Source organism: Microtus pennsylvanicus, chromosome 4 (assembly GCF_037038515.1).
Source record: "Microtus pennsylvanicus isolate mMicPen1 chromosome 4, mMicPen1.hap1, whole genome shotgun sequence".
Lineage (NCBI taxonomy): Eukaryota > Metazoa > Chordata > Mammalia > Rodentia > Cricetidae > Microtus > Microtus pennsylvanicus.
Genome location: NC_134582.1, coordinates 132,234,961 through 132,347,791, shown reverse-complemented (window position 1 = coordinate 132,347,791; position 112,831 = coordinate 132,234,961). Strand labels below are relative to the sequence as shown.

At 41.4% G+C, this 112,831-nt stretch overlaps 1 protein-coding gene across 1 annotated transcript; it reads right to left on the bottom strand.

The window, feature by feature from the left end:
* Positions 1 to 11,959: 11,959 nt before the first annotated feature.
* On the bottom strand, positions 11,960 to 101,701 carry Mrc1 (mannose receptor C-type 1). Its single transcript, XM_075970534.1, has 30 exons — positions 101,452 to 101,701; positions 90,601 to 91,002; positions 85,852 to 86,025; positions 82,033 to 82,197; positions 72,773 to 72,886; positions 68,859 to 69,005; positions 63,476 to 63,661; positions 59,135 to 59,292; positions 57,346 to 57,456; positions 53,010 to 53,125; positions 49,731 to 49,879; positions 46,719 to 46,918; positions 43,224 to 43,351; positions 42,321 to 42,408; positions 40,983 to 41,127; positions 39,468 to 39,509; positions 37,871 to 38,034; positions 36,482 to 36,549; positions 35,138 to 35,238; positions 34,345 to 34,487; positions 33,530 to 33,644; positions 29,259 to 29,425; positions 27,677 to 27,779; positions 23,459 to 23,691; positions 20,192 to 20,357; positions 19,210 to 19,359; positions 16,184 to 16,297; positions 15,487 to 15,651; positions 14,294 to 14,335; positions 11,960 to 12,944 (listed from the first exon to the last, which is right to left on the bottom strand). Exons 1-30 carry the CDS (start codon positions 101,510 to 101,512, stop codon positions 12,688 to 12,690), a joined length of 4,374 nt encoding a protein of 1,457 aa, XP_075826649.1. The 5' UTR covers positions 101,513 to 101,701; the 3' UTR covers positions 11,960 to 12,687.
* Between the last annotated feature and the right edge of the window lie 11,130 nt (positions 101,702 to 112,831).

Genomic DNA, 112,831 nt, shown 5'->3' with positions numbered 1-112,831 from the left:
TGACTCATTGTCCATCCATTGCTCAAATTCTGTCTCTCTTTCTTGGGCTGTAGGATAAGCTACACGATGATCCTGAATTTTCTGTGAGAGTGACTGTCTTAGCTACTGTTCTGTTGCTGTGAAGAGACTCCATGACCCAGACAACTTATAAAAGCATTTCACTGGAAGCTTGCCTACAGTTTCAGAGGGTGAATTCCATAACCACATGGTAACTGAGAGCTTCTGTCTTATCCCCAAGTTGGACGCAAACAAAGAGGGATTCTGGGCCTGGTGTGGGTTTTTGATATCTCAAAGCCCATCCCTAGTTACCCACCTCCAACAAAGCCACACCTCCTAATCCTTCCTAAACAGTCCACCAACCGGGAACCAACCATTCAAATATGTGAGTCTGGGGTGGGGGGGAACATTTTCATTTACACCACCAGAGTGATGATAGAAACTGATCTTCAGAGCACAACTGATGACAGCTGTGGCTGCGGGCACATGATCAAGCCACCTCAAATTTAAGCATGGATAAGGCAAAGCTAGCGAATTCGCACCCTTAGCAAAGAAGCTATTGTTAATTGGATAGCCACTGAAGCCGGCAAGGAGATTGATTTTCTTCATTGATGCCATCCCTGAAAGCGGCCCCAGTGGCTGTTCCTACATTCATTAACATAAAAAGAGCACTAAGCAGATTTTGTGGGTTTAAAAAGAACAAAACAACAAAAATCAAGAGGTTGAAATTGGGGAGAAAAAATGGTATGGGTGAAAGGAAAAACTTGGAGAGAAAGGAATGTAGATTTTATTAAAACATGCTATGTGCACGTATGAAATTCTCAAACAATGAAAAAATTAAGGAGAAGGCTATTCACTGCTCTTTGGGAATCCTTAACCCATTATTGAGTACAAAAAAACTTAGAGCAAAAAAAAAAGTTAAATTGACTTTGGACTTTATAATAACATGGAACCATCTATGTGAGTTCAAGTGAACCACACAGGTTAGGGATGCCCTCGAACAAAATGGCTGTCACTGGGCACCAATTGGCATTCAGTCACAGCTGTCAAGAAGTCCTCAGGAGTCGTATTGGACCCACAAAGTAGATCATAGGATATTCTGGTTCATTAATAGACAGATCTCCAAGTATAAATGTATCTTCTTATTTGTATGCATGTAGATACGTGTATAGAGAGATGTGTTTATATCTGTCTATATCAGATATGTATCCTAGTACGATTATAAAATTTGTGAAGGCTGAGAATTCCAAGACTTTTCTGCAAACTGAAGACCCAGAGGAGCAGGTGGCAGAATTCAGTCTAAATTCTAAGACCCACAGCCAGTGACGTGACTTATAGTCCAAACACAGTCAAGTCTGAAGCTCCCAGATCAAACAGGGTGACCAGAAGCAAAAGGGTGGACTCATTTTCCTCCTCCCTTGGTTCTTTCTAGTTCCGCAGTGGACAGGGAGACACCCAGTCACACTGAAAGGCAAGCAAACTCCACTATTGATTCTTCCCATCTCAGCGGGGTGTGGTGACATGTGCCAGTAATCTTAGCACTTGGGAGGCTTAGCAGGACCTACTGTGCCTTGCTCTACCGAGAACTCGCTCTCATGTGCTGGGGCTTTTAGCTTTTATCTTAGCCTATGTGAGATTTCTTGGCAGGGATCTTCTCTTGGCTAAAGCGTTCTGCTTCTCGTGAAGGAGCAAGTGTTTTGTAAGCAGTTCTTTGGTATCCTGAGGCTTGGCACTGCACGACATACTTGGTTGAAGACAGTCCAAAAGAACACAGTGGCTTGGACAGTCCAAGGATCAACTTCAGGAAAGGTGACCTGATACAGCCTCTACTTGGTCAGCTTATTCTCCCCACTCTTGTAGATGTGCAGCACCCACAGTTTTGTTGCCCTTCAAGGATGAAATCTGACTTTTAAATAAAAGAAGAAAAGAACAAAACAAACAGGGAAGCTGTCCACATGGTGAGGGGGTGCAGAGGGGAGCTTGGGCTCCAGCGGCTCAAGCTGGCTGAGGTGCTTAGAGCGTGTGCCAGATTCCTTGCTACTTGGCAGTAGATCCAAGTCAGCTGCTCAGGCTAAGGTCCCAACTGAGTCTGCTTTCTTCATGTACTGTAGGTTTTGCCCGGAGGAGGTGTACCCCTGCAAAAGTCAAAGGCGGAGTCCTACCTGTGATACAGAGGTCACAGGTGCCTGAGACTCATTGCTGACACCTTCAGCTAGGTTGCTATGTGTCCCCGGACAGAGGGCTGTCCGCAGAGGTTACAGAGTGCATTCACCATGGATGCCCCTGTTCTAAAAGAAGCATTTATTCAAAGACCCATTCCTAGTTAGAGTCAGGCTGAGGAAATGGCTCAGGGAATAAAGTCTTTCCCAGGCAAGTACCAGGACCTAAGTTCCATCCCCAGAACCTACATTTTAAAAAGGTAGCACACACTTGTAATTCCAGGTTTGGGGAGGCAGAGACAAGGAGCTTGTTGATTAAACAGCCCAGCCTACTTGGTGAATTCCAGTGAGAAACCCTGTCTCAAAACAAACAAACAAACAAAAACCTAGACAAACTTAAGAAGCAATACCTATGATAGACCTCATCATTCGGCCTCCACACATGCATGTGCTCACCCCTCCCACATACAAACTTATATATAAAAGTAATAAAAGGAAATCTAACTCAGTAACACAAGAAGCACAGAGTAAGGTGCATTGCCCAAAGAGTAAAACCTTACCAGTCAAATAAATGATTTTATTCAAAGAAGTGGATTCCTACAAAACATCAACTTTTCTCCACTGGACACTTAAGTCCTCCCTTGCCCCACCAGTACCAGAGCTAGGACCTCTGACTTTGGAATCAATCCCGATGGTAGTATATGACAAAGAAGCAATGTATAGAATCCCACAAGGCCACATGCTACTATTCCACACTAGATGACCACCAAATCATTACCATAGTATAACAAAGGGGACCTTAATCTCCACACATTTGAGGGGATAATATCCCTTCAAACTGTGTGTAGCCAATTCTAAGAAGCTGCTGCGGTTTCTACTTCTGCCTTTTTTTTTTTCAAATAGAGAATAAAGCTGTATTAGCAAGATTTGCTCATTCTGTGCTCTCAGCACAGAAGTTCCTGCTTCCTTCCTTTTAGGAGATGAGCAGCACTCTGACCCAAGAATTCTGAAATTCTCCTGAGGTCAGCATCACTATGAAGACACACTTCACTCTCCTCATCAATAAGGCAACAACGTGATTCTATTTACAGAAATGTAAGTTCTGCCCCAGAACTACAGAAACCCTGGCCATTCCTCTCTTGGAGTTCATACTCCAGGATTAGACAAATGGGACGTATTTGCTTGCACGTACTCATTAGTGGTTCTGATGATAGGGACCTGGAAACAGTATAACACCAGGAAAGGGAAGAAGCTCAGGGGAAACGTGTCATGTTACCAGCTTTCCATCACTATAACACAATACTGGAGTCTTCATTTATAAAGAGCTCTTTTTCATGTGTGTCTGTAACCCCAATACTCAGGTGCCAAGACATGAGGACCAAGAAAATTTAAGGACAGAATAAGTCACATACTAATTCTGGGCTAGTTTGGCTTGTACAACAAGACCATGGCTCAAAATGAGAGACGAGGAGGAGAAAGAGACAGAGAAAAATGGAGGGAAACAAAGATGGAAAAAGAAGGAAAGATACTTTTGATCACGGTGTTAAAGCTCCCAGCCTATGGCTAAGTAGACCAGGGCACTGTTCTATCGCTGTGAAGAGACACCATGACCAAAGCATTTAATCACGAGCTTGCTCATAGTTCCAGAAAATAGTCCATTGTCTCCATGGCAATACACAGGTGGACATAGTTCTATATCCTGATCCATACAAAGAGAGAGAGAATTGGAATCTAGCATTGACTTTTGTAACTACAAAGCCCCCCCACCTCTGCCCAGTGACACACTTCTTTCAAAAGGGCCACACCTCTTAATCCTTTTAATCCTTTCAAACAGCTCCACTCCCTGGTGACTAAGCATTCAAATAGATGAGCCTAAAGGGAGCATTATTATTTAAATCATCAGTAGCCTGTGTTAAGGTAAGGTATGTGGAAGCAGCAGATGACAGAGAAAAGCCAGTCCATTAAGAGCCAGAGAACAAAGATGAAGGGGTAGCGACTGGTGGGCAGAGCTGGGGGGGGGGGGAGGGGGGGACACCACAGTTGCTTTCAAGAATACATCTTTAAGTTCCAAGGAGTTTTCACAAGGTCTTATCTTCCAAAAGTTCCCTCATTTCCCAATAATGCCCCTCTGGTACCAGGACTAAGGACCATTTATCTACACCAAGCTCTGGAGCTGAATTTGGCACCTATAATTCCTGACAGAGGAAAAGTGGAGATGCTCTTGGGATGTGCCCTTGGGTTATGAGAGACTTCTAACAATTTAGGGAAATACTATTTTGACCTGATATGGCTGTAAACACAGTATTTGTCAAATTGGCAGACTAAGGCAGGCCTTCCTTAGGCTCTCCGTAGAAGCTGACTAGAATACAGGTTTCAGGGCTCTGATCAAGGTACTTCATCAAAATTCCAAGCATGGGCTCACAGGAAGGGGACCTTTAAACAGGCTCCAAGGACACCAGTGTACAGCTGGGTGGAGGTCCCCACCACTACCACCAAAACCATGCACCGTGGGCAGAGGAGTCTGGGAGTTCTTGCCCTTACAGAAGGTAAATAAATGCACATTATTTTAAATAAATAAAATCCGAAAACCAGCAAGAAAAAGCCTGGTAGTTACAAAGGGTTCTTTAACATCCCCAGGGTACTAGACCCCAAACAAGACAGCTGTCCGACTGAGGGTTTCCACTTAGCACTCAGGACTAGCTCAAGATCAACAGTTGTTACCAAACCAAAGCAGAAGTACTCAGTGTCTCCAGCCAAGCAAAGGAGCGTTCTAATGTCGCTGTCTCCTTCTCTTAAAGGAACTGACTGTCAGGGGGGCCCTTCCAAATGAAACAATGCTACTTACAGAAAAAGCCAAAGAACTTCTAATACCAAAACGTGCATTCCTGGTACTTGGTGGTGTGGTTTGGGTAAAATTTCCCACTGAAACCATCTCCTCCTGATACATTTCTATGATAATATTTATTGAGACTTAATCAAAAACAATACTTTAAGGCCATTTTCTTATGTGATATTTGGACATGATATGTATTCCCAACAAAAGACCAGAAACAGAAAAAAGGCAATAATACAATGATTTTTTTGGTCAAAGCCCATCTTCAACAAAAATTGGTTATTTTCTGAGCGGTCATGCTACTCTGGGGAACTTGCCCCCTGTTCATCTTGTAACTGTGAGAGAAATCACTGCATTCACTTCTCCGGAATCCAGACTAATCGGGAATGTTGAGGAAGAATTCACACTATCAGCTAGTACTTTTTAAATATCATCTCTTTGTATCTGAGGCCCTTTGCGCTGCCGTAATAGAAGTAGGTAACTTAAAAGAACAGAACTACTTTCCCACAGCTCTCCAGAAGAAGTCCACTTTCAATGGACTGGCATCCTGCTAGAGCCCCCTACATGACGCTTCAAAGGAGGACAGTTTGATCCTCGTGTGGTAGAAGGCACAAGGACAGAAGATCTGAATCTGTGTGAGGACTCCTTCCTAAGGAACTCCAACACAACTCCAAAGCAGGGTTCCCACAGAACAGCCTGCCTGTCCACACTATCCCATTAACTACCAGGTTTCAGTACTGCTTTAGTAGGGTTCCAGTCAAACCACAGAGTGTCAATCAAGCCACACACTACCTGGTAGAACTGACTGGAACTTTACTTCTGCTTGTTGCTTTTATGAGCACATATACACAGAGGCCAGAGGACAATCTGAGATGTCATCCTCAGGAATGTCATCCACCTCCTTGAAATAATCATCTCTCACTGACATGGAGATCACAGATTAGGCTGAACTGACTGACCACTGAGCCTTGGGATTACAAGTGTGAACCATCATGCTGACTTTTTACATAGATTCTGAGGATCTAGGAATCAAGATTGGGTCTTTACATTTTCCAGGAAAAACTGAGACATACACACACACACACACACACACACGCACACACTTTAAAAGACAGTTTCTTTATACTTTTCAGGCAAAATTCACACACACACACACACACACACACACACACACCTTAACCAAGAGTTTCTTTGGTTCTCTTGAGTCCCACTCCCAGATTCCAATCTAAGAGATTGGAGGTGAGGGCTTGGTGATTACAATCACAACCTAAGACTTGTGTTTGGTGAGACAGGCTCTCCCTGATATCTCAGCTGAGAAATACTAACTAACATGGGCCTTTTATTCTCTTAGTCATACAAAGGATTGCAAGGAAAGAAGCTGCCGACTCTAGCTTGCTCCAAAACAGGCAATAATATGATGATTTCTGACCATTGTGTGTCTGTGCACATCACTGCCACACCAACTCCAGTGTCGTCTGTGTGACATGACATATGTCATTATGCCGGATGGGAGCTACGTGTCCCATGGGACTAGGCTTCCTGGAGGTCAATGGCAGACAGCCTGGTATTAGCCACCGCTGAGGCATAGACAGGTTTCTCGATTAGCTGGCTATGTGGGATATGAGCTTTGCACAATTTTTTTCATAATAATGTTAGTCTTTATATATACAAGACAAGGATTATTCTCTTCAGGAACAGCTCTGGGATAAGGAAGCACAGTATGGAAATATATAAGACTACAGCAGAACCTTCGTCATACACAGGGTGTATGATGAGCAAGGGAATAGATGGGTTAATGTTGATGGACAAAAAGTATTATACTCTGAACTTTATGGATAGGCTTGCTAGACCCCAACTCCCAAAGTATCTGCTGCATAAGAAGCTACTAAAAAGTATATTTCAGCAGGTGCAGAGAGCTGATTAGGTATATTTGGTCACTAGATGAAATAAAGGGTTAGGAAGAGGAAGGGCCATGATAGCGATAATGAGACAGAAACTTTCTATTCATAAGATGAAACCACTTGTTTGAGGTTTACGTTCTCAAGGACAAGATTTTCTTTTCTAAGGATGTTTTATGTCTAACACCTGTCCCTGGTAATGTGACTAAAAGAAGCTTTCATACTGTGCCAACTGTTGACACATGGCCTTCTGACTTGTTCTTTGTTTGATTACTATTAATGAAAACATAGATTTAGTAAAAGTACAGCAGATTCGAAGCACTCCCTTGTGTGTTGTGTCTGTCTGTCATTCGCCGAACTTGTGCCTTCCTGCGTACAAGACCCTGCTTCTCCCGCGGTCTGAGTGACTCCCCTGAGCCAGTCCGTGGCACATCACAGTCTGTCACAAGGACTGTGGAGACCATTGATCCTGATTACCTGTGGCTGTACTAGATCATAGCCCAGGATTCAGATGTTTATAAAGCAGACATGGTTCTTAAAATTAGGCCAGGTCATGCAGGAAGCTTTTTTTATTCGGTCCCTCTGGTAGGTCACGTGAGCAGAGCCTGACTCACACACATGAGGGTTCTGAATGCAGGAGGAGAATGGGAAGTCCAGCAGAGTCTACAGCAGAGTCCCAGCCCAGCTCTCCCTCTGCATCCCTCCCTTTCTGCTCAAGGCCCCTTGATCACCCAGTCCGCTCTCTCAAGCTCCACCTCTACCATTCGCCTTCCCCAAGAAGCTCTCCATTCTAAGACCCTTTACAAGGGTATATTCTAATGTCTTTTCCCAGACATTGTTCCTGGCATTCAGAGAAAGGCTACTGCCTCTTATATTTTAGACCCACTGGCTTTATGGGTCTCATTCTTCCAGGACCCTAGCAGCGACTTCACATAGTTGTGGGATTTTGTTGTTGTTATTGTTGGTGGTTGTGATTGTTAGTATTTAGGCATCTGTACTGACAGGATATGTCCTCCGCTGCAGCCACTAAGAGCACCTCCTGTGCACATTTGCTATGCTTCTTTTTTTAAAAGATGGGTTTGCCTACCTCCTTTCTCTCCCTCTATTTCTCTCCCTCTCTTCCTTTCTCTCTCTTTCTCTTCCACCACTCTTGTCCCTGCCCCCTTCTCTCTCCTCTTCCAATAAAGCCCCTACATAAGCCTTGTGACTTCTCTTCATGGCGTTGTTGTTTGTTTGTTTTTTTCAGATTACAACAGTGGTGGTGGTATGAAGGGGAGTCTTGTTCTACAGCCACGGCTTGTCTTAGACTCAGTCTCCCTGCCTCAGCCTGGAGGGCATCACCATGCCTGGTTACTATAGTCATGTTTTTAAAATAAAGATTTTACAAGATATTTTAACTATAGTAGTTTTAATTTTTCATCAAAAAGTATTTTTGTTTATTTTTTGAGACAGCATCTATCTTTGCAGCCTGAATGTCCTAATGTTCACTGTGTAGCCCAGAAACATTTCAATGCACAAGAGATTAGTGAGCCTTAACCTCTCAAGCTCTGGGATAACAAGCATGTGCCACCACACCCCACATTATCTTGCCTTAGAGTCTTCATTTCAGCTGCCCTCACATCTTTCTCTTTTAATGAATACTTAAGGGATGACCTTGAGCACTTGAGGGAATCAAGGTGAATTGAGATTGGAATAAAATTACATGGTTGTGAATATAGAAGAGGTATTATAATTCAAGATCCAACCATGGATACAAAACCTAGAGGGAGCTTGCAGTGGTGGCAAACTCCTATTATCTCAGCACTTGGGAGGCAGAGACAAGAGGATACAGGTTCATCAACAGCCTAGTAAATCCATGTCTCTAAAAAGAAAGACAGGGGGAAGAGAATAGGAAATATTAGCAACGAAAGTGAGACAGAGACTGTCTTGTTTGGTCATACCAGAATGGCTAAGCATGCCTAGGTGCATAAGTCAAGTCATCAGGAAAGGAGGACCAGGGGAGAACTGGAGTTTGCTTGGTCAAAGCTGTGCTCCAGGCAGAAATCTCTTCCTTCCAGTTATCACAACTAAGAGAAACTTCATTTCTGATGTCTGAGTGACTGTAGATATTTTCTTAGAGCAAAACAGTAAACAGGAGATATACCAGGAGATTAATTTCTAACAGTAATATACGAACGTATACAACATGTGATGTTTGGTATCACTGTCTGCTCTCAAGGATTTGGTAACTTCTCATGATCTCTTTATATTTTATCATTTTCACTTTTGTATCTATGTCTTGTATTCTTTCTTTAGAAGACTGCCTCCCCAAGTACAATATTAAACCTTGGATATGCCCCTGCAGACATCAGATCGACGTGCCTCTCTGCTCAGTCAATACCTGTAGCATGACCTGTCAACACGCCCACCACATTATTGTAAAGTGTTGACCCATAGACACGCCCACCACATTGTAGTAAAGTGCTGACCCATTGATACGCCCACCACATTGTCATGAAGTACTGATTGTGGGTCCGCAACTCCACTTTCTGGGACCAGGCACTACTTTTTACGTATGTTTGAATCTACATAGGACGCACCATGCCAAGCTGATCTATTTGACAATGGAATGGATCAGTGCATAAGTAGAAGCTTTAGTGGATGCTGAAAGATACAGGAGCAACCCAGACTCCATCAATCACCTACAATTTTAGAATTCAAGTTGCACTCTCTTCATGTTTTTTTTTTGTTTGTTTTTTATTTTGTTTTTGTTTGACTGGGCGAAAGAGTGCTTAAGAATCTTCTGGCTACTGAACAGTGTTGAAGCCAGAAGCTAGTCTAAGACCAGTGAGGAGTTTAACAGCTTTGAAACAGCTAATCTCAGGATTAAACTTCCAGTTAAAAACATGTGCATACACCAAACCCATGATAACAGCCCAAACCATAAGAGAATGAGGAAGATCCACACAGAGATGGCCCTTTTCTGCCCAAGACCCCCTTTTGAATGCACCTCTGATAAACTAGTGGAGTCTTGGATGGGCACCTGCATACACAGGAGATCTCTATTTGGCTGTATGCTCCAGGGGAGAATGTGAGAGTGTGAAATACAATATTCAGCAACCCTGTCAAACAAAGTTGTTCCTTGAAACGACAGTATTTATAGGTCTGTGATGAACATTGTTTGTAGTACAAAGTATTTTCTATAAAAATATAACCCTAAATTACAATGAATTGATGTGCATAAAAAACTGTAAGCCATGCTCACTTGTGTATTTCCCATTTCATACTTGCTATTCTTTTCATGTATCTCAAGGAGGATGTGTGGAACAGGAACACATCCACACAGAGAAAGGAATCTTCTCCTTCACATCATTTCCCAGCCACTGCTTTGACACCATGGCCATTATTTCTGTTGAAACATGCTCGATTTGAAAAGGTTTCATTTTCACCAACAAAATGAAAAGCAGCTTGCTTTATATTCTTTGATGTGCAGAAGGAAGCTGATTGAGCCCAACAGCATCTCTCATGATTCCCCACATCTCAATTCCTGTTCCTTCTCCCTGTCCCATGTGTTAGCTTGGATCCTGGCAACTCCAACTCTATCACACCCCTACTCAGTCACTTGCTTTTTAACCTTTCTAAAATTATGGGCTTTCTTGAAAACATAATTACTCTGTCCTCAAACAAAAAACCCACAAGGACACATGCACACAAACCCAAAAAATTCTAGTATGTCGTGATGGTACAAAAAATACTTCATAAACTAAGGAGATTGAAGCTAGAGGACTCCAGCAATCTGAGTTCAGCCTAGGCTACATAGTGAGTTTAAAGCCAGCCCAGACTGCATAGCAGGACTGTGCTTCAAAAAAAAAAAAAAAGGCCACAGAAACAAAGAAGGGAAAGGAAAGAATGCATTTTACATAATCTCCACCTCAGTAATGCAGGACAAAGAGGCAAACCTTGGCTGAAAAACTGTTGACCATGAATGACCCCTTAGTCAAGTAAAAGCATAAGGCTGGTTGTGCTAGCACACTACTGTAATCAGTACTGGAGATGCAATGTCACAAGGACTGAGAATTTGAGGTCATCCCAGAAAGATGTCTCAGAAGGTAAGGCACTTGACAGCCTATAATCCACATGATCCAAGGAGAGAACCAACTCCCATAAATGTCCTTTGACCCCCATATATGTGCCTGTGGCACACGGGTAAATGGGCACACACACCCAAATGGTGTAGCAGGTCCTTCTGTATTTGTGTTGCTTTCATTGGTTAATAAAGAAACTGCTTTGGGCCTGGTGATAGGGCAGAGCTTAGGTGGGGGCAGGGAGACAGAACTGGATTCTGGGAGGAAGAAAGCAGAAGCAGAGAGCCGCCATGGAGATGCCAGGTCAGACATGCTAAATCTTTCCCGGTAAGCCATGACTTCGTGGTTGTATACAGATTACTAGAAATGGGTTAAATCAAGATGTGAGAATTAGCCAATAAGAAGTTAGAACTAATGGGCCAGGCAGTGTTTAAATGAATACAGTTTCTGTGTGATTATTTCAGGAGTAAACTAGTGGGGCAGCGGGGACAAACAAGGGGTCCCGCTCTCCTTGTAGCACACAAACACACAGAGAAAGTCACCAAGTCACACATATATACATATAAATACAAATAAATCTTTAAAAGTTTTAAAAGCCTGGGACTACATAAACTCTGTCTTAAAGCAAATAACCAAACATAAGAAGAGGCTGTGGGGTAACTGTAGGAAATTCAAAACTTACAAAATATTTCACAATTGACATAAAACTTTATCTAAAGCAGTATTTTTAAATAAGAAGAAATTACAAGACTGGAAGAGGGTCATTTGGATTTCTCATTCCCAACAGTGGTGTCTTTGCTGGATCCTGAATTGCATCACTGTTAAGATGGAGGATCTTAGATGATCATGCAACTGTTATAGAAGAATGTGCCTTCTACAGCATTCAAGAAGGAAAAAGTTTAAGTTGGCATTTCTCTAAAAATAATTCATTTATTTTAATAGTAAAATGTAAAGTAACTAAATTGTTACTTATTTATACTTAACAAGATCACAAAAATCTAGTTAAAGTAGATGTCATCTTTAATGTTTATTTCACATTAATTCATCACATTAATTAGATAATAATGATATTTATTATCTAAGTACACCCTATGCAAATTTACACTTTTTCACATAGTGACCTTCCTGATATACATACAACAGGACACAGAATGCATGTGCAACATTCAGCCCGTCACACCTTGTCTGGGACAAACAAGAGTCTCAGTAGCTTTATTATTTGACAGGTGGATAAACACAGTTCTCAATAACTGGCATGAATCACAACTGCTAAAAAAGAAACTGAGTACACACTCTTATTCCATCTGGGGTTATATGTGCACTTGTTTATTTTAACATGGTCTTCTAATAGTTGAGTTACAATTAGGAACATAACTTATTTCTAGGAGCTCCTTAAAATACCCCAAGTGGCTTAGGTGGTTATTTCTAGAGCTCTTGAAATCTGCAGAGTTGACATGAGAGACCTACCACCAACGTAGCTGTGTTGAGATTGCAGTGCTGTGTATTCACCTAGGAATTTTCAAAAGTGGTAGTCAACATGGTTACCACTCTTAAAAAAAAAAATATCTTGCCAGACTAGAAAATGAGCAATTGTTGTTTCCGTGAGGCGAAGAAAAAAAGACATACTGCTGCAACCCAGTACTAGTTTTAAAAGAAACAATCACACTGAAGTAACAAACTGAAAACTTTCGTTAAAACTGCATGAAATTAAAATATAAGACAGTTGCACTACGATACTAGATGACTGCGTGCTCGTTCTGTTCGATGTTGCCCATGAGATCTTTCGTGTCGCTTGTTCCTGGACTCTGATGACCGTCAAAGTAGAGAGTGTTCTCAAAGGTGGCCTCCTGCGGTATGTGCAGCACGCGCCTCTTCTTATAGAGGAAATATGCAGCAACGCCGGCACCCATCAGAATCAGGAGCACCACGATGACCACTCCAGCTGCTCTGGAAGACCCCTTGGCTGGAGGAGGATCCATCTTCCTTTGGTCAGCTATACAAATAAACCATTAGCATACAAACAGAGGGGTCAGAGATTTGATGCTACGAGAAGCTGTACAGCTGGCTCTGGAAGACCCCTTGGGTGGAAGATCCATCTTCCTTTAGTCAGCTATAGACAAATCAAGTCATTGAGGGGGACAAAGGCTTGGCACTATGGAAAACGTTACAGCTGATCTTCCTGGGAAGCTCTGATATGTGAATATTCTTTCAGACAATATTTGCCACAAGATGTAAAAGCAGGAGTCAGTGTGACATGGAGGAAACTTTGACAGGTTCAGATGGTGACTTAGTTCTTGGGCTATTTCATCTTTATTTAGGTGTTAAAATATTTCACCTTTATCTATAATACTGAAGTAGTTCATCAGTTGAAATTTACACATATACCTTTTGTCAAAATAACTGAAGGATGCCTGGAGGGGAGGCTCAGGGATTAGAGGCACTTAATGCTCTTCCAGAAAACCAGAGATTGTTTCCCAGCACCCAGCCCTAACAGCTCACAACTCTAGCTCCAGGAAGGAGATATAATAGTTTCTCTAGCTCCTCCATGTAATCACACATGTATGGCAGCCTCTCACACAGACAAAACATGCCAATACATACAAACACACATTACAAAAAATAAAAATATTTTAAAATAAAATAATAATTTAAGGCGCTTACAAACATACTTTCAGAAAGTAAGAAACGTGGTGGTGGTGGTGGTTGTAGAAATTACAAACACAACTTTAAAGTTAGGGTAAAATAATAATGGAAATCTGAACTCCTAAATACAATTAATAAACAAATGTCACCCATGAAATTAATAAGGTATTTACAGGCAAGTCATAAATCTCACTTTAAATTTTTCTTTATCAACCACTAAAAGAGGTAAAATAGGATTAGTTACCTAACTCATGTTGTCTACAAAGACCTAGAAAGACCTTGAAGGAAATGTCTTCCATTGGCTCTCACAAGGCAACTTTTTGTAATACAGCAACATCTTCAAGAACTTTTTAAGATAAAAATATCAATCTGACTCCAAATCTGCTTTTCTTAAACATGAAAGGTGCCCAATGACAGTGAGCATAAGCCATTCCACCAAAAGGGAAGGGGGAGAAACAGAGATGTTATGGCTTTTTAAAAAGGACTAATGAGAATCGTGACCCAGGAACAAAAGAAGCAAGATGTGACTGCCTCACCCAATAAGGTACTGAGCCATGAGGTTAAGATAAATAAGAATAATGGGCTAATATAAGTTATAAGAGTTAATAAGAAACCTGAGCTAATGGGCCAATCAGTTTATAACTAAAAAAATCAAATAAAATGATTGATGGTCACCTTGAGATTTTATAATGATCTTACCTTTTGTTGTGTTGGATGACTGTGTAGTTACAGAATCAAGAACTGTTAAAAGGAGAAAAACAAATAAATTACTACATGACATGGATAAAGTACATTCATGTCAGAGATGCCTGGCATCCCTCGTCATTAACTGTGGTATGATGTGATGATTTGACATAACACAGGAGAATGCATGGATGGTGTGCATCTGTACCTTCAGCTACCTACTAGCTAGAGACATGTCTACCTATCCACTGGTCTACCCATCTTTCTCTATGTCTCTATGCAACTTTAGCGTCCTATACCTATGTGATAAGTTTGAATACACTAGAAGATTTTAAAATATGATCCTTCACGTTTTATTTGAGGATTAAAATATCTAAACATGCTACAAAATCCACTGGCAACTAAAGTATTTTAGGCGAAGGGTTTTGAAATCTAAACTGTTAAAAGACATTTGAATGAAAAGTAAAACAAGACAACAGCATTGGTCCAGGATTGTCAACCATTTTATGCTAAAGGATAGATAATCTTAAAGCAGAGTTATGAACTAAAATATCGATGCAGTTCCAAAACAATAAGACCTATTGAAAAAACGGAACTACTTTATCTGATTGTTGGCTTACTTGCTTGCTTGATTAGCCATAGGAATCAAAGTCTGGGTCTTACCTAAGCCAAGCAAGTGATCTACCACGGATCTATATCCCAGTCCTCATAATATATTTATTTCAGAGTCCAATTAATAATTTTCTCTTGAGAAAAAGTGGCATAAGATGGAAAGGCATAAAACTATCACTAGCATCTCATCAGCAGCACATAGAGATTTAACAGTTGTTTTTCCTTTTGTGTTCTACCATTCAATCACAAAAGGAGACTGAGTTGGTTTTACATGGCTTAATCCTCTGACTTCTTATGCTGTGGGCTAGTGACAGCTTTCCCCCTTCCCCTAGAGGGGAAGCACTGTGGAGATGGGCTGTCCAGACTGCTTGCAACTTAGCAAGACATCACAAAAGTACCAATAAACCAGCAGAGCTTGTACCTGTTACTCAAAGCTACAGGTGGAGACTGATCCTCATGACAGAATGGATTCTCACCAATACTGGTAATAAAGGCTAACAAAGGGGTTGCAACTACCCTAGTCCTATGCCAACATTTTACAGTTGAAAAGAAATGGTAGTCTGGGAATATATTATCATTCTACAAATTTAACTTACTTTTTGGCATTTTACAAATAAATCCTTTATAGGAAGTACAGTGGATATTATTCCAAAACCCAGAAGATGAAGATAATATTACGCAATCATTCCGTTCACCAGATGGGTCGCCCGTATTCCAGTTGACAAAGGAGACGGGATTATTGTTCAACCAAAGCCACTTCCCTGGTCATCAACAAAAAAAGAAAAAAAAAAAACAAAAACACAAGTTAAAAACAAACCTTCTTACATCTCTCTTCAGCACAAAATGTTTAAGCCTATTATTATTTTACAGTAGAACCAATGGTTTCTATACCTTGATTTCTTCCAGGCAAGTCACTAACAAGGAATTATTACAGGGAAGAAAAACAAGACTATATTTTTTAAATTGTTTTAGTTGAAAATTGATTTCCACTTCACGGAAAAAAATTATATACTTATCTTTCTCTAAATTTTTTATTGTGGCAAAAAGAAAGGGAAATTTTCTCTAAAATTCTTTAACTTATTACAGGAGAGTTTTTTAATTAACAACTTTCAGGGCTGGACAATTTGCGAGCCATTTAAACTTTGAGTTATTGCAAATAAAGTATGATTTTAACTTTTCAGAATAACCATAGATTAATCATTATTTAAGGCAAGGATCTCTGGATCCAAAACACTGTCTCATATGCAACCCTTTATAACACTAGCTATTAAATAATGACTAAGCAAGAGTTACCTTCAACATTTCGGAACATGCCTATCCAAAAATTGGCTTTACTTTTAAGAGGCTCAACACGATATGACAGAAAACTGGATTCGGCAGCAGTTTCGATAGAAGCCAGGGAGGCACCTGGAAAGCATGAGATGAGGAGGAGGTTGAGGAGGATGAGGAGACTAGCTGGAAATATTGCTGTGAACAGTCCTGATGTTAAGGACAACAATGCCAGGCTGAGCTGTGCTCAGGACACAGTACACTATAGGAGTGTTAACTCAGTGTGGCACACAGAATCATTCAAAATGGGAGAGGAGAGTTGAACACCAGTCAGTCCACATATAATAAACAACTCACCATCAATCACCAAAGTTAGCTTTAATAGTAAAATCCTACAGCATAGTAATAACTAGGATATTTAAGCAATCATGACAGATAGTTTGCTTTGGACCTCATAATCATCCTTCTATTCAGTCTTTATAAGACTGCATAGTAGGTACTTTCGTTAACCCATTTTACAGATAAAAACAATAAAGCATACACATAATTAATTCATTGCCTGGGGTCCCAGCATTAATTGAGCACAGGATCCTGGAATGGCTCAGGCATTCTGAACCTAGAGAGGGAATATATAACCATGCTGTTCTATTCTGCACACTGTATTCTGAGTTATTCCCTTAGGGATTGTTAATTGCATGATTTTTAATCTTCCGCTGAATATATTTCACAGTTACTAGGCATTTCAAACTTCTCAGACATGTTTTGATGAAGGAGAATTACTCCCTTTATCTGCTAGATAACACAACACCTAAAACTGAAAATAAAGTTTCTGCATATTCATTGTAAAATTAAAAAAGAAACACTTAAGCAACATGAAAGAATTTTGACTTTAATTTGAAAAGGCAAAGGCAGATTTCTGATGCCCTGATCATAAATGGCAGAGTTACCACCTCAGAAAACCCTTTCCTCTGCAAAAGAGAGGGGAACACTGTCTTAACCATAGGCTTGAGGTTGTTGTTGTTGTTGTGTATGTGTGTGTGTGTGTGTGTGTGTGTGTGTGTGTACATATGCACGCATGTGCATGATGCTCATAATAACAGGAGGCACTATGGACTTTGAATTGTCCTAATCTTGCTGCCCTCTCTCTGGAACCTTTGAAAGTCCAAATACCCATGGTCAAGTGAGGAACAGCAGCTCAGGAGCCACAGCGGAGTATCAGAATAAATTTGGCACTAAATCACAAAGTTCATTGTAATCCTCATAGCAACCACTAACAACATAACTAAACAGGAAATAAAGGTTCCTCAACTTAAAATGGGGCTGTGACCCAATAAGCTCATGCATAGTTCAAAAATCCTATGTAGAATGGACCATTGCAAACTGGGGACCACGCATATGATGAAAGAAATGGACAGTTAAACATCAAAAATATGTTCTTAATACATAAGAAGACCATACTGGAGAAATGGTGAAACTAAGACATAAATAATATGGAGTCGGGGGAGGAAAAATAACAGGCATAAAAGCTCCTTTCAGTATTTACACTAAGTGTAAATGACTTAAACACAAACGTAAAAAGAGATTTACAGAATATCTACATAATGTCTCAAAAAGATCAAACCACGTGCTGTGTAAAAAAAAAGACATAAATCAATTGAAAGTAAAATCACAGTAGAAGACATGCAAACAATATAAGATATTCTATATAGACAATCACTTTTAAAAAGGTCAGAGAAGGTGCACTAATATCAGACACAAGGGGTGATTCTTAGACAAAAATTATTATTAAAGACAATGACGGCATTCTGTAATGGTAAGGTTTCAGGTCACAAGGAAAATATAATCGTCACTGTCCATCTGACAAAAGAACCTCGAAACATACAAATGAAAACTAAATAAAGCAGTGTCCCTCTCACTCCAGATTTAAAAAGCAAAGTCAAGCATGGGTACCAAACGGACACGGAGGGAATGAGACTACAGTCCTTGCGCCCATTGCTGAGCAGAGGACTCACAGCGAAAAATGTAGCCAAACAGCAACAGTGAAACAGCCAGTGATATCTAATTAAAGAGCTTTTAACTATTTTTCTGAGGAACCATCTTGTGCCAGGTATGGTGGTTCTTAGGATAGTTCAAGAAACAGAGGTGGGAGGACCATGAGTTCAAGTCCAGGCTGGGCTGCCTAGTAAGACTCTGTCACAATGAAATAGCTCTTTTTAACTTGGGCATGGTGCGATACGACCAGTATGCCCACTATCCCACCACTGGGGAGGTGGAGGCAGGAAGGTCAGGAGTTCAAAGTCATCCTTGACTACATTGGGACGTGGGAGACCCTGTCTCACAACAACAACAAAGCTACCTTTGCCATTTTTAAGATTGAGTTTTGTTTTGTTTTTCTTTACAAATACAATAGCCAGTCAGGAAAACCATTCTATTAAGAAGCTGGTTCCTGGTCAGCTGTAAAATCTGAATCTCCGAGTGAGGAGAAAGGGTGGAGTTTGGCTGAGGGACAGAGTTAAGAGCTTAGAACATTGGGGCAGAAGGAGATTTTAGTAAGTGGAGTTTTAAAACTAACTTTTCAAAATTTTGAGGTGGAGAAGTTAGAAATTACATTTGCAGGAAATGATATTAACCATACTGTTAATAAACAATTGTTTTTTTTAAAAAAATTCACATGTGGCTGGGAATCCAGCCCCGGGGCAGAGCTACAGAGCCCTTTCTTAAACCCGTGTTTGATTCCCAGCACCACGAAATAATACAAAGGCACTTATATCAAGTATGCTTTTTTTCTTTTTCTTTTTTCTTTTTTTTTGTTTTGTTTTTCGAAACAAGGTTTCTCTGTAGCTTTGGTGCCTGTTCTGGAACTAGCTCTTTTAGACCAGTCTGGCCTCGAACTCCCAGAGATCCCCCTGCCTCTGCCTCCCGAGTGCTGGGATTAAAGGTGTGTGCCACCACCACCCGGCCCAAGTATGCTTTAGTTTATAGTATTATTGACATCATTGAGCTAAAAATGGGTTGTTATGGAATTTTCTTTCAGGAAACGTGGCACTCACCCATTCGCAGACATTCCAGGGAAGCCTGGCCCCAGTTCCTTGTAAACGAAGACTCGATATAGTAGCAATGGCCATGGAAAGGAATCCACGGAGTCTGCAAGGACTGTGGGCACTTACCAGGCAGTTGTGGAGGCTCAGTAGCAGGGATTTCTGTTAATAAAAAGGCATTTAAATCATCATCAAAATAAACCATAAATCAAAGCTGGGGTTCCTGCAGCATGTGGAATATTTTTACAACTAAGAGAAATTATATTGTCTACCATTTCATATGATTTACTAATGTTTGTCATTTAGAGATGCTGTTTTTCTTGGGGTTTTGTTTACTTTATCATTTTAAATGTATTTCAATAGAAAACAGTAGCCATGAATCATATTCGTCCGAATTTACAATTATCAATATTTAGATTTCTGCAAAAGTGTTGCAGACTTAAGTTGGGAGTGGTAACATATGCTTTTAATTTCAGTACTCTGAAGGCAATGTGGAGAGAGCTTTACATAGCAAGACTCTATGTCAACAAACATTTAAAAAAAAGTTGCAGGTCTGACAAATTACTCCAAATAATTAATGAAGTAGATAGCTTTTTCAAGCCTCTTCTCCTTTTCTGAAATTCCAACTCCTGTGATTTCTTCTTAGCTAACGCCAGCTCCTATGGGAAAGCTGCTGTAACTAGACTTCTAGGAATGGGTCCATAGCATTGCTGACTCTGCCCAATCCATACACATTCTGAGGCAACTCTGTTGAAGCAAATGTGCTGTGGACGCCAAGAGGAAGCCCACTTTCTCAGAAACTCCGTCACTGTCGATTCAGAGGACAGACTCAGTAACAAACATTCGGAAGCCCTGTCATGAGCAAATTAACCCTAGAAATAATTTTATTCTCTGCTACCCAAGACACATTACTGGTTATAAAAGTGAGCAGTGACGTGTAATAGTTTATACCAGAAAACTTAAGGTCCCCAACCCCTTTTGAATATCCAATTACCATCTGATTTTTTGCAGAGAAAATAAAAGCTTTCATTGCAGTACGATGTCTTCCAGTAGCCGTCCACATCCATGTAGACACAGGCAGACTTCAGCTTGGGCTCACCAGCACCCCAGTTCGTGTACCTTACTCTCCACTTATCCGTCCAAGTGTACTCATCGTTGGTCTGCAGAAATGAAAACCACCGTGAGCCTTCGGCCTCACTTCTCATAGACAGCGTGAAGAAAACAAGCAAGGAATATGTATGATACTTAAGCCTGTCATATGGCATAGGACCTTGAACATTGTAAAATTTAAGAAAATTATGCCATTTCTACCAACTCAAATTTATATTTAAAAAAAAATCCTTTCTTAAAAGTAACTATTTCATAAGATCCTTAGGTCTCCACCCTGAAAACTATTTTGGCACTTTTTGTCTTACTAGGTTTTTGTTGTTGTTTGATTTTCATTTATTTTTTCATTTTTCTCCTTCTCTTTTTTTTTTGGAGAGGAAGAGAAGGAGGGGAAAGAGAGTTTGAGATATGTTAGAGAGAAGAGAAAGAGAGAGCATGAGAATATAAACGTGGGTGGGTACAGAGGTGGAGATGACCCCTGGGCCATCCCTGGAGTAGGGGAGAGGACAAACATGACCCAATTATACTGTCTGACAAATATTTGAGGAAAAAATTATGACTACTAATAAGGAAGGAAGGAAGGAAGGAAGGAAGGAAGGAAGGAAGGAAGGAAGGAAGGAAGGAAGGAAGGAAGGGAGAAAGAAAGAATGGAGAAAGGAGATGATGAAGAAGAAGAAAGAAGAAGATGACGACGCAGATGACAGTTGTTAAGGAAAGAAGACAATGACTGAAAAATAAGTGCCTTATTCCGTGAAACTGTCTTTGTTTTCAGTTTTTCATGGCCAAAGAGAAGTTGTGTCCTTATAACCACAACTTGGCCATCTTACTGAAATTGTAATAAGCATTAATTTCAATGAATCCCTGAAAGAAGCACTTCTTTGTCGTCATAATCTTCTGGCTGTTCTGCTGCTGACGCCAAAGACAGTGACAGCTAAGGCCATCTGTCACTGTAGACTTTAGAGGAGCTAGGTGTCTTGATACCACGTGGGTTGCCCTTCAACTATACGGATCATGCTATTCTTTTTGGACCTAGAGGGGCTCCCAGGTGCCCAGGGAGATGTCCCCAGTTAGTTCCTGGGGCAGCTGAGGATAGGGAACCTGAAATGACCCTATCCTATAGCAATACTGACGAATATCTTGCATATCACCATAGAACCTACATCTGGCGATGGATAGAGATAGAGTCAGAGACCCACACTGGAGCACCGGACTGAGCTCCCAATGTCCCAATGAGGAGCAGAAGGAGGGAGAACATGAGCAAAGAAGTCAGGACCACAAGGGGTGCACCCACACACGGAGACAGTGGGGCTGATCTATTGGGAGCTCACCAAAGCCAGCTGGACTGTGACTGAAAAAGCATGGGATAAAACCGGACTCTCTGAATATGGCGGACAATGAGGGCTGATGAGAAGCCAAGGACAATGGCACTGGGTTTTGATCCTACTTCAGGTTCTGGCTTTGTGGGAGCCTAGGCAGTTTGGATGTTCACCTTCCTAGACCAGGATGGAGGGAGGAGGACTTTGGACTTTCCACAGGGCAGGGAACCCTGACTGCTCGTTGGACTGGAGAGGGAGGGGGAGAGGAGTGGGAGGAGGGGGGGGGGGGGAAATGGGAGGCGGGAATTTTTTTTTCAATAAAGAAATAAAAAAGGAAAAAAAAGCTGGTTGTTTTATTCCATCTGCACATTTCATTTACTTTCTTATTAAATTTAGACAAATATATGATATCATCCAAGCTAATTGGCAACATAAAAAGTACCACTTGTCAATAGCAGTGCCCAGTCTGAAAATGGCCTGAGAACAGCGATATAAAACATTAACTAAGAATAAAGATGTTTTCAAGGTTGAAACACTTTCCTCATTTAAATTCCATCATTTATTTTACCAAGACAACTACTAGAGACCCAACAGCAAACATTAGAAGCACACATCATAGCAAGGTAAAATTGTACAGCATTCTCCCAGTTACTCAAATAATTCTTGAGCATCACTGACTCTGTAGGTGTCATAAAAACAAAATTACTCTTGCAATTATAAATATCAGTATTACGGCAAAGCACTTAATCTTTCTAAAAGTATTTGATGGCCTATTTGAAACTCATTAGGGAAGTGTGACCACATCTATGAGAAGAAATGAATAATTTATCAGGTACATTAATTATTTAAAAAATAGTCAAATGAGATATGAAAGTATCTTGTCTAAGCTCAGTCACCACAGCCATATGGGCTTAATTATTTTAAAAACTCTCCACCCTATTCAGGAAGTACCTATTGCATGATAAGTTTACATTGCCATTTCTCAAAGGAAAGCTCTGTAAAACCTGACCCCAGCCCACTGTCCAGTTTTTACAGCTCTCTTTTCTTTGCATTCTTTCTGGCAGCCTTCCTCAGCTCCTGCCACTCTGGGGTATGGCTAAAACTGGTGAGTATCTTGGGATAAGGGTGGAGCTCTCGTGAGGGCCCAGGTTGGACCCCAGCCCTGCAGAAAAGAAGGACTGAGTTACTCTAAGAAGCCCACCTGAGCCACTCCTCTGCCCCAGGACCTCCGGCAACACTGTTTGCTGGTTTGCTAGCAACTTGGTGATTGCTAGGAATGACAGGTGGGGTATAAGGCGTCAGGAAGATCTGTCTCCAGAGCCTCTTGGCTACTCTGTTGCCTCGCTCAGTCCAGAGCCCCATCCCTCCCTCTCTCCCGGTTCTCCACCATCCCTGATCTGTCTGCTGCGGAATTAAAGGATGGGACGGCAGTGAAACACTTCTCACACGTAGATGGACGCTCCATAAGTCTGGCGGCCGTAACAATTCTAGAATGTTTTGCAACAAAAAGTAAAACATCCCATCCCCCACCCTCCGTTTCCTATGCTCCTGACCTACTTTCTTAATTCTCATGGCCCAGTTATGTAACCATGACACTGAAAAGAAATAAACAAATGCATAAAGTTGTTTAGATGTATAATAAAATTCTGGATACATTCAAAGACAACTATAGTGAATACCAGAGACTTCGCAGCTTGGCTTCTGACACATATCACTAGGTCACTAGACCAGTGAGAGCAGTGGCGCCCATGAAAATGTTCAGCTGAAGAAACAGAAAGAAACATATTGGACCATAATTTATTAAATGTGCCAAGCTGTTAATGTTTCTAGTATCTTACCAAGTTGCTGTTCAGGGCAATCCATATGGGGACATTAAATGGATGCATTTTCATCCATGCAAATGCGTTACTGTAGGGGTCTAGAATGCTAGCCAGCAGGGAAGCGTGATTCTGGCAATACTGCTCTGCTTCGTGCCACGGTAACTTCAGTTTCATGAGGGAATAGCTGCTTTTGCCATAGTTCACAAAGCCATCTGTTGGAGCTGTGGTTGGAGAAATGGGCAAGGAAGGGTCTAGAACAGAGAGATTGTTTCCATTAGCATTATCAACGAGCAGTGATTGAGCACCTTCAGCATATATGACTCCCAAGCCCATCTATCATAGAAGTCAACACATTCAGTCTCGCAGGGCTTGTAAGTACTTTCGAGAGACTTTTTACAACAGAAAGCTAATATCTCTGTGTCTGGGTACATAGATGCATTTTTGGGTACATTCATCTGTGTACAGGAGCACACGTACGTATACATGTGATGTGTATGCAGAGCCAGAAGTCAAACCCAGTTTTTCCCCTAGGAACCAACACCTTGATTATGAGAAATGGCCTCTCACTGACCTGGAATCCCCCAAATAGTGTGAGCCCCAGTGAGTCACCTGTCTCTTCTTCCCCACTGCTGGGGTGACAAGTGAGTGGCACTTCACCTATTTGTAATTTTGGTTCTGAAGGTAGAACTCAGGTCCTTATGTTTGCAAGGAAAACACAATACTAAGCCAGGCTGTGGTGCTGGTGTAAACCTTTAATCCCCACACTTAGGGAGTCAGAGGCTGGTGGATCTCTGTGAGTTCGAGGCCAACATGGTCTACAGTGTAAGTTCCAGAACAGCCAGACATAAACAGAGAAACCCTCTCTTGAAAAAAAAAATTTACTGACCGAGCTATCTGCCCAGCCCACAAAGTTGTATTCTTTAATTAGTATGTATGATTAAAGTACATATGTAGTGTACATATACATACACAGTATGTTTATGCCTGCATATATATTTCATACACTTTAGAAACTATTTAATATATATGGGCCTAGAGGAAAAGCTCAGCAGTTAAGAACACTTGTTATTCTTGCAGAGGATCCAGGGTCAATTCCCAGCACCTACACAGTAGACCACAGCCATCAAGAACATCAGTTCCAGGGAAGGAATCAGATGCCCTCTTCTGACTTCCACGAGCACCAGGCATGCACATGATGTACAGACATGCAAATAAGTAGATTACCATACACATAAATTAAGTTAAAATTTGTTTAAAGAATATGTGCACATATGAACAAGTGTCTCAGTAAAAAGACCTGCAAGTCCACTGTGCCTTAGTGCCCCGATAAAAATTTGATGCTACAAATTCAGAAATACATATTTCCCTCTCATCATTAATCCCTGCTTTCCTCTCGGAGTCGAATGTCATGATCAAGAGCATCTTCTGGGGCTGGAGAGATGACCCAGTCAATGGTCAGGAGCATGTGTGGCCCTTGCAGAGGACCTGGGTTTGTAACTCTGGTCGCCGGGTACCTGACGCCTTCTCTGTTCTTCTCAGCACTGCCTGCACTTGGTACACACACATGCACATGAGCAATATACACATAAAATAAAAATGCCTTGTTTTTAAGAGAATATCTTCTGACCCCTCCAGCCCTTCCATGATTTCACCTTTATGTCTATATAATTTTCCTGCAATACCCCTGTAGGAACTGGCACTGCCTTATGTAAACTAATACTGAGGCATAGAGACCCTCTAAGACAAGGTTTTTTCAAATGCTATGCTCACTTCTGCAGTGTTCCTGCCTGGGCTTCTAATTGCTATCTATTTTCTTTTTCTTTTTTCTTTTTTTTCGCTTTTAAAACTCAAGTTTACTTTCAAACAGAGATTAATTTTTCTCCTAAAATACTTAACCCTTTATATATCTACAAAACTTGGGTTTTGGAAGTGAGCCTTGCTGGCCCACTTAGATCATTTTATTTTTTTAATTTATTTATTTATTAAAGATTTCTGTCTCTTCCCCGCCACCATCTCCCATTTCCCCCCTCCCCCAATCAAGTCTGATCCTACTGCACATACTGGCTTTGTGGGAGCCTAGGCAGTTTGGATGCTCACCTTACTAGACCTGGATGGAGGTGGGTGGTCCTTGGACTTCCCACAGGGCAGGGAACCCTAATTGCTATTTTCTATGTGAACATTAAGCCACTTACGACACAGAAAACAGAGGCTGTTCCTAGCAGCCTCAGATGATACTCTGGGGCAGAGCCCAGCAGACTAAGAGCTAAATCTGATCTTTTCTCTGGTTTTATAACACATAAGCTACATTTCACTGACAGGGGTAGGGAGGGACAAATGACGGATATTTCTTGACAGTGTATAAAAATCACATTTATGCCTATAAAATTTTATTGGAAAGCAGCCACTTTCATTTGCTGACGTATGAACTAACGTTGTCCCTCACCACGAGAGGGTGGAAGGATCTTAGTAGATATTGTGTGGTCATCACACTTCAGATACTTGGGTCTTTATAGAAAAGTAATCAGTGGCCTTCACTTCTAACTACCCTTGCCTACGGGTTCTGTCTGGGCTGTGGTGATACTTTGTGTTGTAACAAATTAAGCTTGCCTGAAGATCAGAGTGCGGAGCTAGCCACACTAGTTAACCATAGAGGCCAGGCAGTGGTGGTGCACACCTTTAATCCCAGCACTCAGGAGACAAACGTAGACAGTTCTTTGTGAGTTCAAGGAAACCCATGGCTACACAAAAGTAAACCAGTCTAAAAGAGAAACAGAGCTCACACCTTTAATCCCAGCACTACAGATGTGGAGACAGGAGTGATATGGCTGGGTGGAGAGAGGGATATACGGTGGGAGGAGATAGGAGCTCTGAAAATTTAGTCTGAGGATTCATAGGGACAGGATCTCTTTTTGGTTTGAGGATTCAGTAGAAGTAAGAACGAGTGGCTGGCTGCTCTGCTTCTCTAATTTTTCAGCATTAACCCCTATATATGATTCCGGATTTTTATTATTAAGAGAAATTAGAATTCGTGCTATGCTGGGCCAATTCTCTAACCTGTTCCACATAGCCCAACTTTGTTTTCTCTTTAACCACCTCCCTCTCCTCTGCTGCTGCCATCTTGTGTTGGTTCAGGGCCATTTGACCAAGGAACCCCAACAGACTCCTAAAACTGTCACATCTTGTATGGAACATTAAAACTCCTAGCCTAAGGAGATCTGGGCGCCATTCCATCAGAAATTTTTGGACCATTAAAAGCACTAAATGAAGCTTGAAGTAAAGCTTTAAAAAAAAAAAAGGACCATTTCACAGAATCTCCACACAATCAGGATTTGATTTTTCTGTCCAGTTCTCTTATTCTTAATAATATCTGTGCAGTAGGGGGAGGAAGAAATGCTACAAAAATTTTGGGAGATTGTTTCTATATGGTTAGATCTTAGGCAATGTTTATTTTAAATTTTATTTTCTGTACGCGGGTGTTTTTATGCATGCATGTCTATATACCATGTGCAGTGTTCATAGAAGCCGGAAAGTGTTGGGTTCCCTGGAACTGGAGTTACAAATGGTTGTGAGCCACTTTGTGGGTGCTGGGACCAGAACCTGGATCCTGTACCGCTGCCCTGACATCTCTCCAGCTCCATTGTGTGCTTTCCAAAAGCTCCAGGCACCACTGAGAAGAGGAGCGTTGGAGATGGATCTTAAGGGCAGACAGCTGTCACTGGGATAGTGCCCTCAAAGGGGTCTTAGCCCTTCCTCTCTTTATCTTTTGTTTTCCAGCCTCCACAACCTGGACAGGTTTGTCCGTAGCATGCTCCACACTGCGTTCTGCATTGCCACAGGCCTGAAGGAATGTGGAGACCAAGCAGGAACCTCTGAAGCACAGAGCCAAAACAACCTTCCTGCTTCATGTTGATTCCACCGGGCATTTGCTCAGAGTCACAAAAAGAAAAAAAAACTGACTGGCATACATTCCAAATTTCTAATGATTTCTTTTTATGTAAGTTTAATTTGCACAGAACTTTCTAAAATGATAAGGGAGTAGATTTGTAAATAAAGTAAACAAAATACCGCCTGTTTGGGGAGAGGGAGACCCACTTCTTTTGTCTGTCATGGGCTTGTGTGGAAAAAAAACCCAATAAACTACTAATAGACAAGGAAATAGCCCTCCTTTTGAGAACACATGTGAACATCCAGCCCTTGCTGGTGAGAATCGGTCAGGTGGGGCTCGGCAGGACTTACCGGGTGGCGTCTGGCAAATATAGCCCTGCTTGCTGTCACAGGTGTCATCCATCCACGACCCTGCCTCTCGAGATTTGCCACCAATCACAACAACGCAGTCAGCCTGTACGTTTGTGGATAAGGAAAGAGAAAACAACACGATTTAAGTCAGTTCCTTAACAGGGAAACACGCCTTCATTATTCCTCGGTTACAGGTTTTCAGGTAATCCTTCTGTGCAGAGTACTCAAGCATGGCTTTCCGGGCTGCTGTCCTACCCCAGGTAGACCCCTCACACCTGAACTTTTCTTCTCTGTCACTCTCCTACTGTGCTCTGCTACTTTCAACCTCAGGAAGTTTTCAGCCCTCATTTACACAATCAGGATAAATAATTTCTGCCAAGAAAAAAACTCCACCGACTCAACAAGAGAATGAATGTATCTACCGTGGATGTGGCCATCAAGTTAATGGCCATAAGAGCCACGCTGGTCAGATCATTTCTCTATGCAGCGTTACTCTTTGCTCTCTCTCTCTCTCTCTCTCTCTCTCTCTCTCTCTCTCTCTCTCTCTCACACACACACACACACACACACAACACACACAGACCATCATAGGACATCGAAGGTCCTCTCAGGTCTGCTTACCCCAAGCTTATTCTGACTTCTTTTCTAACATAAAGACTCTTCGTTGCTCTCAGAGCCATTTACTCATTCCCAGACACACCTGGCCGTTTCCAGGATGACTTTGTTCTGCCCACTCACCTAGCATGGCTGTCATAATCGACCTCTTTAGTTTTTCTGATAACTATGGTTTAAGTTTTTTGAAAAATTTCCCCTCCACTGATTCTTCTCCACAGTCCCCGCCCCCATACATATGTCATACATTGGCAGTGTCCGACACGAAGAAGAGCCCCATAGGTATGTGCCCACCAATAGAGACACCCTATGCACGATGCTGCTCCCCCTTCCTGTATTGGGCAGCTGACCCTGTCCTGTTACACTGTTATTTCTCTATTATCTCATTTCTAATAGAAGACTTTGCTCTGGTTTAAGAATTTCATGAGATCAAAACACACTCATATTTTCTCCTGCTGTTCTTATCTCTATGGTGATGTTTGATATCAGCCAATTGGTTGTTCAATGATATAAGACTGGAGTAAAGTTTTTTTTTTTTAAGTAAGGTAGAGAAGCAACAGTCTATATGGTAATGTATAGAAGCACTTAGCATGGTATTTGACAGACCAAGTGTTCTATAAATACAGGATGAGGAATGGCTATGACACCGAGGATGTCCTCAAAAACAGTGACGACTTCCAGGTCAGCACCCCAGTCCCTGAAAACGCTCTAAGAGATGAGGGACAGGTGGTGCAATCAAAACCATAGGTTCATGTTTTTGTCCTGAGTACCAGTGAGGCTCAGAGTGAAGTTGGGTTTCTACTGCTTACTGCCTGTGAAAAGTTCTTAACTAAACCTACAGCCCTTCCATTAAGGTGTGCAAAAACAGAACACAGGAAGGAGAAGTCTGGTGGGTCGTTCACAGAAAATTAATAAGATGCTTTATGCACACGGAGAGGGTATGGGGAGGTGATCTGAAAACTATTCTCACATCTTCATAAGACAAGCTGCTTCTTCTTCCACCAGGGTAGCCTTTCCCCCAGTTTGTATAATGCACTCCTCGCCCATCTGTCCAAAGGAATGTGTGTTCTGAATTGACATCATTCAGCCCGGTCCAGGCATTAAAAGTGGAGTCTTTCATATGATAGGTAATAAATGCTGAAAGAGAGAATACAAGGTGATTTCAAACTTGGGATAGTAAACAGTCCAAACACACACACACACACACACACACACACACACACACACACACACACACACACACAAATACATTAATTTCAAAATACTGGGCACAAAAGTCAAGCTTTTTTGTTACTATTTCCAAATGGAAAGCATGAAAATAGAGTGTCTAATCTTCATAACACATCAGCAACTGAGTTTAGAACTTCAACATCTTTCTTACAATTCTGGTCTGTATATAACCACTTCCGACTGTTGGAATAGCTATATTCCACCCAACAGCACCAGAGAAGAGCTAAATAAGTCTTGAATTCATCCCGCATCCCCTCTTCATATTGGGTACCTCAGTATGGTCTCTGGCTGCCTATTGGTCTGTAAAAGGAGCATACTCATCTAATTCAGCCTACTCAGCCTATGATGCTACATTGTGTTTTCATTTTTAAGAGTTTATTTTTTATTGATTTTATTAAGCTATACATTTTCCTCTGCTCCCTTCCCTATCTCTCCCCTCCCCTTCAACCCTCTCCTATGGTCCCCATGCTCCCAAATATACTCAGGAGATGTTGTCTTTTTTTACTTTCCATGTAGACTAGATCCATGTACATCTCTATTAGGGTCCTCATTGTCATCTAGGTTCTCTGGGATTGTGAATTGTAGGCTGGTTTCTTTAATTTATGTTTAAAAACCACTTATGAGTGAGTTCATATAATAATTATCTTTCTGGGTCTGGGTTACCTCACTCAATATGATGTTTCCTAGCTCCATCCATTTGCCTGCAAAATTCAAGATGTCATTGCTTTTTCTGCTGTGTAGTAGTCCATTGTGTAAATGTTCCACATTTTCCTTATCCATTATTCAGTCAAGGGGCATTTAGGTTGTTTCCAGGTTCTGGTTATGACAAACAATGCTGCTATGATTTGGTGCGTATGTGTGTGTATGTGCATACGTGCTCGTATGAGCTTGAATGTAATGGAGACATGTGTTGAGGTGCCTACAGAGGCCAGGAGAAAATGTGGGATTCCTTGGAACCAGAGCACAGGTGGTAGAAAACTGTATCCCAGCATTCTCGAGGCTGAGGCAGCAGGATCATAAGTTTAGTATCCTCTGAACTACAGAATGAATTTAAGATCATCCCGGGCAATTTAACATGGTCCTATCTCAAAGATGAAGAGGTAACTGAGATACAACAGGGGCAAGGCCCTGGTTTCTGTCTGCTCTACTTCTCCCTCTCTACCAAAAAAATCCTATAAATTATCAACTGTCCTGATTCTATAAATAAAATAATCCGATGGCAATAATTTCCAACCAGAAGGTCGTAAAAATCAACACCATTTATCAAAGCGAGAGGCACCCTGTTCCCAAATTTTAAGTATCACAGGATACCCAAGCAAGGGTTACCTAATTGGTATCCATCCAGGCAAGCAGTTCCTAGGGGCCATTGGCCACCTAATAAGAAATGCACAGATCCAGACTCTTTGACCTAAAAAGCTCATATCATAGAATTAGAAGATCTAGAATATATAGAACACTATGGCTTTTTGTTCTATCAGTAATTCTGTGGCAGAGAGGAGAGGAAAAGACAACCAGAAACAACAAAAGATTTCAGTGTCCAGATGCCCGGTACCTTTCTTTCAGCCTGCCTATGCCTCTCTGAGCAGCTGCCTCTTGAACCCACCATCCCCACCCGAGTCAGGATGGTCAGCTAGACGGACTGTTTACTAGAGCAGCAACATATGTCCCCCGAATATGGACAATAAATGAAATGGCTCAGCATTTGAGTACTCTGATAGAAAATGCAGGGGGCTAGAGAGGTGGCTCTGTGGTTGAGGGTACTTGCTACATTTTCAGAAGACCAACGTTCAGTCTCTGGTGTCTACACTGGGTAGTTTACAAGTACCTGTAACTCCAGCCTCAAAGGATCCAACACCTGCTTCTAGCCTCTGCAGGAAGTCCTATGCATGTGGCTTTACACACAGATAAAAATAAATCTTATTTTAAAAGTGCAAAATAAAGTCTTCAGAAACATAATCACTTGATTGCACATGAACAAACAATTCTGCAGAACAGTCCATGCTGAATCAGTGCTGTGCTTTCAAATAGGAGAGCCTTGCTCAGATAGACCTTTTCCTCAATTAATTAAAAATAAAAAAACCCCAAAACGTTCTTCTTCCAATACTCTTTAGTGAACTAAGAGCAAAGATTGATATTCATTTTGGTTTTATTTGTTACCTAAATAAGATCGGAACTTTTGTCTTACGCTTAATTTGAAAAGCGGTGTGGAACAGTTCTATCAGGGAGCATACAGCACTGACTTCTTAGGCCAACAGCCACATTAAGAATTCAACAACATGCGTCTGTTTTGCCAGGAATAATGTTATTTTATCTGAAAATTGTTTCCTTCTGCATGTCTCTACTGCTCAGGTTCTAATTCTGTTATGCCAGCAACCAGCACTTTGTGGTGGACAGAGGAAGTCCATTACTGTGTTTCTCTGTGGGGTAGCTGAGGCAATAAACGTGGTAAGCCAGCTTGAGAAATGCGAATGCTCTGTTCTCGTATCGGGTGTTGTGGTTTGACCCTTTGCTTTGGGTGTTGGAACAGCTGGTGAACGTGTCAAAGATTCCTGTGGAAGCTTGGCTGGTTTCATGTAGAGTGTGTTCAAAGAGAGTGCACATCTGCGCATTAACAGAGCAAGCATCTGCGAGAGCAACACATAGGTTTCCAGGTCTCCTTTCCTGTACTTATTCAAAATTTTAAATATTGATTATGAAAATTAAAAATGCTCTGTGGATGGAGATAGGAAACAGTAAGAGTGGGGACTCAAGTTTGGTTCTCCCAAACCATGTGAAAGCAGGATGTGATGATAAACATGCCTGCAATCTCTCTCCCTCTTCTTCCCCCCCCCCTCTCTCACACACACACACACATACACAGAGACCTATCCAACTAAAAGAGATGTTAGAGACTATCTAGTCTAATTTTTTTTCCTACAACTTTCTTATAAATTTAAAATCACAGCAAACCTCTATTGGACTTTTTCTGTACACAACGTGCTGGCCAGTATATGTGGCTCTACGGTGTCCTCTTGAGCATGTCCAACTTAAACATTTGAAAATTCTTTGAAAACCTAGTCCATCTTGTGAGACAATGTATCTCATCAGTCCTGGCTACTGACAAGGCTTTCTGGTTTTGAACCTCAATGTATTTCTCTGCAACTGTCGCTCAATGGCCCAGCGCTTCCCCTTAGGTCCAAATAGGGTGACCCTTCAAAGACCATGGGTTCTCTTTCTCAAAGTGTTTAACCTGAGGGTCTATGATCCATGACTGAATTGCTGTGGTTTCAAACCCTACAACGGTTAGGTCTGAATCTCGCGGACTTATTCCACATCCTCCTTGAAGCATAAATTATAACTTAACTAGCATACCTATTCAGCAAGGGAAGTCCCCCAAAGTCATACAAGCATGGTCAGTGCCTTTCTGTCTGTGTAGAAGAAAGAAAGTCTGTGTGTCCATGCATGTGGGGATGTAAATTGAGATCAGGTGGTACCTCTGTGTTTCTCCTCAGGAACCAGCCACCTGTGGTTTTTTGAAAATGGGTCCCTCACTGGCCTAGAGACTGTAGGTTTCATAAAGCTGGCTGGCCAGGAAATCGTTAGGGTTTTTCCTTTATCTACCAGTGTTGGGACTTAACACGTATGTCACCACCCCAGGTTCTGAACATGGGTGACCTCAGGGCCTCATGCTCCTTACTGACTGAGCTGTTTCCCAGCTCCAGTCTCTTTTAACAGAAGAATGACCTTCACAGTTTTCTGTGGTTGTGGTGAATGTTCTCTTGCCAGACACTTCCATAGTTCCAGTTTAGCCTGTGTCTCATCAAAAGCTTTTTCCTGCATTTGTTCAAAGTTCACATTAAGACCTCAGTTTTATCTAATGCTAAACAAAATCACTCTTAATATGGAATTATAGGATTTTCCCCACAGGCTCCTTTTCTAGAAAAAATTGTCAGTTATGATAAGCAATAGTCTATCTCTTTAAAGGCAAATTTACATACATATTCATTACTGACAGGAACATAACCTGCACACCTTGCTCTTTCGCGTTCTCTATGGACACCAGGTTTCCTTTAAGTGCTATGCAAGCTTTTCGTGCATCTTGCCAGTTTTTCTTTTCCTCTTCAGCAAATCCAAAAATTTTAAAGCACTATGGAAGGGGAGGACAAAGCAGAGGTTTTAGCCATGGATAACAAACTTCACATCAAGGAATCAAACTACGCATGAAAATCATTGCTAAATACAATTTTCTCAGGACCAAATGAGGATTAAAAACACAAGTCAGCTTAATAAGCCAAAGATTTTCTTTGCAGAGTTTTACTTTCCCCTTGAGATAAAGGGTACAACTCTTTTAATAATACCTCAAATATTTACTTTCCATTTAGAATCTGTGATAGGAATCTCCAGTTTTTCTTATACAAATCATCCTAGATTGATGGAGTATGAAGAAGGCAGGAAGACTGGCATCTGTCACTGTTCCACAATGAACAGCGCTGTTGGGGTTCGGGGGGGATGTTCCCCATAGGCACTTGGTCCCCAGCTGATGGTACCAGTTTTTGAAGAATATGTACTCTTTGGGACATGGTAGCTGAAAGACACTAGAGGTAGGCCTTCAGGGTACAGCTGGACCTTCTTCCAGTCCTTTGCTATTCCGTCTACTAAGGTGTGAGGAGCCTCCACCATATGCTTCCACCTCCATGGAGTCATTTTGCTCCACCTGCTCTGCTCTGATAGACTCCGTCCTCTAAGTAGGGAGCCCAAATCTCTCTTGTTTCTATTGCGTATCTTGTTACATCAACATGAAAAGCAACTGATACCAATGCCAAGACTGAGATTAGCTTCTCTGATACCTTGTTGTTGTACAAATGCCAACCTTCCTTGCAGCCCCCTGGTGTCGGGGGTGTGGTAGGAACGGCGGTGGCATTGATGCTGCTGTTATGTCGCTGGCAGATGAAGTGATTTGGAAAACCACAGTTGATGTCATTCCAGAATCCTGCAAAGGAGAAGAGCTAAGGTACATTTATATGCTCTTAGGTAAAACATATCTTCAAAGACACAACATCCAAGGAGTCTCAAAAACATGGTTCTGAATAAATTTCCCTTACTTTTATACATTACTAGAAGAGCCTTTGAAATCTCTCTCACATTGTTCCGCTTAACTCATAAGAGTTCATTTTTTGTAGAAAGGTTCTTATATGCTGAGAAGGATCTTGGTGTTGCAATATATTATTAAATTATTAATTATCAATAGTCAAAATACTTAGTATGTGTTCAGCTACATATAGTGATACTTCATATAGTCTTGTCAACAAAAGATGAATTGCATCAACATTCCCATTTCATGGGATGAAAAAGACTAGAGAGAGAGAGGTCATTATAAGCACTGTTTAGGTCTTTTCCTCACATAAGAACATTAAAAATGTCTCACAATTTGGAAGAAATGGGATGATGTGTCATTTTTTAGCTGACTCATGAGCATCCTGATAAATTTACCTTTGCAAACTGAACCGTTGTCTTGATAAAATGGGAGTCTCTGTTGTATTCCTATGTAAGTGCACTGCCTGTTACTGTTAACCTAAAGATACAAGAAATGCAGCACACCACACCCCAAAGCAAGTTCAGTAACATGCGTGCATGTCCTACCTGAGTTTGTGTACATGGTAACACAGTTCTCATCATCGTTGGCGAAGTTGGGTTCCCCTGTAGCCCAAGCCACAAAATCTACTTTGCTTCCATCCATCCAACTAGAAAAGAAAATTGAAGCAGTTTTCATCAGTTCAGCCACAAAAACCACTGGTTACAACTTAGATGGGGAGGACAAGTGCATCAAGATGAAGGGAGCATAGCATGCTTAGCAAACAGAAGGGGAGCCGAGAGAAACTAGCAGGAACTCCCAAATGCCTGTGCTTGGCATCCCTTGTGTTCCTCTGCAGTGACCCTGATACCTTCAGGTCAAGTTTACAAACAACCACAGTTAGATTTAATCTTTTAAACTATAATCTGGGTTTATTTGGGGATTCCATATTCCACTAAAGAATCTACTAAGAAGATGCCCCAGAATGGTGTGAATACTGAATGCTGGTCCACCCTCTTTGCTCTCCTCAGAACGAGCTCCTGATAGACCCGAAGAGGTATATATGTTTATGTATATGTATGTATGTATATGTATGTGTGTATATATATACACACACACAATGACTATTTTCATAAGTCACAGAAATTCAGGGCCTCTGAAAACTGATAAGAAGATAAATCACAACAATCAGCCCTCTTATTTTAGAGATGATCAAATGGGTGTTCTTCCATAGGGACATCCAATGTCTCTATATCCTAGAAATTACAAGCTTGACTTTAGGTCTCCGTTGGTCAAAGAGAGCAATCAAAGTCACACAGAATGTATGTCACTAAGACAGCTGTATGAAGAGCAGATAGACTCATCTGCTCTTAAAATTCAGGAGAATGTATTAATGAACATAGAAAGAAATCCCCAAGATATAATAGTTCCCTCCTTCCACTTCAGCCATTCATGATCCTGGTGTCTAATAAGGCAGCAAGTCTGCTCTTATGAGAGGAAAGTTTCACAGTCAACTCGAATACATTGCTGTAAGTTGGAGCAAAGAAAAAGGGACATTCAGTTCTGTGTACCAGCACTGGTCCAAAAAGGACTGCAATTTTGAAAATAAATGTAGTATTCACCTCTATTTACCACATGTTCTTAGTCAATGATTTATTGATGGCTGAGGACCCTAAAATAAAGACTAGATTTATGAAGTTAAATCCAATTTTGTGCTTTTTGATAATTAACAACACTGGAATTCTTAATACAATAATCTTAAATGGGTTTCCTTTCATGTTTTAGAGGGTTTTACTTTTTGAGATTCAGATTGCTATAGAACTTTTAATGCATTCGGCAAGAAAGAGTCTCAAAACAATCCCTAGGTGTTTACTGGTTCTCCATCATAAAGCGCTTTAGCCTGATTTACTTACATGAACTTTTTATCCAAGCTGATCAACAAGCCAATAAAATACGGTGACTGTCCGCCATTCTTGTTCATCTAGAACACGAAAGTTTGCATATACAGTTTACAGTCATCTACTAAGCAGCTTCTCAGATAAAACCTACATATGTGCTTTCCAAGGAGAATCTCTTGCAGAAATACTGTAGAATTATATGCATGAAGATGAAAAGAGTGTTCTCACAATGCAATAATCTCCATTTACAAAGCAAATGTCTTAAGTCATTCATTATAATGCCAAATGTTTATTACAGTTGATGGCTAGAAACCCTTTAAAACTAGGCAATGGAGAGAAAAATGTAGAGCTCAATAAAAATCAAAACAGCAACAACAACAACAAAAAAAAGGCAGAGGGGGCCAAGAGGTGATGGCACATGCCTTTAATTCCAGCACTCAGGAGGCAGAGGCAGGTGGATCTCTGTAAATTCAAGGCCATTCTAACCTACAAGAGCTAATTCTAGGACAGGTTCCAAAGCTACAGAGAAACCTTGTCTTGAAAAACAGAAAAAATAAAAAATAAATAAATAAAAATAAACAGTTGGATTTGTACATCAAAAGTAACACTTTTTCACACCTAAGGATTTAGTATGTAGCATCTTTTCCAGATAAGCCTTTGTGCAACATTAGGCTGTATCCTGAGAGTTTCAAAGCAAAGCATATCACAAAGATGATAATTTAAGCTATATCTCCCTATCTTTGAGGGCAAGTGAACTTTTCCTTTAAATACTGATATATTCATTTTCTGCTATTCTCCCCACTTCCTCTCTGGCAAATGATAAGGAAGTCACATGTAGTGTTCTATTTGTGTTTTTGTTTTAGTCGAAAGTTACTCAACCAAGCACAAGAGGAAAACATTACCCTTTCAGGAATAGCTGACCATCTGGATACAACTGAGGTTTTTATAAGAATAATAAAACTGCACTCTCTGTTCGCTAATAATTTTATCCTAGAAAGATAGACTTTTAATTAGTAATCATACTGCTTATTATGCATGTGGTCTAGGATTGAGACATAATTAGTTAAGATATAATCCTTGAAAATTAAATTCACAAACTCGAAAGGATTGTCACAATGCTTAGACTTATGGCCCTGTCTCAAGGCCCCAGGAACTTTAATCATTTACCCTCAACTTCAAATTTAGTACATAAATTGAAAGTACATTCTCAGGTACCAAATTCAGAGAACAGCTATAAACCTGCTGTTCTCAGGTACGAGTTTCAGGGATCGTGCTTGTTTATAACATGTTGTTCTCAGGCACGAGTTTCAGGGATCATCCTTGTTTATAACATGTTGTTCTAGGGTACCAATTTCAGGGATCATCTCTGTTTATAGCACGTTCTCCTCTTAACCATGCTCTTACATATTTCCACAGGAACTTCTTTTCACTTTCACTTTTAATAGTAGCAAGATCACCAAAATTCTTCTTGCAAAATGCCCGCGCGTTGTCCATGGTTTCCTTCTCCTTGCTAAAATAATACTGATAGTCTTTGTAAATAACCCATCCATCTGCAGTAACCGGTGGATCTGATGAAAGAAAGTCATAGGAAAAGACGATATTTTTTATTTAGATAAATTAAAGAATATGGTAAGTAGGGGAAAGAGCTATAATATGAACCACTGTCAGACTCCAGAATATGCAGAATGTCTAGGTCAAGGGTAGACTGATTGGTCCATGTCAAATACCTATATCTACCTTCTGCCAATTCTATAAAGACTGACCTGTTTGTCTTCCTAAGTAAGACCCATGGGTTGTTAGTGGGTAAAAGAACTCCTGGCATTACTCTTATTGGCAGGAAAGACTAGCTAGGAAGACGAGGTACCTGCAATGTTTGAAGATCAAGACATGAAGGCTATGAAAACTCAGATTTCAACCCACTACAAAAAAATGATTTTTTAAACATTTATTTATTTATCATTTTATGTTTATGAGTGCTCTGTCTTCATGCACACAAGAAGGGAGAAACAGATCCCATTACACCATGTGGGTGTTGGGAGTTAAACTCAAGACCTCTGGAAGAGTAGCCAGAGCTCTTAACTGCTGAGTCATTTTATTCACAGAAGAATTGGAGTACCAAGCAGTTCCTTCGTGAAGAAAGAGGCTTCTAAGACTTCTTTCAAAGCATGGAATTTTATGTTTCTATATTGCAAAAGGTTACAAAGACATTTACGGCCTAATTCTAGGAGCCTATGTACATCAGATTACAATGTAAAGGACTTGCAAATGTGATTATATGGATCCTGAGAAGGAAAGATTATCCTGGATTATCTCGGCGGGCTTTAAATCTAATGCAAGTGCCCTCAGAGAAGGATGCAGAAGGTAAGGTCCAATTCACAAGGAGGCAACGCGACAGCTGAACCAAGAAGCTACAAGGTTGGTTTGAAGAAGGAACCAGAGGGCATTTAGAAAAGAATTCAAGGAACATAGTGAAGGCAACTGACCAGAACCTCTGGAGAGTGTGGTCCTGTGAGTGAAGGGTTGTGCTTGGACTCAGAAGAACCGATTTCATATTCCTGACTTCCAGAACTTTCAGTGAATAATGGTGCTGTTTGGGGCCATCAAGTTACAATTCATTGGTTGTATGCCTGAACCCTGGACTTGACTCATGAAGTCACAGGAAACTGTGTGAGCAGGACAACCGGTATGTGTGTTCTGCTCTAGGGAGACAAAACTGCAGCCTTTCACGAAATCCTCTACGACACTAAGATCTCTGCCTGCCATCTCCAGCCTTTCACGAAATCCTCTACGACACTAAGATCTCTGCCTGCCATCTCCAGCCTTTCACGAAATCCTCTACGACACTAAGATCTCTGCCTGCCATCTCCAGCCTTTCATGAAATCCTCTGCGATACTAAGATCTCTGCCTGCCATCTCCCAGGATACATTTTTTTTTCATTAGAAAGGGAAAGGAGTCAGAAAAGTCTATAATAAACAAGTCAGAAAACACAGAGACACCTACTGTCTTGTGGAGCGGGTGTGGGCTCAGGTAGCAATGCTTTCCCTGTAAAATAAAAACAATATATAAAGTCATCAAGCATCTGCTAGTACCACTCCTTGAATTTTCCTGTGTCAATAAAACCTTGACAGTTTTCCACACTTGTCCCCATTCTTCCCTCTGACCACATCACACTGTGGGGAAGGAATGAAAGGAAAAAGGAAGAACTGAAGATTATGTAAATCGAATAGTGGCCACCATAAGTGGGAAGGCATTTCCTAGGGCCCACATAGTGCCACGTAAAGGAAATAAAAGAATATTAATTTTAGAATCGTGGAGCCCAGTTTCCAGTTCGAAGCACAGGATTAAACTGTCTTCATCCCAGCGCCTCCAATTACAATAAGGGATTACCAATGTCTGTAAACAGCACAGAAAAATTTAAACTGTTGATATGTGGTCAGTGTTCACCACACAACAATTTTCCACATAGACATTTTAGTAGTGGCTAGGAAATAATGTAAAGCTCATTATTTAAAAACATTTGATGTGAGTCATATATGGATAAGTCACAAATATATTCTTCTTAAAGAATCTTATTCTCATTAAATGTATATCGTACTGGAATTTTTAAAAGGTATTTTTCTCTTTCTGGATTTTGTTGGAATATGGCAAAAGGGCACAGGTAATAACCTCCTAGATAACATTTCTCTATCTGCCAGAGTAAAACAAAACTACTAACAATTTAAAAAGACCACTGCGAGTCACTGGCAGGAGGAGCCCCTTCTAAAATGCAGCCCACTGAGTCCTCTGGAAACTCAGGACGCTAACCCCAAATGGGGAACCATGTACATACAGCCAGCAGAGGGCAGCACAGAGCAGGCCTCTTAACTGTACAATGAGGGCAGTGGCCATGATTCCCCAACAGCAGAGGGCAATGTGGTTCTGCTCATCTATTGCAATAGGGTCAACTAGGTACGTCTGAGTCCAGGGTGAGTTTCACCATTTCCTGCTTCGTCCTATCCCAGCTCCTCTGGCCTCAGTTCCTGACCTGGCTTTGCGGTAATTTCCAAATCACCTAAATAGTAATACGGTGTGTCCCGTAACACCAGGGACCTCCTCACACTGCTGGTTCCTAGTGGGTGTTTTGAACGTTGGAATATTCTGACTTGGAGGGGGCATCTTCCTGAGTCAGGGATAAAGTAGACGATCAGAGGGTGAAAGTTCCAGAAAGCGAAACTGCATTGCCTTCCTACACCCACTCGCCCCTGCAGCGGCAGAGTGTGGCCAGAGTCCCAGCTGCTGGTGGGAACCTTTCTGAGGACATGACTCTCATCCAGGATTCTCGGGTGGCCTTTTGATCTTCTGTTCCTTTGGAACATTTATCTGTACTCAACGCCTTCATTCTTATCCTGTGAAATAAGGGCCTGACACTTCCCTGATGCTGGTATTTTTGTTTGTTGTTTGTGCCAATGGAGGGAACATACGGGAGTGTCAAAAAACTAGCTCCGCAATCTAAGAGAAGGGGGAAAGGGTTTGTACCTTTTTGTATCTGACAAATCCAGTTGCTGAGGTGCTCACAGTTAATATCATTCCAGGACATCCCGGGGTCGCCTTTCAGTTCACCACAGTATTCAACATTTTGATAATTATTTGGCTCACCATAAGCCCAATTTTCATAGGAAACCTATATGGGAAACATTATACTCTATCTTAACCACAAAGCCAGGGCGTTATGCTGTGTTAGAAACATTAGGCTGCAGATATTAACCATGTATATAGCACATCAGTGCAAATCCAAATGGAAAAAATAGATGTTTGAATTTTTTCATCCATTTGCTTTTGACTTTTAGCTCTGGAAGAACGTTTTATGGACATGTGTGAGGAAGAAAGAGCTTTTATTACATGGAAACTTTTGAAGCTGACTAGAGCAGGGAATTGATTCTTAGAACATTTTCTTTATTCTCATTAAACAGAGGTGGATGCATGGGGCACAGAAGGGGGATTTATATAGAGGAAAAAGTTAGCAAGAAACTCCCACTCCTCAGCCAGCACTTGTAATTTCCTAGATTTACAGGCCATTCTTAAGGGATGGTATTTCAGTAAGTTGTTGGAAGCTTTCCCTCCATTACACAGGCTACAGAAAAATAATTAACTCTTCTTAAAGAAGAAAGGGGGCTTATAAAGTGTGGCCGACAGAACAACCAGCCTTTGCCAAAACGAACAAGGGAAACACGCTGGGGCCCTGAGTTGGGTAATTTGGGTTTTGATAGTTTTCAGTCTCTGAAGGGTTTTGGATCAAATATTATGATCTGTTTTCTATAAACACAAACATGGAATCCAAACATCAATGCAACTACCAAAAAAACCATCTCACTAAGTACTTGAATGATGCTTGTGGGCTCTGAGGTGGCAGTGATATTATAAAATAGCCTTTCCCCATGATGCCCAGGGCTGCTAAATGTTGCCAGCAAAAGCCAGAGCTCCCCACTTCTCAAATCTGGAGAAGTGTGACTGACTCTAACGGCTACCAAAGCTGTAGTGCTACCAAGTCCAATAGTACTGAGCTAAAGGCAGCTGCAGAACAGCTGTGAAGACATTCAACTACCTACATGCTAGGTTTGTATAGACTGGAGCTATTTTATAGAAACTGGTGATATGACTTTTCATTCTTTATGGCATTTTCATCCCCTTAGCCACAGCTATGCTTGGAGTACATGGAGACCAGGGCTGGGCAGTGAGTGTATACTGCACCTGTATTTATTTTGCATCAAAAATTATCTTAATTGCTTACCTTGATAAAACATCAGTTAAGTCAAATGATGATATCAAAATAAATACATTACAAGGTGAGAAAATGATACATTTAAAACTACTTACAGGAGAACCATCGCTCCAGGTGAACCCCTCTGAAGGACTTCCATAGGTCAGTCCCAACCAAAACAGCTCATGGTAGCTTCCACTGGCCCTGCAACACACAGAGGAAGTACATGCTGTGTTCTAAAAGAACTTTAGTCATACAAAAGACCATCAAGAGTTGATAGGTACCTCTGAAACACGTATTAGATAATACATAAGCAAAGAGATTAATAACTAAATATGTCTTACAAAAGATGTCTCTGATGGCTAACACTAATTGTCCACTTGATGGGTTCTAGAATCATCTTGCAAACAAGTCTCTGGTCACATCCACGAGGGATGATCTAGATTATGTGAGTTTAAGGCATGCCTGTGAGGGTTATCTTGATTGGATTAAAGTGGGCAGACACGCCCTAAAAGTGAGTGGCACCATTACCTGGAGTGGTGTCCTACACTACACAAAGGGAAAGTGAACGGAGCATCCCATTTATCTCCTGCTTCCTGACTGCAAAGCAATGTGACCAGCCGGTCTCCCTGTTATTATGCTTTGCCCGGATGGAATGAACAACCTCTTAGGCTATATGCCACAGTAAAACCTGTCACTCTTAAGTCATACCACAGCAAAGGTGACTAAGAAAATGCAAATTTGGGCCCCACTCATCAATGCCCTGAAAACTGATCATCTTAGGGGAGATCATAGTAGAGCATTGAAAGATGGCCATCTATTAAAATAAGTACTGAATGCCTTATGCACTTACAGAGTGGTTGACTCCAAGATTTATAACTATTAAAGGATTTTGAAATAAAATTTAATCAAAAAGGGACTATGGATTTGTGAAGTGATACAGAAATGTGAATGTTTTCTCAGCATCATAGCCACCAAATAGGTAACAGACAGAAGTGCTGTACGGAAGAGGGACTCACGTGATCAGCCTCCATATCACTTGCTGTTCCTCTTTATTCTTAATACTCGCTAGCTCTCCATTCATAGCCCTGCAGAAATCTCGAGATTCAAACCAGGTCTTCTTCTCATGTTTGCCTTTCGCATACAGCTACAGAAAAGGTTTGGGAAATGGTTTTACATTTGGTAACTTAGCAAATCAAGAGAAATAAATCATCTACAGTCAATGCAGTTTCTTTTATAGGAAAAGCAAGCAATGCAATGGTCTCAAACAAGTCAGGTCTCTTGGTTGAAAATCAATTTATGAGTGCCTACTTGGATAGCTAGACGAGGGCCAGTGCTGGGGGTTACAGTTTCATTGAGAAAGCCTTAAAAATAAAAGCTGTTTAAAGCACAGGAAAAATTAAAGTATTGGAAACTGAAGACATGTGGACTGGGTATACATTGTGGAAGAGAGGGAAAGTAATTTGATGAAGTATGAAAAATTGCTTTGGGACACAAAAAATAACATTTTGATACAAAATAAACATGAATAAGCAAAACGCTGTTCCCTCTGTTATCCTGTTCAGTTTAAACAATGAATATCCTGGCAAGCTTTCAGCAGTGTTGGTGGTGTCCTTCAAAAACTGCGGTCTCTTTTCCTTAAGTTACTGACAGAAATGGGTGAGAGTTAAACCAAATTTTACAAACCGTGTAACAAAGTACTAGGTCTTAATACTTACTACTTAGTGCTGGGGACTGTAAATAGGATCTAGGATGGTAGTGTAGGATATGCCTAACGACGCAGGAGCTAGTTAACTGTAGCAGGGAAGGGAAAGGACTCATGGTCAAAATGGTAAGTGGCTCATGTGTTGGAGTGAAACAGGATTCAGGCAAAAAGAGATGTTAGGGATGGGAAACAAAAAAGTCTGCAGCTGAGTGAAGATGCTAAGCTAAACAGATAAGAGAAGGGGCAGGGCCTTGAGCTAGTGATACTAGGCCCGCTAGTCTGAAGACCTGGAGCCCTTGAGGAACTATGTAAGGCATCCCTATCTTCTCATGCATCTTCTAAGGCACCTAAGCAGAAGACATAAAGATAGCTGCTAAGAATGCCTGCCTAGTTCAGGAAAAAGAGTCTAGACCATTCCATAGAGTGAACAAAAATCAATGCAGTTACTTCGTGATGACTGTTGAGAGTCAAGAAGTGTTTGGACCACTGATCATCACATTGCACAGATGGAGGCAGCAGCACCTGCCAATGGCTGGCAGCTTGCAGAAAGCCAAGGTCGATAACGAGCAAAGCAGAAGTCAAGAATGAATAAAGAGAGGCCCTGCCCATCGCTAACTGGCTTGGCTGCCCGAGAACAGGAGGTGACCATCTCGCCACAGAGAGTGGGGTCATCTAACTGGTCAACTAAAGAAATTACCTTAGTCTTTGCCGGATTCTGCCACAGAGCTACAAAATCCCCTGAACAAAGAAGTTCAACAGTTTTTCCTCTTTGGGGAACTCTTGCCTTCTTGGGAGTTACTCTCACTTTGCCTTTTTTTTAAAATTTATTTTTGCTTTCCTCAATTTCTCATTTTTCTATAATTCTCCTTAAGAAAGCATGTTTCTGTTTCTGCATAACCCCACAAACAGCTTCATCTTTTACTTCCACTGGCACTGAGACATAAAAATCAGGAGTTACTCTCTCAGGTCAATTTTTGGTGACTGTTCTCGAGTCAAGGATACTCTCAGAAACTGCACCAGAGCCAGTATGTGAACAGTTGAGAAGTTCACCAGAGCCACCACCGATTTTTACATGCTTTTCTCTCTTATTCTTCCTGAGTCACGGCTCTCAGCACCACAGGCTTGCGGAAAAGAGGGTTCGCCTCCTATGTGTGTGGCAGCCTTGGTAGTTAATGCCTACGCCTTGTCCTGGGAATGACTTAAGCTCCATGAGTAAGTATACCCTCTCTGACGAGTGGGTGGGGAGTGGGATGGGGGGGAGGAGGGGTGGCAGAAGAGGATGGGGGAGAACTGGGGTTGTCACGTAAAATGAAAAAACTTTTTAAAATAAAAAACAATGTGCCCGAAGCAAGCTTCCACAACAGGTCCTCAATCCTACCTCAGCTCCTACACCCTGATTCTGGTTCTGGTTTCCTGAAATATCTACCGAATTTAATTAATTCCCACATCTTAGTATTTATAAGGATAGTCTGTACAAATGTAAACAAACACTACTCCTAATCTTTCTGAAACCACATCATTCATACCGATGCACATAATTGGGTCTGGTGAACATCTGAGTTTTGTTGCTACTGGAATTCCTAGTTCACAGCATAGCTACAGAAATTCCACTGTGTTAAATCCCCACAGCCTGTCACCTTCAGGCATTTGTAGGATGGTAGATCTGGCATTTGAATGATGATGCAAAATCTCCAAAATCTATTTTATAAATCCTCTCTTATATTGGCCCCATATATTCTTTTCAGGAGATTTATATGTTAAGCTCTGACTAGTCAAACTAGATTAAACACCTCACAGATTCCCGCAGCTACTAATAGGGGTGACCAGCTCAACTAGACACGCCATGCCCTTCTTGAGTTAGAGCTCAGACAACTCCATCTTCTCACAAGTTATTTTTTCTTTATTCAGCACTGGAGATGGAACCCAGTGCCTCTCATACACTAAGCAAGACTCTACCTCTGAGCTACAACCCTAGGCTCTGACTGAATTCATCCTCTATCTCACCAAACTGTCTCCTGAAGCGAGTCAGGGTCATGTGCCCCTAAAAGGGAGTTTATAAAAGAGGTCTTGAGCATAAGATTTTATCATTAAATAGTAAATAATTTCTGTATAATTCTAAATTTTTCTATGAAGATTATGACAACATCCTTATTTCATTAGAGATGTGGTTATTTGTTTTGCTTTTGTTTCTGGTCTTGTTTCTACTTATGTTTAACTGGGTGCTTATTTTAATGAACTTGGTTGCAAAAGGAGAAAACAAAGAGTTCCATCTAAGAATATAAAAATAATGGCAGAACACATTTAAAGGTATTGAGGGCTCCGTTCTTGCAATACTTTCATCTTCCTTCACTATAGTCGTTAAGGGCTAAATCAAAGAAGTGAAGCAGGAGCTCTGTAATGCTGACACAGCATGATCGTAGACCAGCCTGTCATTCAAGTTAGCATAAAGCTTGGGCTTAAAGGCAAATGTGAGACACCAGAAGTTACAGTAAGGAAGAACAAATTCTTCACCAAAATGAAAATCACAAGCTCAGAACAGGGTTAGAAAGCCATGAGAAATGGAGGAGAAGCAGAGAGGAAAAGTCAACACCGAAGCAGATGATGTCAGAGGAAAAGTCCAATCTGTGCCGTAGCCTCTGTTTGCAGGTCTCAGGTAGTGAGTCATTTGTATCTATCCAAGGCACTCTCCATCAAGCAAACCAGATTAAAATTTCTGCAAGTGGGACCTGAGTTGCATGTTTTACTTTTAGTTGTGTTTTTAGTTGTTGAATATTTCAAATATTTTATTAGTTTAGCAAGTGAAACTTACTTTGAAACACATGTTGGTTTTGCTGGTGGTACCCCAGTCTTCCGGGCATTTCGGTTCAGGGGTTGTCGTGGGCTCTGGTGGGCGAGTCACTCCTTCTGCCCAATGTTTGCACACAAATTTTGCCTTTTCTTCACATTTCAGAATGTCCCACAAACCACCTGCCACCCCAGTTTTCATGGCAACACATCCCGTCTTTCTTCCTGCATTAAACACAAAGTAGAACTCAATCAGTGGGTTCTTCCTGAAGACCTGCCATGCTCGAGAAAGGCAGAGCAGGGAGGTAGCATGGCACATTCCTACATGCGACAATGAAAGGCAGCATTTGGAAACTGTGTTGCTGTATCTTTACATTTCCTTTGTGTGTTCTATATTCCCAAAATGATCATCGTAAGTTTAGGGAGTTTTGAACACATTTTTATATTTTCACATCTGGCTGGGTGGCCCACATTTAGACATTTAATGATAAAATATTTCTGCTATGATGGAAAAGATAATAACATAATGGATTTTCCTTCCTGCCCTTCTGCCAACTTTCCTCCTTCCTTTTTTAATTTTTTGAGATTCCCTCCTCCTGCCATGGTCATTTCATTCTTCAGAACAGAAGCATGTGATGGATTTCCAAACAAGATATGTCCAAGTTGGAGAATTTGGATAAGATTTTCAAGCTCTCTTGTTTCCTCATCTTAAAATGGAAACTCTGCTATGCAGAGCTGGGATGCAGGTTATGAAGACGTCCAAAAAAAAAAAAAAAAAGCATGATCACAGTAGCATTCACACATTCTGTTTTGTGGTCATTGTAGCAATAACTAACATAGAGGTTTGAAAGCATCAAGATGCTTACTGCTAAGAGGAGCTAACCTTTTTATGTCATTTTCAAAGAATATTAAATGCTTAAACATGTATTATCACAGTTTCAGGGAGATACATCTTTTCTAGAATGTTTTCTCTAAAGTCCCCAAGTTCCTGGCACCTGAGCCTTTGCCTCTGATTCCTGGAGCCACCGCCTCCATCCACAGACTTCCACTGGAACTGACAGCAGATCACAAGAGTTGTTCATCTCTCTTGATACTCAGGCAAGGCACACAAAGGTCTTGCCTGTTCTTGAAGCTGAACGTTTGGGCACTCAGCCACCATCTCTTGAGCCCAAAACGTCATCTTTCTATCAAGTGGATATGCTGTGGTGGGGCCTTATGGCAAGGGCTCTGTGGGGGTCCTCTTTTCCCTCTCGCTCTATTGGCCACCAGTCTGCAAGGGAAAAGGGGCAGAAACCCCAACAGAAAGCTTTGTACAGGGCTGTGAGCACAAATGGAGACAGCCCTCCGGGAGACTGCTTTTGGTAAAACAGCTCAACTTTATTTTAGAGTATAAGGAATAATATATAGGATTGGGGAGCCTGGGGACAAACCCTAATTTGCATTAAGTGGCACTCTCTTATCATAAGGCTCTGTATGTGGCAGTAGGGTCCTATGGAAATGGCTTGAACACTTGTCTAATTACCATGTAATCTTCAAGGGAAGAGGATTTGCAGGGAACTGTGTCAAGGGTCACCCTTGAGATAAGTCAGGCACCCTGGGTCTGCAGACATCCTCCAGATAAGGTTGGGTAGAGAGCAGGAAGCTTTTCTGGGGGCTGGGAGGGAGTTCCCATGTTGCTGAGCTTTTGGGAAAAGCTCCCAGGCCCTGAGAGACTGCAACCTCAACCAGCCAGCCATGTCTTCCAACAGGGCCGTGATCTCAGCACATGGAAGGCTGGATCAGGAGAATCCTGAGATGAAGACCAGCCTACACAGTAAGCTCCATAGAGAGTTCTACCAGCTACATTGTGAGCTCCAGTCTAACTCTGGAGTATACGAGAGACTTTGTCCTCAAGATTCTCAGTGGTCATGGCTGAGTTAGGGTTCTAGTTTAATGAATTATTATCCTTAAAGGCATTTCAGGGTCCATTGCTCAGAATCCTCCCGGTGAATAAGTAAAAGAGACAAAATAAAGCTACATAAGAAGAACTGTGACTTTCACCAAGAGTGAAATAAACAAACAAACAAACAATGCATTTGTTTACATGATCTGGAATCTCACAATTCCTATAATGTTTAACAATTTCACAATCAAATAGCAGTTGCACAAACAATAATCTGATTAGTCACATGTGTTCCTCACTCAAAGCTGAGAAGCAAATTCAAAGAACTGCTGCAGAATAGGATGTGATGTACCAGGCCAAGGAGCAAGCGCACACATAGCTGTTATCCCTCTTTGAGATTGCAAATCTGGTACAGTGATTTGTTTTCTGTAAAGGGTGTCGACCTTTCTGAGTGAAGTCATATTCAATGAGATCATTAACCAGTAACGCCAGTGTAGGAAGATGATAAAGTAGTTTTCAGGGTCTGTTAGAGAGGCCACTTACGATCTCCAGTTAGAAAGAGCAAGTCACAAGGCGAGGGCAGCTGGCTGCCCCAAAACCAAGTAACTAGGACTTGATTTACCCAGATTCGTAAATCTAGGCTTGGACATTTCTAGTCCTATGATTTCTGAGTTCCAATTCCTGCATCTTTTAAATAAAGATATTTATATGACCCTTGTCATTCTTAGAAGAATAAAAGAAAATCCCAGGCATGAAAATGGCTAAAGATAGACAAAAGACACTAGAATATTGATTCCCCCATGATAGCTCCTTAATCCCCTCATTCAAGTGCATTAATATTCATATCCAGTCTCACTGAGAAGTTTTACATCTACTTTCTATAGAGCCTTGAGTTCTCAGAAATTAAGCAAATATTCAGAACATCTGTGAGTACTGGGAATTTTGCATCTATTTAAATACACCAGTCCCAAATTACTTAACAATTTTTTCCTCCTTTTTGCTGTATAAGGCTGCAAGCTGGGTGGGAGCAAAAGGCAAAAGAAACATAAAGGTTATTGACAACACTCTTGCCTTCCATACTGTATCTGGAAAGGTGCGTGAAGGACCAACGGCTCTGCAGAAGGAAGAGAGGAATGACACTCCGAACTTGCGTACCTGGCATGTCGGCATTCCAGTGTGTGAACTGCACCTGCTCGTCCACAGTCCACTGAAACGTCCCTTTGTTTTGGATGTCTGAAAGTCCTGTCCAAAAATATCTTTCAGGCCTCAATCCAACCAAACTAGTCAGGAACGCTTGTTCGTATCTTTAAAAAAATAAATAAATAAATTCAACTAAACTTTAGAAACATTTATGCAAATTTCTTACATTATCAACATGAAAATTATTCCACTTGGCTGTTTTGAGCTATGGTTTAGATAATAATTCAAAAATACTGCATTACTATTCTGTAGCTCTTTCCTCAGGATTCTAAGAGTCTCTCTTGAAAGGAGACAGCAGCTCATTGATGCAGTAAGCTAAGGAAACTCAGGAAGCTCAGGGAATTTGTGAAAGTCACAAGACTCGCAGGGCCTCTCCCTGAGATTATAGAAGTGATAAACATCACTAGGGAGAACAGACTGCACTATGGAGCTGCCTAGATGTTGATCATCAGGGATGCGGCTTTCATGAGGTGTCGTGCTAGGATGGGTTTTCAGTGAGGCAGCTGTCAATGAATGCACCATGTTCATGTAGGTAACCTTTTACACATCCTCCTCCTCTGGGTAACACCCATGACATCACTGATTCACCAAGTTGGACCTGGGTGGAATCATGGTACTTGGTGATCTGGAGTAAAGAGACATTTCACATCTTCCTGGAGGAAGTCATTCAGTAATCAGAGCTTTCCATTATTTAAATTGTAATATCTTTTTACTAAAGAAAAAAAAAACAGCATCTAGATGACTCAGTTAGACTCAAATCACCCTCCTCTGGCCCTCATATTGGCCTCTCATCCTTCACCAAATTTAAGGGAATTTTGAAAATACAAAGGAGAAAACTATAGTCATTTTAAAAATCATTCGAAATAATCAGTCCACTTTTCACATAGGCCAAGTGCCCGGCTCAATTATTGATTATAGAATTTAATCAATAGGGATTTATCAAGGATAATTACAAATGGGGCCATCACATTTATTGGTAACAAAGATTTGTCTTAGCTGAAAAGCGTGAAACAACACAGACAACACAGGCAGAAATGGCTCTGAGAAGAGGACCTCGATTCAAGAACATAGAGAGCCTCAGAGAGAACAGAGAGGCCAGTGGACAGTGATAAAACCAGCAGACGTTCTATTTAACCATGGTCCAAATAATTCCAGGTACCCACAGACAGGAAACAAAAAACCACAAGGGAAATTTACTTTTAAAACATGAAAAGCAAGTTTAACGACAGTTAGTGAATCCTTAAATAGAAATAGCACAGAGAACACATGAAGAATAATTCTCTTATAGGTGATTTTTTTTAACAAACCAATCACAGCAAGTCCAGAATGTATCCCCATGGTACTTAAGGAATTTGCCTCCTCTGTCCTAAGATAAGACATAGCTGTGTTCTTGTGGTCAGGTGTTTATATTAGCATTTCATCACTGGGAGAGGAAGGTGCATGTTGAAACACAATCCTCTGATATCTATTTTTATCAGAGGATATTTAACATCAGCAGGACTCTGTGGATTTTGAGTCTACCTTGAAGAATTGAAACTCCAATAACTTTTAAAATTTTTGAGGTTTGAGTGTATTATCTAAGCTTTGCAAAGAGTAAATAAAAAGAAAAAAATAGATAAATCTCAAAGATGGATGAGCCCTCAGAGGTTAAAGTTAAATTTTTTTTAATCCTCTATTTTCTATTTGATTTTCTTGGCCAAGCCAGGCAAAGCTTAATTGATTAATTAATTAGTTAACTAAAATAAAAGAAACAGAAAGAATTAGTAGATTATTTGCAGATGTGTTATATATTGGGAGGTTGAGGTCATAATTTCAGTCCTTTAATTCTGAGCTGTCTCCTTTAATAGTAGATGATAAGACCCACACTATCAATCCCAGGGGGTCTCCATGCCAGACCCTGGAGAGCGGAAGGTTGCGTGAGAAACAGAAGAATATTGAAACGAGCTGTGTTCCCCTGCTCAGTCTATCAGCAAGCATCCTCAAGCAACGGTGTCTCTCTAACAGCCCAGTGTGCAGAAAGCTTTTCCATGACTGAGCAGGTGGAGATTCATGGAGGGTGGTGAGACAGTAGAGAAGATGGGATCTTCACGCACCCCTTCTTCTCATCCTGTGTGTCCGTCCACCTGTGTGTCCAGAGATCAACACTGTCTATCTTACTTAATCCCTCTCCACCTTGTGCTTTGAGTCCTGGTCTCTCACTGAACCTTGAGTTCACCAATTCATCCATGCTCCCTGACCAATGACCTTTTGGAGTTCTCTCTCTGCATGGACTACAATGCCTGGCTTTTTCCTGGGTGCTGGGAATCCAAACTCAGGTCCTCACGCTTGTGTGATGAGCACTATATTCACTGAGCCCTCTTCCTGGTCCTCTCCTTTAAGAAAATCAGGAAGTCTAAGTGCTTCCCACAGTTCTCTGAGATGGCCAAACAAGTGAACAGAACTCAGTGTTGGGTTGTAGGAATGTCTTTCTATAGCTGGTCATTCGGGAATGCAGGCAAAACAGCTTAGGGCTGCACCTGGACCTGGCATGGGTAAAGTAAAGCGTGGGGGACTAGACCCTTGGCCTGCCGGGTCTGTTGACATTGCCGAGCAGACAGTGTAGGAACTGAATTAGATTAGAGATCTTGGGCTGGGGTGACTGAAGGATTGTTGCTGGGTGGTGAGGGAAGTCTTGACACCTTTGCGATTATATAATTGATGGACTTGTGAGTGTGCATGAGGAAAACACACGTGTGATCTGGTGTGTCCTCTCTGCTATTTTCTTCCACAAAGCAAGTGGGAAAAGTACAAAATGGGATGTTCAGTGAACAAATCTTTTTTTTTTGCTTTAAAAATTTTGACAATTAACAGATTAGAAAACACTAAATCTATAACATACAACCAGCAGACATAAACTGATGCCAATCCTGTTGGTTCACTACTTTAATCCCAAATATCTGTGAGCTCAAATATCTGATCTATATAGCAAGTTCAGGCCAGCCAGGGCTACATATTAAGACCCTTTTTAAAAATAATGTTTTAAGTAAATAGATTCATAAAAGTAACAAAGGAGTTTTATAATGTTTTCAATTAAGCCACCAAACGAGAATATTTTCAACATCTCCACCTTTAAAAAGCATGACTCAAGATCATATATTATTTACTTCAAAATTCATAACATGGTAATTCTTACATCTTTTTGAACACTTTTCACTATTTGACATATCTTAGAACAAATTAAAAATAATTACATACCTGTCTTCAACCGTTGTTAAGTAAGCTTTCTCATTTGTGCATGTTTGGTTTGCATCAGCGAATGTTGAAGGGGTGTGTCCAATCAGGTAGCAGTAGAAACCATGCCTTTTCCAGCCCTACAAATGTCACCAAGTAACAAACAAATGAGAGATTTGTCAGGCATACTTATTAGGATATATTTTTTAAATGATTCCTTCAGGCAACATGATTTGGTAAACAGGAAAGTCTAGGGAACACAAATCAGAATGATATCAGGGGAAACAGAAACTGTTTCTGCATTAGAACAAAGAGCACAGTATGACATCGGTCCTCACATGGCAACTGGTCCTCACATGGAAAACGACGGCACTAAAGGAAGGGAAAGCTGCCCTGGATTCTGATACATCCTCCAAGGGACACTGCTTGTGACCAGTGCCTGAAGAAACTGAACGATACAGACTAGGATTTATTTCCCATGAGATAAACCCTGAAAATAACTTGAGGAGCTGTAACCTTAGATGTCTACTGATGTCAAAGGTAGGTGATGAACACAAAACTGTGCTGCCTGGCCACTGGAGAATGCACATCAAACCTCAGGCAACATAACTTAATGACATCTCTTGCCCACACACAAACTACTACATAAAATTATGCAAATAAATTTTAAATTCCCAGCAAGAGTTGAGAGGAAGAGAGGAACTCTGCAGGTACAAAAAAAAACAACTAAATTGAAAGCTAAGCTTGTGGGTGACTAGGAATGTATCAAATGCAGACTGAGGGCTGGGGGCACAGTGTTTGAGCTTCTTCTATGGCAAGAGAAAATGAAAATTCTAGCCACACAACAATTAATAGGCATGTTATCTGTTTGGGGTGTTAGAGGCCAGAGAATGATATTAAGTTTCAAAATAAATGTCATCCAGGTATACCTGTAATGCCAGAACTTGGGAGATTTAGAGGTTAGATGGCAGCTTGGGCTAAATATGGCTGGACTTTGTCGAAAAACCAAAGGTGGGGAAATGTATCTCAGTGGTGGAGTGACTAGCGTTTTCAGGACTGTAGGTCTCGTAATCCCAGCACTGGCCAGGAGGAACCAGGTGGATCCCTGGTGCTGACCAGTCACTCCAATCTGTTTAATGAGCTCCAGGCCAGGCAGAGAACTTGCCTCAAGAAGCACTGTGGGGTCATCATCAGAGATGCTTCCCATGGTAGCAGATGGAAACAGATGCAGAGACCAACTCCCCACCCAGCCAGGCGTTATGCAGAAAGAGAGTCTAAATTGGACTTCTCCATCAAATCCCTCCCCACAGAGCTCTGGAAATCCCACAGAAGAGGCAGAAAGAGTGTAAGAGCCAGAGGGGATGAAGGAGAACAAAGTCCTCTGAATCCACTAAGCGAGGCACTGTGAGCTTGCAGAGACTGCAGCAGCAAGGAAGGGGCCTGTACGAGTCCTCACCTGGTCCTCTGCATACAGCTTTTACTGAGTATTTTCATGGGGCTCCTGAGTGTGTGGAAGAATGGGTCCCTGATTCTTGTGCCTGCTCTTGGGACTCATTCCTTTCTGTGGGTTTGCCTTGTCCCACTTTGGTATGATAGTTTTTGCTTTATTGTATTATATTGTATTTTGTCATAATTGTTATCTCTCAGGAGCTTGTCCCTTTTTAATGAAAGACGGAAATGAAATGGATCCGAATGGGAGGGGCATGGAGAAGAACAGTGAGGGGAGAGGGAGGGGAAATTGTACGAGAGTGGAATCTGATTTCAATAAAAGAAAAAATGGCGAAACAAAACAAGTAAACAAAAGCCAGTGTGGAGAAACCCTTCTCATTAACGATACGGTAGGTTGCTGAATAGCCTCCTCTTGCATACACATATGCCCACAAACATGTGCACACATAAACATGCATGCATGTTCTCCCAAAAAGGAAAAAGAACGTGGAACTTCAGATCAGTGTAACAGACTTCTAGTTTTAAACTCTCAGAAAGAAGCCTGTATACCCAGGTACAAAAATGTGCTTTATTATATCTCCACATGGTCTTCCCAGCTTCTTAAGGAAATCCCTATTGATGGCCAGTGTTTTGTTTTCCCCTTTTTATTCTGTGACATAAAAATACAAAAATTTAATTTTTTATGCTACTTTTACAATATTATTGATTCATGATATAGTGATGTTTCCAGTCCAGGCAGGCCAACATGTACTAAGAAATTTGACTTTGAAGTAAGAAATACACTTTTGGTCAAGTAAGTCAGGGTACTCTCAATATTTTGAGCATCTCTACAACTCTGTTGAGCTGGAGAATCCTACACTATGCATTCTTCACATTGCAGTAACCCTTGCCTTCCTTGCTTCTTTCCCTAAAACTAATCGGTTTGGACATTCATTCAACTATTCTATCTCGAGCTATGTCATATGTTTTATACTTATTACATGCAACCTTAAAAGAATATTGCAAAGAGTTGACTAAATGCCATCAACTTTGAATCTGGCCACATGGATTTCTCTGAGCACTAGGTTCCTGTTCTTTCTAAATAAGACTATAATTTTCCTGTATATTTATTAGAACTTAAGAATAACTGTATTGGTAAGTTATTTCCTTGATGTAGGTGGGTCTTGCCTCATCACTACATTTCCTTACTTTCTTATTACTATATAATGATTAAATTGGATTATCAGGTTGTACATATGTGGCGACTGATAGGAAATGTGTATAAAATATCAATTATATAGAAGTAATGTGTTCATTATGTCAGAAAATGGCATGGCATATAATCTCTTACATGTGTGTATATATGATTACACAAAGACCATAAGTGTGATGGTAATGAAACAAAGTGTATCGACTTGGAGACAAGGGCCTGGATGCTAGCCTTTCCTCTGTTGATGAAAAATCTATACAGGGAGGGTGTGAGAGAGATCAGTTTGTAAAGTGATTACCTCGCAAGCAAGGAGACCTGAGTTCATCCACCAAACCCACATAATGTCTGAGTTTGGGATATGGCTGTAATCCCAGCGCTGGGATAGTGGAGGGACAGGTGGAGCCCTGGTGCACACTAGCCAACGAGCCTAGTCCTACTACCTGGCAAGCTCTTAGCTGGTAAAAATTTCCATCTTAAAACACACATGCATGCACACATGCACACACACACACATGCATGGGCATGCACACACACAGAGGAAGGGGGCATACACACACAGGGGGGACATACTCACACAGACACAGAAAGAGGGGGGCAGTTATACATAGTACTTGAAGAATGACACCTAAGTTGATCTCTGGCCTCCATACACACATGTGCACAAACAGCAGCACACACATGTGCATCTACATAAACATGTACACACACCAAAAGAAAATAAATGTTTATAACTTCTCTGGCTAAACTTTCTGGAATGCAAAATTAGGTTGAATTTTGATCATTGTTAAGACCCTCCCTTCATCTCTCCCAAGCTGTGATTTTTCTAATTGCTTTGTTTTTCTTTCCGGCTTATTTGTCCTACACCAAGTTACACATCATATGTTCTTGTCTTGCAGTGTTTGCTATTGGGTGATGTGACCCCAGTATCTCACTCTTGAAAACACCATTAGTTCTCACTTCGCCTTCAGTTCAGGAGAAGTGAGAAAGGACAAAAGAGGAAGATGAGCTACTCAGCAGACAGAAAAACAATAACCATACGCCTACAAAACTACGCCTGTAGTTTCTTTATGCTTTTAGAAATCATTTTCAAGATGATTTATTTCAGTCTCCTATAACTCTCTCTCTTTGTCTCTGTCTGTCATCATGTGTGTGTGTCCCCATCTGTGCATGCACATGCAGGCGAGACACATACACCATGGGCTCGTGTGATTTTATTTAACCGAGTTACTCAACACAAGCTGGAGGCTAGGCAACCTGCCTCATACTGTAGTGATGTCCAGAAAAGCTTCCCCCTTGGAAGATAGTTCATCCAAAACACTTTCAGTAGGAGAGTAGCCAGGGATAGCTTGCTATCAGCATGTCAGCATTCAAGATGATTCCCTGGAAATGCTCTGAACTGCCCATGGGATCACAGACTACCCATTCCTGCATAGCAACTTCTCTCACAACCTGTCTTCATTCCATCATCCACCCCAGGCTCTTTTGGGCTTCATTTTATTCCGTTTTCTTTCCAGTTCTCACAACATTCTCAATGGATCCCAGGACTTCTCCTCTCAGAGACTGCCCTCTCAGAGAAGGACAGGTTATCGGACACAGAAAGATAGTGGATATTTACAGTTGAAACGTTGGTCTTTGATGGTAAGTAAGCACTGTGTGCCCTACAAAATAAAGCCCACTGTATCAAATGGCAAATTTAAGTCACCGTGTATGGTCTGTACTCACTTTCCGGCAGCCTGTTTCGGCCTCATCTAGGGCTGGAGCATGGGCTTGTGAGGCCATCTTACAGATGTAACCAAGTGGCTGTTCACAGGCTCTGTCTGCCCAGTATCCATCCTACAGAGCAAAAAGAAAAATAAATAGTTATCTGTTTTAGGAACTTATTACATTTGATTCCTTCTGGTGCTGAATCCGGGCCATCTGCATGCTAGCTAGGGGAAGCTAGCATCTGCAAACAAATGATAAATTCACGTCTTACATGTAAGCATTATATTTGGCTCTAACTACACAGGTGTGAAGAGATTGTAATTCTAATATGATTCTTCATCTTGATCATTCAAGTCCACTCTGTAGAAGGAGCTGAAGAAAAATCTGAAATACTTCCAGGTCCATCAAACACGATGCTCACTGGCGGTTTATATACAGCCTCCCCCTCAGTCTTGTTAAAGTTAACCAAACACATGTAACCCATCCAAGAAAACATCTTGCCCCAAAAAACCAAACTTAAAAGCAAATTTGAAATTATTGCATTCTTCCTTCCTTCTCCCTGGATGATGAGGGTCCTTGGAAATCCAAGTTTCAACCTTCCACATTGTTTAAGATTCTACCATCCCTACTTCCATAGACACGTCAAGTTAAGATCGCCTTCTCTTTCTTTTAATTTGAGGATTTTTATAATTACTCATCTCTAATTCAGTACAATCCAGCTTCCAGACCAACAGCCAGAGTAACGTTTATAAACTGCAGACGTTTATCTTCTACTCTTAAGACAACATCATTGCTGTTTGTTGAGCCTCAAGGCTTCTCTGCTACCCCCGCCATCACCCTCCAACTCCTCAGTGTTACTCTCTGAGCGGACCACATCTACTCTACTCTCAGGATTTTAAATAACTATAATAATTTTTAAATAATAAAAATAGAAGGTAGTACTTATTAGCAACACATTTGAGCCAAGAATTGTGTATAATATATGCACAAACTTTTTAAATCTTCATTTCCACCTGGGAGATGCATACGATTATCATCCCCTATGCAAATGAGGAAGAAAGTTAAACAGCAAGGCCCATACCTATCGTCTATTAACAACAACAAAAAATACTCATTGATTACTGCAATCCCATTTAAAACATGGAATGAATCATTTAAAACAAGGCCTGCATGCAATCTGAAAAATCAAATGTGGCCCAACAACTAGGTCTACATTTTCTACTCAGAGCTACCAGTTGAAGATGTAAACAAACTCAGAATTATTGGATAAAATAATATGCTTATATATAAATGTGTGCATATATACCATGTTCTAAATAGTACTATATACATATACACAACATGTGCACATATATGTATACAGTTCAGAATTTAGCAGAAAGCCCATATTAGTCATTAGTTAATGCTAACTCTTAGCACAGTGCTTTTCAACCTTCTTAATGCTGAGACTCTTGCTAGGGTGACCCCCAACCATTAAATTATTTTTGCTGCTACTTCACAGCTATAATGTTGCTACTGCTATGAATTGTAATGTAAATATTTGTGTTTTCTGATGATCTTAGTGACCCCTCTGAAACTCATTTGACCCCCAAAGGAGTCACCACCCATATGTTGAGAACCACTGTTTGTATCATTTATTTTATGGTTTTCTTGACTTTGCTAGACAATTGTGTGACGCTAAAGAAACTGAATCGGAATTGCACAACGTAAATGTATATCAACCATGGAATCAACCTCAACAGATAATAATCAAGACAGAGAAAAGAGGCTCCCGGCACCATTGTCAGGCGTTGGCAGAGCGCCTCACCTTGCCCTTCATCACCACGCAGTCCTCCTGTCTGTTGTTCTCATGGCTTGGCTCTCCACGAAGCCATTTGGTAAATGTCACTGGGGTCCCATCACTCCACTCAAAGTACATTTGAATCTTTATGTCGTTTAAACCAATCCACAGCTCGTCCTGGGGGTCTACATGGGGGAAAAACACCTAAGTAGTTTATCACTTGCCAAAAGTAAGCAGGGTATCAGAGAAGAGGGCACTAGGCCTGTCCACTCAGCAATACTTCCTTGATCTCAGAGAACTATCAGAGTAGATAATCTTCTACATGCAATAGATAGATATGGACTATATATTATGGTGTCAGTTTTAGGTTTCTCAACGTTTTCTTTCCATTGTAAATGTGACTGTACTTTTATTTACAGTAATATATTTTATGGACGTTGTAAAAATGAAATGAGGAACCCCAACCAAAGCTCGGTTATTGTTACAAATAACTTACCTTCTAGAACTGCAGTACCATGTATCATGATGCATATGACGTATATACAGTATCATGTGTGGATATATTTGATATATATCTCATATATATATCACTAAACTTGACTATCGTTTACTTGGTTATACTAAACCTTGTGAATATTTTAGAACAAATTTTACATCACTCCTGATTTATTGGATGTTACTATTAATAACATTATAAGTACCTCTGTAAAAGTTTAATCACTGAATTTCAAGTAAAAATTATCTAGACAGTGATAGAAATTTAAATTAAGGAGCTAGGGAAGGAGAGATGACTCTAGTTGAGAGAACTGGTTGATATGCCAGACGATTCAGTACCCAGCATCCATCTAGAGGACTGGACGGGTGGCTCAGTGGTTAATAGCACTTGTAGCTCTTGCAGAGAACCCTGGTTCAGTTCTGAACACACACACAGTAGCTCATAACCAGCTATCGTCCCAGTTCCAGTGGATCTGATAACCTTTTCTGGCCTCTGTGGATACAAGTGGTGCACAGACATACAAGCAAGAAAAACACACGTACACATAAAGTAAAATGCTAAAGAGATAGGCTGACAACTGATATTTGACACGGATTTACATAGATAAAAACATATTTGATAATTTTAATTATAAAACATTGTGGAATACACTATACAATATTGCAAAACTAAAAAGTTCAGACTAAACTCACAACAAAGATCTACACTGTGATCACTTTATCTCGAGGTTCTCTGGAAGGCATTATTAACTCTATGAACAGCCACGTGCCTAAGATATAAATGTCACAACAATAATGAAACAAATGGTTGAGGAGCTCAGGCTACAAAAAAACATTTCCAAATTCAAAAAGTTAGATGCTACACAATTTAATATCTGTTTAATTCAATTAACTGCAAATGGCATTGTAGTCTCTGGTTCCAGTCTTTGAATGGTAAAAGACAAGGACTTTAAAGTTATATTATGAAGATGTTTGGTAGAAATTGAAGAAAACATCCTACAAGGATTTCCCTGAGTGGCTGATTTTGTTCCTCCTAAAAGCTGTCAATCAACTTTTGGAGAAGTCTTCGAGTGGACTTCTGCCAGATGGAACAGATGTTTCCAGCATCCTGAAGCATGGGGGGTGGTGACAAGACGGGCCCCTCTTCCTTTCACTTGAGTTGGCAGATCAGGAGCTTCTGAGCAGCAAATGCAGGCTGCAGAAAGACTTCAATGCCCTCAAGAACTTAGGGTGAGGACCATGTAAAGCTGCACCGTTATATGTAAGACTGTTCTATGTGTATTTGTTTTAATTTATTAGTTGACAAAGAGTTGGGCTATTTTATAGCATTCCCACATACATTTTTCTTACTAAACTGTTTCCTTTAGATTGTTTGCAATTCTACAAATACATAGACACACACACACATACATATGTGTGTGTGTGTGTGTGTGTGTGTGTGTGTGTGTGTGTGTGTGTGTCAGGCTCCATCAACTAACGTACTGAGTAGGCCAGGCTGACTGCTCAGTGACTATCAGGGATTGGCATGTCTCCATCTGTCCACCATCAGGGCTACAGGAGGACAACCACACCCTGGCTTTATTCATTTATTTTTAGGAAACAACCAGGCATTTAAAGAATAATGAAAATAAAAACAAACCACGTGTGTGTGTGTGTGTGTGTGTGTGTGTGTGTGTGTGTGTGTGTGTGTGTTTGGGTGTACGTTTCAAGTTGTTAAATCAATTTTCATAAATCAGTTAAAGAAATTGCATGAACTGGTATTTATACCCTTCATGCTCAGGCTCCAGATTATCTACTTATTTCATTTCTATGACTAATATCTAATATGACTAATTAGAGGTTCAATCTCAACTAACTAAAATGAAGTTTTGAAAAGCTTTCATTTATAAGCAATAATCTCAATTTTCTGTAACTTAACTTTTACCAAGACTATTTTGTTCTGTTAAATAAGGAAACACTGTACTGAAATACCATAAATGATATAGTTTACTTTATTTTTAGTAACTTCTTTTTTAACGTATTTATTTTTATTTTATGTGAATGAGTGTTTTGTCTCCACAGATGTCTGTATACCAGGTGCTTGCAATCCCCACTAAGGGCAGAAAAAGGCATCCGATCCTCTGGAACTGGTATTACAAATGGTTGTTAGCTGCTCTCTGGGTTCTGTGACATGAACCTAGGTCCTCTGAAAGAGTAACAACTGCTCTTAACAGCTGAGCCATCTCTGCTCCCCAGAACTCCCCTTTTCAATGTAAAGCTCTCTAACTCATTCCTTCATCCTCAGGCTGATTTGAGATGAAGCCCTGGTCATTCAGCTTCCTGAAATAATTATGGCAATAAAAATACATGGTTCCACTGTAGCTTTGCCAAGCCGTACAGAATAAGACTGGCATTCCTTTGCATATCAACTAACCTGCTTTCTACATTGGTCCATTTGCAAGCTTCCCAATAGGTCATGATAAGATTAAGTGACTGTTACTTAGATACTGTCATTGCGATTACAATTCCATCATTTAATCCAGGCTATGTGAGCACAGAATAATTAAGACATTGTTTACATGTTGCAAGTGCTATTTGTGTGTGTGGGGGGGGTTATATGAGCATGCAAGTGTGAACGCTCCTGAATGTAGGGCTAGAGAACACACTCAGGTGTCCTTCCTCAGGCTCCATCGGCTAACGTGCTGAGTAGGTCAGGCTGACTGCTCAGGGATTATCGGGGATTGCATGTCCGCATCCATCCACCATCAGGGTTACAGGAGGGCCTCCACACCCTGGCTTTATTCGTTTATTTTTAGGAAACAACCAGGCATTTAAAGAATAATAAAAAAATGAAAACAAACAAACCAGAATAAGACAAAATAAATAAATAAAGGAGGAGGAGAAGCCACCAAAGAGAAGCATAAGAAGCACCAGGTTTATGCTCAACCTGGAATCCTCTTCATGCTACAGCCTATGGAGCGATCTCCCAAGCCCTTCCAAGCCACGGGACCACACTCAGTCAGGTGCGGCAAATATTCCCATTGGACCCTGGTGCTAGGAATGATAGTGTCTTTGACATATTTCTTTGCTCCTCCTTTCTTTTTGCCTCGTGTATTTGTTAAATGTTTTTGCTTTCCCTGCACCCTGGTAACTTTTCAGGCAATGAGCGTCAGGAAGCGAGGCCCTCCACCACCCTCGTCCATTCCCTCTTGTTTTTGCTGGGTGGGAATTAGGAAGAGCTGCAGCTGCTCAGCAGCCTCCACCAGTGGGAGATGAAAATAACCATCATTTAATCAGCAGGTCCTGTGTAGGGCCTGTCCTTCTGTTTCTCGGCCTGCTTTTCTTCAGACGCGATCCCACGTCATTTGGCTCATCTAGTATCTTATTTCTGGTTCTGTACATTCTCCATAGAGCCTTAACTATTTGCCTAAAATTGAGATGTATATTTCTCTCAAAAGTTTAGGATAGCACATTTCATAGTTACCCAGTTCCTACTCTGTGAGACAGACATCGCAGTAAAGAAAAGAAAATCCCAAGTGTGAGATGGTTCATTTATGCACATTTCTTGTGAGCTATAATATCGGCCTAACAAAAGCTCATACACACATAATTCCAAATTTTATGCTGTGACCAGGCTAAACACGACATCCCCAAATACAGACTTGTGGGGAAATAATATTGAAAACCCATAAAGAGAAAATGTTAAATTTATTAATGACAGATACACTTATTTAAATTACTATATAATCTGTGTTGGCAGACGTACCATCTACTTAAATGTATATTGCCAATCAATTACCAATTTAAACTAATTAAACTGAATATTTACATTTCGAGAGATTGGTGGCAAGGAGACAACCACAATGGGCTTAGTGTCAAGGGGAAGTTTCTCACCATATCCTAGCTGGGAAAAGATGAAGTCAAACTCCTCGATGCTGTGGATACTTGCCAGGTCACCGCCTTCCTTCCGGCAAGCTTGCAAGGCGTATCTCTGGATCTTCTTCTCTTCCCTGTGGATCTTGTAGCAGTGACCTGCATATGGCCACCACTGACTAGGGCAGCCAGTGGGGACATCACTTGCTATAAGGGAAAAAGAAGTTTAGAAAGCATATGAAAGAAGTTTGTTTAAATTTGGAACAATATTTTCAGCTATCCTAGATGTAAGATATTCTATTTTATGTCTATGTAATACTTCACAACTGTAAACATAAATATAACATTCTTCATTTTATGGCATACACATTCAAAAAAGATATATGGGAAAGGAATATTCTATTTTGCTTTAAAAGGGTTATTTGGGAGTGGGGAGACATCTTTTACTTTAAAATGAAGTCTGGTGCCTTAGACCATTCAGCCATTAAGAGAGTCTAATTGTGCTAAAGATGCTAAGGTGTGGCATTTCACAGTTGATGGCTCCTGGTGGGAGATGGGGTGTGGGAAAAGACTCAGTTATCTTTAAGGATCTAGTCACTGGGAGTTTGACCATGTTCCAATAAGTATATGGACAACACAAATTGGACTTGTATTTTTTTCTTTTGTGAGGGAAGGCACAAGGAAGGGAGGGTAGACCTGGGAGGAATGGGAAGCAAATGTGAATAGGATACAAACATTGTATGAAATTCTCAAATAATCAGTAAAAATATTGTATTAAAACTAAGTAAAAATAAAATGAAGCCAAGGGGTAATGAAATCAGCACAATGTTACTGCATGTGTGAGGTCCTAGGTTCAAATGTCAGGGCCTAAATAAATGAATAATAAAAGTGAAGACAAATGAGAACTCTATTTTTAGAATCTGTGTTTACGACAAGACTACACAACAGATTGTCTCATTTAATCTGTCCTTATCACTATCAATCCTGAACTGCACATATGTGATGCACTATTTAACAGTGGGAAGCCTGAAGACTAATCCATCCTCTAAAAAAAATTGGGATACTTCTTGTTCCCGTGGACACTAAGGAGACTGCCATTCATTAGAGAAAGAGCCATAGTCCTGGTAGGAGGAAGAGCTGAAGTAGAGAGGAGGAAGGGTGCGGGCATGAGGGTCACCAGGGAACCTATGCAGTCATCATACCCTGAGCTGCTACTTGTGCTCTGAATTGACCCAACACCAGTTATTCACTCCCAAAAGACACCACCCATGACGGTGGCCATGAAAGCAATTTAGGTTCAGAAACTTTGGGGGCAAAACCTGAATTTGCCACAAGGGTGTTTTAAGCAAGTCATAGCATATGAATCAAAGTAGCACATAGGTTTTGTTGGGTTTTTCTTTTTTAAGCAGAAACCATAATAATACTATTAATACTAAATTAGCTATCCTCACTGTGTTCTAAACCAGGAAAGAATAGAGACCACACTTATAGAAGACAAGCCACACAGAACCATTATTATTTAAGTAAATCAGTGTTAAACATTCTCATTGTTGCTATGGGAAGCTGTGGTCAAATGTCATAACCTTGATCACATGTTACAAAAACTTTAATAGTAACGAGCAGTGGGGGCGCTATCGTGCAGATGACTGAAGGGAGAGACCCTCTTCTTCTGTGGATGCTCTTGAATCTGGTATGGGTCCTGGCACTCAGTTAGTGCAGTGAGTGATGGTTGGGAAGAAACGAAATTATATTGGACATACAGCAGCTTCCTTTTGTAGTTTTCCAGATACCATTTGACATAATCATGACGTTGGATCGGTTTATATATACAAGTTAGCTATTAAGTGACCTCAAATGTACTGCTCACACAATGCCTAGTACCGGTCCCTTTCTTTGTCATCCTCTCATTTGGGTTGGAGTGGAGGGGATGAAACAGGGTCTCCTGCCGTAACTCAGGATGGCCTTGAACTCATTTTTACCCTGCTTCAGCCTCTCCACTGCTGAGATGCCAGGTGGGCACTCCATTGCTGGATCTCGCGTCATCCTATGAATGAATGAGTCCCTTTTCTCCCTAAGAGCAGAGGCTGAAGCCTTTGGGTGCACGGGCGAAATGTGAGAAATTCTAATTTGCAACACCCTAAGCTGTACTACTGCAAAACAAAAACTCATATTTAAAAACTGTCATCCCTTAGTACAATTTCAATCCTGGATACTTTCAGGGGTTGCCAAAAAGTTAAGAAATAGAAAACTTAGTGTAGCTTTGGAGCCCCCTGGTGGGATGTCTTAATTTTTGTCTGGGAAACAAAAATAATGACAGTCAACACTGAAAGTTTCGAAAACTGAACAGAGGAGCCTGAAAAGCATTTAAAAATATAGTTAAAGAGCCGGGTGGTGGTGGCGCACGCCTTTAAGCCCAGCACTCGGGAGGCAGAGGCAGGCGGATCTCTGTGAGTTCAAGGCCAGCCTGGTATACAAGAGCTAGTTCCAGGACCAGAACCAAAAGAGCTACCGAGAAACCCTGTCTCAAAAAATATATATATATATATATATATAGTTAGGGAGGCTGTCCTTGAACTCGGAGACCCACCTGCTTCTGCCTCCTGAGTGCTGGGATTACAGGTGTGTGCCATCACAGACGGAAAATGCTACAGATTTAAACCTCTGCTTACAGGGGTTTGTGTATGCGGTAGAATAATCCTTATAGCATGAAGATGGAAAGGCCAGTGTTAGTGTAGCTGAGCAAGTGAAACAGGGACTTGAACAATGCAGGTGTAATGATATGAATGAGATTTTGCAGGAAGAAGAGTTACCAACATTCATATTTTACAAAGGAGGAACTTAAAACTGATGGATTAAGCAAGAAGGCCAAATTAAAGAATTCTGCCTTCCATTCCAGGGAAACATAAAAATAACTTTTCTCCACTTCCCCAAAGTGGCGACTGCAGGTCTCTGAAGGAGAACTGTACGAACTCTTCCAAGAAAGATTTAGCCATCCCTTCTGCAACAGCAGAAGAAGAGACAAGTTGCAAGAACGATTGAGGTATCCACAGGTTTGGCCACAGTCTCTCTAGAAAGCCTGTCAAGGGGAACCGAGACCATGAATGGGGCCTCCACCCATATCCGTCAGATGTTATAAACCAGAGTCTACCACCATATTCATCAGTGATTAGGAAGCAGGGGCCCAATCTACATCCATCAGTGATCATGAACCAGGGCCTTCCACCATATCCATCAGTGAGCTTGTCTGTGTCTCTATCTACTAAAACTATAAACATGCCGACTCTCAGATGTAGCAATTCTACTTCTAGGAATACCATCTCTGCAAAATGGCATGTGCATTGGTGTGTATAAGGGTATTTGATGTCACAAAATATTAAAAGCAAATTAACAATCAAGGCTTGGGGATTGCTCGGTTGGGAAAGTGCTGTCTTTTTTAGCACAAGCTCTTGAGCCTGAACTTCAAAATGCATGCTGAAATAAAAAGTATGTGCTTGTAATCCCGGTACTGGGGAGGTAGAGATGGGAGGATCCCTGGGGCTTACTTACTAGCCAGCCAGCCTAGCCTGCTTGATGAGTTCTGGGCCAATTAAAGACCTCATTTCACAAAGAGAGGAGAGAGAGAGAGAGAGAGAGAGAGAGAGAGAGAGAAAGAGAGAGAGAGAGAGAGAGAGAGAGAGAGAGAGAGAGAGGAAGAGAAGAGAAGAGAAGAGAAGAGAAGAGAAGAGAAGAGAAGAGAAGAGAAGAGAAGAGAAGAGAAGAGAAGAGAAGAGGGTGGAAGGAATGATTGGGAGTTATACTTTAACATCTCACATACACACATACACACAAAGTAAATAAACAAAGTCTACTAACAAGGGACAAATCTTTCAAAAGAAATGCCGATTATCCAGCCTCCCACACATACAAAATGTATGGAGAATCAACACAGAAAGTGGAATGATGAACAAACTGTTGACTGACAAAACTTTAAGATGAGGACTATGTAAAAAAAAGCATGTTGCGATTTGTACAAAATAGAAAAAATCACTATAAATGCATTTGCCTATAAACCACAAAAGAACCAACTATGGATATACATACTCAGAAATTGTGATCTTCCAGACAATAGCCCTGGTGGTAGAAATCAAAGGGGATATCATTGCTGATCATTTGGTGCTTTTAAATTTCTAACCATGCCAGTCATATTTACAAATATGCCAAAAAGTCAGAAAACAGGCTTAGTTTTTTGCTGTCATAAGATACCACAACCAAAGCGACTTATAAAATAAAAAATTTACTTGGGACTTATTATTTCAGAAGATTAGAGTCATGTGGGGACCATGGCAGCAGGAAGGCGGGCATGGGACTGGGGCAGGAGTTGAGAGCTCACATCTTGAGACACAACCGTTAGGCAAAGATAGAGAATCAGCCAGTCATGACACATGCTATTAATCCCAGCAGTCAGGTAGCAGAGGTGAGTGGAACTCTGTGAGTTTGAGACCAGTCTGGTCTACAGGGAGAGTTCCAGGACATCCAGAACTGTTATACAGAGAAACCCTGTCTTAAAAAAAAATAGGGAGACCCTGGGAATGGCTCAGTCTATTAAAATATCAAAGCTTACCCCGAGTGACACCTAAGGCTTTATCAACAAGGACTTATCTCCTAATTCTTCCCAAAGGGTTCCACCAACTATGGGGACTGGGTATTCAAAACTTTGAGCCTATAAAGGCCATTCATATTCAAACTACCACATGGGCCATCAAGTTTCCCAAGAAGAATAACTAAATAAACCCATGTAAAGCTGAGTCATCCTTTAAAATAGCTGGAGTGATGAAATAGTCTGTCTTTCAATACTTTGAAAAGATAAGCCGTTGCTGCGTTCGCAGATGAACTCTTCTATAGAATTATAAAACCACATATTATTTACTGTTCAGCTGGAGCCTAGCCTGTATACAATGCTTAGTGACTACTTTATAATGGAGTCATTTATCCCATTATGTAAAGATTTCAAAGTAAGATGCTACACTTAACCCAACTTTACCTGTGTGTCCAGAATAAGGTCATTCCTTCCAGATATTTATTTCCTAGCTTTAATTCCAGTTTTGTCAGGTATACAGGGGGTATATAGCCTATTAATTTATCTTTCCTCTTCTAGAACATGGGAAAAGAATACCTACTTTACAGGGATAGAGATACAAAAATTCTTATATATATATCAAAAGTTTTACACAATGTTCAAATACTTCTTTATATAGAAACATTAGCAGATGGTAGCAACAACCAAAGAAAAGGACTTTTGAACACATCATTATGTGAACACCAACAAACTCTCTAGGATCATTTCATGCCATTTTAATTGAGTTGCAGTTTCATTTATCTTCAAGTTCTATTATTATATACATTTTGATCAAAGAGATCCACTTACCTGAGGGAATAATAAATGGGTTCAGAGTATTGTTGCCCTTTTTACAAATGTAGCCCAGTTTCTGCACACATTCCAGATTCTCCCACTTCGCATTCTTTCCAGGGTTTAGTGACACGCAGCTCTTTCCTGGTTCTGATGATGGACTTCCTTCAAGCAAACGACAAAGTTAGAGTGGGACGACTGGAGTTCTCCAAAGTGGATGGCTTCCACCTCCCCCGCCACCACGCTTTAAGCCGGCATCCTTGGGATTTAATGGATTCCCCATCCTGTCTTTTGCTACACATTCACAAGCGAGTATTTACTGAGTGCAGAGCAAAAGACATGGTGGGTATCTATTTGGTTTCTTGTTGCTGGCTTATTCCAAGACTTAAGATGTTGATTACACACTAGCATGCTTTGAAATAACCAACCTCAACAATGGACAGCATTAGACCTTAAACTTTAAACAGCCGTGATGATGGATGATATCCTGTGTCACACAGGACCGAATGAGAGGAATGTATGCTGCTCCAAATGACCTCTGTTAACCTTCCCCAGTCAGAGAGACTCCAAAATGAATACACAATGCGAGGGATAAACACAATGGTAAAGAGATCTGGAAGCCAATGTTCCACACTCCCAGAGCTAAGATGCATTTAGTTGAACTCAATAATGAAAATCTTTGGAGCTATCTCCTCATCTGTTTCATACAGGAAGTCACTTAAAGAACCAGACTGGGTTGACATCTACTGCAATAGATACATGCATTCACCTCTATATCCTCCGATGTTATAACTTATTTACTGCAATGGATACATGCATTCATCCCTACAACCTCTGATAGAAGGTTTATCCACTACAATGGATACATGCATCCATCCCTACAAGCTCTGATGTATAATTTATCTACTGTAATGGATACATGTATTCATCCCTACATCCTCTGATAGAACATTTATCTACTTCAGTGGATACATGCATCCAACCCTACATCCTCTTGTATCATTTTAACCCCAGTGTTCCATAACTAACTTCATCTCATTCCTGAAGTCTGGCAAATGAGCTACATACATTCTGTCAGTACCTTAATTTTCTGACCTTTGATAACTATTTATCATGCACCTAAATTTCAGTCTCCCAAAAAGAAAATCATGTCACCTGAACTTGGAAGTCTTTAGCAGAAACATTTTGCAGGTTGTATAAATATTATATAAAGGAAAATACTATTAGCAATAAGTAAAAAGAATTTTTTTAAAAGCTGTTGATAACATGACAAAGATAACAGGAAAGTAAAGCTCACAGAGTTGGTGTTAATACTAGGAAAAAAATATTCCAGGAAACAATAGCACATTTAATAAATACTACTCTTAACTAATGTATTTGTTAGTAAATCACACTATATATTCATCTATTAAAGCAATACCACTGCCAACCTTGAGATAATAGTGTTCTTTATTGATCCCATGGCTAATATATAGTTGAATTTATATTTCTTCATCGTTCACATAAAATATTTTTGATTGAAATAAAAATATAGCTTAGTAATACTCTCATTGGAAAGAAACAAAGACTAGTTTTGAAACTTTTCCATCTCTGGGTAGTAGCATGTGTTGTTAGAAGCTACTAGAGGGCTATTAAGTGTGAGTCCAACCTCTCTAACTCCAGCTCACTACCAAGCCTGGTTTATGGTAGAAGAGTGCAGTTAATGATTAGTGATGTCTGCCATGGAGCAGGAAAGGGGAGGAGGAATGTATTAGTCTTGTGTTTATCAGCTTCCCGCTTACCTGCTCTTCTCCACACAACCCTACTCTCAACCAGTTTTTTTTTTTATAGCCCAGGTTATCTCAAACAATTGATCCTTGTGTTTCTGCCTCCTGAGTGTTAGGATCAGCCACAAATGTGCACTGCCATGCCTAAAGTCACAATTCTTTTTTTAGTCTGAACCACTAAATGCCCTTTTAAAGCATTAGACTTAAAAATGTTAAAATTTCTGTCTCATATCTTGACTTACTAATTTTTGGAGGGGGGAATAGGGTTTCTCTGTAGCTTTGGAGCCTGTCCTGGAACTAGTTCTTGTAGACCAGGCTGGCCTCAAACTCACAGAGATCTGCCTGCCTTTGCCTCCTGAGTGCAGGGATTAAAGGCACGAGCCACCACTGCCCAGGCTCTTGACTTACTTTATAAAAATTGAATAAATAGTGTTTTATTTTTTAAAGTACTTAAACAATTGCCAACTTTTGTGTTCTTTCAATTTGTATGTTTCAACAACATGGAAGAGAGCCATTTACTCTGTTTTCTAACTTCCAAATAATCAGAAAGTTGCTGGAGTATCTACTGACTCTCATTTTTACAATCAAATTGTGTATTGTTAAGAAAAGTACTCATAAATGTTTATGCTAGTGTAGAATTTTAATGTTTACACTAGTGTAGAATTTTATAATCTGTGGCTGAGATAGTATTTTTAATTAAAGAATATTCTATTATAAACAGAGCAAAATAGTATCACTGTAGACTTTAAGATCATGTCATTTAAAAAATATCTCATGACCCTAGATATGAGAAATTCACCAACCCAAAATATTCAGTTCTCTTAGATTCATAATGTGTATTTGTGGATAATAGTAGAAGCAAACATATGCTCATATTCAGGCCTCAAATCATAGAACTGAAATCCCAGATACTCAGAAGGCTGAGGAAGAAGGATCCCAAGTTCAAGGTCTTTCTGGGATAGAGTAAATTCGAGACCGGTCTGTGTAATGCAGTGAGACTGTCCCAAAATTATGAGTTTATGGAGGACTGAGGACATAGCTTAGTGCTTGTCTAATGTACACAAGGCCCTAGGTTCTGTCCTTAGTATGCACTCAAATGTGTAAAATCATTGATGTTTATACAGCATTATAGATATTAGAAATATATGTATCTTTGGTATGAGAGAATTGTCTGTATTCTGTCAATCATGTTTTAAATAAATGCTAATTGGCCAGGCAGGAAGTATAGGGTCAACCAGATAGGAAGTAGATAGAAGTGGGGCAATAAGAACAGGAGAATTCTGGGAAGGGAGAATCCCATTCCTCCCACTCCTGCCCAGACCACCGAAGAAGCAAGATGTAGGTAAGCTACCTGGCTGAGAGAGGTACTGAGCCATGTGGCTAACACAGATAAGAATAATGGGTTAATATAAGTTACAAAAGTTAACAAGAAGCCTGAGCTAATGGGCCAATCAGTTTTATAATGTATGGAGATCTCTATCATTTTCTCTGGGACTTGCCGCCTGTGGGGTACCGGGAGGGACAGAAACCCCAACAAGCCAGCCCATCATGTTACATATCATATATATAACCACTTTTAAATTTTAAAAATTTTGGTAGGATAAGAGAGTCACAAAACTCAGAGGGGACAATGGTCATACAAAAAGTTGAAAACACTTAGTCAGCCTTAATAATAGTTCGGTAATCTTTTCAAGGACAATGACAACGTTAATATAACACAAAATACATATTAATAGTAACAATTCTATTATCTTTAACCTTACTTAAGAATGGTTATAAAATGATGTGAGATTTCCCTTTGTACATTGTGATTACCATTAATGAATAAAGAATTGCTTTGTGCCTCGGCCTCCTCCAATAATAAAACATACTTTTGAATGTAAGAACTAAACAAATCCAAGCTATATGGAGAGAGTAGACATTCAACAGAAATTCACATTGATCATTGTGATTATCCTGGGAAACAAGTCCTTACCCTTAGAAGCTGGTCCTGTGTGAGCTTTCACCTTTAGAATATTCAAATCCAGGTTGCAAATGTCAAAGCATGGTGAGAAATGGGCTATGTTGCATTAAAACTCTTTGAAATATATGTGTAAGGTGAGAGAGGTCTTTAAGATACCCAATGATCCCATTCAACTAGTAACACTCAAGCAGGTTTAACCTTACCTGGTAGCCAGTTCAGATACCGGAATGGGCTGCCTCCACTCCACTGCCAACCACTGCTGAAACTCAGGCTGTTGAGTCCAATCCAGAGTCCTGAGCTCAAGGAACTAGTCAATCCTACACGCAAAAAGCAAACACAAACACAAATCAGACATTCAGAAATGACAATAAAATTAAGTCCATAATTAAATATGTTAAGCAAAAATGTGAGAGAAGGTGCTGGAGAAATGGCTCAGTGGTTAAGAGCACATATGACTCTTCCAGAGGACCCTTAGTTAGGTTCCCAGCATCAGTGTTGGGTGGCTTACAACCATCTTAACTCCAGTTCCACAGAATCCAATATCCGATACCTCTGGCCTCCAAGTGCACTTGCTTGCACGCACATGCACACACACACACTGATAACAGTAATAATAATAATAACAATAAATCTGTTTTTTAAATGTGAGGGAAGTAGTGATTAACATAGCTAAAACTTTTTCTAATAATCTAAAACAAACAGAGCCATGGCCTTCACTGACAGGTGAAGAAACAGGCAGGAGTATTATGAAAAGCTCATAGGGCCCTGGCTAAGGTTTCCACACTAATCTTAATCACTGGATACTCTCTTGGGGCTAATACAAGTTCTTCTGGTGGGGACATTATTATGTTAACTCTTATGAAATAATGACTTTCTTACAGCCCTTGAGAGTCAAGGTAAGATTTGTTTTATAAAATAAACAAAGCTTTTCTATAACAGAAAATTTTTACTAAATACTTTGACCTACATTGTCATAACTCATCACCTCAACTTTGTATTTCAGAACCTATTTTGAGAATTTTATGATGTCTAAAATCAATTTAGCTACTTTATAAATGGTTATTAAGCTGAAAAACAATGTTTATGCCAACACTAAAACAGCAGTGTTTTAGTTAGGCGGATAATAGATAATAATTATAGTGGTTTAGCCTACTGAAGCCTATTATGGAGATAAAACCAAAAATGCCACATGGCCTAGCTAACGCAAATATTTCAACCTCTCACTGTTTGTATCTTTTTAAAAAATCAAAAGTAGGAATTTTCTAATGCCTCTAAATTTTTTTAGTTAATGGGAAATAACTTTTAAACCTATGCTTTGATTTAGGTTTAAAAACACTCAAATCTGTATACATGTTAGAAACAAATTTTCCAGTTTACGCTCACTGGTACCTGTGGGATATTTTCCTCAGTAACACCTTTAGCGGTGAGAGCTAGCAGTTAAGCACTTACAATATTGAGAGCCTCATATTTGCCCATTTGTTTCAAAGGCTAAAAACAACACAGAAGAGGAGGCAGCAAGAATGTAAGAGCCGGAAGATGGGGAGATGAGCGGCAGGAAGAAGGCCTCTGGACATAGAACAACCATTGCACCTAGGAGCACTCTAGGAAGACCAGGCTGATCTCATCTCAATGTCACAGAACCTGCCTGCCTCTACTTGCCAAGTACCGAGATGAAAGGTATACGACGCCATGCCCAGATCTTATGACTTTTTAATATGAACTAATATGAGAAAAATGGAAAAAAAATTAAATACTGATACAGAAATTTCAAAGACAACTAATTCAAATTCACTTATTTTTTTTATGTGTATAGGTACTTGGCCTGTATGCTATCTGTGCACACATGTATTCCTGACCTCCAGGGAGGCCAGAAGAAGGTCACTGGGACTGGAGATTTGGCTGTGAACCACTATGTGGTTTCTAGAATTGAAATTACATATTATTCTCCAGAAATGCAGCTCGTCATCTTATCTGCTGAGCCATCACTCCAGCCCTCACTTATTCTTTATCAGACATTCTAGAAGGAAAGGATTGGGGAGCTAGTGTGGCTTTCTGAAGTGTATTGTATCTGGGGAAGTATCTAGTCCAGTTCTCTCATAGGACAGCCAGGACAAACAAAGATGGACAGGCTAAACACCTTGCTGAGGGTTATGGAGCAGTAGTAGGGGTCAGAACCAGAACCCAGGGTTCCGTTGAGTATTTCCAATGGATTTAGTCACCTTAAACTTAAACTTCCAGGAACTAGACAGGTAGCACAGTGATTAACAGCACTTGTTGTTCTTTCAGAGGACCAAGGTTCAGTTCCCAGCACCCACGTGTAACTCCAGTTCCAGGGGATCAGATGCCTTCTTCTGACTTCCATGGGCATTCGACACATTGATGAGCATACAGGCAAAATACTCATAAACAGAAAGCAAAATAATAAATCTAAAACCAAAATGTTCACATAGATTTCCCTGTAAATAATTTCAAGTACTAGCAAGGTACCTTACACAAAGAACAATGGGCCAAGTAGGTGTTTCCGGTCAGCGACCTTGCTCCTAACAGTTTTCAGCATCCTGTTCCTTGTTACATGACATTTACCAATAACTCTTGGCTAGGTTTTCAATGTTAAAATTTTACTCCAAATTATGAAAGTATTTATTTAAAGACTTGCTAAGAAAACTGTCATCAATATGGGAAGGTATCACTTAATTGTAGAGCCCTGTGATAAATATAAAATACTCTTCATTAAAACAGATGGTGAATTTGTGTTATGCCAACTTTATAACTTATCTGTGCCACCATTAACTCCTTTACTTTACTGTTTTTATATATTACTGAAATTATTTGGAGTAATATATAATCCCTTTAGGATGAATAAGAAATAAGCTAAAAATCATTGCCTCACCTTCATGCAAGAGAAAACATATCTCTAGACTGTGCTAAAAACATTAAGGGATCATACTGCATCGATACTATCATTTATATTAAGACAATTATTGCTGAATGTTATATTTTCACAAATTCTAAAATAATAAGTTTATACTAACTCGAATAATTATCACTCCCCTATTTCCGGAGGAATATAGGGAAACACTTTATAAAAGTACCATTTCAGGTTGAACACGTTTGTGCATGTCTATAGAACCCCAGCACTCGGGATGCTGAACCAAGCAGTATCAAGAGTTAGAGGCTTAAAGGCAAGACCCAACTAGTAGCATTTCAAAGTGTTAAATATAACTTACAAAAGGTAAGTGCTCTAGAAGTTTAAAAATAATTACCAGCCAAGGAGTTAGGAGCATGATAATACATGCTTGTAATTCTAGCACTCTAGAGGCTGAAGCTACACACGGAGGATCGTTGTATATTTGAGACCAGGTAGTAAGTACCAGGCCAGCCAGGACTACATAACAAGAGTCTGTCTCAAAAGCAAAAAGTAAAAGTGGTTCAAGAGTGTGCTTTTGTATCAGGTTTGAGTTAAATCACCAGGTCCAGCACTATGAGAAATGACAGCAGATGTTTAAGGAAGTCACCTTCTGGGTGCCCCATAACCCATACCCTGTACCCCATACCCCATCAACTCCATGGGGCCTCTGAGCTTGAGAACCAAATCAATACTTTTAAAATTAGGCCTACAAGATAGTTATGTGCCAAGTAAGTACATGTGATGGCTATCATTTCCATGACTGCTAGCAGCTACATGTTGAATTGAGATTAGCTATCGAGTGATTTGGGAACAAAATTCAAGTCCTCTACTAAGAGTGTCCTTTAAAAGTCTGACATCTGTGATGATCCGTCCTCAGCACAGGAGAATAAAAGGAAGCACCCTGGAAGCAGATGAGCATCAAGCACTCAGGCAGATGTGTAATTTTGTAAAGAATTTTTATTCAGACCAAGAAGTTTTATTCTAGCTATACAAAGCATCAGTTATCAATTCCAAAGGACTCCTTTTTTATTTTGGGTGCATGCATCATATAATAACGTACTTTGAAGTCTGCTTTTGAACTTAGGTATGATAGAGACTTCCATTATTACACTAGTATTTTAATTTCACTCTCCACATGTATATACCATTTATTTTCAGGCAATACCATAGGAAATCAGTCTACACACACACACACACACACACACACACACACACAAGTCTGGTAACAAGCCAAATTTTACTTCCTTCATCTCCTTTCAATTCTGTGAATGATCATTCAAACTACACGTAGTTAGGTTTAGGAATTGAGGATTAAATGGAGCATCCTAACTCTGGGGAGAAGCTGAAGTGAAGAAGATAGAATGGCCGTGGTCCATGTGGAAACAAGCATCCGGGTGGAAGCATGCCACCCTGGGGATAGTATGACATCAGATTACAGGTTAGAAAGACATTTACTGGCACAAGGAGATTTTGGTGAATGAACTGAGGCTCTCTCTGGCACTGTGGGAATGCCAGATCCCTGCTCATTTTGTGGGTGAGACTCGGGCAGGGTAAAATGGAAGACAGAGATGAACTTCAATTCAGTTCTTTTTACACACTTGCAACAAGAAGCAACCTACCTCATGTTAGTCCACTGATCTTCTATCTCCTCTTTAAAGTGTGATAACAATAGTCATCTGCGAGATTAATTATGAGTTTCAGAAAAATTCCAGCAGGGTGGTGGTGACACTTGGGAGGCAGAGGCAGGTGGATCTCTGTGAGTTTGATGCCAGCCTGGTCTACAGAGTGAGTTTCAGGACAGGCACCAAAGCTACAAAGAAACTCTGTCTCATAAAATAAACAAAAAGAAGAAGAAAAAGGATGGAAGGAAGGAAGGAAGGAAGGAAGGAAGGAAGGAAGGAAGGAAGGAAGGAAGGAAGGAAGGAAGGAATTAATTCTAGTGTCTGGCACATAGCCCCTACCCAAAAGAGAGAGAGCTGGAGAGATGGCTCAGAGGTTAAGAGCAAGGACTGCTCTTTCAGAGGACCTGAGTTCAATTTCCAATTCCCAGCACCCACATGGCAGCTCACAACTGTCTGTAATTGCAATATCTGATACCAATGCACACAAAATAAAAATAAATGAATTATTTAAAAAAATAAAGTTCTTTAAAAAAAAAAGAGGACAACCAATGTGTTTGTTTCTGGCAGTCTCCCTATGAAGGCCCACACCGGCCTCAAGCTTGCAATCGCTCCCTCCACCCCATCAACCACCACACACATCTTAACAAGTCTTTAACTTCAGACTCATCACCATGGAGTATGCATTTAAAAAAGTCCTGCTTACTTCCCAAGCTCCCCTCATAGAATATACTTTATGTCTATTATGGGTTGTTTTCCATTTGAGGGTCTATTCTCAAAGAGAACACATCACAGACCACCATCTGCCCCACCATTATTTACCAGATTCCTCCTCAGTACAAGCCCATGGATATCAAATGCCATGACTATCTTCCTTCTAGAGAAAAGGAATGTCTTTCCTCTGCTCCAGATTATTTCGTGTTTCCTGTCAGATAACCTTTCCTTGTGGCATGATATTTTTGACTTACAGAAAGGCAGGAAGTGCCCTAGGTCTCCCTAGAAATCTACACACGTCCAGATTCTACTGGAAATCTGCTGACTGCAATTCTGAGACTTGAATAAGACTCAAGGAAACATGGGAAGGGAGCTCAGGCCTGAGTGTCCACGGCCTGCCTGCTGCCCGGCTAACATGCTCACAGCACTTGCTCATCAGGGCAGTGTACCCATGTGACCCAGACAACATCGGGCAGTGCTCCCATGTGACTCCGAGGCCATCAGGGCAGTGCTCCCATGTGACCCGGAGACCATCAGGACAGTGTACCCATGTGACCCGGAGACCATCAGGGCAGTGTACCCATGTGACTCTGAGGCCATCAGGGCAGTGCTCCCATGTGACCCGGAGACCATCAGGGCAGTGCTCCCATGTGACCCGGAGACCATCAGGGCAGTGTACTCATGTGACCCGGAGGCCATCAGGGCAGTGCTCCCATGTGACCCGGAGACCATCAGGGCAGTGCTCCCATGTGACCCGGAGACCATCAGGGCAGTGCTCCCATGTGACCCGGACACCATCAGGACAGTGCTCCCATGTGACCCGGACACCATCAGGGCAGTGTACCCATGTGACTCCGAGGCCATCAGGGCAGTGCTCCCATGTGACCCGGAGACCTGGACTCGGGCTCTGATAGGAAAAGCTGCTATCCACACCTACAAATCACCTGGGATATAGGCAAAACGCAGTTTTCTGGGCTATCTACTATCTCGACTGGAAGATGATCCAAGTACCTACATCCCAACGAAGTGTGGGGCTGGTGAGATGGCTCTGTGGGAAAAAGCGCTTGCCACCCAGCTTAAGAATCTGAGTTTGGTTCCTGGGGCTGTCTTTTGACCTACACACACACACACACACACACACACACACACACACACACACAAACGCACACACACGCATGCTAAATACATAAACATAAAAAATAAAAATGAAGAAGCCGGGCGATGGTGGCGCACGCCTTTAATCCCAGCACTTGGGAGGCAGAGGCAGGTGGATCTCTGTGAGTTCGAGACCAGCCTGGTCTACAGAGCTAGTTCCAGGACAGGCTCCAAAGCCACAGAGAAACCCTTTCTCGAAAAACCAAAAAAAATAATAATAATAAAAAATAAAAATGAAGAACCTACTATGCTGTGTTCTTGCTAACAATTAACCATTCCATTGCTCAAACCTTAGGGTAAACTTCTAAAAAAAAATTGCCTTAACTTTTTTCATCATTTGACAGTCAGCAAATAAAGAACTTTTCCTTGGAAGGGGCCGTGAACTCCCTGGATGGGAGGCATACCTATCATAACAAGCCTCTTCTTCAGCAGCTCACCTCACCAGCTCAAACTCCACACTGTATTCCCAATTCACTGTGCTTGGTCACTTCCTGGTTTTCTCATTTACATCTGTTTTCCCCATAGGACTTTAAGTCCCATGTGGACAGGTCAGGATCAGCTTAGGTGTCTCTGGGACCTAGCAGAATGCCATCACTAAATCATCAAGATATCCTGAATAAACGTGGAGGGAAATCACAGGACCTTAAAGTGTTTGTAAATAATTATGGGATATTTGAGCAAATAACTATTATAAAATGGCAATAAGAAGAGCTGAGAAAATAACTTCATCAGGAATGTGCTTGCTGTGTTATAAGAACTAAGTTTGATCACCAAAAACATAAAATGCCAAGTGTGACGGCAGTGCTGTGAGTCAGAGACATGAGGATTCTGGGGACTCACTGGACAGTCAGATTAGCCTAAACAGGGATCTCCAAGTCCCAGAGAGAGGTCTTGCATAATAAACAAGCAAAAAATAAATAAAAAAGCCAGGGTGTATGGCTACTGAAATATGTCACCCAGGGTTGACGTCCTCAGGCCAGGCCAGGCCCCATACCCAAGGGTTACTGGCCAACACAAACGGGAAGCCAAAGGTTTATGTTTCTGCTTTTGTTTTCCTTTTGTTGTGGTGCTGATTTTATTTTATGTTTTTGAGTGAGAACATGAAGTCTCCCAACCAAGAAAAGTCCATGGCTGGATTATTTCAGCACAAAATTCTACCAGAACTTCAGAGAAGAGCTAATACCTATACTCCTCAAATTTTCCCACACAATAGAAACAGAAGGAACATTGCCCAACTCTTTCTACAAGACTGTAATTACCCTAATACCCAAACCACACAAAGACTCAACTAAGAAAGGGAATTACAGAGCAATCTCACTCACAAACTTTGATGCAAAAATACTCAATAAAATACTGGCAAACAGAACCCAAGAACACATCAAAAAATCATCATGACCAAGTCAGCTTCATCCCAGAGATGCAGGGATGATTCAACATATGAAAATCTGTCAATGTAATCCACCATATAAACAAACTGAAAGAAAAAAACATATAATCATCTCATTAGATTCTGAAAAAGCATTCAACAAAATCCAGCAACCCTTTATAATAAGGGTCGTGGAGAAACCCTTACAAGGAACATGCCTAAACATAATAAAAGCAATATACTGCAGGCCGACAGCCAGCATCAAATTAAATGGAGAGAAACTCAAAGTGATCCCACTAAAACCAGGAACAAGACAAGGCTGTCCACTCTTTCATATCTATTCAACATAGTTCTTGAAGTTCTGGGTAGAGCAATAAGACAATGAAAAGAGATTAAGGGGATTCAGTTTGGAAAGGAAGAAGTTAAACTTTCATTGTTTGCCGATGATGTGATAGTATACATAAGTGACCCCAAAAACTCTATGAGGGAACTTCTACAGCTGATAAACAGTGATGTGGCAGAATACAAGATCAACTCAAAAAAAATCCAAAAAGGAAAAAGAAATATAGGTGTGCACCACTGCAATAGTTAGAAAGAAAAGTACCCCCCAAAGGTCTTTCTATCAGAACACTTGGTCTCCAGTTGATAGCACTGTTTGGGAAGGCTGTGGAGCCTTTAGAAGGTTGAGCATTGCGAAAGGAAGTATGTCACTGAGGGCAGACGCTGAAATTTTATAAACCGGCCTCACTTCCTGCTCTTTCTTTCTCTGCTTCTCTTGCATGGATCAGATGTGATCTCTCTGTTTCCTGCCTGCTAGGTCAGCCTCATCCTCTTGCTGGCTTGCCTCCCATGCCATGACGGACTCTATCCCTCTGGAACTGTAAGCCAAAATGAATCTTTCCTAAGTTGCTTTTGGTCAGAGTAATTTATCACTGGCAGAAAAATAATCGATATAACTACATGCCCATTTTTTGCTCTTGTTGCTGTTTTACTTTTTTGAGAGAGAACAATTAAGTTGGGTGGGTGGGGAAATGGGAGGGATTGCTTGAGATCAAACCCAGGCCTTCTTACATGCTGGACAAGCTTTCTGGCAACTGAGCCACCTCTCCAACCCTCAGGAATGAGTGTTACAGATTAGATATATATTCTTTTCTCAATTAAATACTAATTTCACAGCTTTGTAATAGATGTTTAAAAAGTCAAATAATACATTGTAGAAATAAAACCTGAAAATGCATAGATCTGGCAGTTGGACAGGCAAAGTCAGAGGGACTTAGATTTGCACAGGAATTATTAACCTGCCTCTGCTACTAATTGTTCACTTCATTTTGTCATCTTGAGCTCTCTGATGCTAACAGAAAACCTTTGGCTTCAGGTTAAACATGGGTATCACTGCTGCATCCAAAAACTATACCACTCATTGATATTGGCTTCCTTTGCTCTTTGCTGAGTTCACTCCTCAGAACCTTTAACACCAGCTCTAAAGGCAGATACTGATAGAACAAAATCCACTCTAGATATGACAGTTATTTGTCATCTCCCTTTGTTTTCTGAACATGGATTTCTTATATGATCTATACCAGCTGCTAAGAGACAAAATTTTCATGACATTAACAATTCATTTTATTACCTACTCTTAAGTTATATGATGTGGAAATCAAGTAATCCAATTTTACGTACATTTTTGAATTCTGTCATTACCTGTCAGGTACGTTTGCTCGTGAATCTCAGTGATGCTCAAGAGCTCGGCATTCTGCTGTTTGCAGCTTTCCCTTGCCTGATGCCAGGTTAAGGCAGACTTGGAGTTTATTTGGTAAAGAACTCCGGTCAACGGGTCTTTATTCCAGAGCCTCTCACTACCTTCAACTGCGAAAGAAGAGACTCAGTTAGCTGTGTGATGCATGGGAAATGCTTACAGAGAACAATACATTCACAACCCATCCAGCTCCCCTCATCACATCTTCAGTTGCTGGCCTTTTACTCATCTTTAAAGCCAGCTGTACTTTCCTCGCTCCTGAGATGAAGAGTAGATGTCTCATAGCCAACCACAGTTAGAGTGTTTCATGCATCTAAGGTAAGAAAGAGACACAACTTTTCCCTGTTTTCCTGCTGGGACATTTGGATTGGATGATGTAAGATATGAAGCAGATACAAGGAAGAAAAATCAAGACACCATCCCAGTGTTCTGGATCAGTGAACGAACCAGGTAAGGGAGAGGAAATAACGCATGGTTTCTTAAGGTAAGTGTCTCTGTTGTCTAATTTGGTCTTTGAAGTAAGGAATAAGAAGAAAGTTCACAGACTCCTTTAGACAGGCTGGGAACACCTGAACCTGCCAACAGAGAATAAAGTGGCTTTCAGAGCTTCACTTTCTCATCACCAGGACGCATTCCATCTAGGTCCCGGCAATAGGACATGCTAATCGTCAGGCTTTTTTCCCGTGGTTAAAAAAAACTGGCCACTTTCACTTATATTGGCCCTTCGATATTATAGGATTGCAAATAAACTTAGTGGACTTTATGAAAGCTTAATAATGTAGATAAATATTATTTATAGCCTTTTACATATAAGATATTTTGAAGGTAGCAAATAAAATGTTTTATGCTTGGAGAATATGTCTCTTTCTTGTTTCTTAATAACACAAAATTCTGCTTACAACCTTGGGAAAAACAGCAAAACCTTTGCAATTACTTCAGGGAAAAGAACAGAGATTATATAATTTTTAAAGTTTTCAAGAAAGTGTTAAACTATCCATACCATCTCGTGTACTGCATTGTAATTCTTAACTCTAGATCTTATTGTGTTTCGTGTCTGATGAGGAAGTGGCAATCAGAGTGCTTTCAGTCCCACATGCACCCTCCACCCCCCACACATCAAAGAAGGAGGAAAAAATTGTTAGAACTTGATTCATGCAATGGCATAGAATGTCCAAAGTTTGTCCTTGTTGTTGTTGATGATGATGATGTTGCAGATGGAACCCAGGCCACTGCTGAAGGTGCGTGGGCACTGGACTACTCAGCTACACCCCAGAACTAAAACAACTAGAAAAATCACTGTATGCTTACAGACAAATAAATTTCAATCAGTAATATAAAGTGTTAGAATGATCTGATGTTTGACAAATTTAATGTTTGTGTAAATGAGACTTTCCAGTGAGATATATTTGGGTTTTATTTAAAGACAAACATTTTTAAAAAAATATTTAATACTTGTGGGTTTGCTTAGAATAAGGTAGAAAATGTGATTGTGGACTAAAGGATGGTATTTCCTTATTTGGAAATAGTCAAGAGGATGTAATGACCCCAATGCGAACTGAAGTAACTCTTTTTTTCATTTAAAGAAAGTTTCTTTTACATTTGAAATCAAACGGTTAAAACACATCTCTCGATGAACACACCAGTTCACTGACTGTGCAGCTCCCCAGAGCTCAGCTTCTGGGGTAAACCAGGGAAGCTGATCCCAAAAGCCAAAGCTGCAAGCTATGGACAATTAAGAGAATGGGCTCTTTTCCTTTTCCTGTCCTCATGATATGTGAAAGTGAGTATCTAAACAGAAGGAAAACATTATCATAAACAACCTAAAGGACAATGGGAGCATGTGTTTTGTGGCACTAGGTCAGTGACCAATACCTCCTTGTCCTGGATCAAACCTACTGGGCTTAAAGTTATTGTAAAATAATAAAATAATATAAAATAAAATTCTCCTTTGACTGACCCACAAAACAAAATTAAAATTTTATGCAGATGGAAATTAAAAAAAACTTTTCTATAGTTATTTGTCTTTCATATGTTATGTCAGGACAAATATATCATTTGGCTTTGAATACACAGAATTAACAAGACTAAATAATATTGTAATGGATAAATTGGGAATTCCATTCCCACACACATCCAAGGACATCAAAGTCTGTGTTACTGATGTCCCATTTGTTCTCCACATGCTATCCATCACACACCCAATAAGTCTTCTATCAATACCACTTAAGGGAAGGATGCTATGGTTGGGGCCATGAAGCACATATCCCTGAGAAAAATGAGGATGGATTTAGAAAGTATCACTCTTACTAAGTGAAGACAACTCTTCGCTGGTTGAAAAATAGGTACGCCACTTTTCCAGACAAAAAGATTTCTCATTCAAAACATTAGACAGCTGTAAACCTTAAATGGAAATCAATTTGTAAATGTTGATAGAAGAGAGGCAAATGTATCTACCTCCATCAAGGCTAGAGAATTGTACCTGTATGGACTCGAAGGCCATGAACTTCAAGTGTCGTTATAAATACATCTACCTCAGTCACGACCAGAGCATGGTACCTTTAAGGATTTGAGGCCTGTGACCTTCATGGACACTCATCAGATGCTGAAGAGGCAATTACAATGCAATACAGAGTATGAACTCGTTTGCTTTTAACAAGACATTTGGGAAAATGCTCAGAAATATGGTATAGTTTGACATTAAGAAATTTTGCTAAGTTTTACTGCCTTAGAATACTAGCAGAGTAAGAATTCGATGCATGAATTTGTGGTTGCCAAAAGCTTAGTAGGACACAATGTTACTGCAGCTCAGAGAATTCCACAACAGTTCTGGGCCCCACTAGAGTCTCCTCCCTGGCCCCAGTTTCCTTTATGGGGCAGCAGAAAACCAAGCCTGGGGGATGTGAGGAAACATGCTGCAATAATCCAGCAATAAATGTGACAGAGGTTGGACATACGTAACTTAGGAAGGGGAGTCTGACTGCAAGAAGGATGTTCAGAGAAGCAGAAATAAGGCAAAGACTTCAAGCACTCCCTCCATCCTCGGCCCTAGCTCTGCCCTCAAGCTGTACCCCCAACTCCACCTAGACCTGTCACACACTTTTTTACAGATTCTTAAACAAGGACAGAACCACAGATTTCAAGTTCTGGTACTTGATGTGGTCTTGCTAGTTCTAGGAACACTTGAATTTTCATTTTCAAAAAACTTAGAAGCATAAATTACCCAATTCCCTTGATATCAAATTCCACCCTGTTGGGGCTTTAAGGCAGTATCATTTTCACAGCTAGGAGCTCCAGCACATGCTGACACAAAACTTGAGAACCCTCAAACTCTTTCTCCCACCAAACACATTTATCATGCCATTTAAATTCTGGTTTCAACCTGCGGCTTTATAAAGCTAAAGCATTTGGGGTTTGGCAGAATGGGGTGTCTACCTCCAGCATTGTCTATATAATACTGTATACAGTATACTTTGCCCTAAAGTTTCAGCAAATTAGGGTGTTATTTCATACAAGGAATGTTGGGGCAATAGTGGTGCTGTCTGATCTTCCCCCCAAAACCTAAATACAAACAATGGTCTTCAGCCACAGTGGTTCGTTTTCTCCACGGTAAAATGAGAGCTGTGGTGTCTGTAAGGGGTTAGAGTGGGATACTCTAGGATAACAAGTGTGAAAAAAATTGGGGGAACATGTTCTACATAAGGCCGAGGTCCTACCACCTTGTTGTCATGGTGACTGTTCCAAGCATATCTTGGTCGGTTACTTACATTGCAATGGACAAAATCCGAACAGCTTGTCGGTGTCGTAGTCAGTGGTGGTTCCACACCAGAGCCATCCGTCTGAGCGCCCAGCGCTGGTGCAGTCTGCGTACCATTTGTTCTCAAACTTGAACGGGAAAGCGCAGATGGCTCCGTTTGCATTGCCCAGCAAGGAGTACATGGCTGTGGGGACACAGGGGTTTGCATTTAGAATGAAAGTGGCATGTGTCTGTACGCTGACTTCACAGGCGTCCTGAGGGAGCTGCTCTGGCTCTTCTGATCTGCAGACCCTGTCCCCTCCACCTCTCCGTAGTCCGTCGCTTGGCACCAGTTGCAGCACGAATTTAGGAACCAATTCTAGCCCCGCCCCTTTCCCACCACCGTTTGGAATGGACTGTGCTCCTTTCTTTGAGGAAACATTGGCAATAAGCTCTTGCGACACCAGCTTTAACTTCTGCCTTTCCTCCAAGGCAGGCAGATGCTGTCCTTCCTCTTGGCTAGAAGTATAGTCTCAATAACTCTTCAGATTGGAAACAACCTTAAAGCTATGGAGCTGGCAAAAAGTGAGAATCAGAGGTTGGATCCTTGGGACCCAGATAAATATGAACATGGAGCCAGGGTCTCAGAGCAAACTAACTAACTAGACCCACCAAATCTGTGAGTGCCAGGTTCAAGTGAGAGAGCCTGACTCTGCCTAAGGTAGAGAGTGATGGGAGAAAACACTGGCCATCAACCTCTGACACATGTGTACACACACACACACACACACACACACACACACACACACACACACACACGGCATAGAGCCACAGGCAATGTTCGAATCCCCTCCAACTACCTCTGAGCAAGTCAGCCTCCACTTAGTTGCTCAAGTGGTTTGTGTGGGGGGCATGGATAGGATCGGCAGAGTTCTCTAATCCATATCCTAAAAAGAAATCACTCAAAACCCTTAAACAAGCCGGGCGGTGGTGGCGCACTCCTGTAATCCCAGCACTTGGGAGGCAGAGACAGGCGGATCTCTGTGAGTTCGAGGCCAGCCAGGTCTACCAAGGGAGTTCCAGGACAGGCTCCAAAGCTACAGAGAAACCCTGTCTCGAAAAAAAAAAAAAAAACCCTTAAACAGGATTCACAGTCAGTACTTTTCTTTTTCAATTCATGAAATTTGGGACAGTCTTGCTGTTTAGCCTAGAGTGGCCACAGACTTAATCCTCCCAGTTTCCTGCATGCTGAGATTACAAGCATGTACCGCCACTGTTCCCAGCTGCTTCTTTGCTGCTTTGTTTTGTTTCACCCATTATACTGATTTCATTGGACTTGTTTTCAATTAGTCAAAAATTACTTTTTAGTTAGTTATTAATAATTTCAAAACACTATTCTAACTTTAGTTCTGCTAAGATATATATCAAGTCTTTTTTAAGAGCACCTAAGATCATTTTATTTAGCAATCAAACATCTTTTTACGTTCAATAATCTAAAGTATGCAGCTTCCAAGCTAAAATAAAAATTTTGTTTTGAAAAATTTTGGTGCCAAACTAGACCTCTGATTTCTGCTGTTTTTTTTTCCAATTTCCCAGTTACATATTTTCCATTTTCTTTCTACTTTTGTTTCTGTTTTATTGTTGTCTTGGGGGGAGGAGTTTGTTTTGTGTTGCATTGTTTTTGCTTTGCTTTGGCTTGTTTGAGGCAGGCTTTTACTATGTAGTTCTGACAGACCTATAATTTTCTATGGAAAATAAACTGGTTTTGAACTCCCAGAGGTTGCCCACCTGCAGCTCCTGGATGCAGAGACGACCTGTTGTGTCTTCACACCTATCACTATTGTATTTTCTCTGATGACATTGTATACATATATAATACATTCTAGATGGAGAGGCACCGAGAGAACCTGTTCTTCCTTTTTTTTTTAGTGAGGTGGAATGGAGCATTGTGTCAGGGTGCACAAGGAAGTGAGAGGGCAACTTGTGGAATAGGGTCTCTCCTTCCACCACGTGGGTTTAAGGAACTTAACTCAGGTCATTGGGCCTGGCTGCAAGTATCTTTACCACTGAACTATCTCTCCAGCCCAGGACCAATCTTCACATCTTAAGTTTGTTTGAGGAACATGCTGGATTCAGTAAGAATTGGGACAACTCTCAGGGTCAAGCATGCCCTTCCCCTTCCCATAAAGAAAGTCCATGGGAACCACAGGACCAGTGCACGCTTCAGTAAGTCAGAGAATACATTCTCCTACTGGATTTATAGATGCCATCCAGAAGAGCTCTTTCAAAAATAAGATGTTTATTCAAAAATAGGTTTGAAAGAGGTCCAAAGAACCAAACTCCACCCTGCCCACTTCACTAAAGAAGCACAAAACTGCCCTCAAATCACATTCCCTTTAGGGCACAAACTTCCAGATAGTCCTTTAAATTATGCAAATTTACAATACTATTTTTCTAAAACAATCTCTAATATCAAGCAGTTTTTCAATAACATCGTATCTACAATTTTAACCTATATCGTATTAAATCAATTTAAAGGTGACTCTAGAGCTGGAAAGATGATTCAGCAGTTAAAAGCAGGCAGTGTTTTGTCAGAGGACTCAAGAACCCATGTCAGATGGCTCACAACTGTCTAAACTCAAGTCCATGGGATCAGACACCTCTTCAAGACAGATACTGCACTCATACGCATGTGTTCTCTCTCTCTCTCTCTCTCTCTCTCTCTCTCTCTCTCTCTCTCTCTCTTCCTTTCTCTCTCTCTCACACACACACACATACACACAATTTAATTGTTTCCAAATTAAAGTCATTTTGAGGGTCTAGGCTCTTCAGCAAGATTATTTTATATGTTGAAAGGTCATCAAAGTGTTGGCAAAAGGTAGCTGGTGGGCCATCTACAAAACTATCACACAATTCTTCATTAAAATAATTCAAAGACTCCTGTGTCATCCTTGTGTACTAACCTAGAATCTGGGTGAGGATCGAGCTTGCAAGCTGTACATTTAAACAATCTTACCAGATGTTTCTTAAACACATTAGTGTGATGATCGCTACCCTAAGTATTATGCACATTTCCCTCAAAGCAAATGACAGAACAGAAAGATAGTGACAGACTACTGTATTTTAAAATAAATAGGCTTGGTGGTACAGGCCTGTAATCCCGGCTACTCAGGAGATTGAGGCAAGAAGACTTTAAGTTTAATGTTACCTGGGCTACAGACCACATTCAAGGCCAGCCTAGGCAACCTAGTGAGACCCTACCTCTAAATAAAAAGCAAAGCCTAAAAGAACTAAAGGCAGCCAGGCAATGGTGGTGCACACCTTTAATCCCATCGCTCAGGAGGCAGAGGCAGGCGGATCTCTGCGAGTTCGAGGCCAGCCTGGTCTACAAGAGCTAGTTCCAGAACAGGCTCCAAAGCTACAGAGAAACCCTGTCTCGGGGCGGGAGGGGAGAACTGAAAGACTGAAAGCAGAGCTAAGCAGGAGAGCGCATGCCCAGAATGTGTGTAGCCTTAGATTTAACCCCCAGGACTGTGAGAAAAGAAGGAAACAGATAAGTTCAAAGAGGTGAACTCTAACAGTATTATCCTCAAATTGAATTCCTCAGCTTGACAATCGGCCCCTTTTTGAATTTGGCACAATCAAGTCTGAGCAAGCTTATCTTGCCCTTCGAGTTTTCTGTTGTTTCCCCTGGAAGGTGGCATTGCTTGGCTTGCCTCTTTTGGAATTTCTAAGTTTATATCGAGTTCAATAAATGTCTGGACATAGCTCTTTTCTGAACTCCACCCTCAATGACTTCTATTTCTCCTCTCCTCTTCTCTTTAGATGGACAGAAAGCAGACAAATAACCTCTTTACAGGGAACTGGGTTCCTGGGCTGTATCACTGTGATAAGCGAGGTCTCCGCAGCCCCAGCAGAAAAGTCGTTTAGGAATAAGTTTCCCCTGTCCCCAAAGGCCTCCAACCTTGAAGTTGTTCGAGATAATACCTCATACTAGCCAAATATCCACATGTGAAATGGGGCTGTGGCATCATCTGGTTCAAAAGAGAAGCCTTTGTAAAAGGTTCGAGGCTTTTTTGAATTGTCTTGATTTGCTGTCTGATTCAAAGTGAATGAAATTTGACTAAGACAAGGGGAAACTAAAAATTCTGAGTATCTTTCCCCTTTGATGGCTCAAGGAATTCACTTCAAATAAAGAAATTGCCCTCCCTGCTCATGGTGTCTTTATCTAAGGAGGGTGACTAGATATGCCCACTAATCCATGAGCCAGTTCCTCAGTTTGAATAATCCAGAATGATTCTTGTCTCCAAATACCACAGCGTGATAAAATAATCAGAAACACTCAGAGTTTCATTTCAGGTGATCTGAAGTAAAGAATGTCCTTGCGATCATTTCTCCGGAGAGATCCTAACCTTACCCTGGAGGTAAGGAAAAGCCTTATTAGAGCTAACGGGACAGTCTCAATGTCAAACAGAAGGCTTGGGTCAAAGACCACAATGAACTACTTCTGAAAACTATAACACATTGCTTAAAAGTAGGTAATATAAAGGCACTCAAAGTCATATTTCCTATGAATTACCAATAACTAATGGTTATTAAGGACATTTTCTCACACTTATTTACCTTCAAGTCCATCTAGATCACAGAATAATTCAAAAGCTCACAGTAATGTCTTACTGTTTCTTGTACAGACCACAGTAGGGCATACATATTTCCTTCAGCATCACGCAAGGAGACAGAAAGCCAGTTGGCATAAGGATGACCCCCTCTGAGCTCTTACCTTCATAACCCCTTGAGCACAAATCATCTGTGGTTCCGTACACCTTCCATCTGCTCCACAAACCGGAACCCTTGTAAAGTTTGATGTTCTTTTCTTGCCTGTTGCCATAATTAAAATATAACTCTGTGCCCTTGAGTCCAAAGAGCGTGTCATTCTTGCACTCCCATTTCTGAAATTCGCTTTTCGAGTCGCAGGCATACAGAGTGACTGAGGCCCAGTCGGTTTTTGAAGACACGCCCAAGCATAATTTGAAAGAGACACTCATAATCTGTGATTCCGACACCCAGCGGAATTTCTGGGACTCGGCTTCTGGGTTGCAGCTTGAGGTCTGCACCGAGCTGGCACTGAGAGCCTCCACACAACGCTTGTGATCTTCATTGTAGATCAAAAATTGCCTCGTGTCTGTTCAGAGAAATGAAGGAAAACACGATGATTAAGTATGTTCACATAACCAGAGCAATATTTTAAGACAAAAGTTCCCAGACTTCTGTTTCCCTAGAGAGGTATAGTTCCAGGGAAACTGGCAGAGGTAACTGTCTCGGGATGCTTCTCTCCCCCCTGGAAGCTGGACAGACAGACTTGAGGAGGGACCTGGTAGGAAATGAGTTTGGGTAGCTTTGGCTCATCCTCCATAGCTTATCTGTGGTCAAATGGGTCTTCCTTTGGTGGAAAAAAAATCAAGAAAAAAGAATTGGTAAGCATGAATTTCCTTCTATATGAATTCATGTCAAGGTGTTTCTTTTCTGTTTACTTTTAAAGACTATCCAAGGAAAAAAAATAAAAGATTGATATTTGACAGAAATATACACTAGCCACTCCTTGTAACATTTTCCTAAATTTCTTCTATCTACTTTGGACAGTGTTTTTCCAAATATTTTTCCAAATAAGCTGGTAAAGTTGGGTTTCTGATAATCTGAAAAAAAAATGATCTCAGTTATTCTTAACCAAACCATTCTGGGGCTGAAGCGGGGAGGAGGGAAAGAGGGAGAGGGAGTGGAACAGCAGCAGTCAGAAGAGTCCCTCCCTATTTCCAGATTATTCTGTTTCCTGTTCTCAACTCCCCAGTGCAGTTGGCATCACCTACACTCTGAGGTCAAGTCTCGGACTTTCAACTAAAAGCCCATAATGAATCATGGCCTCAAAAGGCCATTGTCTCCTGGCTCACTTGCTCCTCTCCCCATGCCCACACTGGAAAAGACTCCTTGCCTCTTCTCATCCATATTCCTAATTCTTGCCACTCTCTTCTGGGGTGCTACATGTCATCAATATGTTATATATTAGAAATATGTTACATGTGCTTTATGTCATAAATGCTGTATTTCTGTATGTTATAAATATGTCAAACTCCGTAAAACACAGATCTAGAACATCGGCTACCATTTGCTTCTCTGGAGTCTACAACTGTCCCTTACACACGCCACACCTAAGTCACCTGTTAATTGAACTCCTTCCCACACCTGACTCCACTTTGTTGCTGCCCACGAGTTAGTGCGACAAGGTAAGTTACTTTCTTCCTCAAGAAAATTAAAACTTTTAAAAAGTAGGGTGCTTTGCTCATGGTAAAACACAGAAAATAAGAAAATAAAACATTTTTTAAAAAACTACTAAGAGCATTTAGCATACAAAATGCTCGTCAACCTCCTCTCATTTAAAGCAGACTGCGAATGTTCCATTAGCTTAGCTCTTCTCTCGTGTTTTCCTAGCTGGTACTGCCCTCCACTGCTCCGAGCTGCTCTCAGTATAATCTCAGCAGTAACCACACACCGATCTTACACTCCAGATTTCAGTCATTCTGGTTTGACTACTGCCTGTCCTTTTTAAAACCCCTTATTCAGAGAAAAAACAAACCAGGAGACAGTCAGGCAGTGATGGGGAAGGACAGGAAAGTCTGTACAAGGTGCATGGCCTCCCTTCAGAGAGTTTTACTTTCATGTACCCGATTTTCATCTGTAGTTCACCTGAATCTCACTCCAGTTACAGTAGTGCTTTTGTGAACTCTCTAGTTAGGTTTCCATAGCTATGGTAAAACATCATCACCAAAAGCAGCTTGGTGAGGAAAGAGTTCATCTCAGCTTACAACTCTTGAGTCACGCTCCATCATCCGGGGAAGTCAAGGCAGGAACCAGAGAAGAGAAACAACGCTTACTAACTTGCTCAGCATGCTTTATACAGCCAATGCCACCTGCCCAGGGTCAAAACAACCCCTGTGATCTGGGCTTTTTCATATCAACCATTAATCAAGAAAATGCCTTACAGACTTGCCTACTGGCAATCTGATGGAGGTAGTTCCTCAAATGAGGTTCCTCTTTCTAAATAATTCTAGTCTATGCCAAGTTGGGAAAGGGAAAGAAAAAAAAAAAACATCCAGGGCAGGAACCAACGTCCAGCATTTTCTTTCTCAATGCTTCATCATGCACCCAGATTCACAAGCCTAAATCCACTAGTCACCCTAGTTTCCCAGCTCTCTCTCCCTCTCGTCCTCCCCCTCCTTCCCTCTCTCCCTTCCTCTCTCCCACGTCCACCCCTCCCAATTCTGTATGCAATCTGTAGAGAAGGTGAGGGAGAAGCACAACATCCATTCCCTCCTCTGTTCTCATCTCTCTGATGTCACTGTCACCATCATGGTCCTGCTCCACTCTCGGCTCTTTCTGAAGAGGAATCATGGAGGCAGAGGACTTCTGGTGACCCAGATTCCTTTGACGAGAGGACACTGACCTGTCTCTATACAGCAAAGCCTTCTCCCACATAACGGTTGTTGAATCCACTGAACGACGTGGAAGAGTGGGATTCTGTCTATTCCTGCTGTCTCATTGATGGAGCTCCCTCCATGCATTATTCTGGTGGAGTATTTCTTGGTTTAGACAATGGATTTTGTTTCTTTTCTGTATTAAGGTCTTGGGAGAAAACTTTGTTTCTAATTTAAAAACTGGGTTTCTTACCTTTTTTTTTTTTTTTTTTGGTTGTTTTTTGAGACAAGGCTTCTCCGTAGGTTTAGAGTCTGTCCTGAAACTCACTTTGTAGACCAGACAGACTGGCCTCAAACTCACAGAGATGCACCTGTCTCTGCCTTCCAAGGGGCATGCACCACCATCACCCAATAAAAGGGGATGGCTTAGTGGTTAAAGACGGGGCTTGCAACCAAGGTTGATTTTCTAAGGGCAGAATCCCTTCAGGTCTGGAACCACTGAGCCCAAGAGGAAAGCACCTGACTTTCATAAAGCAGACTCTGGACAAGGAGCCGTCCAGCCCTGACACCTCTCACTCCTTGCTCCTCATCATTCGGCCCATGGCCCCTCACCGACACTTACCACCGCCAGCGCTGAGCCTTGCTGTTACTCAACACTCCTGGCTGGTTGCTATTTTAGCCACTTCATAGTCCCAGCTCAAGTGTCAGTCCCTCCATGAGCTGGCCACCTCCGCTCATTTTACTCCTCTCTTTTCTTTAGGATACCCACAACCTTCTTGCAGTATATGCTCTCCTTTTATTTGTGAGCTTTGTGGGGGTTGGGGATTTTTGACACAGGCTAGCCTTGAATTCTCTATGGCACAGAGGCAGATCTTGAACTCCTGACCCTCCGGCCTCCATCTTCTAAGCACTGAGATAACAGGCAGGTCAGCCAACCTTGTTTACTTATTTTTACTGTGTCTGCTTTTGCTATATTATAAACCCCATGAGAAGGACCTGGCCTCTCTGGTTCAATACTATCATCTTTCTTCAGGAAACATAATTTTCCAATAAGTCTTAGTTTAACGAATGACTGCTATAACTGAAATGTTATAGTGGATTCATGATTACGGAACTATTTTACATGCATGTTTTCCCTGCAGGCTTATTTCCCCCCTGACACATCTATAAGCAACTTGACTCCTGCAAAGAGCGCTGGCTGAGTTGCTCCTAAAATGCACACTTATCTGTGCTTGTTTCCTGTGCTTCTCCTTGGCTGCTAGAAGCGGAGCAAGTGGGATGTCACTGCCATTGGACAATGCGAGGAAACGCTCCTTATCAAAGCGTGCTGACAGAAACACACACTTGCTTCTCCCAATCGCCGGTGCAGTTTCTCTTTCACCATTGTCCCTGTCAAACGCATCTGGCTGAACAAGTCATACATCTTCCTCCAAAAGGATGTTTAAGACCTAGGCCAAAAGTCAGCTTAGGGCATCGCTGTCGTTTCTAAGTATACCGGTGGAAAGCATTTGTAAACATTCTAATATTTGCCATACAAGTTATGTTTTTGTAACAGAAACACCACATAGGGACAGAAGGACAAAAGGGTTCATTTCTCTGCAATCTCAGTATGGACGGGGATATCTGAAGATTTTATTTAATACCTACACACTTGGAACTTATAAACATTGCAGGACTCCCCTTTCTTCTTTATCTTTCTCACCTATCTTTCTTTTTTTTAATTTATTTATTTATTAAGGATGTCTGCCTCCTCCCCGCCACCGCCTCCCATTTCCCTCCCCCTCCCCCGATCAAGTCCCCCTCCCTCATTTGCTCCAAGAGCAATCAGGGTTCCCTGACCTGTGGGAAGTCCAAGGACAGCCCACCTCTATCCAGGTCTAGTAAGGTGAGCATCCAAACTGCCTAGGCTCCCCCAAAGCCAGTACGTGCAGTAGGATCAGAAACCCACTGCCATTGTTCTTGAGTTCTCAGTATTCCTCATTGTCCGCTATGTTCACATGATTGAAGGGAAGAATCAATTCCCACAAGTTGTCCTCTGACCTCAACCTAAATTCCAGGGCAAGCCTGTGTGAGGCAGAAGACTAAGTATCCAATAAGGTGTGAATTTTCTTGTAGGCATGTTTTAAAATGACTCTATAATATTAAACAAAGGAATAAATGTCAAAATCTTCCAGCAAAGAAATGTAGTCCTAAAGGGGGCGTATTCAGGGATAGAAATATAATACACTATATTCCCCTAATACACTTTTAGATTCTCTCTATTGTCATGTAAAATAATGACACTAACACACATAGTAAAACTGGAAGACAGAGAAGCTGGATTAGAGGAGGCTAGAAAAGGACTCTGGAATAGGTATTGTCAGAATTCTCTTTCTTTCTCAACTTCTGCAATGGTCCACACAGTGGAACACATCCCAAAATGTAAGGACTACCTCTCTGCCTGGGGACATTTTATGACTAGGGTGTACACACAGGGCAGATCTGGCAGGTCAGATCCACATCCCCTGTGACTGATGGGGAGGAATAGAAGCCCCGGTGTTGTAAATTCTAGAGGACAGGGGGGTCCTGTGGCAGTGTCACCAGACCCCCACTGCAAATCTGAGTTCCTCACACTGGCATAATTGCATGCTTTTCCTTCCCATCTCACTTCCCTATTTGCCTGGGTAGTGTTTCCTGACATGGCTTCCCAATAAAATCACAGCTATGCAATGTCACCTGTAGTCGGCGTAATAACCAGGCTAGCTTAATATGAAACAGCAAATTTTAATGAAGGAATAGCTTACAACACCAGGGATCCAGCGATGAGCAAGAGATACAAAAAAAGAGAGCTGCGGGGCTCACCAGATTTATATGTAAACATTAGCCCGAGGCGAACATGCCCTCTAAGGGGCTGGACTATCCCTACAGTCACCTTCTGCAGGATGCCAGACTGAGGATAGACAGTATGTCTGTCACCCTCAGGAAATGAAGATGAAGCCTACAGTGCCATGTCACCTCCCCAACACTAAAACCCAGCGGGAAATGTTTGCCATGCCCCTCAGCTACACAAAACGCCAGGCTGGAAGTAGGGAGGGGCGGTGACTGGGGCTCAACAGTGGTGAAAGGAAACTTGTTTCATTCTTCACTTTGATTCTTTATTCATTCTCTAGCACATCACCCAGATTACTAATTCATCTCATTCCCTGTGGTCACTTGGAGAGGCATAATTGTGGTAACATAATTGATTGTGAATTCAAAGGGTGGGGGGAAAAGAAGGCAAGACATTTTCCAGTACCCTTCTCTTTTCTCTAAAAGGGTAACTTCTACACTCTCCCTGTTACAAAGTCCCATCATAGCGGAAGGAGGCTTCTCCACTGCCTTATGATCGATCCATTGTTCCAGGTGTGTCCTGAGGCCATCCCATCAGGCTGTGCTGCCCCTTCAGGCTCCACTGTCTCCTAACCCACCAGCTTCCCAACAGTAGCCTGATCCCCCGCTTAGGGACAACAAACACCTGCAGGTAAGAAATTGCCTCTGCGTACTGTTTTTTCCTACATATAGTCATACTGACCAATTCACGTTGTGTATCCATCACCCAGTAAGCAGCCAGAGTTTAGCACTTTGTCAGTAGAAAATGAAGAGTCCACTGTTCACTTGCTGTGTGACTTTGCTAAGTCTCTTAGTTTTCTGTGCTTTCAATCTATTGAAACGAGAGTGAACCACAGCACCTACTGGGTCTGCAAGAGTAAATGAGACCATCTGAAGGGCCTGGAACAGTGCCTGAGGCAGGAATGCCTCCACCAATGCTCACACTCCTTCCTTAGCAGGAGTGTGGAGAAAACAGGCTTGAGTGGGGTGTGAGGCGGCTCAGAACAGGATGAAACTGGAAACAAACAACAAAGAGAGCTGATGAAGCAGCCAGACAAAGGGACAGTTGAACAGAAAGGCAGTGGAAGTTTGGAGCGGTCATGTGGTCCACAAGGGTCTGTGGAGGGTCTGTGACATCCTGCGTTGCCGTAGTTAAGCTCATCCTTCCTAGGTCAATCTTGTCATCTGTGAAATAGGATTAATACTCCGAGTCATCCTTCCTTCAGAAAACTCAGTAAATCTTGATTCCCTTCTCCCCCCTTGGAAAGAAAAAACTGTTGATGTAAATCCAAATATCTAAGACCACCTTTTACTGTACTGTTCTTTAGAATCCCATATTTCTTTCTTGACTGGAACAGACCAGCTGATAAATGATGCCACCTCTCGGCCTCAATGCCAGAAAGCAATATGCAGGAGCTAGGTGTCGCTGGCTCACTGACCTCCAAAACCCACTTACTCTTCAAAGTCTAGTTGTTTTTCAGGTACTAAAGCGTGTGTCACTTTCTTTTCTGAAACTATGAATCTATGGCTTCCAGCTCTATGTTATGTTTTGGCTCCATTAGATGTACACATTAGTATACATATGTGTGTTATGTTTTATATAGTCATATTAGTTTATATATATAAAGCTATATGTATAGTATATACATGCCCCCTATATGTATACAAGTATAAATTAATGAATAGTAATACACATATTGTATGTAACCATATATAAAATGTTATCTACAGTACATATTATAATTATATGTGTGTGCCTATATATTATATACATAACACCTATATATTAAAATTTAAAGTTATGGGACTGGCTACATAGTGTAGTGGGTGAAAGCACTTGCTACCAATTCTGAGGACCTGAGTTTGATCCCTGGGACCCTCAGGGTTTTGTGGGAGCCTAGGCAGTTTGGATGCTCACCTTACTAGACCTGGATGGAGGTGGGTGGTCCTTGGACTTCCCACAGGGCAGGGAACCCTGATGGCTCTTTGGACTGACGAGAGAGGGGGACTTGATTGAGGGAGGGGGAGGGAAATGGGAGGCAGTGGTGTGGAAGAGACAGAAATCTTTAATAAATAAATAAATTAATTAATTAATTAAAAAAACCATATAAAAAGAGAAATGAACCAAATCCTAAAGTTGTCTTCTGACCTTCACATGAATGCCGTGGCAAGACCAAGCCCACACACAGACACAAACAGATATAATCAATAAATTAAAATGTAATAAAAATCATGCTTAACTAACATCAATCTAACCTACGTATCTGTTCCCAGGATAAGAGAAAACGGGCTTTCAGACATGAAGTCTGAGGAGTCTGTGGAAAAGATCACAGTAGCAAACAAATAAAAACATGGAGAATGAGGCTGGTTTTATTCTATGTTGAACTCGAGGAAATACATAAAGTTAAGCATCCATGCTTCACGAGATGTGTTTAAAGTGAAATCAAAGACTGCAAGGGCGACGGGGAGAACGGATACTACAATAACATGACAGTTAGCGTCACTCCTTTCTGGACATTAGATGGAGAAACTGAAGTAGAATACACTCGAAGAAAAATGGTCTAGCACGATGTCCGTGTCAGAGTCACAACCGAGCTGCTTCCCTTCCAGATCCAGGTATTTTTGTGTTACTCCTGAGCCTGTGATTTTCCGTCCCTCACTGGGAGGTTCTAGGCTTGCACTCTGCTGTAAAGTCATGCCCCACCCTCTTTTTAGTGTTGATTTGTTTATTTCAAAAAAGTTTTATTGTATTTATTGCAGTTCTGTGTTGAGTATGCCATACAATTGATGTGGAGATCAGAAGCCATCCCACAATGTGAGTCCCAGGCATCAAATCCAAGTTATCAGGTCTAACCGCAAGCACCTTTACCTATTGAGCCATCTCTGGCCTAAGCGCTTGCTGTGTTTGTCTTACTTTCTTGTGGTACCAATACACTAAGTCCCAAAGGGTAAGATCGGAAACTTGCTTAGTTGGCAGCCAATTAAAGGACACCTGAGTTCTCAGGATCCCCTTTCCTAGTTCCCCATCACCTCGCAAGACCCATAGGATGATCGCCTTGCTACCCAATGACCCAGAACATTTTCTTCTTCCCCAAGGGAGCATCCCACCCCAGTACCACTTTCTGCATCTGTGTGTTGATGCCACTGATAAGCTGGCTATGTTTTGTCCTCTTTGCTTTCGACTTGCCTGCTGTCTTGAGTGTTATTGCCAGTGTTTAAGCCTCAGTACGTATGTGTGCAGTCATAATTATAGTGAAGACATCGTGAGAGCTGCTGGGAACTGAATTTGGACTAAACAGAGAAACATAGTTTGGTAACTTTGGCTCATGGGCAATGGTGTGCTGGTAAACTCAACAACTTCTTTTATAGAGGACCACAAAACATAAAACACTAGCTGATCCATGGTACTTGCTGACCCCTCCTCCCATAAGTAAATAATCTCATTGTGGTTCTGCCGTCCTGAGGCCATGTAAGCAGAACTGGGAAGAGAAGCTTGCAACAACAGGGCACCTTCCCAGATCTCAGGACACAGCAAAGCAGGGTGTCACATGATGGGAAGCCCAAGCTTCAAAAACGAGAGGAAGTCATGGCTTGAGAGAAAAGCCTCAGTATCATGAGTCGTTAGCACAAGCGCTACCTTGGAAAAGATGCCTTCTGGAGATGGCGATAGGTGTGGGCAGTCAAATGCCTAGAAGTTCTGTTCAGCGGATGGAAGCCCACCCAGCATGCCACTCACTTTCCACCCTTTCTCTCCCAGGCCTCCTTGACTTCTTACCATAATATAAAACCATGTGGGTGAGTTAGATAATCCTTGCTGTAACATATGGGGAGCTTAAAGTCAATGGGAAGCAGCTCAATGGGGACTTTTTGTTTGGTTTCTTTATTCTCTAGAGAGTCCTGCAGGATCTCACACTCTATACTCCCATATCTATGCCCACAAAGAAACCTGCAGAACACTCTGTCCCAGGATCTGTGCCCAGAGACCGGCAGGACCTCTCACTCTGCCCCATATCTGTGCCCAAAGACCCACAGAACCTCACACTCTATCCCATATCTGTGCCCACAGAGAAAGGGATTAGGGAGGCATCCTGCTATCTCAAGAAGAGAAACATTCTTAAGAAAATTGAGGAAAACTTTATCAAACAGCTCCCTAGAGAAATTCCAGCATCAGTTTCACAGCAGGACATGGGCAAAGACCAAGGGCACAAACTGTGTCCAGCAGGCATTAGTTTTCTCATGGAAATAAAGAGCGATAAGAAGCTAAAATAGTCTCAAAATAGATCTGGGAGTGGAAACTCTCCCAGGCCCTTCCATTTTGATGCTTAAGAGTTCAGAGAAATACAGATTTAGCATTGCCTTCGAGCATCTAATGAGCCCTGATCAGTTCCTACAGACACACCAACCACCATCAGACTTTAGCACTGAACACATCCACTTCTGAGACAGTCTGAACAATTTTGGATACAGATAAGGATGAACTTTCTAGCAATAAAAATTTTGAATGTCTTCATTCCTGTGTCTTCCCCCGCTCCCACCCCACTTGGCCTTCTTTATTACCTAACCTTTCTTTGTCTGTGGAATGTAGCATGATTGTTCTTTATTCTACAGCTAATATCCACTTACGAGTGAGCACATATCATGCTTTTCTTTCTGGGTCTGTGTGATTTGGGAAGTCCTATTTCTTTCTGAGTAAATATGGAGGAGGGGAGAATGAGTGAGGGCAAAGGGGAGGAGGGGGACGAGAGTGAGAGGAGAGGAGGGAGGGAAGGTTGTGGTCGGGATATAAAACATATAAATTAATTAAATTGAAAAGTCAAAAATGAAAATCTTTACACACAAAGTTGAGTGTGAGAATCACAGAGTCCCTCCTCAAGGGCAATTTCCGCTCCTCATCCTTTTGCCTCTCAGATGAGGGGAAGCAACTGCTTCCCCTTCTCCTGCCAGAGATGCTCGGACGGTATTGCTGGGTATGCATGGCAATGGCATAAAATGAAGTAGGGCAAACCACAAAACAAGAAGCCATTGCACAAATCAGATTGAAATAGCCATACCCGAGAGATACCCACAGGAGGACAGAGGTCCTGGGGGGCTTCAGCCTGGACAGCTTCTGGCACTGGAGGGCAACAGCATTGCCTGACTCTCCCTTGACTCCCACACTGGCTGCAAGGCCAAGGTCAGATGCAGGCTTGACTGTGGTCTGGTAAAACCACAGGTACTGCAGGAACGGTGTGCTCCAGTCCTCTTCCTGACTGCGCGGGTCTCTGAGCATCAACTCCAGACAAAAGGTGTGCAAAGCCCCCACCTCAGAACAGACTTACCCAATAGCTGAACGGCGACGGGGATGACGGAGATAAAAGCCAGGAATAAGGGAAGCCTCATGGCCCAGTATGTACCCTTGTCTTCCACTGATGGAAGGGAGGGGAGAGGAAACGAGAAAGAACACGGCCAGGTCTCCGGGTTGCACCTCTGCCTAGTCCAGGGTCTGGGAGCTGCCCGGCTGAAGAGGAGGGCAGAGGAAGCTGTCCCTTTTAAAGGACTCCTGAATTTAGGAAAACCCTCCAATTGAGAGATATCCTGTCACATGGGGGCGGTTAGAAAAACAGGAATTCAAAGTTACAACTTTGCTTCGTAAGCTAAGGCGCAGGGGGAAGGGGAGAGAGGCACACGTGTAGGAGAGGAGTGAGCACAGGATGTGGGGAGAAGTGAGGAGCTGGGCCTGGTCTGTGGGAGGGAGAGGCAACCCAACTGAGCATGCGGAGTGTTCCTCAAGTGCTGGGAAGTGTGTATGTATGTATTACCTGGGTGGGGAAATTGAAAGACTGTAGGAGGCAGCTGTCGAGGTTCCCAGCCTCAATTCTAAAGTCAGAAAGGGACCACACTGGAAAGGCCAGAAACATTTCCCAAAAGTATAAACTGCCTCTCAATCCTCTGCATTTAGTCATAGAAACCACCCCCCCATGCCGCCGCCAGCCCGGCCCACCATCCCTACACACACACCTTAGAAAGGATCAAAGGTGTGGCTCTTGTTGCTAGAAGGAAAATGAAAGAGAAATTAATTCGAAGATACGATCTCAGTGAGGCCAGGAGATGAAGTTCCAGAAGCCTTTCTCTAGAAAGCCAGAGGAAACAGTGACGAAAACTTTGCAATCAGCTTGTGGCCTGTACTCAACCACCACAGTCCCCTTGATTTTGAAGACAGAAGGACCTCTTACTGGCAACTGCAAACCTGGCTTGATTTAATGAGAGTGGAATTCTGTTACAGGATCGTTCACTGAACACCATGCCTACCGACCTAAACACCGATCTTTTCCCCCAGGACCACAAGAGTTAAGCATATTTGGAAATGGATACTAAGGATTAGATTGCTGGGGAAGACCTGAAACTGGAGCGCGGGAAATGTCGGTGGTTCAAAATGAAGCTTCTGGAAAGACTGGAGATTTAGAAACTTTAAACGAACAGTCTGTTCTCAAACAAACAAAAAATAAAACTGTAAGATCCATCAGTTATGGGGCAAAGTTGCACGCTTTTCTTCCCAATAAAAGCTGTGATCTCCCTCATCAATCCTCTTTTTATAAAACTTAAATTTAGGATAATTCTGAGAGAAGACATGGTACAGGGGACCCACCACTCATTTTCATTCTGCCGACATTTAACTGACAAACTAATTTATTCCAAAACTGATGAGACCCAAATGTTTTATTTCCGAATATTGCTTAACTCACTTACCAGAAGAAAACTGAAACACTGCTTTGCTTTGTAGGTCAGACTGGCCTTGAATCTTTGATCTTCCTGTTTCAGCTGCCTGAGTGCTGAAATTAAAGGTATTTCCTACCATGCCTACTCCACAAAAATATTTTAAAGATTGATTTATTTATTATGTATATAGTATTCTGCCTGCATGCCAAAAGAGGGCACCAGATCTAATCACAGATGGTTTTGAATCACCATGTGGGTGCTGGGAATTGAACTCAGGACCTTTGAAAGAGTAGCCAGTGCTCTTAACTAGTGAGTCATCTCTCCAGTACCCACAATAATGTTTTAATTGAATTATTTAGGTCTTTTAAAGGCAAATCATCCAAATAATTTAGATTTATATTGATTTCAGAGAGAAATAAAATTTAATTGAACATCCTTATATTCATGATTTTATTATTCAAGTATGTCATGCATGCATTTGTGTGACTAAAAATCAGAGTTAGTTATAAGACCCTTGGATTTACAATAAAGTGAACTATCCCACAAAAGATTTGTCTTCATAATCTTTATCTAATTGGAACAAAGATTTATGAGGTTATACGAAGTTACCAAATCAACTCAAATCCATGGTTTCGGTGACGGTGGAGTAGGAATCTCCATGGGACTTTTGTTAAAATAATCTTTGTAATGCCAGGAACTGTTCAAAGTAACACTTTTGCACTCCCAGTGGGTCTCTCTTCAAAGAGCATAAAGCACCCAAGTAAGAACTTGGTTAAAAAGTTGGTGAATAACCTGACCCTAGAGGGGCTCCCAGGTGCCCAAGCCGAGGTCCCCAGTTAGTTTCTTGGGCAGCTGAGGATAGGGAACCTGAAATGACCCTATCCTAGAGCAATACTGACGAATATCTTGCATATCATCATAGAACCTTCATCTGGTGATGGATGGAGATAGAGACAGAGACCCACACTGGAGCACTGGACTGAGCTCCCAAGGTCCCAATGAGGAGCAGAAGGAGGGAGAACATGAGCAAAGAAGTCGGGACCACGAGGGGTGCACCCACCCACTGAGACAGTGGAGCTGATCTATTGGGAGCTCACCAAGTCCAGCTGGACTGTGACTGAAAAAGCATGGGATAAAACTGGACTCTCTGAACATGGCGAACAATGAGGGCTGATGAGACGCAAAGGACAAAGGCACAGGGTTTTGATCCTACGTAATGTGCTGGCTTTGTGGGAGCCTAGCCAGTTTGGATGTTCACCTTCCTAGATATGGACGGAGGAGGGAGGACCTAGGACTTACCACAGGGCAGAAAACCCTGACTGCTCGTTGGACTGGAGAGGGAGGGGGAAAGGAGTGGGGGGAGGGGGAAAAGGGTGGGAGGAGGTGGAGAAGGGTGGGAAGAGGGGGAGGGAAATGGGAGGCTGGGAGGAGGTGGAAACTTGGTTTTTTTTCCCTCCTTTTCTCAATAAAAAAAAACACGAAATCACAATACTGAAAAAAAAAGTTGGTGAATATTAATGAATTCCAACCCTTCACTTCTGGAGGCTCCCATCATCCATCCCTCACCTGTCAGTCCTCATCACCCACCTCTTAGGCAGCTGTCAGTTTTATGGATATATAGGTTATACAAACCAGCATTCCTAGAATCAGCCTGGATAATAAGGACCTTGTCCTCTAAAAACTAGCCTGTGAACTCGGAGGGATGACTGGTGTTTTGTAAATGCTTTCACAATTCTGTTCAACCTTAAACTAGAGGTTCTAGTCAGAGGAATTATGTAAGAAACTTAAAACACTTAAGTTAGAGAACAAAAGGGGAACTTTTATTTGTAGATGGCATTATATGTAGAAAGTTCTAGACCCTCCAGAAAAATCAAATGTAGTTAATGAGATCAAGAAAGTTGCAAGAAATAGACAAATATCAACTATATTTCCATACTCCTGTGATGAACAGCTCAAAGGGAAATCACGGAAACAATTCCAACTATAATATCAGTGGTGTTGACGAGAACGCTTCCCTCCCTGGGCTTATATATTTGAATGCTTAGTCTCCTGTTAGTGAAACTGTTTGGGAAGGATTAGGAGGTGTGGCCTTGCTGGAGGAGGTGTGTCCTCGTTAGAGGAAATATGTCACTGGGGGTAGGCTTTGCAGTTTCAAAAGCCTGTGTCATTCCCGAGTGGTTCACTCTCTGCCTCATGTCTGTGGGTCAGATAAAAGTTCTCAGCTACTGCCCCAATGCCATGCCTGCCGGGCTGACTGCTGCCATGCTCTCCACCGTGACGGTCATGGACTCGTCTCTAAAACAATAAGACCAGTCAACACTTTTACAGTTGCCTTGCTCGTGCTGTTCTCAGCACAGCAATAAAAAAGTAAGACAACATAGAAAAGAATAAAATGCTTAGAAGTAAATTCAACCTCAAAAAAATCATCCTGAAAAATATAAGACCTAGCTGAAAGAAATTAAAGAACTAAGTAAATAGAAAGATGGCCCAAGACCATGGAATGGAAGACTAATTCCTGTGAAGAGGATGGGAGTACTTGAAGAGGTAATCAGATGCAGGCAATCCTCATCAAAACCCTGACAGTGTTTTCCTCAGATGGCGTAGGACTCTACATGGACCCTTAAAAGATTACACACAGCCAAAACAATGTTGAAAGAAATTAGAGGACTCATACTTTAAATTTACTGCAAAACTATAATTCAGTAATATTAACAGGGTGGTACTGACCTAAGATAGGTTCATAGGGCAGTGGAATACAACACAGAGCCTATATAAAAATTTCCAACATGTATGGCCAGTTGACCTTTGAAAAGATGCCAACACCATTTAATGAGGAAGCAATCGTGTGTTCAACAGGAAATGCTGGGAAAACTAGATACCCCCATGTAGAATGACAGTTGGTTTAATACTTATAGAGAAAACCCCACATGAAACAAAGACCTGCACACAAGAACCCTCACAAGAAAGAATCAGGTAAAATCTTTATGACATTGGATTTGATAATGATTTATTGGTTGTGACACCTAGAAAAAAATAGGCAACTTTCTCTAAATTAAAATTTTGGTGGTCAAAGGACACTATCAGAAGAGTAAGCTGGACACAATGACAACTGTTTGCAATCCCAGCACTTGGAAAGCAGAAACAGGAGGATGATAAGTTTAAGGCTGTCTTGGGCTGCACAGTGAGACCCTTACTCAAAATTGAAAGAAAGAAGAAAGAAAGAAAGAAAGAAAGAAAGAAAGAGAGAGAGAGAGAGAGAGAGAGAGAGAGAGAGGGAGGGAGGGAGGGAGGGAGGGAAGGAGAAAGGGAGGGAAAGAAAAAGGAAAGGAAAGGAAGGAAGGAAGGAAGGAAGGAAGGAAGGAAGGAAGGAAGGAAGGAAACAGGATGCAGGATTGGAGGTAAAAAGGGAGAGAGAAGAAGAAAAATTAGGAAAAAATAGAGGAAGGGAGAAACAGTAGAGAGACCACGATTATTAGAAAACATTATCAAAGCATTTATTTGATAAGAGATTAATGTTTAGGATAGAACAGAGACAGTAGGAATGAACACTGGAGTGGGCCTAACATTTCTCCAGAGAAAATCTGTGCACAGCCAGTAAGCATATGTGAAGAAGCTCAATCACAACAACCAGTACAGAAGTGCAATCAAACTACAAGGTCTCTCTCTCCTCCAAAAGGATGGCTCTTATCAAAAGCAGACATAAGTGTTACTGAGGACGGTGTAAAACTGGGACCCTTGCTCAATGAGAGAATTAAACGGAACAGTCCATGTGGAAAACAGCTTGGCAGTGGCTGAATGGGTGGAATGGAGAACTGTCCTGATTCATCAGTTCTACTTTTATTATATCTATAAACGAACTGAAAACAGATCTTTGTAACATTGATAGCGGTATGATTTATAAAAGCCAAAAGACAGAAGTAACCCAGGTGTCTACCAGGAAAATTAATACATAAACAAAACGTGTTAGATACATATAATGGGACCTTATACAGCCACACGAGAGGAATTCTAATGCCTGCTACCTTATGGACAACCTTAGACGCGCAGTTACAGTGAAATACCTGGGACATCCAGAGACAAATATTGTAAAAATCCAATTACTTGTGATGCGTAAAATAGGAAAACTCATGGGGACTGAAAGAATGGAGATTGCTAAGAAGCAGAAAAGCTAGAAGTGGGAGAAAACAAAGAGTTAACTTTGGGTTTATAGAAACAGTCGATGAGGATGGGATTCATGAAAACACTGTCGTTAATAGTTAAACAACACTGCAAGTAAACTCAACACCTCTCCGTTGTATGGTTTAAAATGGTACTGTGATACATTTTATGTTATGTATATATTTTAGCACAATTTTTAAAATCCAACCTTTGACATCTTCTTTGTATTTTTGAACTATTTGAGTTCTGTTTTTGTGGCTAGTTATTAATGATGGTGGCTGCTTGCCTAGACCTTCCTCAAGCTAACAGTAAAGGAAATCCTCATTTGTAATTGGCAAGGTAATTGCTAAACTTTCATTTCCTCCCAGACCTTCTCAAGCACCAACCACCTCACACCCACTGGATTCCACATAAAGTGAAGTTGGTGTCTGCTTTGCTTTGAAATGGTTTCCAGAAAATTAGCTCAACAAATTCTTTGGTAACCTGATTCAGACATGTATTAAGCAGAATGAGATTCATTCCCAAACCTTAACAACAAAATGACTGCTGAAATAAAGCCAGTTACACATCCTTAAAATTTTCCCATATGCAGGAATCATGACTGCAGAATATATATACCACTAAGTGTGTAATAGCATCGTGTCTGTAAAACACACACACCTTCATGTTAAAATGCTTTATTGCCTGAGATGTTAATGGCCATGTGAGCATTTGGAGACAGAGAGACAAAGCCCTTATACAGCGATGGGTCCTGCCTTTATGTTGATAGGTTCCAGCCGATTGGAAGGGCAGGCGCTTGTCTTAGTTGCTCTTCTCATCCTTGAGGCAAAATACCTGACAAAGCACTTAAGGAAGAAGAGCTAATTTCAGCTCACAGTTCGATGGTGCAGTCCAGCATGATGGAGAATCCATGACAGCAGGAACATGAAGTAAGTACCTGGTCAGATAGTGCAGTCCAGCATGATAGAGAAGCCATGACTGCAGGAGCATGAAGTACCTGGTCAGATGGTGCAGTCCATCTTGCTGAAGTACCTGGTCAGATGGTATGGAGAAGCCATGACTGCAGGAGCATGAAGTACCTGGTCAGATGGTGCAGTCCATCTTGCTGAAGTACCTGGTCAGATGGTATGGAGAAGCCATGACTGCAGGAGCATGAAGTACTTGGTCACATTGCTTCTGCAGTTGGGAAGCAGAAAGAGATGAACACTGGTGCTCTCTCTCTTATTTATAAGAGGCCTTATAATGTAGCCTGGGACCCCAACCAATGGAATGGTGCTGCCCACATTTAAATTAGGTCTTCCTACCTCAGGAATATGATACACACATTCAGCTCTACAAAGTAATGTAATTAGAAGGCTATTTAACTATGAAATATATGTGAAATAGATGAAAAATTAAGAATCAGCTACAGAATGTATTTTTAATCTAGAAGTGACATTTGATTTTTCTTTTTTCATTTTTAGATTTTCGAGACAGGGTTTCTCCGTAGCTTTTGGTTCCTGTCCTGGAACTAGCTCTTGTAGACCAGGCTGGCCTCGAACTCACAGAGATCCGCCTGCCTCTGCCTCCCCAGTGCTGGGATTAAAGGCGTGAGCCACCACCGCCCGGCTTATAACTTTTTTTTCTTTTTTCTTTGACATTTGATTTCTATGTGTGGGATGTTGAGACACAAAAATCCCGGATTATTACTTAGACACTGAGCAAATGTATAACTCTGTTGAAAGTAAGACGCTTGTTGGTTCCCAGCTGCTCAGCCCTGAAATAATCACACAGATACTATATCAATTAAATCACTGCTTGGCACATTAGCTCTAGCTTCTTATTGGCTAGCTCTTACATATTAATTTAACCATTTTTAGTGTATTGCCCGTGGCTGTAGCTTACCGGGTAAAGTTCCATCTGGCTCCAGCAGGCCTACATGGCTTCTCCCTAAACTCGCCTTCCTTCTCCCAGCATTCAGCCTAATTCTCCCAGCGTAGCTCTGTTCTACCCTATCAGGCCAAGCCAGTTCTTTTATTCACCAATGCTTTATTCACAGCATACAGAGGGGAATCCCACATCATAACTCTATCTGTAATTTTTAACAATTTGAATATAGATTTTATCCATTCACATCCCTATAGTACAGATGCTTTATAGCATCTAAAATGAACTTGTAAAAATAATAATAAGCCAAGTGTGGTGATAATCTAAGCCAGCAATCACCCAGCATAGAAAATGCTGAGTCAAGAAGATCATGAGTTTAAGGTCAGCATAGGTTACATAGTAAGATTCTGTCTAAAAAAATAAATAAATAAAAGAAAGTGCTGAAAAAGAAGGTATTTCTGAAAACCATCCATTAATATTCACAACTCAATATAAAGAAAATTGTGGGTTTTATAAAAGCACAATTTAGAAAATTAAAATTTATATAAGTATAAATGCCAACTTCACATACATGCATATCAAACATTATCCCTAAATTAATGTTAATTAATTTGTGATGTAAGGCTAAACTACTTTTTGACGTAGTTTTCCAGATCATGTGGATTGTTTGTTCACACAAACCATAAACATTTCACCTGCCTATGACAGATTTTCAAACTAGTTGAATGAGTGAGCTAATAAAATTTTCCGAATATTATCTTCAGAACTGGGGCTGAAGAGATGACTCTGTGGTTAAGAGTGCAAAAGGCCTTACAGAGGACCTGTGTTCAGGTCCCAGTGCCGTGTCAGGCAGCAGCTTACAACCACGTGTAATTCCGCAGCAGGGAATCTAATACCCTCTTCTGGAACCCTCTGGCAACTGCACTCACACGTGTGTGGGGGGACATAAGCACACAGACACACTCAGACACATACGTGCACTATTAAAAATAAAATCTAAAAAGAATTCTCTTCAGAGGAATGGGGTTGGAGAAATGGCCCATCAGGTGATAATGCTTGCCACAAAGCTGACAATCTGGGTTTATTTCTTAGGACCCACAACATGGAAGGAGAGAAGGAACTGCTGGAAATTGTCCTCACATCTTCATACACATGGCATGGCATGCCATTCTGCATCAATATGATAAATATATACACATAACAAAAACGAAAATGTTTAAGACAGACGTAGTAATATACCCATAAGCTATTATAATTAGTCAACCTTTATTGGTCTAGAAAATTCCTAGAATTATTACTCACAAGTGCTCTGGTTTCACTTCCAAGGGAACTGAGCCAGGCTTGGTGTGAAAGGGAGCTGTCTGTTAGGTCAAGACCACCACACGTGGCTGACATGACGCATACACACAGGAGTGGGATGTCAGGTTCATGAACTGAGGCCTTCTGTATGGTCCTGGAGTATTTTCAGAGGGTGGCCGGACATGTGTCTATGCCTTTGTTTCTCCACCTCCTCCCATCCTGACTTTGCTGCCTCCCTGTTTGGACCACGTGACTACACAGCTGAAAGGAGGGGTGGGAAGCAGACTGCCAGGAAGCTGAAGGACAAGTAAACACACCCTCCTGTAATGAAGCAAACCTCACAACAAAAGAGTCGCTTAGTCATAGGATTTTAATTAAAAGGTAAAAAGAACCGGGCATGGTGGCATACACCTGCAGCCTTCCTAGTACTGGTGAGACAGAGGTGGAAGGATCAATGCTGGTTTGAGGACAGCCTGTACTATCTAACAAGTCCCAGGAAAGCCATACACAGTTAGATCCTGTCTATAAATAAATAAACAAATAATTAAAATTTAAAGATTAAAAATGGTTTAAAAAACACTTTTGTTCCATGGATTACACTTTTTCTTTTTTATTAATTATTGTTTCCTCTAAGGGCATAGGGAACTAGACATAAGTTCTTGGGTTTTTTTTTTTTTGTTTTTTTTTTTTTAGATCCAAGTCAACATACTATTAATGTTTATAAGGAAGAAAAAGCTGTTGGGGCATTCACTAACAAGTCTTGTTCCACACAACCCTTGTCTGCACACACAGCAAATGTCTCGAACAGCCTGTGTCCTCCACATAGCAAGTGTCTCACACAGCCCATGTCCCCCTCGCACAAAGTGTCTCTGGACAACCCGTGTCCCACACAGAGCAAGTGTCTCCACACAGCCTGTGCCTGCACACAGCAAGTGTCTCTGTATAGCCCATGTCAGCACACAGCAAGTGTCCCCCACACAACCGTGTCAACGCACAGCAAGTCTCTGCACAGCCCGTTTCTGCACATAGCAAGTGTCTGCACACAGCCCGTGTCAGCACACAGCAAGTGTCTTGCATAGCCTGTGTCCTCCACACAGCAAGTGTCTTGCACAGCCCATGTCTGCACACACAGCAAGTGTCTGCACAGCCCATGTCTGCACACACAGCAAGTGTCTTGCACAGCCCATGTCCCCCACACAGCAAGTGTCTTGCACAGCCCATGTCTGCACACACAGCAAGTGTCTGCACAGCCCATGTCTGCACACACAGCAAGTGTCTGCACACAGCCCATGTCTGCACACACAGCAAGTGTCTGCACACAGCCCATGTCTGCACACACAGCAAGTGTCTGCACAGCCCATGTCTGCACACACAGCAAGTGTCTGCACACAGCCCATGTCTGCACACACAGCAAGTGTCTGCACACAGCCCATGTCCCCCACACAGCAAGTGTCTGCACAGCCCATGTCTGCACACACAGCAAGTGTCTGCACAGCCCATGTCTGCACACACAGCAAGTGTCTGCACACAGCCCATGTCTGCACACACAGCAAGTGTCTGCACACAGCCCATGTCTGCACACACAGCAAGTGTCTGCACACAGCCCATGTCTGCACACACAGCAAGTGTCTGCACACAGCCCATGTCTGCACACACAGCAAGTGTCTGCACACAGCCCATGTCTGCACACACAGCAAGTGTCTGCACAGCCATGTCTGCACACACAGCAAGTGTCTTGCATAGCCTGTGTCCTCCACACAGCAAGTGTCTGCACAGCCCATGTCTGCACACACAGCAAGTGTCTGCACACAGCCCATGTCCCCACACAGCAAGTGTCTGCACACAGCCCGTGTCCCCCACACAGCAAGTGTCTGCACACAGCCCATGTCTGCACACACAGCAAGTGTCTGCACAGCCCATGTCTGCACACACAGCAAGTGTCTGCACACAGCCCATGTCTGCACACACAGCAAGTGTCTGCACACAGCCCATGTCTGCACACACAGCAAGTGTCTGCACACAGCCCATGTCTGCACACACAGCAAGTGTCTGCACACAGCCCATGTCTGCACACACAGCAAGTGTCTGCACACAGCCCATGTCCCCACACAGCAAGTGTCTGCACAGCCCATGTCTGCACACACAGCAAGTGTCTGCACACAGCCCATGTCTGCACACACAGCAAGTGTCTGCACACAGCCCATGTCCCCACACAGCAAGTGTCTGCACACAGCCCATGTCTGCACACACAGCAAGTGTCTGCACAGCCCATGTCTGCACACACAGCAAGTGTCTGCACACAGCCCATGTCTGCACACACAGCAAGTGTCTGCACAGCCCATGTCTGCACACACAGCAAGTGTCTGCACACAGCCCATGTCTGCACACACAGCAAGTGTCTGCACAGCCCATGTCTGCACACACAGCAAGTGTCTGCACACAGCCCATGTCTGCACACACAGCAAGTGTCTGCACACAGCCCATGTCCCCACACAGCAAGTGTCTGCACACAGCCCATGTCTGCACACACAGCAAGTGTCTGCACAGCCCATGTCTGCACACACAGCAAGTGTCTGCACACAGCCCATGTCCCCACACAGCAAGTGTCTGCACACAGCCCGTGTCCCCCACACAGCAAGTGTCTGCACACAGCCCATGTCTGCACACACAGCAAGTGTT

Excerpts from the sequence above, each read along its gene's own strand:
- Mrc1 (XM_075970534.1), bottom strand. The coding sequence starts at position 101,512 with ATGAGGCTTCCCTTATTCCTGGCTTTTATCTCCGTCATCCCCGTCGCC. Across the intron at positions 38,035-39,467 it reads CACACCCGCTCCACAAGACA|ATCCACCGGTTACTGCAGAT; the intron begins GTAGGTGTCTCT and ends TTCTTTCATCAG. Across the intron at positions 23,692-27,676 it reads TATTTGCCAGACGCCACCCG|ACCCTTCCTTGCCCATTTCT; the intron begins GTAAGTCCTGCC and ends TCTCTGTTCTAG.